Below are 144,179 nucleotides of genomic sequence, written 5' to 3'. Positions count from 1 at the left end.
CTGACCTCCCACAAGCTTCGAAACTAAACCTGCAACCTTTATTTGAAGGGTCTCTGTGACTGAAGGCTGTCCAGGAAGTCCTACCATGTCTGTCAGTCTGATGTCGACCGCGACTGATCGCAGCCTAAGGAAACTGATGCTTAAGACACCCCAGCCCTCTATGACTTCCCAGCCTTGGGTGGCCCAACTGACAGTGTCCGAGCAAGCATCCACCCAGATCGCCAGTTGCCTTCCCATTCCAGGGTCGCCTCCAAGAACCCCTTCTGACCGAGCCTGCAGCTTTCCGAAACCAATGGACTCCACTGAGAAGCCCAGGGACCCCGACGTCTGCTTTACCTCCTGCACCCGACCACCTTGTTGCTGCTGGCGGTGCAGTTCTTGTGTTGATCATTGGCCCCTGCAGTTCCGACCACAACCTTAGGAGCTTTGCTCCCGCACTCAAGTGGCCTGCTTGCCAGCAGACCGCAACAAAAGATCTCCTGAGCCCGTTGGCTAACTTTGGGCCTCTGCTCCTGGCTGTCCCAGTGCTGCTGGTGGTGCAACTTGAGTGCCGACCTGGACCGTGGGGATCCTTGGTCCTAACCCCGTAACCTTGACCTCGTAAGTCAAATACTTACCTCTCGGTTCAATAACCATTTTGTCTCCAACAGGGGCCCATGGTAGGAGATTTTGGGTCTAGAGAGTGGTCTATGTAGAACTGGTAATGAATGGGAAAAAGTGAGCACTATTGTAAAGTAATCTGAAAGCAATCAAAGAGTATTTACTGTTTAACTCCAAGTATTCTGAAAAGTGATGTCAACCTGCAACTGTTATAATTACCAGAACAACTGTGTTTCCTTGAACAGTCATGCATTTGCAAGTATTTATTGCCTACATGTACTAAGTCCTGTTTGTTCTATAAATAAACCATAAGTATACCTTTTTTTTTATACTTACCTAAATGGTCTGGATTCTGTCTCTGAGTGTGTGGCATCAGCCTTGATTGAGTGAATACAATAAATGCTTAACACACCCTTATGATAAGCCTAGCTGCTCTACCACATTAGCACAAATAGAGCTATTAGTGATGATCTAAGTTAGCCTCTGCTATACCCACTGGACTCTGCACAATATACCTTACTTTGGTATAGTATATGCAGAGCCAGCTTCCTACAAAACACATACAACTACTCACGCATGCACACAGCCACTCATACCCACTTGCACCCCCCCCCACACACACACCCACCCATACAGCCTCTCACAAACCCACTCACATCCCCCAACTGCTCACAAACCCACTCACATCCATACAATTACTCACACACCCAGTCACACACCCATACAACAAATCACACACCAGCTGTTAGAAATGTTGGCAGCGGCATGCACCTTGACCATGTAAGGACCCTTCCTTCTAGTTAGGATAAGGGGGATACACGTCTAAAAATAACCTCTGCTCACCTCCCTGGTAGCTTGGCACGAGCAGTCAGGCTTACCTCAGAGGCAATATGTAAAGCATTTGCACAGAACACACAGTAATACAGTGAAAACACTATAAAAGGACACCACACCAGTTTTAGAAAAGTAGCCAATATGTATCCGTGTCAAACAAGTCCAAAATGATAAAAATCCAACATACATTTCTCAAAATTATAATATTGCAAAAATAGACTTTAAATACAATTCCTTAAAGTTGATAGCTCCGTCCAGGACTATCACGGCTTTGTGAACAAACAAATCCAACAGTTCAGGCTGACCGCAGCGTTGCAGGCCAGCTACTATGTTTGAAAGACCCGCAACCAGTACCTTGGAAATGCAGAGCATCGTGGAACTGGCAATGAGCTCTGAAGAGGCGGCGTCGGCAGGCATCAGTTCCGGAGATTGGTGCAGGAGTTGTCGGGCCCTTAATGTTGCACGCACTCTAGCTCAAACACTGGGAGGTTAAACTCAGGAGTGTCGGCAGGTGTCTGGTTGCAGTGCTAAGTGGAGCGGTGTGGCGTGCAATGCCCTCCGGTCACGGTGCAGGCAGTGGCGCAGTGATGGCATCAAGTGGTGTCAGTGAGACCAGGGCTGTGGTGCGGCGTGGTGCTCGCTGCAGTGCTGGCAGGTCACAGTGCAGGCAACTGCATCATCATTGCTGAGATGCTGTTGTCAGTAGGCCTGAGGTTGTTGTGCGAATTGGGGCAATGCAGCGGGCAGGCTGGCGGGCAGCGGTGTTCGTTGATGATTTCGAGTCGATGGCATTGGTGGGTCAAGGCTGCGGCATGAGACGGGGAGGTGCATTGAGTAACTTACGAGCGGTGTCCCCAGGCCATGGTGCAGGCAGCAGCGTTGACTTGGAGCAGCGGCGTATGCGATACCAGGGCGGCGATGTGACACAATGTGGTGCGAAGTGCCCTGCCCTCAGGTTGGGGTGCAAGCAGAGACTTGGTGTGGTCGGCAATGAGACCAGGTTTGCGGTGCCAACAGGTCATGGAGCCGGCAGTGGCATTAATGTTTGCATCAGGTTGCTTTGTCTTCTGTTGCAACCCAAAACAAAACGTTCCCAGTGTTGGTTGCAGATGATCTTGAATCTTTGCTGTTACTGGGACTTCTTGAACAGGGGGCAAGCTCTACCTCAAGCCCTTGAAGAAGCTCAGGAAAATAAATTGCAGAAAGTCCAGTCCTTTCACTGCTCAAGACCGAAGCACCAATTGTAAGCCAACCCAACAAAGCAACAAATAGCAAAGGGGCAGTACTCCTCCTGGCAGCTCTTCCAGCTCTTCTTCCTGATCGGTTCCTTAGTCTAAATGAGTTCTAAAGTTCTGGGGTCAGGGCCCCAATATTTATACTACTTTTCACTTGAAGTTTTAGGCAGCAAGTTCCTCTTGCTCAGTAGAAGCCAGTCATTTTCTCTCAAGTCCAGCATCACTACAGGAGGTAGATACAGCATTGTGCTGAGCAGACACAAGCTATTCAGGTGCTAGTGACTTCTCCTACTACTCTAAATGCAGAAAGGTCTATTCAGCCTGGCTATGAGTCACCCAGGAAAGGCAGGACACACCTCAACCCCCCCTTGCGACTGTCTAGTGTGCATGCATATCCTCAGGTCTTGTCAGACAAATACAAAAACAGGCAGAGGCGTGCAGGACGGTTAAACAAAAAAATGCCCAAGTGGCATTTTCAAACACACAATTTAAAAATCACCTTCACTAAAAGATGTGTTATTAAATTCCGAGCTTAGGGAGCCTAAACTCCATTTCTCCATCTTTTCCCAATTGAAAGTTCCTCTTGTAATATATTACAAGGCAGCTCCAATGATCACCTATGGGAAAGACAGCCTTTCAATAGTGAAAAATGAAATGTATAGTATTTCACCATAAGGACATGTAAAACACACCATCACATGCCCTCACTTTCATATACACTGCACCCTGCCTGTGGGGCTACCTTGGGCCTACCTTAGGGGTGACTTACATGTAAGAAAAGGGAAGCATGGCAGTTAAAACATTGCACAGACACTGCAGTGGCAGGTCTGAGACACATTTGAAAGGCTACCTATGGGAATGGCACAACCAGTGCTGCAGGCTCATGAGTAGCATTTGATTTACATGCCCTGGGCACACACAGTTCACTTTACTAGGGACTTACCAGTAAATCAATTATACCAATCATGGCTAATCAAACATAAAACTATTTACAGTAGGAGTGCTTGCACTTTAACACTGAATAGCAATGAGAATGTGCGCAGAGCCACTAAACCAGAAAAAACAAAGTCCAGCATACCATCAAAAACAAGAGGTCAGAAAGCAAAAAGATGGGAAATAGATGGGAAATATGTCAAAAGATGCCAGGTCTAACATGTCTCCCCCCCAGCTGAAAGTAGGGAGAACTACCCACCTACCTGGGAGTTCTCTTCACTAAGGTGGAAGACCCTGGACAGATGATCAGCATTGGTGTGCTCTGTACCAGGGCGGTGTTCCACCATAAAGTCTATTTCTTGAGTTTGTTGCAGGGTACCTCGCAACGCATTGGTCAACCACTAAGACCAGGATTACAGAGTGGGATGCATTCTAAGTGGTTACTAGAGGGGACTGTTTGCCTAGAGTGGGAGGATTAGAGGTAGAATTGACATGGGCAGAAGATCGACTGGCGAGGGTTCAGTGCGGGGAGCAGGATGTGGTGCCCCCAAGTGACACACTCTTGCAGGCACAACATAGATTGAGGGACATCTGGGACAGATTAGATTGCTTAGTTCAGAGAGAATATCGACAACTACTACATAGAGAGGGTGATATATTAGGGTGGTTATTGGCGTGGCTTTTAAAACGTGAGCGCCCCCTCCAGAGTGGAAACACAGCCGCATACTCAATAGTAGTCAACGGGAACGCGCAGTTGCAGTTTTGAAGAAGGTTGACCCTTCCCAGTGGACCCTGAAGAAACCCTGGGGAAGACAGAAGTTTGGAGAGTCACCCCACCTGTGGATATCCCAGGAACCAGGATAACGCCACCAGGGAAGCTGGGTGCATGTGCGCAAAGTCAAGTCAGAAAGCGCCATAGACCACAATAGAGGACTTCAGTAAAGATGCCGCTGGGGAAGATGGTGCAAGAGTCCTGTGGAATCCAAGAGTGTATTCTTGAAGAGACGAACCTGCAAGCAGAGAGGACAGTCTGTGCCACTCGGAGGTGACTAGGAGGCACAGAGGAGCAATGCCCACCGATGTTGGTTGATTCAGGAGTGATGGCAATGAACATGTCGCTGCAGCTGTGAGGACCAGGCAACGCTGAGGAAAACCTGGAACCATGCATGAGCTATCCTACGTTGGAAGTCGAGAACCAGTGGGATCACCAACAAACCTTGGCAGCTGCAACAGGCTTAGAAAACGAAGAAGGAGCAACGTTGGGACCAGCAAGGTTCAAGGGACTCACCACAAACAGGAGAGTTAGAGCAGGCCCCTAGCAAGCAGGGGAGCCCTCTAAAGCAGGAGAAGACCCTAGAGAGGACCCACAGGCCAAGGGCACAGGAGTTGCAAGAGGACCTTGGGCAGCTTGCCAATGATGAAGGCCCACAGTACAGAGGATGTGGTTAGGACACTGATGGCAGTAAGAGATGTTGGAGGCTGGAGCTATTGTAGCTCAAAGATCTCTGGAGTACAGAGCCAACAAGCCTTAGCAACAGCAAGTTGACGTGATGCACAGGGGTTTGGTCCCAGCGGTTCAAATGAGGGAAACTGACCTCAAAATTGCAGAGAAACCCGGTCAGGTCTCGAGGGAGTTGCAGAACCACCACCTGTGTTGCTGAGCCTTTCGAAGTCTGTGGGACGTCAGGAGCAGCAGACCGGTCGGCTTCGTTGCGGTGCCTGCAGATCCAGGGGAGTGACTCTTTCACTCCAAGCGAGATTACTTCGGGTGTCCTTGATGCCCACAGGTTTGTTGAAGATCCTGGAAGAAGCACAGACACAGACAATGAAGAAGGATTGCAGAACAGCGAGACCAGGAAAAGCAGGTGCAGTATCGGTTCCAGGTGAAGTCCAGGTATCCAGGAGACCGAAGAGTGACGTGGATTCAGGCTTGAGTCTTGTCCCACAACGAATCTGAGGACCCACCCACAGGTAAGCCCTTTATACCCTAAGAAAGGGGTTAGGACGACTTGGGGGGGGGGGGTCCCTCCCAGAGGAGGGGCTGGACAGAGGGTAGGACACCCCCATGTCCTTTGACCAGTTTCACGCCATAGAGGGAGCCATGGGCTCCCAGAACTGGTTTCAACTGGAGTATGCAAGGAGGGCATAACATGTGCCCTTCAAAGCTGTCTGGTGGCACTAGCAAGCACCCCCATCCCATCCCAATACACCAAGTCCTGTTTGGGAGGTGGTCACACCTCCCTGTGAAAGGAAACCTATTATTCTACCTTCCCCTGCGTGAACTAAGCTCAGCAGCAGAAGGACAGAATCGTGTCTGGGGTTGGCAGCAGCACTAGCTTGTTGGCAGAACCTGGAAGCTTGTTACCTGGAGTACTGGGGGCTCCCCGGAGGAGCCCCCCAATATATGGAATCATACCTCCAACACCAGCAACTGTGTTGGGGTATGATTCCAACATGATTGATACCAAAGATGCCCAGGTTTGGTACAGCCACTATATAGTTAGCCATTGCTTAATGACGGATGGCCACTATATGTACCAAAATGGCTGACCGCACTTACAAAGCTGGGAGAATCAACTCTGGGGTTTGTATGGGGTGTCCTGCTCATGTAGGGGCACCCTCACACTTATAACCCAGCACCCTGCCTTGAGGATTGAAAGATCTGCCATAGGGGCGACTAACAGGTTTTAAGTGTAGTGACCTCAGATATAAGAAAACGTATATCTGTCATAAATGGTGCTAGCACTAGCTTACCGAGGCTGTAATGGCAGGGCTGTAGTCATAGTTTGAGTGGTCTCTCATAGGTGGCATAATACATGCTGCTGCCCATGAGAGACCCCTGTTGTACCTATGCCCTGGGTACCTCAGTACCATATAATTGGAACTTATGGGGTACACCAGTAGCCAATTGTGGAGGTACAGAAGTACTTACCATGTCAAATGTAGGGAGGAAGCACAGTGACTGGGATCATGGTTAGCAGAATCCCAGTCAGGCTAGTAAAAAAAACAAAAAAAAACATACTGACACCAGCAAAAAGCGGGGGTAACCATGAAAGCAGATCCTACTTTACTGCAGTGCCAGTCTTAGGTTGTAGGGACACTACCTGGCCACTTCGTACTGGGTGCCCTAAGTACACCACAGAGCCCTGCCCGATCTGGCCATGATAGTGAGGCCCGCTTTCTGCTGGGCCTTCAACACTTCCCAGAGGTGGTGCAAGTGATCTTCCAGCTGAAACTGAATACTGCAATGTCATACAGGTGGGCAGCACTGAAATCCTTCAGTCCAGTCAACACCTGCTTGACCAACCTCTGAAAGGTGGCAGGGGCATTTCTTCAACCCAAAGGGCATAACCCAGAACTGGTAGTGCCCCTCTGGTATTGAAAATGCAGACCTCTCCTAGGCCCCATCAGTCAAGAGAATCTGCCAATACCAAGACGTTAAATCAAACGTACTGAGGCGAGGATGTGGTCTGACCACTAGAGCTGCCGACTTTGGTGCTGGAAACCAATGTTCGAGCCTTGGGGTCGCGTCCACATCCTGTGATTCTGGGCAAATCAATTAATCACCCCGTGCCTACCAAAAGAAAAGAAAATGAATGTGTCCTTGTGTAACGTAACCGGTGCTCATATAAAGCGCTCCAATACCTTTGGGTCGAGTTTGTGCTATATAAATCTGCACACAAAAAAAACTTGACAGCTCCCAGTCGAGTGAGCTCCTCAGCTCTTGGGATGGGGTGCACATCAGTCCTGTGACGGCAGTGAGCCCACGGTAGTCCACACAGAACCGAAATTCAGGAGTGGCACCAGATGCAGCAGCCTTTGAGACCAAGACCACTGGGCTGGCTCAAGGACTGTTGGAGGGCTCTATCACCCCCAACACCAACATTTTAGAAAACAATTCTTTGATGCAGGATCTGACCCGGTCAGTCAGTCTGTAAATGGAGCTGCTCCTGGTGGGGCTGCTCTACAGAGCTTAACTACTACTTGTTATCTACTTGAATACATCTACATTTACTACAAAAGGTTCACTCTCCTCTTCCACCCCATCATCTGTTGCCAAGAGCATGCTTACTTCAGACCTCTCCAAGTGAGGCTTGAGGCGGTTCACATGGAGGACCCTCAAAGGGTTCCTGGGAGTCTGCAAGTTCACCGGCTAGGCGACGTCACTCTTGTGCCCCACCATCATAAGAGGCCTAGTCCACTTGTCCTGAAGAGTGCAAGGCTCTACTTGGCCCATGACCCACACTTTCTGGCCAGGTTGAAACTCTACCAGAGTGGCATTCTGGTCATACCATCGTTTCATCTCTTCCAGGCTGGCTTCTAGATTCGCCTGAGCGAGTTACCTGAAGCATGCAGTCTGGTTTCTAAAGGCCGACAAGTAGCTAAATACATCCTGGGGAGGTTCCCTGGGAGCTGTCTTCCAGCCTTCTTTCAGCAAACTGAGAGGTCTTCTCACAGGGTGCCCATACAGTAACTCAAGGGACTGAACCCTAATGACGTCTGCTGTACCTCCCTGTAAGCAAAGAGAAAGCATGGTAAGAGGATGTCCCATTTATGCCTCATGCATTGTCAGACCCTTGATTATGCCCTTCAGGGTTTCGTTGAATCTCTCCACCAAACCATTACCTTGGGGCTAGTAAGAAGTGGTGAACCTGTAGGATACACCCCACTCCTCCCACAGGGATGTCATATACTTGGATATGAAATTGGTATCCCGGTCAGATACCACCTCTCTGGGGAACCCAACACGAGAAAAGATCTCAATTAACGCCCGGCTCACCACGAGCGCCATCGTTATCCTGAGAGGGATAGCCTTCGCGTCCCGGGTGGCATGGTCCACCAAGATGTGCATGTTGCCCATGGCTGTCTTGGGGTCCAGGGGCCCCACAATTTCCCTCCCCACCCTCTCAAAAAAGGTGCCTACAACTGTAAAAGGGTTGGAGAGGAGCCTTACATTTCCTCCCACTCTTACCACTTGCCTGGCAAGTTTGGCAAGACCTACAATGTACATTTGACATTTGGGGCCAAAAGAAATGGGTGACAATCCTGTCAAAGGTTTTGTCCCACCCCAAATGTCCTGCCATAGCACGTCATGAGCCAGACCCAGTAGGAAGGTCCTGAAGTGCTGGGATACCACCAGCACATGGTCTGACCCAGGCACAGTGACCTTAAGCACACTATGTAGGAGACCATTCTCCAAGTAGATCCAGTGAGATCCAGATTGATCACCAGCTGCCTGGTTTGAAGCCTCCTGCTGCAAACCGTCCACAGAAAGGCATTCTCTCTGCTCCCTGCAGAACTCTTCCCTGGGGGGATCCCTCCTTGATGCCAATGGGTCAGTTTAGATAAGTCCCCCAGTTCAGCCTGTTTATCCCCTGTAGCCTGCGGGGCATCCCCCTCGAGGTCAGCTTCCTCCCGAACCATGGTAACTCAGGAGTAGGTTTCCAGCCCCCCTGGCCCTTTCTCTTGGCAGGCACCTGGGTCTCTGTTTCAGGCTCCAGGTCCTTCTGATCACCCTTTCTGGCTGCCATAGACCAAGTGGTCACGTAATCCCACTCTGGCAACCCAAGCATATTCAAGTGAGACCTGAGCTCCACATCCTTCCACAAGGACTGCTCCAGGTCATTACCTAACAGACAATCGACATGCATGGTAGGGCTCACAACCACCCTCAAGGGGCCTGAACCCCCTCACCCCCACTCAAAAGGATCCTACACCACCTTACATATGTGCTCTGAGTTGTCTACAGCAACTAGTTGGTGAAATGCACCAGGGACTACTTGCTCCTCAGATACCAGGTGACAATCTGAGGTCACACTGGTTCCAGTATCTCTGAGAGCTATTACCCTTTGCCCATTGATGTTCAACCAGGCGCTGTACTACTTAGTGTTAGCAGGCACTAGGCTTCCCTGGACCATCTCCCTGTCCCCTGGTGAGACAAGGGTTATTTCTGTGGGGTCCCCAACCTCACCTGGGACCCTGTCCTCCCCAAGCTTTACACTAGCCAACACCTTGGTCTGTCCACTGGCGGGTGCCCGGCCCACTTGGGGCATTTGGGATCCCCCTTGATGTGGCCCACTTGATCACATGCAAAGCAATTACGGGGTCCCATCTCTGCAGGCTTTCCTGAGGAGACCCATGTTTTTTTTAATCTCCTGGGGGTGGGAAACTTTACCCTGAGTACTAGTTTGGGGTCCTTTTGAGAACTCCTTTGCTGTACCCTTGTCCCCCCACTCTTCCACTGGGGACCCTGCCCATCTTTGGCACAGTCTCCCCCATATACCTTCTTGTGGACCCTTGTGCTCACTCATTGGTCCGCCTCCATAGCAACCTTCCTAGGGGAAGTCACCTTACTATCTGTCAAGTGCTGGCACAGCTCTGTAAAACATAGACTGGACAAATGCTACCACACAATCAAATTGTACAGCCCCTGAAAATCTGTCACATTGCTGCCCTTCACCCAATCATCCAGTGACCTGTAGAAAGAATCTACACATTCTAACCATGCCTGGGAATCAGTTTTCTGCCAGGTTCTAAACTGATCCCTGTACTTTTCAGGAGTGAGACCTTACCTAGCGAGTAGGGCCTCCTTCATGTCTGTGTAGGTAAGGTTGTAATCCTTACCAAAAGCCAACAATGTGACCCTCACCTCCTCTGAGAAATGAAGCCACAATCCTGCTCCTCAATTCTTCTCAGGGACTCCATTCATATGGATAGATATCTCATAGCCCTTAAACCACCTTTGTATGTCATCTCCCTTCTTGTACTCTTTTCCTACATTCTTTGTAATGTGTACTATTCTATCTGAGTGCACTGAGCAATTGTTGCCGCCATCTGTGCTGGACCTTCTCCTCTGATCCAACTCCTTTACTCTAAGCTCATGGTCTAACATCATTCTTTTCTCTTTCATTACGAGCTTGAGCCTCTCCACCTCCATCGCATCTCTCCTTGCTTCCTGCCTGTCCTTCAGCTCCTCTGGGGGCAGGCCACTGCTGCCTGGCCTGGAGGGTCCCTCCCCTACCAAAAGGACATCAACCCTAGAAATACGCTCCTCAGCCTCCACACTGAGATCTCCAGACTGCCCACTGGAATTTCTGGCTGCTACCCAGGTTCTCAGCGTGTTCTGCAGCTCCTCTTCCCTGGTGAGGCCTCTGATTTGTACTTTAGGTTTTTCAAATAGCATTCAATTCATGTTGTAAGATTCCAACCTTTCCTTCTCAAAAGCCACTTCTAGAGATGCAACTGATGATGCACTCAACTTGGGTATGATGCAGTAAAAAGGTCAAGCTAAAAACAATGGCAAGATAAAACTTAGACAAAAAGAAAACAGTATGTGTTATGTAGTGGTCTGCAATATGGTAGTAGTGTACAGCAATCACTATAGGCCAAGTGCAAACACAAGTCCTATCCTCACTGCTGACAACCAGTGTTAGAAATGGGGGTCTCTAGTTGGCAGAGATATGCACCTTGTCCAAGTAGGGACCCTTCCTTCTAGTCTGGGCAAGGGGATTACACTACTAAAATAACCCCTGCTCACCCCCTTGGTAGCTTGACACGAGCAGACAGGCTTGTCTCAGAGGCAATGTGTAAAGCATTTGCACATAACACAGTAATACAGTGAAAACACTACAAAAGGACACCACACCAGTTTTATAAAAATAGCCAGTATTTAGCTGTGTAAAATAAGACCAACATGATTTTAAAAATCCAACATATAGTAATTAAAATATGAATATTGCGAGAATAACCTTAAAATACAGTTCCTAGAAGTCGATAGCTCCATCTGGAGCTATCACGGCATTTTGAACAAACAATTCCAATGGTTCAGGCCGGCCGCGTCGTTGCAGGACAGCTACGGTGTCAGGAAGAGCTGTGAACAGTACCTTGGAAATGCAGGGTGTCGTGCACCTTGCGATAAGCTCTGAAGAGGCGGCGGCGGTCCTGGAGGTTAGTGCAGTAGTCGTCTGGGCCCTTGAAGTCACACACATTGCAAATCAAACTCCATGAGGTTGAAGTCAGGAGCACCGGTGTTGGGGCTGTGGAGTGGAGTGGAGTGGAGTGGACCAGAGCGGAGTGCGGCACTGTTCCCCAGGCCACGTTGTAGTCAGTGGCATTGATCCAGGCGTGGTGTGGCAGCTTCGTGGGATACCAGGGCAGCGATGTGATGCAATGCGGTGCAAAGTGCGGTACCCTCAGGTCATGGTGCAAACAGCAGCTCGGTGGTATCGTCGGTGAGAGCAGGGTGGCGGTGCAAAGCAGGGCAGTGCTCTCTGCGGTGCCAACAGGTCCCTGAGCTGGCAGCGGCATTGTTGACGCCGTTGGGTTGCTTTTTATTCTGTTGCAGCACAAAACACACAGTTGCCAGTGCTGGTAGCAGATGAACCTGAAGTCTTTGCTGTACCTGAGACTTCTTGAACAGTGGGAAAGCTCTCCCTCAAGCCCTTGAAGATACTCAGGAAAATAGGTTGCAGAAAGTCCAGTCCAGTCCTTTGACTGCCTAAGACTGAAGCAGCCACTGTAGGCTAATAGAGCAAAGCACACAACAAAGTGATAGTTCCTCCTCATAGCTTCTCCAGCTCTTCTTCTTGGCAGGTTCCTTAGTCCAAACGAGTTCTAATTTTTGGGGTCAGGGCCCCAGTATTTATACTACTTTTCTCTTTGAAGTTGTAAGCAGAAAGTCTCTGAGTTTAGTAGAAACCAATTCTGTCCTCTCTAGTCCAGTTTCACTACAGGAGTTGGAGACAGCATTGTGCAGAGCAGGCACAGCCTATTCAGTTGCTAATGAACACTCCTCCCACCACTCTAAATGCAAAAAGGTCTATTCAGCCTGGCTATTAGTCACCCAGGAAAGGCAGGACACACCTCAACCCCCTTGTGACTGTCTAGTGTGAATGCACATCCCCTGCTCCTGTTACTCCAAAACCAGACAGTTAATACACACACAGCCAGAGGCACACAGGAAGGTTAAGCAAGAAAATGCCCACTTTGAAAAAGTGGCCTTTTCAAACACAGAATTTAAAAAACACCTTTTCTCAGTATTTCACTCTCAGGACATGTAAGACATAAATAACACATGTCCTGCCTTTGCATACACTGCACCCACCCATGGAGCTACCATGAGCCTACCTTGGTTGTGACTTACATATAAGAAAAAGGAGGGTTTGGGCCTGGCATGTGGGTGCACTTGCCAGGACGACATGGCAGTAAAAACCGTGCGTAGACACTACAGTGGCAAGTTTGAGACACCTTTTAGAGGCTACTTGTGTGGGTGGCACAATCAGTGCTGCAGTCCCACCAGTAGCATTTGATTTACAGGACCTGGGCGCACACAGTGCACTATACTAGGGACTTACTAGTAAATCAAACATACCAATCATGGAAAGCCAATCATCACAAAATTTAAAGTAGGAGCACTTGCCCTTTAGCACTGAACAGCAGTGAAAAAGTGCGAAGAGACACTAAACCATCAAAAACGAAGTCCAGCATACCATCAAAAACAGGGGGTTAGAAAGCAAAAAGACGGGAAACATGCCAAAAAGTGCTAAGTCTAACAGTGCCTCTTTACCTATCTGTCAAGGTGTGTGACTGACTATGATCTTCTAAATAAGTATGTAACTGTCTCTATGGCTGGGTGTGTGGGTGTATGGGTATGCAAGGGCATGTGTAACTCACTCACTGATGGGTACATGAATAGCTGTATCGGTGTGCAACTGGGTGTATCTGATAATGACTTCTAGCTGCAGATTCCTTACCTTTGAATTTCCAGTCGTCAGGCTGGATCCGGAATTTTTTTATGAACAATAGCCCTGATGCGCGCCTTCGGGTGGCTCTAGTCGGCTCCGTGTGACGGCGTCAGTTATGACGTCGTAGTACCTATATAGGCACCACCCAGGTGCGCGGACGTCAGTTCTTTTCTTTCTGCGCCAGTTAAGCGCCGATCAGAGAAGAGCTACCCCTCTGTTGCTTTTTGAAAGATCTTTCTTGACTATTGTTAAATTCTGAAATTTTTCCCACTCCGTGTGCCAGGGATGTCTTCGAGGAAGACTGGCTTCAAGCCGTGTGGTGCCTGCCACCGTATGTCAGTTACCGACCCCACCTCGCCTGTCTCTGGTGTCTCGAGCGCGACCACGACTCAAAATCGTGCTCGGACTGTTGCCATGGCAGTCAACACTCACGAGCAAGACTCCACGGAGGTCCTGGCGCTGATTGAAGTAGAGGAGGTTGCATCGCTCCCTGAGCACTAAGTCCCCTTAATCCCAATTGTTGTCCTCCGGACACTCGGGGAAGAGGCATATGAAGAAGTCTAAGCGGATCTCATCTTCACCTCGGTTATCGTCCGTCGACGAGAGACGTAAGGACCACCGACACTCTAGGCATGGTTCCCCAGAGCCAGAACCTGGGTTGACTTCACACCTCCCTCCCTTTCCAGGAGCCAGAGCAACCCCCGCTCAGATAAAATAATTTTATGAGGCCATGCGCCGCATATTAGAGTGGGTTAAACCTGCTGGTGAGCCCTCGGGTCAGAAGAGGTTTCATCTGATTTGACGCCATCGGCTCCGGTCACAGTGGGACCTCATGGACCCAATCACGGATCCGGGTTGACGGCAGTCATGCCAACGTGACCTCCTCTAGCGTCAGACCCGAAGTCTGTGCCAGCGAAGCTGCCGGTGTGTTCTGCTCGATTTTCCCGGCCTTCTTGTGAGGAAAGGTGATTGAATGTGACTTCAGTCTCTTACCATTCAAGTCTAAGGGTTAGAGTAGTGAATGGAGCCTATTTACTAGGCACTTCGACATGATCCTGTGCTCTTCCCCATAGATCAGGGCTTGCACACATAGCCTAGGGGATAGATTCGTTAGTATTAGGGATAACCTGTCCTGTAGTGAGGGTATTTCATGGAGCCGTGCTGAATTCAGGCCTGGTAGGCCTCAAACGGGAGAGACTCCATCTTTCTTTCTGCTCCGGCAGCTTGGGATGCTTCTAGGTCAAATGTAATGTTTTAGTTATGAGGTGTTATTCGCTTGGAGAGAACCGGTTCAGGCCGGCCCTTATCGAAGGATTGTATTTTTCTTCATGCCGAAGACACTACATCAGGCCGGCCGGCTGGGAACGTGTCCTTGGTACGGGGAGGTACAAGAATTTGGTGGGCGGCAGGTTACGGGACGGAATTTTCCATGAGGAAACGCACCTCTATATTAGTGAAAGTCTGAGGCAGTTACATGTTCAGTCCGTAGGCGGCATCTAGCCGTTAGCAGTAAAGCTACTACTTATTCCAGGGAAGACAGACGCCATCTTGGAGGCGGAGAAAAACCGAGAGACAGATACTCTCCTAGCAGAATAGCCAGAGAGGAGAGAGTAGCCGATAAGGAAGAGGTCCCAGTGACTCGGAGAAGGGTGAAGGGAACAGCGCATAGTGGTGCAGACGTGTATCCGTGACTGCGGAGGTGTGACTTCCAGGCGAGCCGAGGCACAGACGAGAAGGGAACCTAGATGACCACTGAGTGCAGGCTACACACTACTAAGGTGATGTCGACCCTTTCTTATTAGAGTGCACTACTTAATCTTTCACTTTTCTTTGCAGGTTATGTGTTATATTGTAATGTTATGTGATTGCGTATGTAATGAGTAATAAAGTACCCAGTTTGTAGTGAACCAACATGTGCTGCGTGTTCTTGTATGAGAGGGTAGCCTATTCTTCTAGTCAGCTGCGGCTACATGAACAGATGTTAACCCTGATCAGGTAAGTGGTAACTGAATAAGGGAGAGAGGAGCCCCTCGAACCGGAGAACAGGCTATGCTCGAACTGGCAGTCCTTGTGTGATCTGATGAATAGTGAGACTGATTCCTTTTTGTATGTTATGGTGATCATAGGATGAACTGTCGTATGAACTGTCGTCTGGGTAGAGAGGTCTGGATCCGTATGGGATCGCGAGGCCGCCGATTGTGCTGAGACTGCCGTCTGGGTAGAGAGGTCTGGATTCGTATGGGATCGAGAGGCCGCCACTTGTGCTGAGACTGCCGTCTGGGTAGAGAGGTCTGGATTCGTATGGGATCGCGAGGCCGCCACTTGTGCTGAGACTGCCGTCTGGGTAGAGAGGTCTGGATTCGTATGGGATCGCGAGGCCGCCACTTGTGCTGAGACTGCCGTCTGGGTAGAGAGGTCTGGATTCGTATGGGATCGCGAGGCCGCCACTTGTGCTGAGACTGCCGTCTGGGTAGAGAGGTCTGGATTCGTATGGGATCGCGAGGCCGCCGATTATAAGAGGTCTTGGTATGTATGAGTAGGAATTCCCTGTCCTTAGGTGGTAGATATATGTGGTTACCTATTGTAAATAGGCCCTAGGGAGGGGGAGGGGGTAACGTTCTGGCTGGGTTAGTGAGGCTCTGATGAGCGGGTTCTATCTGATCCGAAAACCCAAGCAGAACATTTGGCGTCACGAACCGTTTACGAAACCTGTGTGCGTTGTGGTTGTATCGTGTTTGCTTTCGGCGCGTGCGTGGTTTCGTTTGTATATTATTTGTATATAATTGTGTGTATAGTTTTTTTATTTTTCTTTCTTTTCCGAGATGTTTTCTAGAAAGTCGAAATCTACTTTTAAGTTGCCCGTTGATATTCCCGGCTGGGATTCAACGCCTTATGAAGCCTTAGCCCGTGAGTGGGCTGATTCTACTGGTTTGAGTGAGAATTGGAATTCTTTTTTGGAGCTGGCGGAGCCGGCTAATGTGATTGCTTGTTTACAGAAGGCGCCGGTATCTAAGGGTGATGAGCTTCCCGTTTTGGGGCGCAGAGGTTGGATTGTTCTGTCTGCGTACAGGATTCTGCATGAGAGGTTGTTGAAGATACAGAAATTGCATAAGGATGTGGAAGCGAACTTTGTTGAGATTCAGAATGCTCATACTTTGTTGCGGTGTCAAAATAAGTTGCTTGCTGACAAACTTGACACGTACCAAACTATTGCCGAGAGGGCGGCTGTGCGAATTGCTCGTTACAAATACAAGAATCGGCGCGGTCGGGTTTCGACGCGAAAGGTGCGTCTGGTCGTGGCGAAAGCCGGACTGGATTGGAATCCTGATGAATGGGATGGTAATATCTGGAACTCGAGTGATTCTCGTTCCTCGGGTGAGGAGTCTGCCAATCGCGAGTCCTCTCGCTCCGGCCGTGATTGTAAGTCTGCTTCTTGCGCCTCTGATGGTGCACCCCGTGATTGCGCTCGTCCTTCGAGTGGGGTCGATGCTTCTTACACTGATTGTTCCTCTACGTGTACTGATCGAGCTCCTTGTGATGCTCGTCCCGCGGTCTCGGTGCATCCAGTTTTTCGGCGGAAGTTGCAGCAGGCTCCCGGTGGTCCGAATGGTATTGCTTTAGACTCTTTGGAGGATTTTACTCAACAAGAAGTTAGTGATATTTTGCAGCGATTTCGGCAGCGAGCTGGTGAGACCTTACTCACATGGATGGTGCGCCTTTATGAACTGGGCGCTGCTGGCATTATGTTGGATGCTGGCGATTGTTTGAAGTTTTGTTCCTTGAGTTCGGATTCTACTGTACAGGATCATTTTCGTAACTTTAATGGTGGTGGTCAAATTACTTTGCTTCAATTGGCGACTGAGGGTTGTAATCAAAAATATCCTACTGAGTCTGACTGGCCTGTGAATGACAAACCGTGGTATACTTTGCGCGATGCTGCACAACGTCTCAAAGAGGAGGTGATGAAAACGGCAATTTTTCTGAATACTGCTGACAGGTTGCTTGATGGTTTGTTGACATCTTCTGTGCGGAATCGTATTATTCGTTCTTCCCCTGTTGCTTATAAGCAGGTCATGATGACTTTATTGATTAATCAGACTGGTAACATGTTATCTATGGTGCTGGAATCGGTACGCCAACTCGGTGAGTTGGGTGAGTGGTGTAAACCTGAACGGCAGTCCCGGCCTGACACTCATACTCCTGGTGACAATAAACTTACTAGACGTGATATGTTTTTTGGTCTTATGGCCGATGGTGTGCGGAAGGAGGACATTGACGGTGAGACTACTTCTCGTTTGTGGGAAATGTTTCGCAAACGTGGCTTGGATCGAAAGGAGGGTGCCCGGCGTGTTCGGACGACTGAGTGTGATCGTGGTTTTTCGGACGGTAGCGGTGATGACGACCGCCGTGGGCGCTCTGATCGTCGTGATGATCGACGTTATGTACGTGATTTGTCCCCCCGTCGTGAGAGAGACAGAGAGAGAGAGGGGGGAAAGAGAAAGGGGAGAGATGATTATGTTAACAGCAGACGTAGAGATGATAGGGATCAATCCCCTGAGTTGAGAAGGAGAGAGGATCGACACAGATTGGCCGATCGAAACCCGCAGTACAATGCAGAGGACAGGAATCCATTTCGTAATAGAGATGGATATGAACAGGAGGTATCGATACCTGAGAAACGTGAGAGTCTTTATCCTGATTTATCCTGGTACACAGAACGCAGTAAAAATGACTAGGAAATAGGTCAAGCTCCAGTACACAGATGGGCTCACAGAGATAATAGACCCTATGTAGATATTGATATTTATTGGAGACATCGTAATGTCCAAAGGGCCCGAGCATTGGTAGATACAGGAGCGGAGGCCACTCTTATTCATGGAAAATCAAAGAAGTTTAAAGGTCAGCCTTTTACAATTACCGGATTAGGTGGAAAGGAAACTCCCGCAGTTCAAACTTTACTTGAAATGAGAATAGGTAGAATTCCTAGAAAAGAATACTCTGTATTAGTGGTGCCACTCTTAGAATTCATAATTGGAATTGATATTTTGAAAGGAATGACTTTGCACTTAGATGATGGATGTTACCAATTTGGAACTAAACATTATATATCGTCCAGGCCTGTACGGGTTGGTCGTTTAAGAATGCCCCCCATAAAAGTTCCCCAGGCGACAAAAGTGGTTTGTCAGAAGCAGTATCGTATTCCAGGTGGTCATGAAGAGATTAGTACCACTATTCAGGAGTTGGTGGATGCAGGAGTTATAACCCCAGTTACTTCTGCTTGGAATAATCCTGTTTGGCCTGTACGTAAGAGTGATAATTCTTGGCGCATGACTGTTGATTATCGAGAATTGAATAGACACACACCCTCTTTGACTGTTGCAGTACCGGATGTTATTACCCTAATTGAAAGAATCCAAAAACATCCAGGTACATGGTATGCGTCCATTGATATTGCTAATGCTTTCTTTTCGATTCCGATTGCCCCTGAGTGTCAGGAACAATTCAGTTTTACGTGGAACGGGCGTCAGATGACGTTTAGAAGTCTTCCCCAGGGCTATGTGCATAGTCCTACGATATGTCACCGGCTGGTGGCAGAGCATTTGGCTGAGGTACCAGTTCATCCGCAAATTCAGATATGTCACTATATTGATGATATTTTGATCCAAGGCGAAACACAAGAGGAAGTTCAGACCCAATTGGACAGAGTCATTGAGTGCCTGCGTGAGAAAGGTTGGGATAAATTACAAGGTCCGTCCCAGGCTGTGAAATTTTGGGGTATTAATTGGCATGAGGGGCACCGAGAAGTGATCCCTCAGGTTAAACAGAAAATTCTTGATTTTGCAGTTCCGAGGAATAGGAAAGAAGCCCAAAGCTTCATTGGTTTGTTTGGTTTTTGGCACCAGCATATTCCTCATTTGAGTCAAATATTGGCCCCTTTGTACCATGTCACTCGTAAAAAGAATGCATTTGAATGGGATAAACCACAGCAAGATGCGTTCAGTCTGGCAAAAGAAGCAATTCAGCATGCTCTGGATTTATGGCCTGTATGTGATGGTGATGTGGATTTGAATGTGTCTGTACAAGGCCTTTATGCGAATTGGAGTTTGTGGCAGAAACAAGGCAAGAGTAGAGTACCGTTAGGTTTCTGGACCAAAAAGTTACCTGATGCTGGTGAGCGTTATACACCTTTTGAGAAACAGTTACTTGCATGTTATTGGGCTCTGGTGGATACCGAGCAATTGACTTTGGGACATGATATAGTTTTGCGACCTGAAATTCCTATCATGCAGTGGGTTATGAGTTCGCCGAAAACTCACCGAATTGGACACGCTCAAGAGGCGAGTGTGATTAAATGGAAATGGTATATACAAGACAGGGCACGTGTGGGACAAAAAGGAGTTGCATCTTTGCATGAGCAGGTGGCGCGGGCGCCATCGACTGAGACTGAGAGTGAATGTTCCGTACCTTTAGTACAGGAGTCTCCTGTTAAGTGGGGTAGACCTTTTGATGATTTGTCCGCGGAGGACAGAAACCATGTCTGGTTTACGGATGGTTCAGCAAGGTTCATAGGGACGAAACGGCATTGGAAGGCGGTGTCCTATAATCCGATCACACAAAAATTGCTGAGTACAACTGGTGAGGGTAAGAGCAGTCAATTTGCTGAACTCTATGCTGTTTATCAAGTTCTGAAACAAGAGTTACCTGGCACATGTCATATTTTCACCGACTCTTGGTCTACTGCCAATGGACTGGCAGTTTGGTTACCGACTTGGCATTCCCATAGTTGGAAATTGCATTCAAAAGAACTGTGGGGAAAAGAATTATGGCAGGAGATTTGGGAAATGCTCCCACAGAGTACTGTTACAATCTTCCATGTGGATGCTCATACCCCGATAGACTCTCTTGACAAATTCTTTCATAACATTGCAGATGAGAAATCTAAAATTGCTGAGGCAGTGGTGGACAGGCAAGATTCTGATATTGCGGGATTGGCGAAATGGGCCCACCAGAAAGCAGGACACTTTGGAGAGAAAGCCACTAGCAGGTGGGCTGCTGATCGAGGAACTTATATTCCCCTAGATTTAATCAAAAATGTTATTCTACATTGTCCCATTTGTCAGCATATCAGGCAGCGCAAAGTGCCCCAAATTGTTAAAGGTCATTTACATCGCGGGAAATTGCCCGCTCAAATTTGGCAGATTGATTACATCGGTCCACTTCCTATGAGTAGGAATTGTCAATATGTTTGCACTATTGTTGATACATACAGTGGCCTGCTGGTGGCCCTTCCCTGTAAGCAAGCTACCCAATTGAATACTATTAAAACATTGGAATTGATTATGATGTATTATGGTGTGCCATTCCAAATTCAATCTGATAATGCATCCCATTTTCGTGGAAGATTGGTACAGGAATTCTGTGTGGAAAACAATATTGAATGGGTGTTTCATATACCATATTATCCACAGGCCTCGGGTCTTGTGGAGAGGTTGAATGGCCTGCTGAAAGATCAGTTACGTAAATTAACAGATGACAAGTATAAGAATTGGCGAGACTTTTTGCCTCAAGCGCTATTGATTTTGAATAACCGTCCTTTTTTAAATGCTGAATCCCCACTTATGCGTTTGTTTCCTCCGAATGTTGATGCTAAGCCCAATGAAATCAGAGAGACTGTGATGTACTGGGAAATTACTCCCGGAGCTTTGGCTCCATGTAGAGTGACCCCAGGGTCGGCAGGTTTAGACTTGCATGCCATGGATGACACCGTTATAAAAAGTAAGAATCGAGTCATCATTGAAACTGGTGTTGGTGTTCATATACCAACTGGGAATTTCGGATTAATCGCCCCTAGATCGGGGCTGGCTGTAAAAGGTGTTCAGGTGCTTGGAGGAATCATTGACAGTGATTATCAGGGAGAGATTAAGGTGCTCCTGCTGAATAGCAGTGAGGTTGACTTACTGATACATCAAACTGACCGAGTGGCTCAATTGCTAATAATGCCTGTTTTCAGTGGTGAGATCACAAAAGGCACTGCCCCAACGTTGCTAACTGTACGAGGCCAGAAAGGTTTTGGCTCCACAGATAATCCTGGGGCCAGAGTTTGGGTGCAGTCGCCTAAGAATCCCCCTGAACAAGCAGAGGTCATTGCAACCGGTCAAGACAACACCATTTTAGTTATGAGACCAGGGAAAGATAGCTGGGAAGCAGTCCCGGCTGACAAATGTTACTTACGAGAATGAATAATGCCTGTATTTGATTCTCTTTCAGATCATTCTTTGGATTGTTGCTGCAGGATGTGTCGGCGTTGGACTCCTTTTGGGCTGGTACGACGAGAAAGGAGGGATCCCATCAACCCGGGCTGAGTTGAGAACCTGAGTGTCGCGTTCCTTCGCTGCGTGGGATTCGTCGTCGAACTTTTGGACTACGTTAGCCAAACGAGTGACTAAAGCCCCTGATTTCTGCTTGACACCGATGAGATCGGTGACTGACATTCTAGCGACTTGTTTAGTTGCTGTCCCTGCTTCATTGGAGACTTTGACTCATATTTTCAATATATCGAATGCTCGCCCCAATGTTCTTCTGGGCGATTTTGCTACCCATGAGTATTGCCCCTTGTGTACTGTACTGTCAGACCCGATACCCCCCATCCAGTCCCAAATAGTTACCTATAATATCACACAGGGTGATTTGTGTTTTTTCCTTACTTGTGATCCTAGTGCGATTTCTGAATGTATGCGTTTAAGATTGAAAGGTGCCACTTCATTCACCGCTCATGAACGAACTTTGTGCCTTCAAAGGACACCGAAAACATGTACTTCTGTTCAGAATAACATGACTTGCAAGAGTTTGGTAGTTACCCCCAGTCATTATCACACGATGTTACTACCTGCCGGATGGCTTTTCTCATGTGGTAATACTTCCTGGCCATATATCCCCGCAAATATTTCTGGAGGCCCTTGTGCCATTACTAGACTGAGCTTGTTAATGTTTTCATCACATCCGAATGCCAACTCTCGTGTGATTCGAGATACAGTGAGGTTACAGGAGGATTGTGACTCATCTTTGCATTTATATTCCAAGTCTGAATACCTTAGCCTGGCTATTTCAATTGTTGGTGTTCCTGCTTTGGCAGTTTATAATGCCAAATCTATTGGGAAAATGGCCTGCTGGATGGTAAAATCCATTAATCATACTTCTACAGTCCTGTCTGACATGCTATTAGACGCCCAGGGTGAACGTAGAGCTATCTTGCAAAATCGAGCGGCCATTGATTATCTTTTGCTTAAACATGGACACGATTGTTCTGATTTTGAGGGTCTTTGTTGTTTTAACTTGTCTGATCATACAAAATCCATTCAAGCTCACATTGATAAACTACATGACTTGACAGAAGAAGTTAGAAAACACATTGACCAGGGCTGGTTTGACTGGCTCTTTAATTGGTTACCTGATTTGCATATGTTACGTCAGATATTAGGAGGTATTCTGGTTACTATCGGCATTTTGATTTCTATCTGTTGCTTTATTCAGTGTATTCCTTCACTACTTCAATTCTGCACACCTGGTACTAGACATAGATCAGTTAGTTTTGTTTCATATTATTCTTCCACAGATATTAGTTCTGTTTAATGAATGTATAATAGACTGAAGTCAAGGGTGAAATGTTCTGCTCGATTTTCCCGGCCTTCTTGTGAGGAAAGGTGATTGAATGTGACTTCAGTCTCTTACCATTCAAGTCTAAGGGTTAGAGTAGTGAATGGAGCCTATTTACTAGGCACTTCGACATGATCCTGTGCTCTTCCCCATAGATCAGGGCTTGCACACATAGCCTAGGGGATAGATTTGTTAGTATTAGGGATAACCTGTCCTGTAGTGAGGGTATTTCATGGAGCCGTGCTGAATTCAGGCCTGGTAGGCCTCAAACGGGAGAGACTCCATCTTTCTTTCTGCTCCGGCAGCTTGGGATGCTTCTAGGTCAAATGTAATGTTTTAGTTATGAGGTGTTATTCGCTTGGAGAGAACCGGTTCAGGCCGGCCCTTATCGAAGGATTGTATTTTTCTTCATGCCGAAGACACTACATCAGGCCGGCCGGCTGGGAACGTGTCCTTGGTACGGGGAGGTACAAGAATTTGGTGGGCGGCAGGTTACGGGCCGGAATTTTCCATGAGGAAACGCACCTCTATATTAGTGAAAGTCTGAGGCAGTTACATGTTCAGTCCGTAGGCGGCATCTAGCCGTTAGCAGTAAAGCTACTACTTATTCCAGGGAAGACAGACGCCATCTTGGAGGCGGAGAAAAACCGAGAGACAGATACTCTCCTAGCAGAATAGCCAGAGAGGAGAGAGTAGCCGATAAGGAAGAGGTCCCAGTGACTCGGTGAAGGGAACAGCGCATAGTGGTGCAGACGTGTATCCGTGACTGCGGAGGTGTGACTTCCAGGCGAGCCGAGGCACAGACGAGAAGGGAACCTAGATGACCACTGAGTGCAGGCTACACACTACTAAGGTGATGTCGACCCTCTCTTATTAGAGTGCACTACTTAATCTTTCACTTTTCTTTGCAGGTTATGTGTTATATTGTAATGTTATGTGATTGCGTATGTAATGAGTAATAAAGTACCCAGTTTGTAGTGAACCAACATGTGCTGCGTGTTCTTGTATGAGAGGGTAGCCTATTCTTCTAGTCAGCTGCGGCTACATGAACAGATGTTAACCCTGATCAGGTAAGTGGTAACTGAATAAGGGAGAGAGGAGCCCCTCGAACCGGAGAACAGGCTATGCTCGAACTGGCAGTCCTTGTGTGATCTGATGAATAGTGAGACTGATTCCCTTTTTGTATGTTATGGTGATCATAGGATGAACTGTCGTATGAACTGTCGTCTGGGTAGAGAGGTCTGGATCCGTATGGGATCGCAAGGCCGCCGATTGTGCTGAGACTGCCGTCTGGGTAGAGAGGTCTGGATTCGTATGGGATCGCGAGGCCGCCACTTGTGCTGAGACTGCCGTCTGGGTAGAGAGGTCTGGATTCGTATGGGATCGCGAGGCCGCCACTTGTGCTGAGACTGCCGTCTGGGTAGAGAGGTCTGGATTCGTATGGGATCGCGAGGCTGCCACTTGTGCTGAGACTGCCGTCTGGGTAGAGAGGTCTGGATTCGTATGGGATCGCGAGGCCGCCACTTGTGCTGAGACTGCCGTCTGGGTAGAGAGGTCTGGATTCGTATGGGATCGCGAGGCCGCTACTTGTGATACTGTCGTATGGGCAGAGAGGTCTGGATCCGTATGGGATCGCGAGGCCGCCACTTGTGATACTGTTGTATGGGCAGAGAGGTCTGGATCCGTATGGGATCGCGAGGCCGCCGATTATAAGAGGTCTTGGTATGTATGAGTAGGAATTCTCTGTCCTTAGGTGGTAGATATATGTGGTTACCTATTGTAAATAGGCCCTAGGGAGGGGGAGGGGGTAACGTTCTGGCTGGGTTAGTGAGGCTCTGATGAGCGGGTTCTATCTGATCCGAAAACCCAAGCAGAACACGGTGCCAGCCCCATCATCATCATCCCCGATGACACAGAGTTGGAACAATGTCGCTCACCGACGATTCAGACGTCAATTGAACCCAGGGGTTCTATGTTGTTGCCTGAGCACTTTGAGGATGCGCTAGGCTCAGGAGATGAATGGGAGGGTCTATGGATCATCTGGAACATCAGGATGACTCTGCGGATGCAGTTGGACTGGTATGGGGATCTTGCAGAGCCAGTGGACTGGACACTTCTCTAGATACTGGCATGTTCTCTCCGCCAATAGTGACTACAGCGAAGGGGGCATCCTATGCCATGATGGTAAAAAGGGCAGCTGAGATCCTTGGAATATAGCTACCCTCAGTGTAGGTCAGGACTAATCTCCTGACCAAAGTGCTTCAACCTGGGGCTTCTACTTCCAAACCCCTTTTGCCCATTAATGAGGCACTTACAGATCTCCTTCTAGGCACGTGGTTCAAGCCTAGCACAGGGGCTCCTGTGAATAGGATGGTTGCACTCCACCATCACCCAGCACTGGGTGATCCGAAGTTCCTCAGCCAGCACCCCACCCCAGAGAGTTTGGTGGTGTAGTCCTCTACTTCCGTTCCCTCTGCCCCTCTGGACAAGGAATCCAAGAGGTTGGATGCATTTGGGAAGAAATTGTTTTCTTCCTCCAGCCTGACATTGCGGTTGGTGAATGCCACATGCATATTGGGCCGGTTCTCCCACTCACTTTGGGAGACGGTTGCGCAAGTGCTGCCACAGGTCCCAGAGGAGGCACAGACTGTGCACTTCCAAGCAGTTATGGATGGGAGAGATGAAGCAAAATTCACCATACTGTGTGGCCTTGATACAACGGCCTTGCAGCGCCACGCATGGCTTAGGACAACTGGCTTCTTGGGTGATGTCCAGGCCAATTTGTTGGACATGCTCTGTGATGGAACCCGTCTATTTAGCTAAAAGGCAGATTCGGCCCTAGTGAGGTTCGAGGACTCTCGAGCTACGGCCAGATCATTGGGTTTATCTTCTACTCCTCGTGGCTAGTCTACCTTTCTTCCCTTTCATGGCATCGGAAGGGTTTCCAGCCACGTCAGCCCTATCCCAGCCACCGTCTTGCACAAACTGCCCAAGCCGTGTGAGGACGTGGACCCGGTGCATTCCGATCAAGGAATGGAGGCCAGAAGTCATCGCCCACCCTGCCCCAGGCAGCTGCAGCCTACATGCACTTCTAGTCAGAGTCTGCAAGACCACGCTACCCCAGTTGGCGGAAGAATTCATCACCATCTCCCCAACTGGAGATCCATAACATTGGGCAAGTGGGTCTTTAAGATCATTCAGGAGGGCTATTCTCTGCTTTTCCTTTCTTTTCCTCCTCCAATTCTGCCAATTCAGGAATGGCTGATAAAGGATCATCTGAAATTGCTCCAAGAGGAGGTTACAGCTCTCTTGGCCAAAGGAGCTATAGAAAGCGTCCCGGTTTCAGAAATAGGTAGTGGTTGTTATTCCCGTTACTTTCTGATTCCGAAGAAGAACAAAGGGATGCAGCCCATTTTAGATCTTCGGACCGTCAATATCTTCCTCAAGAAGGAGAAGTTGAATTTGCTCACTCTAGCTCAGGTTTTGTCTGCCCTAGACCAAGGAGACTGGATGGTAGTGTTGGACCTGCAGAATGTGTATTTTCACATGCTCATCCTGCCGGGCCACAGGCGTTACCTGTGGTTCAAGGTAGGCCCAAGCACTTTCAGCTTACTGTGCTCACCTTCGGCTTTACCAGTGCCCATCGGGTGTTCACCAAGGTGATGGCGGTGGTCGCAGCTCATCTGCGCAGGTTAGAGGTGTCAGTCTTCCCCTACCTCAACGACTGGCTGTTGAAGGCGTCCTCGCCCCAGGTAGTCATCTCCCACCTACAGACTACAGCAGACCTCCTGCATTCGCTGACTGCTTCTCAGATGCTCCCTTTCATCGAAGCTGTTCTGGACACAGTGCAGGTTTGGGCTCATCCTCCTGAGAAGCGAGTCCAAGATATTCAGGTTATGATTCTGATGTTTCGGCCTCTAGCCTGGATTTCGGTGAGACTGACTCTGAGGCAGTTGGGCCTCATGGCCTCCAGTATCCTGTTGGTAAAGCATGCCAGGTGGCGTATGTGGGCTCTGCAGTGGGACCTGAAGTTCCAGTAGGCACAGCATTGAGGAAATCTCTCTGGCATTGTCCAGATCTTTGAAGGAACTGCGCGAGATCTGCAGTGGTGATTGACAAACATCGATTGGGTCAAAGGCAGACTCCTCTCCCTTCCCCAACCAGAATTCATAGTGGTGACAGATGCATTACTTCTGGGATGGGGCGGTCATCTGAGAGAGGTGGATATCAGGGGACAATGGCTTCTGGCGGAGTTAGGGCTCCACATAAATCTGTTGGAGCTCTGAGCGATTCGTTTGACATTGAAAGCATTGAAGCTAGTGCAGGTGTTCACGGACAACACCACCGCCATGTGGTACTGCAACAAGCAGGGCCGGGTGAGGTCGTGGACCCCTTTTCAAGATGCCCTGTGTCTGTGGACATGGCTGGAGCAGCAGGGCATAATCCTGATGGTTCAACACCTGGTAGGTTCTTTGAATGGCAGGGCAAACTAACTCAGTCAACGATGCCCAGCCAATCACGAAAGGTGTCTCCAGTTGGAGGTGGCACAAGGTCTCTTTCAACATTGGGGAGAACCTTGGCTAGATTTGTTCACCTCCAAAGAGAATGCGCAGTGCCAGCAATACTGCCGACGCCTTTTGTCGGGAGTGGAGCACAGGCTCACTGTGCACCTTTATGCCAATTCCACTCCTGTCCAGGGTTCTGAAGAAGATCAGGAGAGACCGGGCCCAAGTCATTCTTGGGCTCCGGACTGGGCTAGGAGAGTCTGGTATCCAGAGCTTCTGAAGATGAGCCTCAATCCTTCAATTAGGCTGACCCTTCGGGAGGATCTTTAGTCGCAGCCTGAACCTGTCAACTCTGCGCCTCCATGCGTGTAGATTGAGCGTCGACAGTTGATGGGTTTTGGCTTTCCTCCAGGGGTTTGTAATGTTAATCTGGCTGCCCTACACTAAGACGGTATATACCTGCCGTTGGCAGAAACTTGTATTATACTGTACTGAAAGGTCTATTCGCCCTCTTTCTGCTTCTCTTTCTACTGTCCTGCTATTCATTCTAATCCTTGCCCAACAGGGCTCTACTTTGGGAACTTTCAAGGGTTATCCCTCTGCTCCGTCTGCTTTTTGCGGCTGCCAGACCAACCCTCTCTCTTCAAGTCTCCTATTGTACATAGATTTCTAAAAGGGCTGGCTCACTTGTTTCCACCCATGCCCTTTGTTATGTCACAGTGGGACCTTAATTTGGTCCTCACCTACCTGATGTGTGCTCCTTTAGAGCCTCTACACAATTGTTACCTCCGGCTGTTGACCATCAAAACAGCCTTCTTGGTGGTGATTACATCAGCCCGGGGGTGAGTGAGCTGCAGGTGTTATCGTGCTCGCCTCCCTACCTAATGTCCTTTTTTGACAAAGAGGTGCTTCGCACCGGGCATCTTTTTCGCTTAATGTTGTGACCTCATTCAATCTAGGTCAATCCATCACGTTGTCCACCTTGTTTGCTTCCCTGCATCCCTCGAAGGAAGTGGAGCGTATCCACCGACTGGACTCAAAAAGAGCGTTGTCGTTCTCCCTTGACTGCACAAAAGAGTTCTGGGTGGACGACCAACTCTTTGTGGGTTACGTGGGAGCAAAGAATGGTGAGGCAGTGCAGAAAAGGACCATTTCTCGCAGGGTCATTCTCTGCATTAAGATATGCTATGCCCTGGCAAAGAAGCAGCCCCCTGAGGGATTAAGGGCCCATTCCACTAGGGTAAAGACTGTGACTTCGGCCTTGGCTCGGGGTGTCCCAGTCCAAGACATTTGTCAGGCGGCAACGTGGGCATCATTGCACAGGTTTTCAAAAACTAATTCTTGGATGGTCAGGTCCGTAGGAATGGGCACTTTGCCCGCTCGGTCCTGCAGGACTTTCTAGTTTAAGGTATTGGTCCGCAGCCCACCGCTGGGATGGGATGGCTTGGGTATCTAATTCAAATGTAGGAATCTACAGCTAGAAGTCTCTATCAGATGAACAAGTTACTTACCTTCTGTAACGCATTATCTGGTAGAGACTCTATCTAGCTGCAGATTCCTTACAGCCCCACCCATGGCTCCCCGCTTTGCGGACTAATATTGTAGGGCTAGGGATACCCCTCCTTTCAGGGCCCTAGTGTTGCACACAAGTGCATCATTTACTTCATGGCTCTCTGCTTCTGGCACAGAAAAACCAAAAAGTACTGACGTCCGTGTGCCTGGGTGGTGCCTAAATAGGTACCGCAACATCATAATCGATGCTACCGACACTGACAACGTCACGTGGAGTCGAATGGAGTCACCAGATGGCGCACGGAAGGGGTATTGCTCAGCAAAAGTTTCCGGATCCAGCGTGACGCCTGGGAAATTCAAAGGTAAGGAATCTGCAGCTAGATAGAGTCTCTACCACATAATGCATTAATGATGGTAAGTAACTTGTTCGACAGTGCCTGTATGTATGTGTGAATGACTATGTTAGATGATGTAAACATGAATAAATGGCTTTATGAATACTTTTATAGGTGTGTGACTCAGTGTATCAATAACTGTGTGGCTATATTAGTAGTTAGTACATACGTGATTTTGTGGGAGTGTAACCGAATGTGTAAGCACCTGCCTGACTGTGTAAGTGGGTACAAATTATATACTTTTAAATTTCTATAAGCAAACATCCACATCTAATTTTACACACATTCATTCATAATGGCTTAATAAATAACTGTATGTCCAGAGTAGCAATTCCTCTTCTTCATTTTCTACTCACTATGTTTTTTCTTAATCTCTTCATCTAACCTACATTCTATTTTGCCTTTGACTGCTGTGTCTAGAAACTACTCATTTTCTTTCACCTTCTATATACACCTAAATGTTTTATTTATTTACATATATCCTTTTTTGTAATACACCATAATTCACATACCTGTAAAATATCTTTGCTGTTGTTCAACTTTTATATCAATATCTGATAATATCTGTTTTCTAGTGCAAATATCAAGTCAGAAATCTCTCAATTCTCTTCCACTCTCAGTACAAAGGTACCAGTAAAGGCTACCCTTTCCACTGCCCTCTCACTGATACTCTTGTACTTAGCAAATCACAGAGTTATTTTCATGTTTTACTTTTATTATAGCACTCTTAAATGGTCACTAATTTTAACCCTTTCCCTGTTTCCTAGAAGCCCAATTTGGAAGGGTTTTTGGTCCCCGTGAAAATTTGCATCAGATCTTCAGATTCACACAGAAACCCTCACAAGAATTTAACAATATTATGTTAATCCTTTCCATTTATATTTTACTTTGTAAAAAATAGTACATTTCAAGCAAAACACTCTCTTTTGAGGAATGTTTGTACACCACTCTACTTTAGAGTTTCACTGTACAGTCTCTTCTGTTCTGTCCCCGCCCCCCACTCCTTTAGCTCTCTTTCCATAGCAAACAAGTTTCCAACAGTCTGTGGCTACCAGTAGGTTAAAAGTTCACAAGACTTTATCTCTGCGGCATACTAGCTTTACATTAACTGTAGCAGGTATAGTTGACTGCAATTCCAAGCATATCCAAAACACATAACTTGTTTTTATTTTTCCAAAGCCAACTCCAGGCTGGATGATGTCCAGTTTGGCTTTCGACCTGGCCATGGAACTGAGATTGCTCTAGTGACCGTATTAGATGACCTTTGATTGCGGCCAGACAGGGGGCAATCAGGCATTCTTATTCTACTTGACCTGTCTGCCGCTTTCGATATGGTCAACCATGATATTTTGCTGACCAGGCTGGAAGAAGTTGGGGTGTCTGGGATGGCTCTTGAATGGTTTCGCTCTTACCTCTCTGATAGGTGTCAGGCGGTCTCTCTTCCGCCGTATCAATCCAAGTTCTCTAGTGTCTACCATGGCATTCCACAGGGATCGGCGATAAGCCCCATTCTTTTCAACGTTTATATGCGACCCCTGATTGAAATCATAAAAGCGCATGGTGTGAGACTGATGAACTATGCTGACGACACGCAAATCTTTTTCTCTTTAGAGGGAAACCAGTCGATTCCACTGACAGCCTTCCATGACTGCATGCGAGACACTGTTCACTGGCTAAGAGCCAATTCTCTTCAGTTTAATTCAGGTAAGACTGAGGTTTTATATTGCACTACCGGGAGGGTCCCTCCCCCTTTTCCTGGAAATTTTTGGTCCTCTTCATCTACGTCTACTTTGGTACCGGCCAAAGCTGTACGTAACTTGGGAGTTATGCTCGACGCCACTCTAACCTTGGAGATGCACGTAAATAAGGTGGTGGGGACCTGTTTCTCCTTGATCAAAGCCCTGAAGAAGATTCTCCCGTTACTACCAGAGGCGGCCAGAGCGCTGGTCATTGGTGGTATCATCCTCAGTAGACTAGACTACTGTAACGCCTTATTGTTGGAGGCCCCCCAAATTTTTGATTGAACGTCTTCAGAGAGTACAAACTGTGGCGACTAACCTGGCTTTGATGAAACCGCGGCGTTCATCGGGCTTGTTGGCCCTTGCAGAGCTTCATTGGCTGCTGTTAATGCAAAGGGTCCAATTTAAGTCCCTATGCTTGGTTTTTAAAGCCTTGCATGGCTTAGGACCTATACCCCTTCAAGAGATTTTTACTTGGTACACACCTACAAGATGTCTTCGCTATGCCACTGCTTAGTTGGTGAAAGTCCCGAAGATTCGAAGAGCCAGGTCAGGAGGTAGGGCCTTTAGCTTTGCTGCAACTAAGCTCTGGAACAGCCTCCCTTTGGAACTCAGACAATCTCATGATCTTTTGCAGTTCAGAAGAAAGCTTAAAACATGGCTGTTTCCCAGAGCCTGATAGCTCTGGTGATGTTCCATCTGCTCTATTTCTGTTTTCCCCCTTGCCATCTGATAATGAATCATGTACTGTAGCGCCGAGATACCCGTTGGGTGATTGTTGCGCTTTATAAATAGTGGAAAAGAAAAAAGAAAAGAAAAAAAAAATCACAGATGTAGTTCCTTTGTTTGTTAAAATCACTACCTAATTTGAGTTTGCTGCACATCTCCACCATCCAGTCAAATATGTTCTTTTATATTTTAGGTGCTGTCCTCCATTTTAACTGCCTTTTATCTTCAAATCTGCCTCATTGCTCTGCTGCCTTTTCCTGTGTGCTACTCCTGCTTCACTCCAAAATGGTCAGGATCTGGATTGTGGGCCACAGTTGTGAGTTTGGGGCCAGACAGTGTGCTAGAAAGAGTGGCATTGACAGGGACCTCAGTTTACCTAATGTAGACATTACTTGGGTTGGCCAGAGAGGTTTAAAGTGGCATCAATTGCTGCCTTTGGTTAGACCTCATGATTGTGCACTGTGGTGGCAATGACTTAGGCACAATTAGGAAGGTATGCCTGGAAATCCTTATGAAGGATACATTTGGTAAATTAATGTCTCTTTCCATCATACTGCCTTGGTGTCCTCTAATATTTGCCAAAGACACAAGTGTTAGTAGTCAACTGAATTCTGTCCTCAGATGAAGGAATCCAGGAAACATGTCAATAAAACTGTTTCTATATTCCTCAGAGATCACAACATGTTTGCTTTATACCACAACAACTTACGCTTCGCTATGGATGGAATACATCGAAAAGATGGAGTGTATTTCACAGACGGAAGCAACAGGGTTTCCTCAACCACGTGAAAGAGTGCACCTTGTTCTATGTGTAATTGTCATCTAAACATCATACACACAAAGGCTTTTTTCAGAGCCAGTACTTTTGCCAAACATTGGTTCATTTTGTTTTGAAGTCCTTTTTTTTAATTTCACATCCAGATCCATGGATCCGTTGATGATCCCCAAACCAAAAGCATAACCCCAATACAAAACAGTCCATTTAGGATTTGTTACAGATATGTGTCTCCACTCCAAACCTAAAGCACAATTCTGAAACAACAACACATTTAATACAATGGAAGTATAAATAACTTTATGGGTGTGTGAGAGAGAGCATAAGTGTCTGTGTGGGTGTGTGAGTGGCAGTGTGGATATGTGTTAGTGGCGGTGTGGATATGTGTTAGTGGCGGTGTGGGTTTGTGAATGGGTGGCTGTGTGGGTTTGTGAATTGGTGTGTGAGTGGCTGTGTGGGTCTGTGAGTGAATATGTGAGTGGCTGTGTGGCTCTGTGGCTGGGTGTGTGAGTGATTTTGTGGGTCTGTGAGGGGGTGTGTGAGTCACTCTATGAGTGTGTGAGTGCCTCTGTGGATGTGTGCATGTGTGGGCATGTGAGTGTGCAAGTGTCTGGATTGGTGAGTGGGTGTGGGTGTATGAGTTGGCATGCGAGCAGCTGTGTGGGTTTGTGAATGAGTGTGTGAGTACATGTGTGGATCTGTGAGTAGGCGTACGAGTGTCTGTGTGGGTTTGTAAATGGGTGACTATATAGATTTGTTAATGGGGTAAGAGGCTATGTGGGACTGTGAGTAGATATGTGAGTGGCTGCATGGGTCTGTGAGTGGCTGCATGGGTCTGTGAGTGGTTTGTGGGTCTGTTAGTGTATGTGTGAGTGGCTGTTGGGTGTGTGGGTTTGTGAGTGGGTGTGTCAGTGGGTCTATGATTAGATGTGAGTGGCTGTATGGGTTTGTGAATGGATGGCTGTGTGAGTTTGTGATTGAATATGTGAGTGGCTGTGTGGCTCTGACTGGGTGTGTGAGTGGTGTTGTGGGTCTGTAAGGGGGTATGTGAGTGGCTGTTGGAGTGTGTGAGCAACTGCATATGTTGTACTGCACAATTTTAGCAACAACTTTCTTTTCTCCTGAAGGGATTAAGAAATGTTTCCACACATCGGAAGTCTTCTTTGGTGGTGGGAATTCTTCTTGTTTTTCCCCTAATAATCTTAAGCAGAAGACATCTTGATTTTGAAAGACTCTTCTTTTGGAAGAACCCCAAAAAACTGATGGTGCTTTGTTTTTTAGTCTGTTTCCAGAGAAATGTGAAACCAAAAATCTAATTTAGGGTGTGGTTTGCAATGTGTATGGGTTGTGACACACTGTATCCAATGAGAAGTTGAGATTTGGGTGTGTTCCTGGCATTGCGGTGGATCCATGGTGGCATCGCGACAGATCTGCCGATTCGATTAACTCATTAAATAAATAAGTATATTGTGAAACATAGGTAGGCTTCCAAACATTAATGTATGGATATGGTTTCTTTGATGCAAAAGTTAAAAATTGTGGTACCTGTTTATGATATTTCTATTTTTTTAACGTTTTATTGGATCCACACACCCACTGCGATTTTGTCACAGGAACGAGTAGCCATAGAGTACTCAAATGGGCTCCCTTCTTGAATTTGCAGTGGCTAGGCGCATTCATCAAATGAATAAAAAAAGAGAAAGACTTGGTGTATTGCATTTATAGAAAGGCTACCTTACCTTAATCTGTTAATTGTATCTCTCAAAATATATAATAAGAACAAATGTGTGAATAAAATGTGTTTATAAACTTGTAAAAATGTATATTACTAAATTGAACTTATAGGTGAAATTGTAGTACAATTTATATTAAAAAACCAGTAAACTTCAGACAAACAACAAAGGTTACAGGGATGTTATATATGGGTACACACCCAGACAGCTACTCACACACCCACTGAGAGACCCAGGAAATAACACACACCCACTCAGATACCCATATAGCCATTTACACACCCAGTCAGAGACCAACACAAGGTCTAACAAACCCGCTCACATACCCAACACACCCTCACACACCCACTTACATACCCACACTTGCCACTCACACACCCATACAGATACTCTCACACCCACTCACAGACCCCCAAACCCACTCACACACCAACTCACACAGGCAGTGATACACTTATAAAAATTGATATAGCATATGTTTATATTAAATGTGTTGTTTTTTTAGTATTGAATGTGTGCAATATCACCGGCAGACCCCTTATTTGTCTGAGGATTCCTGATGGATCTGTGGATCAATAAAATTAATTTAAAAAAAAGACAGACCAGGTGCATTGCATTTATAGAAAGACAAAAACCAAAGGAAATGATGGACGGAGTGTTGAACATTGCAAGCACTCACCCCCAGTCAACTGATCTGGGTTTAATCCATCACCGTTCTTTAGCCCACTCTGCCACCCCAGTTCAGACATGACCATATGCAAATCAGTCTGACCCTGTGCCTCATGGGAACAGTCCAGCCCGAACTGCCAAGCCATGTCTTCCCTGGACCGGAAACAAGCTTCCTAGGACCGGTTTCTGGCATTTCAGCCGTCTTCAGCCAGGCTTGCTTGAATCCACTGGCAAAGTGAGCAAGGGACTCACGTCTGAGCATACCCTGCCAACTTATGGCAAACAAAGCAAAAACCAAAGGAAATGATGGACGGAGTGTTGAACATTGCAAGCACTCACCCCCAGTCAACTGATCTGGGTTTAATCCATCACCGTTCTTTAGCCCACTCTGCCACCCCAGTTCAGACATGGCCATCTGCAAATCAGTCTGACCCTGTGCCTCATGAGAACAGTCCAGCCCGAACTGCCAAGCCATGTCTTCCCTGGACCGGAAACAAGCTTCCTAGGACCGGTTTTTGGCATTTCAGCCGTCTTCAGCCAGGCTTGCTTGAATCCAGTGGCAAAGTGAGCAAGGGACTCACGTCTGAGCATACCCTGCCAACTTATGGCAAACAAAGCAAAAACCAAAGGAAATGATGGACGGAGTGTTGAACATTGCAAGCACTCACCTCCAGTCAACTGATCTGGGTTTAATCCATCACCGTTCTTTAGCCCACTCTGCCACCCCAGTTCAGACATGGCCATATGCAAATCAGTCTGACCCTGTGCCTCATGGGAACAGTCCAGCCCGAACTGCCAAGCCATGTCTTCCCTGGACCGGAAACACGCTTCCTAGGACCGGTTTCTGGCATTTCAGCCGTCTTCAGCCAGGCTTGCTTGAATCCAGTGGCAAAGTGAGCAAGGGACTCACGTCTGAGCATACCCTGCCAACTTATGGCAAACAAAGCAAAAACCAAAGGAAATGATGGACGGAGTGTTGAACATTGCAAGCACTCACCCCCAGTCAACTGATCTGGGTTTAATCCATCACCGTTCTTTAGCCCACTCTGCCACCCCAGTTCAGACATGGCCATATGCAAATCAGTCTGACCCTGTGCCTCATGGGAACAGTCCAGCCCGAACTGCCAAGCCATGTCTTCCCTGGACCGGAAACAAGCTTCCTAGGACCGGTTTTTGGCATTTCAGCCGTCTTCAGCCAGGCTTGCTTGAATCCAGTGGCAAAGTGAGCAAGGGACTCACGTCTGAGCATACCCTGCCAACTTATGGCAAACAAAGCAAAAACCAAAGGAAATGATGGACGGAGTGTTGAACATTGCAAGCACTCACCCCCAGTCAACTGATCTGGGTTTAATCCATCACTGTTCTTTAGCCCACTCTGCCACCCCAGTTCAGACATGGCCGTATGCAAATCAGTCTGACCCTCTGCCTCATGGGAACCGCCCAGCCCGAACTGCCAAGCCATGTCTTCCCTGGACCGGAAAAACGCTTCCTAGGACCAGTTTCTGGCACTTCAGCCGTCTTCAGCCAGGCTTGCTTGAATCCAGTGGCAAAGTGAGCAAGGGACTCACGTCTGAGCATACCCTGCCAACTTATGGCAAACAAAGCAAAAACCAAAGGAAATGATGGACGGAGTGTTGAACATTGCAAGCACTCACCCCCAGTCAACTGATCTGGGTTTAATCCATCACCGTTCTGTAACCCACTCTGCCACCCCATTTCAGACATGGCCATATGCAAATCAGTCTGACCCTGTGCCTCATGGGAACAGTCCAGCCCGAACTGCCAAGCCATGTCTTCCCTGGACCGGAAACAAGCTTCCTAGGACCGGTTTCTGGCATTTCAGCCGTCTTCAGCCAGGCTTGCTTGAATCCAGTGGCAAAGTGAGCAAGGGACTCACGTCTGAGCATACCCTGCCAACTTATGGCAAACAAAGCAAAAACCAAAGGAAATGATGGACGGAGTGTTGAACATTGCAAGCACTCACCCCCAGTCAACTGATCTGGGTTTAATCCATCACCGTTCTTTAGCCCACTCTGCCACCCCAGTTCAGACATGGCCATATGCAAATCAGTCTGACCCTGTGCCTCATGGGAACAGTCCAGCCCGAACTGCCAAGCCGTGTCTTCCCTGGACCGGGAACAAGCTTTCTAGGACCGGTTTCTGGCATTTCAACCGTCTTCAGCCAGGCTTGCTTGAATCCAGTGGCAAAGTGAGCAAGGGACTCACGTCTGAGCATACCCTGCCAATTTATGGCAAACAAAGCAAAAACCAAAGGAAATGATGGACGGAGTGTTGAACATTGCAAGCACTCACCCCCAGTCAACTGATCTGGGTTTAATCCATCACCGTTCTTTAGCCCACTCTGCCACCCCAGTTCAGACATGGCCATATACAAATCAGTCTGACCCTGTGCATTTCAGCCATGAGTCCCTTGCACACTTTGCCACTGGATTCAAACAAGCCTGGCTGAAGACGGCTGAAATGCCAGAAACCGGTCCTAGGAAGCTTGTTTCCGGTCCAGGGAAGACATGGCATGGCAGTTCGGGCTGGACTGTTCCCATGAGGCACAGGGTCAGACTGATTTGCATATGGCCATGTCTGAACTGGGGTGGCAGAGTGGGCTAAAGAACGGTGGTGGATTAAACCCAGATCAGTTGACTGGGGGTGAGTGCTTGCAATATTCAACACTCCGTCCATCATTTCCTTTGGTTTTGCTTTGTTCGCCATAAGTTGGCAGGGTATGCTCAGACGTGAGTCCCTTGCTCACTTTGCCACTGGATTCAAACAAGCCTGGCTGAAGACGGCTGAAATGCCAGAAACCGGTCCTAGGAAGCTTGTTTCCGGTCCAGGGAAGACATGGCATGGCAGTTCGGGCTGGACTGTTCCCATGAGGCACAGGGTCAGACCGATTTGCATATGGCCATGTCTGAACTGGGGTGGCAGAGTGGGCTAAAGAACGGTGGTGGATTAAACCCAGATCAGTTGACTGGGGGTGAGTGCTTGCAATGTTCAACACTCCGTCCATCATTTCCTTTGGTTTTGATTTGTTCGCCATAAGTTGGCAGGGTATGCTCAGACGTGAGTCCCTTGCTCACTTTGCCACTGGATTCAAACAAGCCTGGCTGAAGACGGCTGAAATGCCAGAAACCGGTCCTAGGAAGCTTGTTTCCGGTCCAGGGAAGACATGGCATGGCAGTTCGGGCTGGACTGTTCCCATGAGGCACAGGGTCAGACTGATTTGCATATGGCCATGTCTGAACTGGGGTGGCAGAGTGGGCTAAAGAACGGTGGTGGATTAAACCCAGATCAGTTGACTGGGGGTGAGTGCTTGCAATGTTCAACACTCCGTCCATCATTTCCTTTGGTTTTGATTTATAGAAAGACTACATAACTTACCTTACCTTCATTTTTAGTTTTCATTTGAGATGTTATCAGCGATGTCATGAGTGATGTCACTGACCATGTCATGAGTGATGTATTATGTGAGGTCATTAGTGGTGCATTGCGGCGGCGTAAGGTATAGTTAGCTCAGGTAAGTACAACTGCTGAAGTTCCATGGTTTTGTGTGTGTAAAAATCTGAACCTAAATATGATGTCCCTGCAACCTTTGTTTTTTTCATGAATTTCTAAGGTGTTCTAATTTCTATTTCCGAATTACAACAACTCTGTTACTGTTGGTTTTTTTAGTGAATTTCCACAGCGTTTTTAATGCTAATTCCTAACTATAACATCCCTGTAACCTTTATGATATATAATGATGGTGTGAGCAATTTTGAGAAAGCTTGTCACCTACGGTGCAAAAAAAAACACTGGGCTGAATTCACAAAGCCTTTTCCAAGATAGATGTGTCCTACTTTTGCCGTAGGTGTGAATTACTCCTGATTATCTAGTCTTGATTCAAAAAGCACTTTCTTTGAGTAGCTTTAACTTATCGTTGGCTCAGGTGTGTCCCGTGCATGAACCTACAGGAGTAAGACATACTTACTGACAGAAAAAAACAATTGGCCCCAATTCACAACTTTTTCTGAGAAGGTGTGACATACTCTAGACTTGCTCATGAATGTCCAGGAGTAAGTCACATGTTTTCATAGAAGAAACCTTAGTGAGATGGATCTTGTGAGATTGCTAATGCTTTTCTCTCGGGGTCGTCATGTCATACTCCTAAAAATACAGCTACTTTCAAAAACTTCTTTATGAATTTGGTATTATTCGCATATGAGATGGGAACAAGACTTACCTATTATTTTAAATATGGCCCCCTCTGTCCAACTCACAAAGGTTTTTCTATTGGTAGGGGTGTCTTTCTGCCGTCTTAACCAATCCAGTCTTACTTTTTGGAAGCTGCTCACAGAAAATGCTGTGTTAATGGAGTCTGCCTATTCAGGTGTAATTCACATTTAACTCCTTTACACGCAAGGTGGCTGCCAGATTCCATTCGGGGGCCACAGAGCAGACAGGGACTACTGGTTCCCAATCATGATGGTTGAGGTCGTTTGCCACTGGTGTTCTGAATTTCATCCTTCTTTGGCTCTGCAAACCAGGCCAAGGGCAAGCTACCACACTTGACTCTCAATGTAGCAAGGGCGATCAGTCAAATGAATTTCAGAGGTGGTATGGGAGGGGCAAGTGCTCAGAACACAACAATAAAAAGAACTAAAAACACAATAAATATGTTGCCAGTCCAGGGTTGATGTTATTGAAAATATGACTTTATAATCACCGCAAAACATAGTATGACACAATTCAATGGGGGACAATGCAAGATTGCAAATTTAACTGTGTTGCCTAGTTGAACAATCCACCCACTATATTGCCCTCTCTATGTTTTAAGAGTGGTTATCATGACAATAGATCTTATTCTTTAATGTAGTCATAGGTGCAAATTAGGTACAAATGCATTCCACTAGGTCCTTACTCAATAAGAGTAGCTTGCAGTTCAGTTTAATAGTTTGAACCCCAAAAAAAGTGTTTAACGAGTTTGCATGGGCAACAGCTACTTTTGGTGTTGCAGAACATGATATGTGCATCTAGCTCAGTCTTTCATGTGAGGCCCTGTTGCTTGCTAATAATATCATGGTTGGCTGGCCCTAACGGGCGTTCCTCTAACTGGCTCAGGTACGTGTCACATGGACCCGCAGCAGTTTCACTTGGGACTGGAGCCACCGCAAGGAAGTAGCACGTCAATCCTGTTTGGTAGGCACCCATACTGGCAAATGCGACCTCCTGTTTGCTTGCGCATGGGAGTACTTAATCTGGCAATTGGGGACTCTGAGCAGGGATCGACATCTCCTTCAGAGGTGGCAGCAGCTTCCCCTCAGGACTGACAGCAGCTTCAGTTGGATCAGCACAAAAACTTCAGGTGGTGCAGGGGATGACTTCTTGGCTTGATTTCGTCATGCAGTCCATTGCGTTAGCCACAATGAGAGACCAGGAGACCCTCTTTCAACATGGGTGGGCACCGTTGGCAACTTCTGGGTGTTCCTCATGCTGGGAACACAGCTGGCGTCTCTTTGACAGTCTATCGGTCTACAGGACCAGGCACTCTCTTTTCTTCAATGAGTAGGCTGGCATGCTTCTAGGTGCTAGGCCAGTTTCATTCCAGCGAGTTATGAAAATGTCAATTGATTTCCCCTCACTTCTGGGAGATTGGTTGTCATACAGACACCAGCCCCAGTGACAAAGCAGCTCTTTGAGTACTCTGTGAAGCATTCCTTTCTTTGGTCAAGAAGGACTTGCAACTGGAACAAAATTGGGTGTTTGGATCCTACCTTCATTCACATTTCCCAAATGGGGCATGGCTTGACAGTCAAGTGTTTCAGAACCAAATTGGTTTGTGTCTATTTCAAATACAATTTTCTGGCTGCTTCTCAGACACTGACGTTGTGCAAGGTGGTGGCTCTGACAGTAGGTAGGCATGTTGCTGGCTTCTAGCAAGAGTATCTGAAACAATAGCACAACAAAGTGTGACTACTCTGCACCTGGCTGTCAGCAGCCTTCCTAAAGCAGTAACCAAGGACAGACAAAGAGACAGGCCCTGCTTAGCAGCTTCCTCACCTGGATGAAACAAGAGAAACTGTAGACCCCTGCTCCTACTCCTACAATCTACCAAATGGCATAGCTGAGGAAGAACTAATCGGCACCCCTTTGCTAACTAGGTCCTCATTGAATTTCAAAGGGGAATGCTGTCGCCATCGTCCTTCACTTCGGTGTCTGAGCATCCACCCTCCAACCCCAAGCATGCAAGCATTACCCTTCCGCTGTATGGGGAAGCTAAACTGCCCTAATCCTCAATTTTATGCCATACTAACACAGCGACATCCAAAACAGATCCCACCACCCCTTTTACTCAGGCTCGTACCACACTGAGTCATACTCTGTTGCTCATACACGCACTTGACAAACAGACAGAATAGCACTGCAAGAATTGGGTTTCACATAACAGTGGAAATTTCCATGAGGGGGGCAGTGGAGCGTACTCTCTCTAGTAGAGAGAAAAATGTCTGCTCACACTAAAGATTTACAAGGTTCACAAAACACAGTATGCTGTCCCCACCATATTATGTGATAAACCCAGGGACAGTAGACCAATATTTTCAATGAGGGCATGTTTGATCCATCTGTATGCAAAGTAGTTTAGTGCAAGGCTAGGACCAAAATAAAAAGTCAGGATCCCAATTTCATAAGCAGTTGAGCATTTAGGGCAGGGGCATATTCCTGTTTCCCATGCATAGGACATTCCTGTCCCACCAATTACTGTTTTTCTAATCAATATCTTTTAGTCCCTCTGATGAAGGATCAACTCCTTCTGATACTGCCAGTGATTGTATGGAGTTTGAAGGTACTCAACTCCTTCCAGAGACTGGCAAACTACTGAAGGAGGGGGACTGTTGCTCACTTCTGTGTTGTCTCAATAATACGTGTGTGATATCACATACATATCTAATAGATCTGGGAGGGATTCCATAAACCCTCCAAGTTTAATAAAGGTTTGAGCTGGTGGACATCACTATGGTGGGCGGTAGGGGCAGCAATTACTGCCCCGAGAAGCCCCAAGCCAAGCCGTGTCCACCAGTGTGATGCATTTAATTTTGTTGTTGGGGAAAGAGAGAGGGAGGAGGAAATGGGGTTGGGAGGAGCAGCCCATATCATCCAACTCTCCCTAAATCCACTCATCCATGCCCACCAACAGAAGAAATTACTCAGGAGGTGTAGATTAGAATGGAATGGGGCTAGGATTGTTGCTAGCCCCTCCCCTCCCCCACTTCCAGATGCATTTCACACACCTTTGTTGTCTAGTAATTCTTCTCAGTCCATGAATCCGAGAGAAACGTTTGTCAGATTTCAGCAATAATTTTTTTAAACACAGTAGTTCCCTACAGTAACCATTGAGCAGACAACAAATAATGATTAGATCTGAGAGCGCTGGTTAGCACATTGCTTGTTCCTTATTATGCAATACTCTTTCAAAAAGGGGAAACCAGTGCCTGACGTACTGGTCACCTGCCACAGAGTTTGCACACATCATTGCCATTCCTATGAAAGCCCACAAAACGTTGAGCTGCAAATAAGAGGATACTAGGGGGCTAAGGGTGGGCTGGGGTAAAACCTCAAATACCAGTATGGTTCAAAGGACATTTGATACATTTTAGAAACCTACGACATATTGATGGATCGGTGTCCATGTAAGCACAACACACCACACTCTTCCTCCTCTATCTGTTAACATGAATAAGGAAAGGTGGACTGACACATACAAAGGTTTCTTTAAGAAAACAGGGATTTTAGCAAATGCCCCCTACTTTTTGCCTCCATTTACTATATGCTGGTTTTCAATTCTGACAGTGCACTAGAGCCTGCTAACCAGGCCCCAGTGCCAGTGCGCTTTCCTCAAAACTTGGTAACCCCAAATGGCAAATACTTCACCCCCTTATAAGGCCATAATATTTGGAGCCAGGCCTACCCAAGTCATAGGTGGTAAAGGGGTCCCCAGGGCTGCAGCACAGATTTGTGCCACCATGAGTGACATAAGTAAACTATTGACTGCAGGCCTGCATTTGCAGACTGCAGGAGCAGTGGAAACTGCTAGAACTCGACTATGCCCTCAACATCTGTAGCACAGTCAATACACTATTTTTAATATATGTCAAGCACCCCTCAGGAAGGAGTCCTGAGTGCAGAAGGCATGGTGCATTATATTAAAGGTGAAGATATATAAGTGCAAGATTATATGTCCCTATAGTGGCGTTCCCCATTGGAAACTACTAGAAGTGCCAGTGGTCCATAGAATAACATGAGCTGCCACCCGGGCATTCTTGATGTTGGCAGCTCCATTATGGTACTGCCAAAAATATGTGATGTTTGATAACAAACAATGGGGCATATTATCAACGGCCAGCGATAATTATCGCTGGCCGTGCTTAGCGATAATAATATTATCGCAGGCTATCTCTGGAATTTATCGCCCTGGTAGCGCGTTATTAACAATGTGTTTCTCCAGGGTGATAAAAATTCCAGAGATAGCGAGGTTATCGCCCTTTTGCAGGGAACATCGCTGGTTTTCCAGCAAAGTTCCCTGCAAAAAACGGCTATGACCTTGCTGATACGACTCACAGGGTCTTATCAGCATAATCCACCCCCTTTGTTAGGGATGGCTAAGTCAGGATTTTAGCAGACGTTAGATTTTGGCGAAAACTGCCATTTTCGCCAAAGTCTAACGTCTGCTAAAATCATGTGGGCTGCCTTGTAAATATCGCGATGTAAACATCTGCGATATTTGCAAGGTTGTCAATCTGGGGTACGCCCAGTAACGTCCACTTTGCATCTCTTCGGAGATGCTAAGGGAGGCGTTGGGAAAAAGGGTGCTAACATGCGATTATGCATGTTAGCACACTCTTGTAAATAGGGCGCTGGTTTTATCTCCGCTTATTTGGCTTTGTAAGCCAAACAAGCGGAGATAAAGCCCTTGTAAATATGCCCCAATGTGTCTTCTCACCCATGCCATGGATCCTGTGCCCTGGGTGAAGTGGCATGCACCCAGGTGGATACCTTAGAGGTTGCCATCTGGTTGTTTTAGCTTCTCTGTGCTCTGGCTGGCAAGTTTGCATTTTCCCGCACCTTCTGCTGCCATGTCAGGTTCTGACCTCCTGCCAGGCAGTATGTTCACTCCCAGGAGTCAGGAACAAAGGCTTGGGCAGGTGGGAGGTCCCACCTCCCTCCTCCCAAACAGGCCAGTGAAGTGGCATATAAAGGGGTGCACTTCAAAGGCTACATCAGGGATGACTCCCAGTGGACTGAACGGCCCTTTCCCTGCCCCGGGCACAATTGCACCTGGGCAGGTGGGAAATTAGTCATTCAAGGAGGTGTACACCCCCAGAAGGCTAGCCACACCTCCAGGGTGAGCAGCCTAGTCTGTACACTAAAATAAGATTTCTGCCATTGTTAGAAGCAGCAGAATAGAGGGTTCTGTGTAGAAAAGGTGACCTACACCCCTGAAAGTGGTCACCTGAGGGGTAAACTTGTTGCAGGGACTAGTTGCCCATTGGCTACTAGCTCCCACACCCCTAATTTCCCTAAATCTAGTATTTAAGGGATACCCCTGATGCCTGAACCTCAGTTTCGATCTTACTTGCATCAAAGATGACACTGATAGAACCTGTGTTATCGACAACAGGAACTTGCACAAACAAAGAGAACGATACACTGAACCTGTGCAAACACTTCTAGGAACTGTATGAATGAGGCTCGTTCAAGGTTAAAGGTCAGTGCCCCCAGAATGAGGGACCCCTAAGAGAGCCAAAAGCAAACTCAGACTCCCTTGGACTAGTGGGACTAGTCACCTGCAAACTGCAGGTAAAACGAGGTTCAGGAACTGAAGAGTCACTGGCTATCGGGCCCTTAGAGGGATCAGCCAAACCCAAATGGACTAGTACAGTGTGGGAATTGTAGACCAACCTTCCACGAAGTTTCAAGGCGCTACCGCCTTTCCCTGGACCTCCAGACGTTGAAGAAACTCCCAGCTGAGCTTACCGCTACCAAGGATTATTGATCGCCAGCCCGACCCATTAACTCGATGCTGCTTCAAGAGGGCATTCCACAATACCTGCAAAAGATGTCAGCAATGACCCCGCTCTTGTGTTTTTGCATCTTGTTTTCAGCAGGACCGTGTAAAGCGGTAAAAGCAGTACTCCTGCGGCTCCCGTTCAGCACTAGGGACAGCCAGGACAACTCTGCATCTGGGCTCCACGGGCCAGGTAAAATTGAACTGACTGTCGTGGCTTGGTCCTGGGACCTGCATCAACTTACCCTGCAAGGGTACAATGAAGAGGGCAATTAGCAATAAGGATTCTAACTATCCAGTTGCACGACATTTTGAAACTTACCCTCAAAGCAATAGGTTTTTGCTAAATAAATTCAGCATGGCTCATATACCCCGAGATTTCAGAGGTGGTGATAGAGAGAAAAAACTACGAACATTGTAATCCAGATACATAATTGACATGCAGACAAAATCACCACCAGGGCTAAATAGTGGGGAAGAGTTAGGGGTACACTTATAGATAGGAAATGTCAAGAATGATCATTGGAATGATTGGAAGATCGGACAAAGGAAGACTAAGGACTAAGTGCTGGGTCCTATGTGGATTTGCTGGAGATTCATTTATCAGTGATTTTTTTGTATAAGCTCATCCATGGCACAATTATGTCATCACAAAATGAAATAATGTAGTGACATAAATAATGTTTTAAATAAGGTGTCCCATGTATTTGGAGATTATGAAATTATTATTTTACAATCCAGCACATTATCCTTCATTCAGTAAGATTGGGTATCCTACATCATGAAATTTGATTTGATTGTTATTTATTTGGCCTTAAGAAGGTTCAGGATGCAATAATGAGATTATAATCTTTGAATAACAAGGGAGTGATAGATGTTCCAAGACGGTGTGACATTATTGTTGTTGCTGAATAAGCCCGTTTTTGCTGTCCATGTTGAAAAAACTGACATAAAAGAAATGAGAACGCTGCGGTGGGCGACATTGAGTAAGGCGCACAGCCGAAACGCGTTTGAAACGCGTTTGTTTGTACCAATAAATCCCAGGTTAGGATTTAAACTCTGCAGAGAGTGCTGGTCTATTTTCTTGAGCTGGAACTGCAATTTATAAGCAAGTCTGCCCTCGCATGACCAGGCAGCCGTTAACGAGTGGGGAAGCATAGGCATAAAAACAGAGTGAAGTGATAAATATATATATTCACTGACAAAACCATAGGTTTCAAGGACATTTAACTCGTACAAAACCATAGAAATTCCGCCGTTATAGTTAGTAGAGCTAACTATAACTCACGCCTCCGCAATGCACTGCTGATGATGTCTCATATTACATCACTCATGACATGGTCAGTGATATCACTGATGACATCACTGATGACATCTCAAATGACATCACTGATGACATCATCCAATGAATGTGTGTTTTTGTAAAGTTTAAATCTGTTTTATAGGTATATAGGCCAAGGTGTATTGTAGAACAAGTGGGTATATGACTGTCTGGATGGATGATTTAGTAGGGGCGTGACTGACTGTATAAGGGACTGATTTAGGTGTCTCACTGAATGCATGTGTTCATGAGTAAACTGTGTAAATGTCTGTATCAGTCTGTCAGTTGGTGTATAAGCAACTGCATGGTTTGCTGAGTTGCTACACGACTGTCTATATGGGTTATTGATTGGCTGTCTCAGTTTCTGTATGGGTGCCAGAGTGTCTGTGTGAGCGGGTGGGGTGGGTGACTTTGTGCATAGATGTGTGAGTGGGTGATTGAATGGGTGTATGGTTTCAAGAGTGCATCTGTGATGGACTGAATGTGTGTGTGTGTGTGTGTATGTATGGGTGTGTTGGTGAGTGAATGCATGTCTCAGTGGTATATGTTTGAGTAACTTCATATGTGAAAGGAAGTATATGTGAGTGTTGGAGTTTATAAATGTCTATATGTGAGAATGAGTGATTGGCTGTATAGATCAGTGTGTGCTTGTATCAGTGATTGTATAACAGCGTAAGTATGTGTTAGTATCTATATGAGTAAGTGAGGTGGTGTGTGTATAACTGTATAGGTGAGTAAATGGGAGTGTGATTAATTCTTTGCCTGACTGACTAGGTGTATGAGTAACTCTATGGATGAGTGGCAGTGTGTGAGTGTATGTATAGTTGTATGAGTGCATATAATAGTGCTGTATTGATGAGTGACTGCATGTATGAATTACTGTATGGGTGAATGAGTGGATGTGTGTGTGTAGAGCTAGGAATCAGTGAGTGCGTATGTAGTAATTGCTATTATTGGTGTGTCTATGGTTTTGAAAATGGTAGTCTGCATTTTAGAGTGAGTGTATCAAAGGTTATATTAAGGTGTGATGAGGTGCATCAGATTATCACTTAGATGATGTCATTTGAGATGTCATCAGTGATGTCACTGACCATGTCATGAGTGATGTAATATGTGACGTTATCAGCAGTGCATTTCTGGGGCGCGAGTTATAGTTAGCTCTACTGCACTGCAGGGGCCGGCCCTGGGGGCGGCGGTCCCCAGGGCCATCAAGGGCTCCAGGAGGGGTGCCACGCAGCCCCCCCAATGTTTAAAGCCCAGGGGAGGTGGTGGTCCCCGGGGCCTGGGTGTCTGTAACGGACCCCCGCATTTTAAATCAGAGTGCCCCGGGGAGGCGGTGGTCCCCGGGGCCCCCGACCTTAATTAATGAAGCCCCAGGGAGGTGGCTGTCTCCAGGGCTGCAGGGGGGGCGTGTGCCCCCGCATTAGATTTAATAAGCCCCGGGGAGGTGACTATTTTTTCGGCAATGCCCCCAGGGACCTGGCCCACCCTGGGGCCTCATTTAAATGAAGCACGGGAGCCCGCGCTTCATTTTTTAAAATTATTTCGGCGGAATTCACGACTCCAGCACGAATTCCACCAAAATTATTGTTGGACCCCCTGAGCAGGCCTAGGGGGTCAGGGTGTTTCTACCCTGCCCCCTTTTCTTCTTTTTTAATGCTTTTTCTACTGTTTTCTCGTGACTTGGTTCTACCAAGTCACAAGATGGCTGCCAACACTTCCTGGTTTGGAGTGTTGGCAGCCAATTAGAATGAAGCTCGTGGTCGGAAGGGTTTGCGAACCCACCGCTGCCCCAGATATCAAAACTTTTTCTTTTTCAAATTTCTCAGGAACTAACAAATAGATTTACACCATTTACCAAAAAGGAATCTTTCTGAACCAAGGGTTACCTTTTTGCCAAATTTGGTGTAATTCCGTTTAGCAGTTCGGGCTGTAGCTTTGTCTAAAGTTTCCTATGGAAAATGACATGGGGAAAACACGATTTGGGACCCCTCTTTTTCCTCAGCCCCTGACGAATCACCCCGAAACTTTTAAGACAGGAGCTGACTGGAGCAGGCCACTAGTTTTGAATATTTCGCGAAGATTCGTCAAATGGCGCCAAAGTTATTGGGAAAAGAAAAAACGCTTTTCCTATAAAAATAGGTCCTAACTATAACTACCTACTGGCAACCGCCAGTAGGTTATATATATATATATATATATATATATATATATATATATATATATATATATATCTCTGATAGAGACTACTAGCCGCCGATTCCTTCTCGTAGAATTATCGCCAGATCCGGAAACTTTTTGCCACAGCATCCCTGCGCGCCGGGGGCGGGGCGACACCACGTTACTCCGTCCAGGCGTTGTCCGCGTACGTGATGTCAGCGAGGTCACATAAGACCCCCCCCCCCCCCCCCCCCCGGCGCGCCCATATCAGTTTTTTTTCCTTTTCCGTGTGCAACGCGGATCCGTTCTTTGCTACGGGCCTGTTTAGGGCCCCCTTTCTACCATTCTTTTTTGGGTGGAAACTGTGTGCGAATGCCCTCGGGCTTTAAAACTTGCACGTTTTATGGGCGTCTTATGTCGGTGACGGACCCTCACCTCATTTGTATGTGGTGTTTGGGTGAGGATCACGGCACCACAGATTGTACATATCTATATATATATATATTCTGCTCCAAAGGTTGTCCACCTGGTGAGTAGCACTCGATCAGCAGCTTTATTTATGATAGGCAGGGACGCGGATCTGCTTGTAGAAGCCGCATCGTAATGGAATTGCCTGGCGTGTTTCGAAGCTCCATATGCTTCTCTTCAGAGGCTTGAACGGAGACGGTGTGTGCAAACGCTGAACCCACTTCGCCATTTTCATATTGCACACCCACCAATGGGAAGCTCGAATGAGACTGTGCATTGTGGGAAATGTGGTCCGGATAGCACACAAATCTTGTCCTTTATGGACCCTGCAAGTGGACTCGTCTTCAATCCTGTTTGCCGCTGCTGGCCCACATTGCCGACATGATAGTTACTATGTCGGGTGGCCCCCATAACATTACGGGGTGGTGCACACTTCGTGGCAGGACGGCCGCATATTACATTCTGCTCCAAAGGTTGTCCACCTGGTGAGTAGCACTCGATAAGCAGCTTTATTTATGATAGGCAGGGACGAGGATCCGCTTGTAGAAGCCGCTCCGTGATGGAATTGCCTGATGCCTTTCGAAGCTCCATATGCCCTCCATACGTCTGCGGGGTCCATTGAGGACTTAATCCAACAGGATATTATGTGTGTGCATCCATTCATGGACATTGCCGAAAACTACAATCCCTATCATGCTTAGTCTCAGAAAATTAACCCATGCGAGGGCGTGTAATATTCAAATGTGAATGGGATTGGCATATGCACACATCTGTTCCGTTAAAACCTCTGCGGAGAAGTTGAGGAACTTCAATATACGTCAGGCAGTCCTATACGGAACGGCTGTTTCAAGTACTGGAGGAGGAATCCGTTTGTACCAATTAAAGGCTGTTGTCTTGCTGCTATTGCCCGAGTGCTGCTCGACTGGTGGACAACCTTGGAGCTGAATATATATATATATATATTTATATTACCTACTGGCGGTCGCCAGTAGGTAGTTATAATTAGAACCCAATTACCATAGGAGAATGACAACATTCTATTCCCAATAACTTTAGCGCCGATTGACGAATCTTCGCAAAATTTTCAAAACTAATTCTTTGTTGAGATCAGCTCCTATGTTGAAAGTTTGGGGGTGATTCATCGGGGGGGCGAGAAAAAAGGGGGTCCCAAAACGTGTTTTCTCCATGTTAATTTCCATAGGAAACTTTAGACAAGGCTACAGGTCGAACGGGTGAACGAAATTACCCCAAATTTGGCAGGGAGAAGGGTCTTGGTCTAGAAAGCACACTTTTGTTTATTTATTCAGTAGTTTTTGAGAAATATCGAAATTTACAGTTATCGATATTTGGGAATTCTGCCATCTGATTGGCTCAGGCGTTACGAGCACGAGCTTGTTGCTGATTGGCTGCGAGCGGTGCGAGAGGTTGCAACTAGGAAGTGTTGGCCGCCATTTTGTGATTCCGTTGAAGCGAGTAAGGTGGAAAAGGGGGAAATAAGGGGGAAATAGGAGAGTAGGAGCACTGTAACCTCTGTGGGGTGTTTAGGGTGTGCTATAGAGGGGGTGCAAAGCAAAGTATTTACCCCTACCGGTGTGTAAGTGGTGGGCTACGGAAGTTAAGTGAGTTATTGGGTAGAGTCTGATGCGGGTAAGGCGAGCTGGTGCGGGACTCGGGGATTAAAGCGTGAGCCCAAATTGTGTGTCTTATGCTGTGAAGTCATGTGCCGTGGCCGCTGCACTACAGTTGTGGAAGTAGTGTCCAGATGTGTTTATAACTACTAGGACAAACTACTGACCCATACTGGTATGAAAGTCCTGGGGTACGGAATATATGTGAGGTATTGTCTAGAGTCTCATGTTGCTAAACTGAGCTGCTGCCGGAGTCGGGGATTAAAGCGTGAGCCCAAACTGTGTGTCATATGCTGTGAAGTCATGTGCTCTGGCCGCTGTGCCACATCTGTGCAAGTAGTGTCAGCATGTAGTTATAGGTACTTGGATGAACTTTTGTTTAGAACATTGTAGCTTGTGTATGGTGCTTAGGTGGTGTTGAATAGGGAGTGCAAAGGTAAATCAATATGGTATTTGTAGAGCGCAAACTACTCACCCCTATGGGTGAGTAGAGCTGGGGATCAAAGCGAGAGGTCTGTGCTGCAAAGAGAGATGGTCTGGCCGCTGCGTCACAGCTGTGTGGAGAATAAATTTTGGCGAGGGTGCGGGAGTTGGCGTTATATGGCCCTAAAATAGGGGGCCTAAGTTGTAAGTTATAGGGTGGCTCTAAAAAGAGCCCTTGTGTTCATTAGTTGGAGCTACATATAAGTGCGGATGCACAGCTTCCATTTATTCAGGAAAACTCGGTTTCCCTGATCTGTAAAGTGTACTCCATCACTTTTGTATATATCCGCCATATCAAAACGTATGTTGTTGTTGTATATGGACACGATTTTGTGATCTCTGAGGTATGCAGAGACAGCTTTGTTGACTTTTTTCTGAGATTTTTCAATCTGAGGACAAAATTGTTTGGACCATTTCCACTTCTGTCTTTGGCATATATTGGAATATACAAAGACAGTTTGAGGTAAAAGTAACATCAATTGTCCAAAGGTGTCCTTCATAAGCATTTCCAAATCTACCCCAGTCAATGTGCCTAGGTCGTTTCCACCACAGTGCACAAACATGAGGTCAGGGTGTTGGAGATGCAAACAGGTTTTAACCAAAGGCAACAATTGGTGCCACTTCAATCCTCTCTGTCCAAACCATTTAATGTCCACATTTTGTAAACCTAGGTCTAAGTCAATACGTCTCTGTTCTGCATACCTCTTGCACCAGAAAAAGTAGCTATGTCCTACGATCCACACTAGCATTTTGAAGGTATGGCTGGAAGGTATGGAAAGAGGTCTGTAGCTCATGCAGTTCCTTCGTAGAATAAGAGATATGTTTAAAGATGGGGAACTAGTTTCTTTTCGCATACAAAACAGTACCTGATTGGGAGATAAAAAAGCATTGTTTTTTAAAAGTAGGGTGCACATTCGTTTTGTGGGAAAGTATGTTTGTGATTGGTTAAGAAAAAGCAGTTTGCACGTACATATTATAGTACATATTATAGGATAAAATTTGCTCAACTCAAGCACACCTGCTACTTGCATTTAGAAGGCACTGTTCGAACTTAAAACAATCGTGAACTTTTAACCTGCACGTGCCGTTAAATGTTTGAGAAAATATCATTAGGTTTAAAAAAATGGATGAACTTTTAACCTCCACGTGTTATAGAATGTTCTAGAAAGTGTGTTGATAGAATACGTTGCATTTCTGACTTCGATGTGTACTTGAATATTAAAAAAACTATTTATATGGAAAAGTAGAAAAACAGTAATAGAGAGAATTTTTGAAAGCTAAAAGAATCAAGGAACTATTGTAATTTGTTCTTGATTACCTACTGGCGGTCGCCAGTAGGTAGTTATCACTGTTAACGGTCTGAAAGTGCGGTGTTGCTCAGTGTGGCATGGTGGTGATATGATATGGTGCTACACTCAGGTATGAAACGAGAGTCTAAACCGTGAGCTCATTGCTGTAAAGTGATGTGGTCTGGTGTTTGTAGTATACGTGTGCAAGTAGTGTTAGTAGGCGTTTATACCATACAGGGAGTGGGAAGCGAACTACTGACCGCTACAGTGTGTTGATAGTATACCGGAAGCGGGAAGCGAAGCAGTTACGCCTACCGGTGTGAAGACTTGGGGATGAAACCGAGCTGATTGCTGTAAAGTGATGGGCTCTGGGCGGTGTAGGATACTAGCCGCTGTAGTATAAGTGTGTAAGTAGTGTTAGTATGCGTTTATAGTATATAGGGAGTGGGAAGCGGGATACTCCTCCCTACTGGTGTAATGACTCGGGGATTAAACCGTGAGCCTAAATTGTGAGCTCATTGCTGTAAAGTGATGTGGTCTGGGCGCTATAGCATACTTGTGGAAGAAGTGTTAGTGTACATTTATACAATACAGGGAGTGGGAAGCGAAAGTCTTACCCCTACCGGTGTCAAGACTCGTGGATAAAACTATGAGCTCATTGCTGTAAAGTCATGTGCTCTGTGTAGTATTCCATTGTAAGTCATAGTAGAATGTTAGTATGTAATTCTACTAGAATCTAAGGGGCATATTATCAAGGAACGGCATTAAAATTATCGCCGCTTTAGCGGCAGGAAACTGCCACTAAAACGGCGATAATGGGCTTGATAATATGCCGTAGAGAATTCCAATAGAAGCCCATGTTAACACGAGAGCAGCTAAAGCAGCGATAATTTTAACGCCGTTTCTTGATAATAAGGCCCTCAGTATGTAATGTTAGAATGTAGGGCTGTCATGAGGGGACCCTTGCGGAGTTTGTACATGGTGCTGGATTAGACGGTTGCTTTGCTGTCTGCTCCTGTTGGTGGTTGTTTCAGGTGTCTTATTTTCTTGTAATAAATCTACTTATTGGATTCACTGCTGTCTGCCACTTCACTACATAAATTTGGTGACGAGTGGGAGAAGGCAAAAAGAAGGCACCACTCAGCAATATTTCAAAATTGCTTGCGTTGTGCTGAAGACTCGTTTTGTTCGTGTAGTTGTTTCTACTCATGCCAGGGTCGTCGGCTCATTGAACTATGTCATCCGACTTCTGGTAGGATTTATATTTTTAGATTTTGCGCTTCCTCTGCTTCTTCACTACATTCTGGTCGCAGTACTACACGTGTGTAAGTAGTGTTGGTATGCGTTTATACTAACAAATGCATCATGGTAGTAGGGAGGGCGACCTCTCAGGTGCAGCTCATACAATGTCTCGGGGTGTGCATTTACTGGACATTTGTGTTTGCTATTAGAGGGTGGTGCATGGCTTTCACTCTGTGATAGCAAATACTTGTTCGACTACTTGAAGCGAGAGGAGGAAAACCTCGTATCGCTGTAATAGAGGGGATGCGGATGGTAAAAATGGAGAGAAAAGAACAAAAACCAAAAAAAGCGGGGTCTCACCCATTCTTTTAAATGAGGCCCCTGGTGGGTGGGTAATGTTCCGTGGCCAATCCAATTATTATATTGCGGGGTCTCTGTAGGACTGGGGATCTTAATGTCACATGTAAATTAGGCGCGGAAGGGCACAGAGCCGTTTTGCAGCCTATTGGAGCGCCACCTTCCCGGGTATTGTTTACTAATTGTTCGGGGTGTTCAAGGTCAACTCAAGTCCGGGGATCGCCACACTCCGGGTCTTTATTTAAATATGAAGGGTGCCTTGGCAGTCCTTGAAGCCTCGGTGGTCCTAGGCAGTGCCTTATTTGTTCTGTAATCACACGGGCAGTACTTATGGTGTTATAAAGTGATACACTCATAGAACTCTTGCAGTTGTAGATTACCCAGGCTTCATTTGTCTAATAGTCAGTTAGATTGTTTGGTAGGTGCACTCTAATATTAAATAATGTTGTTCTTAAAATCTCCTATAAACAGATGATTTTCACAATAAATGATAGACAAGTGTCATCAGAAAAAGAAGACCTATACACTCAGTTATTTATTTGAAAAAATAAGTAACCTTTATTAAAACAGAAATAAATAGAAATGTAACTTTAATTGAACAGTATAATAAAAAAAAATGTGGGTTGGACTCCAGTGGAAGTAGCCTAGGAAACCTGCAAGACAAAGATGAAACATAAGTATGTGTGCTATGTGGAAGAGTTAAAGAAAGGTAGTCCGAATGAAAGGACCATAGTGAGAATGGAAAGGAGGGGGAGTGGGTGGAAGGGAGAAGGGGAGGCCGAGACAAAAGAAGAGAGGGAGGAGGAGACAGAGCATCGGCCGATTGCAACCAGCCCTTAGTGTTTACCCTCCGTCACCCGTTTGTCTAGGACGCTGGGGTCTGCGAGAAAGAGTGTGGTTCAGCAAGTCCTTAAAATTAAATACATGAGGCCAGAGATTATGGGCCATATTATGAAGGAAGGGCAATAACATTATCACCGCTTTAGCGGCAGGAAACTGGCGATAAAGCGGTGATAAGGGGTTGATAATATGCCCTTGTGAATTCCCTTAGAAGCCCAGGTTCTGGTGTGAACCTGGACTTCTATGGGAATTTACAAGGGCATATTATCAACCCCTTATCGTCGCTTTAGCAGCAGTTTCCTGTCGCTAAAGTGGTGATAATGTTATCGCCGTTGTTTGATAATATAGTCCTACATTATTAGCTACGGGAAAATCGCTTGCATGCATCTGTGCACCCAGGGTGCTGTACCCCAACCCCTTACCCTGCACTGTGCTGAATTGTAGGTCTTGCACACCGAGGCTTCACTGCTCACCTGCCACCACTGGTGTGTCCCAAGGCATGTTGGTGCAAGCTCCTAGTCCGGGGTATGTTTGTACGATAGACCAGGTCTCCAGTCGGGGACGGTGTCTTGATACCACGATGGAAGGTGTCAGAATGCCAGGGCAATCATTGCGGGGTCAGCTCCCGCACCGCCCTTCTTGTGGCAATCAATGGAATGTCTGAAAAGGGAGAAATAATTTAATGGTGGAAACGTCTGGAGGTAAATAAAGGTTTATTTCAAGCTTGATAGAAAATAGGAGTTGAGTGCATCCTTCGTTTTTGAAATACGATCTACCAACTGTTAGTGGTAATCGTGGTTCAAAGAGGAGTTGGAGTGCACAAGAATACACAAGGTTAAATAATAATATGTTATGCCAACGTTCACATACAAAGGAAAAGAGCGTATGCTAGAAGCATAATGTGTGCGTGTAATGTAGTGGCAGGAGCTTGAGTGCATGTACACTTAGTAAGGAGCTCACTACAGTGTCCTAAAAGCCGACGTCACGTGTCTGTAGGGCAGCGCTGCCCGCTGGCTCAGGCCTACAGTACGGTCCAGCAGGTCATTAAAATTAGACCGATGTGACTGAATGAGGTCATAGATCACATCAATATGCACGGTAACATCGCTTTTTCGCACGTGCGCACTCAGGGTGATGCACCCCACCCCTCACGCAAAACCGCCCTCAACAGGTGTCTGTAGGGCAGCGCTGCCCGTAGGTTCAGGCCTACCTTATGGTATGGCAGGTCTTTAAAATGAGACAGAGATGTGACTGAATGAGGTGAAAGATCACATCATAACACATGACAATATCGCTTATTCGCACATGCGCAGTCTGGCTGATGCATCCCATCCCTCCCGCAGCACCGCGCTGAAGAGGTGTCTGTAGGGCAGCGCTGCCCGCTGGCTCAGGCCTACAGTACAGTCCAGCAGGTCTTTAAAATGAGACAGAGATGTTACTGAATGAGGTCAAAGATCACATCATAACACATGGCAATATCGTTTGTTCGGACCTGCGCAGCTAGGCTCAAGCACCCCACCCCTCTCGCCGCAGCGCGCTCAATTGGAGGCCCTGTGCACCCAGGCCGCTCTGCTTACCTGCTGTCATTGTTGTGTGAACAAACACTACGGGCAGCAGTGCTCACAATTCAGATGGAGTGTTGATTGCAGGAGAGTGTACACCTCATGGATCCCTTTCGTAGACGACGGGCAGTAGGGCTCACAATTTAGAGCCCGTGTTGATTGCCAGGATGGAGTACACCTCATGGATCCATTTCTTTTTTTTATTGCGTATTGTGATATGCGAGGTGGATGCGGCAAATCATTTGAGGTAGTGTGGAAGAAGAGGAACGTGTGGCGTCGTGGTTATCCTATTTATACGTACACAAAGTGGACTGGGCTTGCGTACGCCAGGCCAGCATAGGGGTGCGAATAATTATTCTGGGGACTTGGGCGTTGTTCAGTTCCTGCCTGGCCAGGAAGTGTACTTATGTGTGTTTCTTTTGTAATTTTGACCTCGCAGAGTGTGCAATTTAGATTAGTGTAGCATGTGTCGGGAGGGCAGAAACTGTAGTTAATGAGATGGCATGTGATCTATGATGTGCAGTTTGCCCGTGGCTTATGATGCTCCTTAGAGACAGCAATACCCAGGCCGAAAGGCAGCACAATAATGTGCAGACACACACACCAGAGGCATCGTGTAACACATATTTGTTTTTTGATGGAACGTTTGAGATGCATGGCAATCACACGTGGAAGGCTAATGTACAGAGCATGAATATTGATCAAGATGATCGTTGAATGTTGTGTGTAGTATAAGATATGTGTATAAAGGAAAACACTTTTCAAAAAAGATTTCTAAGCAGAAGAGGTGTCTTTCATCAAACGCTGTAGAGAGAATGAGTAAAATGGGTGGGGTCGTACAACTGTTACAATGGGAAATGTTATGAACCAATCAAATGCTTTTTTTAAGGTCACATGGCAATCGCGCACCGATCGCGCAAGGAGGCCGCACCCGACGTGATTTTGACAAAATATATTTATCATAATATACGTTTATTACAGTTAGAAATATATAAATGTTTAAAATAATTTAGATTTTCGCGTTCTCTCATATACTGTTTAAAGTTATATAGATATACTTTTGAGACAAAAAAAAAAGAGAATGGCGTACCCAGCGCGATACTATACGTCTGTGACGTAACACAGGGCCTGGCAGCGTGTACTCGTCGAATACGCAATGCACAGCAGGCGCGACCCCATACATACATGACGTAACGCGTGGCTTGGTACTGCGTACCCGTCGGATACCAACGTAGTACCTGGGGTGACTTCATGCGTATATGATGTTACGCGGGACGCGGTGCCACGAACACGTCGGATACGAAATGTGAATCATTTACGAGTTTAGCAATATGGCGGATAGGAATTGTGTGGTGATGGAGCTTGGTACGCTACCGGTATGGGAGTGCAGTTTTCTCCCCCCCCATGACTGACCATGTCATGAGTGATGTAATAGGTGACATCATCAGCAGTGCAATGCGGGCGCGTGACTTATTGTTAGCTCAATTAACTATAATAGGCGAATTTCTCTGGTTTTATGAGTCAAATGTTCAACTAACTAGAACGTCCCTGAAACCTATGTTTTTTTTTGTGAATATATATATATATATATATATATATATATATATATACACATATATAGATACATACATGTATAGACTTGAATGCATGAATGTTTTACCAGATTTTATGAAATTCAGATCCAGGATTACTGTTGCTTACTGAGGAGACTTACGCTATGAGGTGCTAGGTGCTGCAACGCAGTGCAAATTGATGTGCGTTTACGTGCAAAGTAGTTTTTGCTTGAAAGTTGATGAGAGCCCAAAGACATACCTCTGCTAATCTATGCAAAGTATGCCTAACAGGGTGGGGGTACAGTGTAACCACCCTAGTAAACAATGCAAAGCCAGACATACTAATGTAGCACAACTCAAATCAACCAATCAATTGATTTGTAGAGGGCTTCTTGTCACCCGTCTGGGTATCCAGGCACTAGCAGTGTCTAGTTGTTTAGCCAACTAGCCAGATCTTCAGGGACTTTTCGAACTCTAAAAGAGATGGAGTGACCTATAGATGAAAAGGTAGCTTGTTTCATGTCTTTGCTACTAGATAGGAAAAAGAGCGACCTGTGCATCTGCTAGTTCAGATGTGGGGATTAGAGAGACGGATGCAGAGTGTAGGTGGCTGGTGGGCTGATGAAAGTACAGGCAGTGATTCAAGTAGGTCGGTCTGCAATTGTGTAGGGCTTTGTATGCATGGGTCAGGAGCTTAACCTGGCATCTTTTCTCTAAAGGGAGCCAGTGGAGTTCCCTGATGTAGGGGGTGATGTGAGTTTGTCTAGGGAGATCCAGGACGAGTCTGGCTTTGGTTTTCTGTATGGTTTGATGTTATCTGAGGAAGTGAGCTGCGATCCCTGCATAGAGAGCGTTGCCATAGTCCAGTCGGCTGGAGATGATGGCCTGGGTGATGGCATCTTGAGCTTCGTGGTAGCCATTTGAATATCTTACAAAGCAAGCGGAGGATGAAGAAGCAGGAGGAGACAGAGTTGACCTATGTTGTCATGGTTAGCTTGTGTCCAGAATGATGCCTAGGTTCCTTTGGTCAGTGGGGGTAGGAGTAGGCCAGAGTTCTGAGGACAACCAGGATGTGTCACATGGGGAGCTTTTGTTTCTGAAAAGCAGTACCTCTGTCTTGTCCGAGTTGAGCTTCAGGCAGTTGTCCTTCATCCAGTTGCTGATGTCTGTCATGCAGTTGTGGAAGTTGGTCTTGGTGTGGTCTTCAGATATGGAGAGGATGAATTGTGTGTCATTTGCGTAGGATATGAGTGTTGAGTCTGTGGGTTTTGGTGATGCTGGCTGGAGGTGTCAGATAGGTGTTGAAGAGGGTGGGGCTGAGCGAGGATCCTTGGGGTACTCCACAGATGATTTCCTTGGGTTCGGAGGTGAAGGGAGGAAGGTGGACGTATTGCGATCTCCCTTTGAGGAAAGAGGCGATCCATCTGAGAGCAGATCCTTGGATGCCCATCTTGTGAACCCTTGTGATGAGTGTGTGGTGGAAAATTGTATTGAAGTCTGCCGAGAGGTCTAGGAGAATCAAAGTTGCAGTCTTTCCTCGGTCAAGTAGGGCTTGGATGTCATCTTTAGGCTCGATGAGGGATGTCTCGGTACTGTGGTTGCTGTGCAATCTGGATTGGGCAGAGTCGAGTACAAGGTTCCATTCTGGATGTGAGGAGAGTTGTTGGTTGATGGCTTTTTCTAATACTTTGGCCAAGAATGGGAGCAAGGAGATCGGTCTGTAGTTGTTGAGTTTGCTGGGGTCTGCCAATGGTTTCTTTAGTGGAGTGTTGTCTTCAGGGAAGGTGGCCATGGCAATTGAGGTGTTGAACAAGGTGTTGTGTAAGTGGCTGATTCTGGCTTCGCTTAGGTTGAAGATGTGGTGAGGGCATAGGCCAGTTGGGGCCCCTGAGTGGACCGAGTTCATGAAAGGTGGTGTCTTGAGGGTCAAGCTGGCTCCATTTGGTTTTCGGATGTCTGTGGTGGTAAGGCAGTCATTGTGTTGTTTGAAGAAGTCAGTGGCCTTGGGCTGGGTTTGAAGTTTCTGTAGATGCTGATGATCCTGTCATGGAAGAAGTTTGCGAGGTTGTCACAGAGTTCCTGTGAGGGGGTAATGTTGTTTGTTGCAGATGAGAGGTTGGAGAATTCTTTGATGATGTTGAAGAGATCTTTGCTGTTATTGAAACTTGATTTGATTCATGAGGTTAAAGCCTTTTTCTTCAAATCTCTTAACTGTCTGTGGTATAGGTCGAGGGCTCTCTTGAGGGTGGTCTTGTCAGTTGTGTCCTTGCTGTTGTGCCATCTCCTTTTCAGTTGTTTACAGTGTTGTTTAGTGGACCTGAGGTCCTCAGTGTACCAGTTAGCCTGCTTGGTAGACCTTCTATTTGTGTTGTTGTCAATGAGAGCAATGCAGTCGGTGAAGTTGATGATCCAATTTTTAAAGTTTCTCACGTTCTGGTCTAGGTTGCAGGAGAAGATGGGGTGGGTGGTATTGAGCGTGTTGATCCATGTGTCCTTTGAGACTTTTCTTCAGCTGCAGAAGGGTGGTGTTGGGCAGACTGGGAGCGAATTTCTGTGAGCTGGTGATGTTGAAGTGTACGATGGAGTGGTCGGTCCAGGATGAGTTCTGTGGTATGGCTGTACCTGATGCGGTTTATTGTGTGGCCTGCGATGTGCATGGGGTCATGGACTAGTTGGGAGAGTCCTATGTTGTTCATGCAGTCAAGGAGGTTGGTAGTGTTGATGTCATTGTGGTCGTCAAGATGGAAGTTCAGATCACCAAGGAAAATGTAGTTATTGGATTCTATGGTAAAGGGGGTTGATGAAGTCGGTGATGGAGTTGCAAAAGGCTGGACGTGGTCCTGGAGGACGGTTAGTGAGGGTGCCCCTGATGGCGGTTTTGCTGTCTGTTTGAGGTCAGAAGTTGAGGTGTTTCGTGCCTGGGGTCATGTTGTTATTTGTGGTGATGGATTCCTTGTGCATGATGGTGATTTCTCAGCCAGGCTTGTTCATGTGGTCACGGTGGGTGATCTTGTATCCTTCGGGTATTGCAGTGGCAATGTCAGGTGCGGAAGTGGGGTTGAGCCAGGTCTCAGTGAGGAAGAGGATGTTGGGTGTGAGGGTGGAGATGAGGTCCCAAATCTCAGGGGTGTGTTTGCATAGTGAGCGTGTGTTGAGAAGGGCATATACAAGTTGGTGTTTTTGTTTAGGTGGTGTCTGTGGTGTGTTCCGGGTGTGGCTAGTAGGTGGGCTGGTGTGTGTGCTCTGCAAGGTGAAGTTGCAGTGGCTGCAGGTGAAAGGTCTTACCATGGAGTGTGGGTGTGCAGATCTTTTTGCAGCATCCAAGATCGATGGTGTAGAGCTCGACAATGGTGTATTTGCGGGGGGCAGGAGGGCCAGGGGTTGTGGCGATGTGTGTGATCCAAGCATGGATCAGCGCAGACACGCATGCCTTTGGCACAACTTTTTCACACAAGCGTCAGCCACTGTGCATGTCAACTGCGCAGTTGCGCTGTCATCTGCAGTAAGTAGGTCCTTGGTAGGGCACAAGCTTCTGCCGATTCTCTGGAGGGAAACTGCTAAACCGCACTTTAGTTGAATTAGAAACATGCTTTGCACTTTACTTGGAGATATGTAAAATTGGGGAAGATTCAATAAGGTGGACAGAGGCAGGAATCTATACTAAATTTTTATAACATGCATTTTACCTCTGACACCATTGATCACAGAATTTCTTTTCCAGCTAGCCTTTTTAATGACTGCGGTTTATAAATCAATTGTTGCACTTTCTTGTTAATTTAGAGCTGAACGAACACTACTTCATTTTGCAGTACACATGTTATATACATAAAACAGTGGCAAATATTTACATTTATACAGTGACTTCATGACATATCGTACAACACTGAAAAAGACTTGAAAACAGACAAATAATGAATTTTTACATAACAATAATGGGTTGTCCGATTTTGTGTATCTTTAGGAACTGAAGCAGGGTAGCTCTTCTAGTCCTGACTGTTGCTACGGTCCTGGCCAGAGTCGAATAATTGTGGCTAGATGGTTTAAGAGAGCAATAAACTTAGTTGCTGTTTCCGCTCTTATGGGAGTTCTGATGTCTAGATTAGTCTCTCCCAGAATTTTCTGGATCTCTGCTTGTTAGCCAACGCGTTTTGACTTGTATCATAAGGGACCTGTATTGTGTTTGTAAGGTCGTCTTCAGGGCTGTTGTGTGATTGAAATCGGACATCTATTCCTGTTGGGACAAAGGTATGCCTGTTTTAATTTTTGAACTAAATTGGGGCGTTGTAGAAACAAGGGTGTTATAGTAACTTACGTACACTCAGGTAATGGTGGCTTTTCTTCTTTGTCTGTAATACATGAATACATTGTAAGGGTGTCAGCACTCTTAGTTTAGGGGTTGTCTATTTGTGGTTTAGTGCTTTATTGGTACATGTCCTACCTTGCCGTTCTTTGTGAAGGAGACCGGCTTACAAGGTTGAACTTATCTTGCCTGATGCGGCTGGTTTCTCTCTGTGGGACAGAAAGTGGATGGGAAAAATAGTTTGTACGTACAGTCAAGGGTAACTGATGCTGTTAGTACATTTTGTGTCGAGACTATCCTTGTCTGTTTAGTATCTAGCTGTTAGCTTGTTTATTACTGCATTATGGGGGCGTGGCCATGTTGTCTGTATCAGGATTAGAGACGTGACTGGCAGTACGTTATGCCTCGTTATAGTTGCTGGTGCTGGTTACTCGTGGTTTTAAGTGGTTTTAAATGTCGAAAACGTGGTGATCGGACTTTAAATACCAATTGGTTCACCCTGGGCTTTTTTTGTGTCGCATGCGTGGTGTGGTTGCTTCTCCCGTGTCATATCTGGTTGTTTCACTTGTATCGGTGTTTCAGAATAGCGCGTGCCCCTTCGAATCACCGCATGCTTGTTAGTAGATTTTTCCGTTTGAGCACTTCGTACCTTTTTCTCGGTAGTTGTTGGATGACTGGCCGTCTCGCTTGAAAGTTCGTGGTTTCTTTTCTTTTCCTGTCTTCGGCGTTTCTCTTTCCTCACGTTTCCGGCATTTGCATGGTGCTGTGAGTCGCTCATGCGTATTGGTTAGTTCTTATGGGGTTTCCGGCGTGATTACGTGGGACGTGGTCATGGTAACGAGGTTGTTGTTGCTCCGGAGTTCCGGGATTTGAATAAAACTATATCACGTCATGTCAAAATGTGTTTTTGTCACTTTTTTATTTTTAGCCTATTATTTTTGAGAGAGGCAGAGACGTATTTGGTCTGTGGTTTCTACCAATTGGGTATATTCGGTTTTTCGTGGACCCGCCTGTTTGGTTTTTCTGACGTGGTTAGAATCACAAAAGACTTTAACAAGGATTGTCCATTTTGTTGTGATCGCTTTTTGTTGTTGGTATAATCTTTTTTTTTTTAAAGTCCTATTTTTTGAGAAAAGGGGGGGGTTCTTTCTGTTCGATCTGATGATTCCACTTCTTTGGGGAGCTAGTTTGTTGGTTTATTGTTATCTTGAAAAGTAGGATGAGTACTTGAAGTTTTGTATATTTCTCGCAGATTTGGCTGGTGATAGTAATTCAGTTAGAGTGTCTGCTTATGTTATGCCAGACATGACACCTCCTCTAGAAGCTACAAGCTGCATCAATAACATAAGCAGACACTCTAACTGAATTACTATCACCAGCCAAATCTGCCAAAAATAAAAAAGTGACAAAAACACATTTTGACATGACGTGATAAAGTTTTATTCAAATCCCGGAACTCCGGAGCAACAACAACCTCGTTACCATGACCACGTCCCACGTAATCACGCCGGAAACCCCATAAGAACTAACCAATACGCATGAGCGACTCACAGCACCATGCAAATGCCGGAAACGTGAGGAAAGAGAAACGCCGAAGACGGGAAAAGAAAAGAAACCACGAACTTTCAAGCGAGACGGCCAGTCATCCAACAACTACCGAGAAAAAGGTACGGAGTGCTCAAACGGAAAAATCTACTAACAAGCATGCGGTGATTCGAAGGGGCACGCGCTATTCTGAAACACCGATACAAGTGAAACAACCAGATATGACACGGGAGAAGCAACCACACCACGCATGCGACACAAAAAAAGCCCAGGGTGAACCAATTGGTATTTAAAGTCCGATCACCACTTTTTCGACATTTAAAACCACTTAAAACCACGAGTAACCAGCACCAGCAACTATAACAAGGCATAACGTACTGCCAGTCACGTCTCTAATCCTGATACAGACAACATGGCCACGCCCCCATAATGCAGTAATAAACAAGCTAAGAGCTAGATACTAAACAGACAAGGATAGTCTCGACACAAAATGTACTAACAGCATCAGTTACCCTTGACTGTACGTACAAACTATTTTTCCCATCCACTTTCTGTCCCACAGAGAGAAACCAGCCGCATCAGGCAAGATAAGTTCAACCTCGTAAGCCGGTCTCCTTCACAAACAACGGCAAGGTAGGACATGCACCAATAAAGCACTAAACCACAAATAGACAACCCCTAAACTAAGAGTGCTGACACCCTTACAATGTATTCATGTATTACAGACAAAGAAGAAAAGCCACCATTACCTGAGTGTACGTAAGTTACTATAACACCCTTGTTTCTACAACGCCCCAATTTAGTTAAAAAATTAAAACAGGCATACCTTTGTCCCAACAGGAATAGATGTCCGACTTCAATCACACAACAGCCCTGAAGACGACCTTACAAACACAATACAGGTCCCTTATGATACAGATCGAAACGCGTTGGCTAACAAGCAGAGATCCAGAAAATTCTGGGAGAGACTAATCTAGACATCAGAACTCCCATAAGAGCGCAAACAGCAACTAAGTTTATTGCTCTCTTAAACCATCTAGCCACAACTATTCGACTCTGCCCAGGACCGTAGCAACAGTCAGAACTGGAAGAGCTACCCTGCTTCAGTTCCTAAAGATACACAAAATCGGACAACCCATTATTGTTATGTAAAAATTCATTATTTGTCTGTTTTCAAGTCTTTTTCAGTGTTGTACGATATGTCATGAAGTCACTGTATAAATGTAAATATTTGCCACTGTTTTATGTATATAACATGTGTACTGCAAAATGAAGTAGTGTTCGTTCAGCTCTAAATTAACAAGAAAGTGCAACAATTGATTTATAAACCGCAGTCATTAAAAAGGCTAGCTGGAAAAGAAATTCTGTGATCAATGGTGTCAGAGGTAAAATGCATGTTATAAAAAGTTGCACTTTACTTGAGTAATTTTTTTCAAAACTAAATATGCATCCTTTTTTTTTCTGCTTTTTTTTTTACATTTCTGCTATTGGCACTGAATCGAGGCAGCCAATCAGCGCTGAGCTCGTTAAGCTTCCTGGTTATTTAGTGAATACAGCACTGAGGTCGCACCGAACGCAAGCCCATCAGACAAAGCTTGACTTATAGAACAGTGCAGTCAGTGACTACTCCGACTGTTATTTCCATTTCAACTCTCAAGATGATCTCAGTTGTCTCCCATTGCCAGCAGGGGGAGAGCACACATATGAAGCTGCAAGAATCAGCGCTTGCAATCGGAAACATCTCTACGGTGCCGTACTCAATACCTGGTCCCTCACCAAGCATAATACTGAAACTCATGACCTGATTTTTGCATTGTGCCTGGATTGCCTAATTATAACGGAAACCTGGACCAAAGAGGACTCTGAACCTGATCTGGTGGGCACTGTCCCATCAGATCTCCAGACTCGACCGCCAGGGTCATAACGGAGGTAGACTGGCCATTGTAGCACGTGATGTGCTTTGCAGCACTCTAAAGTATGTGGTTGCAGAAGTGACCCGATTAGGGTCACCCAGGTCACTCACGACTACCTTTCAGCTTTCGATACAAATGAAGAGTCGGTCAGGCAGTAGAGAATACAAACCAAGTATATTGTATTCAAGTACACTTGAGTGGAGTCCAGTCTGACCAGCCTCCGTGGATTGCTGCAGAGGGATTGACCTTAGCAAGCATGGTGATACATTATGTACAGTTCAGAACCAATAAAGACACGCCCTGACTGGAAATTTCCAGTTGGTAGCTGGTGAACAAAGGAGATACAGAAGGATGGGTTTCAATCCTGAGACCGGGCACATGCTACCTCAGCGCCAAGGTCACTCTGCCTGCACCCGCCGCTCTAAGGGTGGGAGCATGCCTATCTAGTGGGAAAGGTATGTACAGACAAGGACAGTGTATTCATTAGTACAGTGAAGCTCAACCTTGGAGAAACAAAAACTATTGCAGCTGCTTTCAGCTGGGGCAGAGAGTGAGAGAGGCAGAAGTTAGTTTCGATCCTGACTCCAAATGGCGGCTGAATATAAAATGGTGCCACGAATGCTAACTTAAAACATACAATGCATGGATAACACAGCGAAAACATTTTTATTCCAACAGTGGCTATGAGAACCGAGGACTGTACAGAGGTAGTCCATTTCAGGCTCAAACGCTCTGCTAATAACACCTTCTCCGGTACACAGGCCTATTTTCAAGAGATCTGGTGCCAGACCCTGGAGCCATTCCTGGGGCACAATCAATGCACCACTTTGGGGGATATTAACTTCGATTTTAATGACTCATGTAAGGACAAGACCTCCCTTCTTGAACTGATGTCCAACTTAGGTTTCTCCCTGCTGGTACTCTTGTACTCTTGTCATGCTGCCAGACATACCCTTGATGGCATATTTACCAATCATGATGACTTGTCCATTACACGCAGCCATCCCCTTAACTTGGCTGACCATCAGGAATGACATTTATAATCCGTCTCCCAAGGCCTACATGGAGGGGTAACTGAAGACACCCCTAAACCTATAATAAAAAGCACAAATCTGACTAAGATCACTGCTGAGAGCCCTGAACAGGTGCTCAATCACACCAGGGCCAGACCCAGTGAGTCCTCTGTCTATTCCGCTGAAGGCTTCCAAGCTTGGTTAATGCTGCTCTGAATACAATTGCCCGCCCTTAAGGTTAGAAAGATTACGATATGTAAACCATCTGAGTCTTGGTTCTCTGATGAACTTAAGGGCTTACGACAAGACTGCCGTAGACAGAAGAGGAAATGGAAGGCTAATCCAGGCCCAGGGGAAGGAGAGACACATAACGCCCTCTTACTGCGCCACAAACAAGCAATCAGAACGACCAAATCTTTGTCCTTTACTGAGAAAATCAGGGCTGCCAAAAACTCCTCCAAGCTTTCAGAATAGTGTGTGTGGGAGGGGTGGGGGGGGGCGGGCGGAGCTAGCAAAAGTGAAACCGCGGGCCCGTGAGACGGCTGACCAAGAAGCACTGTGAGTGAAACACACAGTGCAGAAACAGATCCCTTACCTAGTGGGGGCCGGGGCAGACGGTAGAATTGCAGACACCTGGGTGACAGTAGAAACAAGTGATGCGAGAAGGGCAAGATGGCATGGAGTACCTGGTGTAAACAGCTACAGCAAATAAACGGTGAGGGCGGCTCATCGCGAGGTCTAAGGCGCCGTAGAAGGCCAGACGTGTGAGCACAGCATAGAGAGCGGTCATAGCAGCTAGAATACAAGCCTGCGATCAGGAAACAGGCAGTCACGAAACTGCCGAACCTGACCACGATGGGGGCTTGGGGGGCAGACGAGCACAGCGGAGGGGGGGCATTTTGTAGATTTTTGGGCTACATTTGGGAATATCCCAATTGTAGCCCAATTTTTGAAAGACAGCCCAAAGGGTATATATGTGGTTTTCGCGCCTCCCCACCATTTTAGGTTTGGTGACCTGGTGGCTGGGGGTGCTGTCATAACTTAGGTTTTTTGTCAGGTTTTGGCAGGTTTTTGTGCTTGTGCGATATTTGCGACTTACGATGGCTTCAGGCAATTGTCGCGTGGCGGAGGCTCTGAGGCTGCTGAGGGAGGCATGGCAACTCGATCTGGTGGTTCCCGAGGCTCTGGCCCCGCTCCCGGTGAGGCGTGCGTCGACCAGGGTGGCGGCCGCCGTCACGGCTTGTTCGCCCCCCCCGGAGGCATGGACCACGTGCGGTGAGTGTTGGGGGCCGCGCGGATGTCAGGAGCGCGGCCCTGGAGTCGGGGCGGGTGCAGGCGGTGTCACGGGAGGCACGGGAGCGCCTGTGGGCAGCGGAGTGCTTCTTAAAGGTTCGCGGCGGGGGAGCGCTCGGTGCGTCTCCCCACCGCGTGATGTATCGGTTGGGGGCCGCTCTGATGGCAGCGGAGCGGCCCCAGTGGGGCGAGAGAATGCAGGGCTGTATAACGGGGGCCGCTCGGTTAAGAGTGGAGCAGCCCCTGCGTTACTGACGGAGGAGAAGGGGCAGGGCAGCGCGTCTGCAGAGCGCGCTGCCCGGACTGGTGCGGGGAGGCGGGGGAGGAGGGAAAAAGGTGCCAGATCTAGTGTGGAGGCGGTTAAGCCTCAGAGGGTGAGCGCGTCGCGTGGCTCCCCCCCAAGGTCTCAGGCGTAGAGTAGCCACTCGCATGCCAGGAGAGCGGCCCCAACTGTGCTTTTAAAGCCAAGTGCCCCGTTGGAAGTGCTGGGGGGACCTGGGACATATGGGGGGGCAGAGTTTTTGCTTGGTGCTGGCGTGTGGGGTGTTCTGGGCACCCTGGCCGCAGGGAGAAGCAGCGGAGAGCCTGGTTTGGGGGCACAGGCCCAAGTGGTAGGCCTGAAGGCCTCTGGAGGGCCGGGGGTATGGGAGCTGGGGTAGGGGAGGGTGGGGAGGTCGGGGGGGATTCCCCTTTGTTAATAGACTCGGAGGGGAGTGAGCGGGACTGGGCGGGCCTGGAAATTTTTCGGGGGGTGACGTCACGGATGAGGAGGCTGGGCCGAGCTTTCAGTGGGGGTTTGGGGCGGGTGTTTGGAATGGAGCGATAGGGAGGGGGAGGTGGGGGACAATGCGGCGGCAGTGGATCTGAGTGCGGTGGGGCGGGCATGGGAGGCGTGCACGTTGGGGGCGGCCAGCAAGAGGGGTTGGGATGGGAGACAGAAGAGAGGAGGGCTACCAGCATCCCCCTGCCCCCTGGTTTTCAGAAACACTTAAAACAGAAAAAACTAAATGCAAGAATTTGGAAAGAAAATGGCGAAAAAACTATGATCCAGACAGGAAATCTACTTACAAACTAGCCCTTCTTAACTATCACCGATTGTGTAACACCGCGCGAGCCAAATATGCCACCGAGATTATTTTACAATCTCAGAACTGCCCTAAAGTGCTGTTTGAAGTAGTAAAGGAACTCTCTGGTGACTCCTGCTTACCCAAGCCCCCTGACCTTGATTCTAAAAAATGCAACGATCTGGCAATTTTCTTTGTGGATAAACTAGACAAAATTTACTCTGAATTCCACAATCACTCTAATCATCCCAACGTCAGTACTAAACCCCAATCCATCCACTTCTCACCTCCTCCTATCACTCAAGAAATAACCCAAGCCAATAGCACTAACCTACTTAATGAATGGCTTCCCATGGATACTGCCTCTTTTCTTAACATCCTCACAAGCATTAAGTCTGGTTCCCCGCAAGATCCTATCCCTACTACTGTACTCCAAAAACTAGCCCCCCCCATACTTCTCTCCATCTTGCAGCTCCTTAACATGTCACTCACGGAAGCCTATGTTCCTGCAACATGGAAGCACGCAATGGTCCTTCCTTTATTAAAAAAGTTAACTCAGACCCTGAAATTTTCTCCAACTTCCGCCCAATTTCTCTCCTTCCCATTTTTTCCAAAATTTTGGAAAAACACGTTAATCTTCAATTGACCCAGTTTGTGGAAACCAGTAACATCCTCCACCCCTCTCAATCTGGCTTTCGTGCCGGCTATTCAACTGAGTCGACCTTATTGGGTGTGACCGAAAATATCCGCCAACAAATCGACAAAGGAGAAACAGTAGGTCTTATCCTATTGGACTTAAGCGCAGCTTTTGATACCGAATCTCACTCCTCTCTCCTAAAAATTCTTAACATTAAGGGCATTGGCGGCAAAGCCCTCTCGTGGTTGTCCAGCTTTTTATCCAATAGGACTTTCCAGGTCTTCTCCCACACAGCCTCTTCCCTGACTCATGCATCCCCTTATGGAGTCCCTCAGGGCTCCATTCTCAGTCCACTACTTTTCAATATATATGTTAGTCCTTTGGCAAGTATAGCAGAGCAAGCTGGTCTAACTATCTATTCCTACGCTGATGACACTCAACTTATTTTCTCACTCACTCCCAAAGAAACCTCCAACCCACCCTCCTTGCAAACAGGACTATCTAAGATAGCCGATTGGATGCACATTAACAAACTCAAATTAAATGGAGGTAAGACAGAACTCCTCATTTTCGGAAAAAAAAATCACTCTGGGGCCCCCAACATTGGCCCTCTGAGATGGGTGACCCCCCCATCCCATCTCTTTCAGCACGTAACCTGGGCATCATCATTGATGACCAGTTGACTATGAAACAACAGGTGATCAAAGTAGCTTCTACCTGCTTTGCTATCCTGAAGCGGCTTCGTAAAATCCTTTGGATGCTTCCAGCAGCTACCCAAAGAACCGTTGTCCAGGCGCTGGTTATTTCCAGACTAGACTACGGAAACGTGCTCTATCTGGGTGCGAAAAAAGAAGTGCTTCATAAACTTCAAGTAGTCCAGAATTCTGCGGCCAGGCTTCTCTGCCAACTTCCCAGAATCGCTCCTACCTCTGGTGCACTTCGTGAACTTCATTGGCTGAGAATTGAGAACCGCACCAAATTCAAAGCCCTATGCTACATGCATAGAATTAATACAGGCCTAGCTCCCAACTACCTTAGAATCTTGGTCCAACACTATCGGCCCTCTCGGTCACTACGCTTCTCCAATCAATTAAAATTCCAGGTGCCCAGAATCAGACGTGCCAGAATGGGGGGACGTTCTTTTGCCTTCCTAGCTCCTTCTCTCTGGAATTCTCTTCCTTCTTACCTACGTCACGAAAGGGTGTTCATTAGATTTCGTAAGGAGCTTAAGACATGGCTCTTTAATCAGTAATCTTCCAGGTTGATCTCCTGATCCTGCCTTGTCTTGCATTGTCCTAGGCGCCGGGAAACCTCCGGGTAGCTGTGCGCTATATAAATCCAATAAATAAATAAATAAGAGAGGTAGACCCAGCACACCAGACCATACTTTTTCTGTGCAGGCGGTAGAGAGGCAGCCAGACCATTGCGGGGTGCCCGACTTGGTAGGGCTGGGAGCGGCCAAATGGCACCAAGGAGAAGGGAGGGTGGAGCCTCGGGCGGCATACCCAGTACCGTCGAGGGATCTCGGCGCGGCTGGCACAAGTAGGCCCGGAACGGGCTCGCCGGCCCCGACACCCACGGGGTCGCAGCGCCCCGGGGGACAACGCGGATGACGGAGCAACGCTGGAGAGGAGTTGTGTTTGTCTCGAAGGGTTCATTCTGCGCTACCCACGGGGAGCGCATGGGGCGTGAGGCAGGAGGAGCTAGATTATGAGGAGGATAGTATGGAGGAGGGAGAGGTGCGAGATATTGAAATGGAGGGAGAGGGGAGGCCGAGTAATGTTGTGTCTAGTATTTTCCAGGTGTCACGACGCCCGGCGGTGCCCACGGGTCGGACATCGAGAAGGGTGGACGGCTCGGCCACTCAGCCAGGACGTAGGGTGGAACGGAGGACGGAGTCATTGGCGCCAGGTAAACGATCTTTGCTCGGGCGTCCTTTGATGGTGTCCGTGGGCGTGGGTGGGGCTGAGGGAGAAGGGGGGGAGGGGGGTAGGTTGAATAAAGGTGCTTACGTTGTGGACGTGGGGGTAGGAACGGAGGATGCAGGTAAGTGCACCTTGGACGGGGCAGGTAAGAAGGTCAGAGACGTGGAGAGCATGACGGACAAGAAGGTGTCGGGGGAGGTTCAGACAGGGGAAGGAGAGACAAAGTTGGAGAGTAAGGAGGTGAAAATAAAACGGTTGCCATATATGGAGGTTACTAAACCGTTGGGAGAGCATCTGATGTTGTCCACCAAAGATAAGATTTGGAAAGGGGAATATGTTGAGATGCTCAAACTCCTCCATAGGGAGGTGAGGGCAAAGGAGGGTTCAAAAGAGGAGGAATTTGAGTTGGCGAAGAGGCCAAAGGTGCCGTTGACGATAGAGAATTGGACGGCGGCCTTTCTCATATACGCTAGCGTATATTGTGAAAAATTCCCAGACCGGTCAGTGGCCATGTTTAAATACATGGACGTCATTAGGAAGGCTCAAATTACGGGTGGTGGTTACGCCTGGGCGCAGTACGATGAGGAATTCCGGGCACGCATGGCGTGGGACCAGGAGGCAAAATGGCTAGCGGGGTCTGGGAAAACTATTTTTAAGGCTAGCAGGCTCCCGCTCGTGTATCGGCCCTTTTGAGGAGGCCCCACCCGTGGCAGGGTGGGGGGAGCAGGCAGAGGACAGATGGGGGCAAAAGGGGCTTGTTGGGATTACAACAAAGGTTTGTGCACCAGGGAGTATTGCCGTTTCCGGCACGAGTGCTGTGGGTGTGGAGGAAGACATGCTTTGGTCAACTGTTGGGGCCAGGGGCAAGGGCAAGGCTCACAGCAGTGGCAGGCGGGAGGTGCCAAGGCAGGGGGTCAGCAGCAGCAGTTGGGGGGAGGGCGAGGGGCTAAGGGGCCTGGGCCCAAGGGCTCGTACTTCGGTTAATGTAGAGAACTTGTTGGCAGCCTTGCAGGGGTATCCGGAGAGGGAGGCTGCGTAGCGGTTGCGTCTGTGGTTTCAGGAGGGTTTCAGGTTGGGGTACGAGGGGCCAAGGGTGAGGAGGTGGTCAGACAATCTAAAATCAGCATGAGAGCACTCTCAGGTAGTGCAGGACAAACTTGATAAGGAAGTGCGTGAGGGCCGCATGGCGGGTCCCTTTCACGATTGGCCGTTACCTAATTTGATTGTGTCACCCATTGGTGTGGTGCCTAAAAAAGAGCAAGGTCAGTTTCGGCTTATCCACCATTTGTCGTGGCCTGAGGGAGGTTCAGTGAATGATTTCATTGACGAGCGGGAGGCCGCTGTGTCGTATCCCTCTGTTGACGTAGCCATGTCACTGGTAGTGACCGCGGGCGCAACAGCAATGATGGCAAAGTGCGACATAAAGTCGGCTTTCCGGCTGCTTTCAGTTCACCCGGATGACTGGGATCTGTTAGGTATACAGTTTGGTGGTCACTGGTACATGGACAAAGCGTTGCCGATGGGCTGCTCCATGTCATGCGCGCTTTTTGAGTGTTTCAGCACGTTCCTACAATGGTTGTTTACGGAACGGACGGGTCACCAAGGAGTTACGCACTACCTGGATGACTTCTTTTTTGTAGGGACCTCAGGCTCCACGGACTGCCAGACAGCTCTGGACAGTTTCAATGAGATCATGAGGGAACTCGGCGTGCCATTGGCACCAGAGAAGACGATGGGACCCAGCATGGCCCTTTCTTTTTGGGGAATTGAATTGGATTCAGGGTCCATGGAAGCACGCCTTCCTGTGGATAAAAAGCAGCAAATGTTGGGGCTGCTGGAACTCATGTTGGCAAAACAAAAGGTCACGGTGAAAGACATACAAGTACTGCTGGGTCACCTCAATTCTGCCTGTAGGGTGGTCAGAGTAGGGCGGACTTTTTGTAGACGACTGTGTAGGGCACTGGCGGGGCAGCGGCCTCCGCATCATCATGTACGACTGTCAGCAGGAGTGCGGGAGGACTTGAGGATGTGGCAGTTTTTCTTGCGGCACTTCAACGGCATCTCTTTGCTGAGGGAGACTGACATGCTCTGGGATGTTCACATTTTTTGGGAGGCTGCAGGAAATACTGGATTTGGTTTGTACTGGCAAGGGAGGTGGTGTGCCGAGTGGTGGCCGGAGGAGTGGTTGGAAGGTGGCAGGAGCATTGCCTTCTTAGAATTTTTCCCTCTGGTGGTGGCAATTACACTTTGGGGGGAACTTTTGGCGCACAAGAAAGTCACTTTCAGGATTGATAATATGGCAGTGGTGCATATTGTGAATCGCCAGTATGCCCGAGATGAGCAGGTTCTGAAGTTGTTGAGGGTCTTCATGCTGGGCTGTCTGAAGCATGATATTGCTTTTCGCGCGGTTCATGTGCCGGGAGTGGACAATGACATTGCGGATGCTTTGTCTCGTTCACAGTGGGGGAGATTCCGTGGGCTTGCCAAGGACGCGGACAGGACCCCGACCAGAATGTCGCACCAGCTGTGGTACGTAGGCAACACAGGATGTTGCAACTGGTTCTAGGTTCCCTAGCCCAATCCACGAGAGCCGCGTATCGGGCAGCATGGGAGGATTTCTTACGTTCTGGGGCACGGCGGCGGGCCTCGTTCGCTGCTAGGCAGGAAGATGTTATTCAGTTTATCTTGGACTTGGTGGGGAAGGGCCTTATGAAAGTGATGAAAGCGGGCAAGTTAGGGGGCATTGCTTTCTTCGGGAAGCTATTGTGGGGCTATGCCCCTTCCACGGGGGAACTTGGGGTACGTATTTTGGAGGGTTGGGCCCGGGAATGTGGGCGCGCATCTCGGGCGCGGAATCCGTTGACTTGGGAGCTGTTGCAGGAGGTCATTGGGGTTTTGCCTGGTTTTTGTTATGACAGGACGCGCTTAATCTTCTTGCCTGCACCAGCACCTTAAGGACTTCCAGGACCAGGCTGCATCACTCCCAGGAGGGAGGATACACCAGCTCCAGTCCTGCTAAAAGCGCCGCTCACCCGTGCGGCAAGGGACGCGCTTAATCTTCTTGCCTGCACCAGCACCTTAAGGACTTCCAGGACCAGGCTGCATCACTCCCAGGAGGGAGGAGACACCAGCTCCAGTCGTGCTAAAAGCGCCGCTCACCCGCGCGGCGAGGGACGCGCTTAATCTTCTTGCCTGCACCAGCACCTTAAGGACTTCCAGGACCAGGCTGCATCACTCCCAGGAGGGAGGAGACACCAGCTCCAGTCGCGCTAAAAGTGCCGCTCACCCGCGCGGCGAGGGACGCGCTTAATCTTCTTGCCTGCACCAGCACCTTAAGGACTTCCAGGACCAGGCTGCATCACTCCCAGGAGGGAGGAGACACCAGCTCCAGTCGCAATAAAAGTGCCGCTCACCCGCGCGGCGAGGGACGCGCTTAATCTTCTTGCCTGCACCAGCACCTTAAGGACTTCCAGGACTAGGCTGCATCACTACCAGGAGGGAGGAGACACCAGCTCCAGTCGCGCTAAAAGCGCCGCTCACACGTGCAGCGCGGGACGTGCACGGGCCGTGCCCGGGCGAAGCCTGGGCCAAGGGCGGGCCCGTCCTTGCCCGTCATCGCCTGGAAGAGGCTGGGCTGGGCTACCCCTCTGATCCCTGGATCCTTGGCCTCCATATCTCCTCGTCAAATATAAGGTACTGTGAGTCTTATTAGGCTACCTGGTTGGCCTGCTGTCTGTGCAACTATCACCTATTCTCTTTTGTGTTGTGATGGCTCCCCCAAATCCCCTTTTACGTATCCAGGGGAGACGTGCCTGTGCAGTCAAGCGGTCGGAGCCAAAGCCTAATCCACCTTCACCATTAGTGCCCACAGCAATTGATTTGATGCTCCAGAAGGTGATAGGAGTTGTTACATCTGAAATAGAATAGACTGAAAGACGTCTTTCAATTACGCCCGATTGTTTTCATCTGACGCCACTTCCCTTAATTGACCCAACGAACTCTTTAGAACAGAATGACTGTCAAAGTGCGGCTCCATCTAATATTGAACATATCTCCACACCAAGCACTGAGTCTTGTACTGAGGGTACTACTGTTAAGGGCTGTAAATCTAGGAAAAGAAAACAAGATAAAAATGGGGGCCCTAAAGGGAAAAAAACAAGGGGAGGGTCCGCTCGATGTACTGTGAGGTTTATTAGCCCAGTGTAGTGTGATCGTGAGGGAAGAGATCGCCCCCATTTTCCAACAACTACAGAATCTTGCACTCATCAAGAATTTACCGCAAGCCCACACTAACCGGGAATTCATGGCAAATCCTACAGCTTTCATACATAACGATGGGCTTTCTACTACACAGGAATCACTTCCCAGTCGGGTATTGCAGCCATCTAAAGTTAGCAAATTGCCTCAAGATCGAGCTCTTCTAAATCCTGAAGCTAGCAGTATAAATGTTATTGGAGAGACTCCAGCCTGTGGACAAGGGCTCGCCCGGTTATCACCCCAAAGTTCGCAGGAGAATATTTCCAATATTGTGAGGGCGTCGCCAATCCGCAATTTACCAACAGGCAAAAATGCAACCGCTACTGATACAAGTGCCCTGCCATCTGCTATTGGGAATGCAGGGGGAGGTGGTTGTGTGACTCAACAATCCTGTCTTCCTATAATCAATCTGCCCCCTGAGGCTGTCCCTTATGTAATAATTTTGGCAGGAATACCGGAATTTAAGAAAGGGCATAAAGAATCACAGTTAGAATTACGCAATAAGATTCTATTTTGGCTGGTTAAAAATAAGCAATTCCCATATGATAAGGCAGGTGAGATCTTGATAGTAAGGAGGGTTGCTTGGGTGGGCCCTACATATAAATCCATCTGTGGGGATTGTGTGATTATACATTTTAGGCACTCAGAAACGATCCAAAGATTAGCATTTCAATCCCGATCCATAGGGAACATCCCACGACTATCTGAGCCCTTACCTTAGATTTCTTTTACCCATGTTCCCGGAGGGCGGGCGCCCCTCAGTCTTCAATTGACTATGAAAGACAGGGTATGAATTCTTATATTACTTCCTCTAGTTCCCAACAACATTTTTCTCTCCTTAATATCCCTGTATCTAATTGATACGCCCCACTGGAGGTCGTAGATTGACTGGGAAGGCTGGACGCCTTAAATGCAGGTAGATATCCTTCAAGCCCTTCTGATCCATCCATCCATTCCGGCCAGATTACTAGTATTTTGGGGACTGGAATCAACTCACATAATAAGGATACTTCAATAAATTTGGATATAACAAGGTATGGTGCAACTGTAGGTTTGCATCAGTCATCTTCTCCTTTGCCTCTATGGCCATATATGGAGAATTAAACTATCAATTCTGTTAGTGAAAATAATATTAGCCCTCCTATTGGTCCAGTTACGGCGACAAGGGTCTCAATTGATGATGGTGGAGGGCTGCTGGTATTTGATAATAAACTTACCATTCTGTCCTGGAACGTGGCGGGGCTTTCTAATAAGATGTCCTTTCCTGACTGGGGATTTTTTATTGACCAGTTTGATGTCTGCCTGTTCCAGGAGACTTGGATCAGGGAACATTTCTTCAGGCTGGGTTTTTTGTCAGTTAATAATTTGGCTTCGATTGGCGAGAGGGGCAGACCCTTTGGGGGTTTGTCCATCCTGATTGGCTCACACTTAGGATGCACAGTGACGCAATTAGATACCCCATTCCTAGATCTTCAATGTATTAGACTTTCCTTCCCGTCTAAATTTAGTGTGATCCTTATTAACGTCTATTCCCGTCCCACTAGGATGGGAAAAGAATCACCAACATTGGATATTTTAGATAATTTTATATCTGCAGTACAGGGGGAGAGTACATTGATTGTTGCAGGGGACTTCAACTGCCAGTATGAACCTTTGCCAGGCATCATGGAATCTATCACTAGCGAGGAGGATTCGCTTTGGTCCATTCCAGATCTTCAAATACCTTCGATTAAGGCATGGACACCACTTGCTCTTCAAATGAACTCCATCACTATGGCCCACTCTTTGAGAGCCTGTAATGGTCGTGCCCAATCCGACCTGGAGGGGAATGCCACTTTTAACCGCCCAGGCCAGCTTTCCCGTATAGATTATATCATGGTAGAGGCAAGGACTTGGTCTAAGGTAATTGACTTTGTGATCCTTCCACGTCATGATAGTGACCATAATGCTCTGGTACTTGATATAAGCCTTCCTGAGATGGGTATAAATATGGAGGATAGACTGGATAACCGAGGAACTCCCCTTCTCTCAAACGATAGAAGAAGGCTTAAATGGCCAACGGTAAAAAGGTCCCCAGATAAAATGAGTACCCTCTACCAAGTTGTCCATCAGGCGTTCTTTGAACTAAGTAGTCACTTAGACCATGGGCAGGAATTGTTTTTTAACCAAATATATAATACACACACAGGTCTAGTGACTGCTCTCGCTGAATTATTAAATCCAACAATGGCTAAACCCAGGAAGAATAGGAAGGCCTCTACATGGTTTGATTCCAACTGTAAGAAAGCCAAGGGGGCACTCCTGGACGCAATTAAATCCCTGAACAGACCATTAATAAAACACAAGAGGCTAGATTGCAAGAAAGCGCTAACCGAGGCCAAACAGAACTGGGAAAATAGCAAATGGGATGCCATAAAATTCGCCCTCGGGAATAGGGATATGAGGGAATTTTGGTCAATAATACGAACTGACAGTAGGGATGGACAAAAGGCAGATGATCCAAATATTGCACCAGAGAGATTGGTTGAGCACTTTCAGATGCTGTATGCCCCTCCGGTAAAACCTAATCCCCCTTATGATCCCTCTCCACAGTCACTGTCTCAGAACATCGATGAGACGTCAAATTGCTCCCTTGATAATTCTCCCTTAGATCACACTAACAATGAAAAATTCAATATCAAAGTCACATTGAAGGAGGTTGAACTTGCTGTAAAAAGGCTCCCAGTAGGTAAGGCACCTGGCCTTGACAATATTCCCGGCGATCTTTATAAGGACCAAACAGAGATTTGGGTTCCATATCTCTGTTTATTGTTCAACGCTATACTTCAGGGTTCTAAATTACCTGATACCTGGGTGGGAGCTGAGCTTATACCAGAGTCCAAGAAAGGATCCCCACTACTCCCGGCTAATTACCGTCCGATCAGTCTGATCGATGTAAGTCAAAAACTATTTGCACGTATCATTCTCGATCGGCTCCAGATCTGGATGGAGGAACAGCTGATCCTGAGCACCTATCAGGCTGGTTTTAGGGAAAAGACATCCACGGTCGACCAGTTACTAAGGCTCCAACTCTTGCACTGGAAAACTGCGAGAGTAGAGGGTGGCAGCCTCTATTTAATTTTTGTTGACCTTAAATCTGCCTTCGACCTGGTACCCCGTCAAATACTATGGGCAGTATTGGAGGATATGGGGATCCCTGCTTATCTCCTCAACATCATTAGGAGACTTCACTGTGATAATTTTGCCCAAGTGAGGAGTGGTAAATGGGTGGCTTAACATCTAAATTCCCAGTCAATAGAGGAGTAAGACAGGGGTGTGTCTTGGCACCCACCCTATTCTGTCTTTTTGTCAATGCATTGATTGCCCACCTTAAGGGGGTCAAAGACATCAATGCCCCAAAGCTAAAAAACGATCAGGCGGTGGCATTAATGTTTGCTGACGATACCCTCTTATTGTCAAAATCGCCAATGGGAATCCAACGTGCCCTGGACAGCTTTGTCAATTTTTGTTACAAAAGGGGGTTGGAGATTAACACACAAAAGACTAAGTTTATGGCCTGTAATCCACCAAAGACCAGATGTGCCAATCCCTCCCTTAACGGCATAGGTTTAGACAGGGTAACTGTATTTGAATACCTGGGTATCACTCTCACCGATAGAATGGATTGGGGCCCACAACTGGCTAAGGCTAAACTCAGACTTGCGCAAACCACAGGTGGTATTTTAAAACTCCACAGGGAATCCACCTCTACGCCAGTTGCTTCTATTATAGAAATATATAAAGCACAAGCACGGGGAGCAATTTTATATGGGGCGGAATTGTGGGGACATTCTTCGGTAGCAGGCATTAGTTAGACTGAAAATCTATTCCTGTTGGCTCTTCCATCTAGTACCCCTCTTTTTCCCATGAGAATGGACATGGGTATTAGACCTATAGAAGAATAAGTGGCTCTATGGCCCCTAACCTATTGGCGCAGACTTTGGGTTACCCCTGAGCTGACGCACTTTAGAGCTGAAACTGGAGAGCTATTGGGCCTTCCTGGGACTGAGAAATTGCCCTGGTTTGCTTTTATAAAAAAAGAAAGTATGAGACTGGGTTTATCAGGTCTTTGGTCAAATCCTGCAGTAGCCTGTGCTGAGTTATCGCACGCTGATTTGGTCTATCTGTATCGTATGAATAGAATCACGGATACCCTTAGGAATTCTGGCTTGGGCTCACTTACCCTCCACGTTTTTCAATATAAAAGACGAATATAGAGTGGAGCCGTTCCTAGATGAGATTATACCCAGTGTAGCGAGAAAACTTTATCTGCAATTTAGATATGGTACACTCCCGCTTAGGGTTTTCTCCTATAAATGGTCGGCCAACAAGACAGTAGAATGTCCGGCCTGTGGGGCTAAGGAAGAGACTGAGTCCCATGTTCTCTTCTTTTGCACAAAGTATAAATCGATACGGAAACGGTGGCTTGTTCAACTTTGTAGAAATCTGGGGTTTAGTCATTACAAAGAGGTCCTCAGAATACTTAAATGTAACACTTCTACTCCTCATGTATTCTCTGTTTCGCGTTTCATCGATGCTATGTGTCGCAGGAGAAGATCCTTCTTATAAACAAAAAAACAAAAAATCTTTTTATATATATTCACCTTCAGAAATCAATTAAGAATTGTAAACCTTTGCCCTTTCTAATGTTTTTATATTTTTTAAACTTTTAACAATTTTTATATATCGAATGATAATTGTTCTGTGTCTTTATTTTTAAGCGTTGTAAATACCGGTAATGATATTGTCTGTAAGTATGTATCTTTTAGGGTCTATGACCGAAATAAAGATTATTTGACTGACTGACTGACTGTTATGACAGGAGGGAGGTGATACTGTTCTCCACACTTATGTCCTGGATGTTTTCTGGGGCTTTTCGGGTATCGGAGTTGTTGGGGGCCAAAGCGGAGCAGGGGTTGTCTTGGAGGGAGGTTTCTTTTAGCGCCGACTGCGTACACGTATGGCTGAGGAAGGCTAAGACGGATTAGAGGGGCAGGGGAAAATGGGTTCATTTGAAGAAGAGGCTGACTCCGCAGGTTTGTCCTTTGCAATGGGGTTTGAGGTGGAGGTCTTTTTCGGGGGTTGTTGGGGGTTTCGTATTTGGACATGTGTCAAGGCGTCGCAGCTTTTAGCGGTATTGCGCAAAGCTTTGGGTAGACTGGGGATCGATGGGAAGGATTTTGGGACGCACTCCTTTCGGATTGGTGCAGCTTCAGAAGCTCACTCTAGAGGCTGGGAGCGGGAGGACATTATGAGGTTGGGTAGGTGGTCTTCGGGCTGTTATCAACGTTACGTGCGCAGCGTGCCTGGGGGGGTTATAGCGCGTTTGTTTTCCTGTTTGCTTGCTGTTCACTCATGTTTCTCGTTGCAGGTTCGGTGATGGGTCCCCTCGCCAGGGAGATGTCCATTTGGATTGTCGGCCATTCTTTTGTGAAACGGGCACAATTCCAGGTCCGCTCGATTTATTTTGGGGAAAATTTGGGGTTCAATAAGGATTTGTTTTCTGTGGGTTGGCGTGGCAGGGGTGGTATGCGGTGGAATGAGCTTTTACAAGTGCTCAACGGAATTTTGGTGGCCGGCAGGTGCCCGGGTGTGCTGGTACTTCACTTGGGTGAAAATGACATGGTCGGGGAGACAGGCTTAGCACTCATGTGTTGCATGAAGAAGGACTTGACTTTGATTAACACTCGGTGGGCTGGTTGTTCTATTGTCTGGACGGAGTTTGTTCCTCGCAGGGTTTGGAGAGGGGCCGTTAACCCGGGTGCGGTGGATAAAGCCAGGCATAAGTTGAACACGGAAATGGTGAGGTTTTGTCGGCAGACGGGAATCTGCAGGATTGCGCATACAGATATTAGATACGCCACGCCGGAATTCTTCAGGGATGACTGGGTCCATTTATCCCGGCTGGGGATGGATTTGTACTTATTGGAATTGAGAGAGGTATTGGCTAGGCTATTGGGTGTTTATAGGCGTTGAGAGGAGAGTTGGCAGTGTTGGGGGGGCAGAAAAAGGGGGAGGCGGCGTCTCCGCCTACACTCCCGCTTTTTTCTGGGTGGCGGGGTGGTTGACAGTTGGCCGGGATTGGCTGTAGTTTTTTGTTATATGTTGGGAGTTTGTGAGCAGGAGCAGGGAAAGGGTAACCAGGTAGGATAAGTTTAGATTAGAGATTGGTTAGTTACAGTAGCACAAAGGCAGGTACGGATTAGGGTCAGGGGAGTTTAGGATTTGGAAATGCTACATTGTGTAAGATTGGGTAAGAGTATGGTTATGGAATGTTATGTTGTGTTTCGTGGGGTGGGGGGATCTGAGGTGGGGATCGTAGGGGTGGGGGGAGGAGCAAGGGGTCAGGAAATTCTTGTATAGTGAGGTTCTTAGTTTTGGAAGGCAGTTGCCAAGGGTTGAAAGTTGTGATATGCACCTGTTTCAATAAAGCGTCCTTTTTCACACACAGTAAGTGGTCATGTGTCGACTTGCCCCCCCCCCTTATCTCCCAATATACAAATGAGCAGCAGTGTGCGAATATTTGGGATGAGTGGAGCCGCAAACTCGTAGCTCACAATTGGGGAGTGCTGCAGAGGTCCACCGATCCCAGCAGGATTAAAGAGGTCAGTGAACACTCACTGCCGGAGTCGATCGGGAGCAGTGCTCGCTTAAGCCAAACATAAGGCAAATTCACACCAACTGAGAGCGGCGACAAGTCACATATGCAGGTTGGCAGGGCCGGCGTCCACAATGTAAAAAACATAAACAGCAGCATGCTACATGCACAAACGCCATAAGTTGGACCTGCAGTGAGGGGTAAATAAAATGCATACTAAAGGATACACAGCACTGGCATGCTGCCCACATAGTATCCCGATAGAGCCAACTGCAAAAATAAGGCCCGCACTGTAGAGCCCGTAGCACCCGAGGTGAAAATAAAGGAAACAGCCTCGCGCCCAAGTGACTGAACCACAGTGCACGATTAGAGAGGTGGCCTGCACGGAGCTAACACCGCAAGAGAGTTAAAAGCCATAGCTGAGAGAGGAATCTGCAGGCTACAAGGTCAAAGATACGCCTGTCTTGCCCATCCTCAGCCTCAAAACTCTACCAGGTGTAGAGAAGTGTGAGTGAAGTAGTGAATAAGCCCCAACAACACACGCAGCTGAGAAATGGGGAAAACAGACAGAACTCAGTCAAAACTCCAATTTGAACAAACCAAAAAAACAACGTAGCATAGCTCCAAAGACCAACATGCGGTGATGCCTGCTACGTCGACCGGGGCCAATGACGCTATCGGAGATGTGCAGGCTATGTTTTCCACGATACAGGCAACCTTCTCCAACATAGATGGCAAGATAGACACTCTTACCTACCGAGTGGACCGAATGTCCGAAAGGCGAGACAAACCTACAGAACGCATAGATATGGCGGAGCGTCGCATCTCAGAAACAGAAGATGGGCAACAACAAATGGACGCAAAGCAAGGAAAGATGGATAAAACCCTGTGAGTCCTGAAGGCGAGCTCTGAAGACTTCAAGGCGCGCTCGAGCCGCAACAATCTACGCCTTATGGGAATAGCAGAAACAACAAATACAGGACCAATGGAACAATATATTGAAAAACTGCTCATAACGCTGCTAGGCAGAGAACTTTCTCGGACATCTTCATCATAGAGAGGGCACACAGATCTCTGGCTCTACCACCCAGAGGCGCAACTAGAGCCAAATTTCGGGGGGGGCTGAGCAAAAATTTCGGGGGGGGCTGAACTTTAAGCAATAGGCAGAGTGGAGCTGCAGAGGCTCTTAGAAGGGGTGAAACAACAGCAAGGCCTCATTAACATGCAAATGGTCTTTTAAAGACCTGTGAAGTGCTCGGGTGCGGCTGCTTTTTTGCCCGGGAATCTGTCTCATCTCGGGCTGCCACACACGACGGGGGGGGCTGAAGCCCTTTGAGTCCAATGGGTGTTGCGCGCCTGCTACCACCGCCACCGGGCGCCAGACCACGACCGATCATCGCCAAAATCCTGAACTATGGAGAACGTGATGCGGCTCTCCGCAAGACCCGCGAACTAGGTAGCTTAAAGCATGAAGGAATGGACATCTCTATCTACCCCAACTTTTTGCAACAACTTCAAGAGGTGAGGAAGAAATTCTTGCCAGTAAAAAGAGGTTACGAAAGCACAATATCCAATATGCAATGATATACCCGGCAAGACTGCGGGTAACAGACGGGGGATAAACGACGGTCTACAATGAGCCCAAAGACGTGGTTAAGTACTTGCAGCAGAAAGGTTCCCAGAGCACACGAAGGAAATCACCGAGAGGAGAACCGAAGGAGCAGGTGGGCACCTCAGATGTAGAATGACAAAACAGACCTCTCCAAACAAATGTTTGTAAGTACGCACGAGGCAGCGAGAGACTGTACAGGACTACCAACTGGAACGATACAACTAGATACTAAAGGGAACTCGGTAGGTTACAGAAGACACAGGAAAGGGGGACACAACATGGACAGAAATGAACCTCCAAAAGTCAAGGGGACACTGAGCTCATAGACGCAGGCTAACTGACGTCATATTCTCCTGTTATTTGTAGGAATGAAGTTGTACATAATACTTTAAGTTAAACAAGGCGGCCGCCTGTGAGACACCATCACTGGGGTCTCGGTTGGCAGCTCCCACCACCCTGTGTGCACCACCACGAGTTAATGTTACTTTAAGGGATCGGGTAGGGGGGATGCGGGGATATCACATGTTTTTGGGGAATGTCTTCGCTGTAATTGGGACGGCGAAGTGGGAGGGGATTGGGAAGGGCGAAAATTTGAGAAAACTGGTCGACAATAGGATAGCAGATACCATATATTATAAATGGGACATACCTACAAGACAACGACAAGCCCATCACAATTATGTACTTCAGCATGGATAATTGATCACGACATACAAGACAACTGACATTTATGACATGGAATGTACATGGCCTACAAAACCCGCAGAAAATCCGTAAAGTCCTTGCATGTTTAGACCGCCACAAGGTAGACATAGCTTGCATTTAGGAAACACATCTCACTGATGTCACGGAGGGCAGGGTAAGCGGAAGATGGGAATCATATCGCATGGCATCCTCATACTCTACATATGCCAGAGGAGTGTTGATCCTTATCAGACGTGGCATACCATTCACACTAATCGGTTCAATAAAAGATGACCAGGGACGCTATGTTATAGTCCAAGGAAACTTCAGTGGTACACCCCTGACTATTGTCACAACATATGGCCCAAATATAGATGACCCATCATTTTTTGCACAAATATGGGCCAAGCTGCGCTCCCTAACACCCACAGCAATAATATGGGGTGGAGATTTTAATACATGCATAGACCCAACCATGGATAGGTCCACGGGCAATGATAGATATGGGAAGCAGGCCGCAAAGACACTTAGAGAAGGCATGGAAGAATTTGCAATGTCAGATATCTGGCGCTTGCACCTCTACAACTCATAATACATGGTCTAGAATTGACTTGTGGATAACAATGCACAATATTTGCACGTGCACAACATTAATAGAACACATGCCTAAAACACTATCTGATCATGCTCCTGTCCGCCTAGAGCTCGCAATCCTCACGCATACCCCACGACGGTTCACGTGGCGTCTACAACAAGGGGTGCTGTTGGACTAGGTGTTTAGATCTGAACTACAACTAATCAAAGAGGGGGGACTGAAGAGCTAATGTTTTAAAGAGGTCCTGTACCCATGCTCCTCAATTATAACTGAAAAATATACAGGGTTATCAGTTCCTCTATTTTATTCTCACTCGCACATACGTGAAAGGTGTCACTGTGTGTCTAGAGATGTCTGTCGCTAGGGGATCTTATTTCCAGATCTTTAATGCCCTCACACACCTTTTTAGGGGTGTCATGCTTCATCATAGGGCGCTCCTCGTCGGACCAGCACTGGGTTTACTCCTAGTGATGTCCTATTTTGGTTTTCGTTACTACTCACCTGAGGTCCTGAAGAAGTGTCGCTCATCTTTGGAGCTTTCCTGACACGAAACATGTTGACCTAAGACATTTGAATTGCCACCTGGGTACCTTAAGTCCTGTTGTTGGCACCACTGTTTTTAACCGAGACCCAGTTCTAGTACTGAATAAATTCACTTTACAGACCTGGAAATCTTTTTTAATGTCACTCAGTTACGTTATCCACACACATAGTATTAATTGCCCACAAGAATATACTTCACATACGGCTTCTCACAGATCAAAAGAACTCCGCCAAAGCAGCCACCAGGCCCGTTGGATATTGCAGCGCCGGTCCGACGAGGAGCGCCCTATGATGAAGCATGACACCCCTAAAAAGGTGTGTGAGGGCATTAAAGATCTGGAAATAAGATCCCCTAGCGACAGACATCTCTAGACACACAGTGACACCTTTCACGTATGTGCGAGTGAGAATAAAATAGGGGAACTGATAACCCTGTATATTTTTTAGATCTGAACTACACCAGGCCATCGTGGAATACTTTGAACACAATGTAGGATCTGTCAGTAGTGCTAAAACGCTATGGGAGGTTTTTAAAGTAACAATCCGAGGCCACTGTATCGGAAAACACGCAGTTAGTTTAAAAGACATTCAGCAGCAACTCTCCATGGGTGAAAGAGATCTAAAAGGCTTAGAAACAGAAAACACGCTCACACAGGACCCCAAGACACTGGCAGACATTAGCTGAAGATCAATATGTATCACGAATTCGCGGATGACGAGGTAAAATACATATTGCGTAGATATGCAGCGCGCAATTATGGAGAGGGAGGGAGACCTGGATGTGCTCTTTCAAGCAGGTTCCGCCCAACACACACAAGGTCCTATATAACCCAAATCACAAACACACAAGGAAAACCCACATATGACACCCATTCTCCATTTTTTTTCAGACTACTATACAAGTTTATATTCTAAACAGATGGACACCCCCCACCTGAGATGCAGAAATATTTGGATGAAATTGCCTTAGCGTGGCTGTCAGATGTACACCGTGAATACTTTTGCCACCATATAACAGAGGATGAGATAAAAGAGGCAATACATTCTCTCCCAAACAACAAGGCCCCTGGCATGGATGGGCTACCTGGGGAGTTCTATAAAGAATACAGAGACTTACTAATTCCACACCTGGCTGAGATGTATGAGACCTATGAAGACGATATGTTACCGCAAACATTACAGGAGTCACTACTGATTACTCTCCTCAAACCAGATATAGGGACCCAGCAAAGTGTGACTCTTATCACCCCCTGTCCTTAATAAACATAGACGCAAAAATACTAGCAAAAATTATTGCCACGCGGATTCAGCCTCTGATGCGTAATCTGGTTTTGTCAGACCAAGCAGGTTTTATACCAACAAGGACCACAACCCAAAACTTGAGGAATATATTTGCAATGTTTCACCACCTAGATCCAGAAATGCCTGCAGTGGCGGCCCTATTAGACGTAGCAAAAGCTTTCAATTCAGTGGAATGGTCAATTATGTTTACAGTACTGCGCAGAATGGGTTTTCCTGAACCGTTTTTACGCTGGATAACACTATTGTATACAGAACCGAGTGCGTGCATAAGAGTCAATGGTAATACATCAGACCCGGTCAGAATAGAACATGTGACGCGGCAAGGATGCCCGCTTTTGCCACTTCTGTTTACACTGGCGTTGGAACTGCTGGCATGTAAAATACGGCAAAAACACGCAGCCACTGCACTGCAATTCCAGCTTCGGCCAGTCAGCATACCATTGTATGCAGATGACAAGGTCCTTTACACGCGATGTCCGGACACCAACTTAAACACACTTATACGAGAATACATTAGGTTTGAACATTACCCGGGACTAAGTATAAACTGGGATAAATCTGTGGTGATACCACTTACCCCTGTCACAACACAGCCAATACTGGACTATCCATTGAAATGGCAAATGGAACCTGTGAAATATCTTGGCATCTACATACACCGAGATCCAACAACAGTAATCTGTGAAAACTACGGTAGAGCCATATCAAGATTAGAGGACCAGATAGAGGGTTGGATCAAATTACCATTGTAACTAGCTGAAAGAATAGCCATACAAAAAATGATTGTATTGTCAAGATTCCTCCACCTATTCATGAACATACCGATATGGATTACACAAGTAGTATTTCATAAACTTCGCACCGCAATGTTGAGACTAACGTGGGCGGGTAAGCAGGCAAGAGTGGGGTGGAAAGAACTGACCAGACCATATATCCAGGGGGGCTTTGGAGCACCAGATTTACAATTATATTTTTACTTTGCACAAGCACAACATGCCCACTACTGGCTACACCCGCACGACCATATACCACATATAGCAGTAGACTATGAAAGCGTGAAACCAACCCCACTGTTTGCCTTTCTGTCGGACCCGAGACAGAATGTCCTGAGAGCCATAATACACCCTGTTAACTGCACATCAGAAGCATGGTATATGCTGGCTAAACGAGCACAGAAACTACCAGTGTACGCACCAGCACTGCCCATATCATACCATCCGCAAATAACAGTTACACAAGAAAAGAACATGTTGTCTTTGCTGGGGGGAATGGGTTTGGGTACTATGAGAAATATATTCCCACAAAGCCAATTTATACCACAGACAGACGCTTCCCTTAGTGTGCATCACACACCTTTAAAGATATTTGTGTATCTGCGGCTGCAGATGGCAGTCAGGGAATTATACCCCTCGTTCCCAGAGAAACCACAGACGCATGATACACTACAGATTCTCCTGACATCGCCCCCACGACAATGCTTAGTAACACGCCTTTATAACGCAGCCCTGGATGAACAGTTCCGAGCCCAAGACAAACCGTTAAAGAAATGGGAGGTAGCAATTGGTAAACCTATTGCAAAAAAAGACTGGGAATACAGCTGTGCATTAATGCAGATGCTAACACCAAATTGCAATTTACGCATTATACACTTCAAATTCATATATCAAGTGTATTATACCCCGGCACAACTACATAAAAATGGGTTATGGACAGAAGATAAATGTCAAAGATGCGGTGCCTCTGCTGCAGAATTTTTGCACGTGGCATGGGCATGCCCCCAGTTGCAACCATATTGGCAGGAAGTAGCTAGCACGTTAGCTCTGATGCTGTCAGAACAGATACCCAATGAACTGCTGGTGTGCTTACTGGGGATATATAGGACACGGCTAGCTCGTTGACGCAAATTTCTGGCTGTAGCTTTATTATTGGCCAAGAGATGTATAACCCTGCGTTGGGGGAGAAGTTGCCCCCCGCGGAGCAGGGACTGGATTGCAGACATGACATACTGCAAGGAGACTCTGGAGACCTATGCGTAGAAATTGCCACAGGCCTCCAGACCTAGGGATTATTGGGAACCGCTGGTACAACACCTTAGTTCCGCACAAACTGATGACTGAATGTACAATATAAATATAGCAGCAGAACTTTAAAAAAGTGTGAACCTCTATAGTATAGCCGAGGAGAAGAATACTGGAAAAGGGGTGGTAAACTGCAATCACCGCAGAATGTGGACACTTGGGATGTAATATATTATGCTATAAGAATGCAAATGGGTAAATACCAGACAAAAATGCTGTACATGACAATGAGTGTAATGTCTTGGAAATGTGGAAACTGTATAATTATTGGTACATATGCTATGTAAACTGTGTTTTTTAATCTATTTGCCTGACCAGGAAAAATAAAATATATAAAAAAAAAAAGCTTTCAGAATAGTGAAAGAACTGTCCACTCCCCCCCTCCCAGGGCGCTCTGAAGTAATCTCAAGACTTTTATGACTTTATTTCCGGGAAAAAATCTTAAATATTTACTCAGCCTTCAATCTACTTTTGGACAGCGAATCACTCCTTGAAATTGCTACCTCTGACCGTCAGCCCAATCAGCACTCTGAAGTTCCCCCCTTCTGCAGCAAAGCAAGGACCTGCTGCTGAGCATTAAATTTGGGTCTCGTTTGGATCCCTGTTCACTTAGAACTCTCCAATTGGCCCCTGTTCTAGACACTGACTTCTTGCAGAATGTTTTCACTCTCGGGAGTCTTCCCTACCCCTTGGAAGGAAGCAATCGTAACTTCTCTTCTTAAAAAACCATTGCCGATCATGAAGATCTGAAGACCTACCCCCATATCCCTACTAACAGCTCCGGCCAAGATACTTGAAAAATGTATCAACCAGGAATTGGTTAAATTAATTGATATGCATAACCTCTGGACCCTTCGCAGATGGCTTTAGGAGTGGCTAAAGTACAGAATCTCCCTCATAGAGGGTGCAGACAGTATCTGTTGCCAGGTCGACCAGGGAGGGGCGGTCATTTTCTTAATGCTCGACTTGTTCAGCATTTTACACCATTTTACCTGGACGGATGGTCCAACGTCTACAGCAAGTCGGTGTCTGTGGGACCACCCTGAGGTTCCTCTATTCTTTTTTAACCAATTGAGTACAGAAGGTCTGCTGTGGGAATTCCAGTGAAGAAGCTTTCAGTCTTCCCTTTGGGGTGCCCCAGGGATCATCCCTGAGACCAACCTCTTTTAGGTATATGTGGTCCTGCTATCTGAACTGGTGCGATCCTTTGGATTCCATGTGCTGTCTTATGCAGATGACACCCAAATCATCGTGTCCATCTCTAATGATCTGTCACTGAGAAGTTCAATCTATTCATGTCCAGCATCAGTGGATGGATGAAGGACAGTACCTTAAAACTCAATGCAGATAAGACTGATGTCTTGATGTTTGACACTCAGGAGTCCATCTGGTCCAGTACTTGGTGGCCAAAGGACTGTGGACCCCGTCCCTTCCCATTCCAGTCAAGTCAGCCAGAGTCCTAGGTGCCAATTGATCTTTGATACTCGTCAGCTGGACCACGAGAAGCTGTTTCTTCATCATTAGGACCCTAGGAAAGAACTTCCCATATATCCCCTTGGTTCTATGGCAATCAGTCATCATCACATTCATCACCTCATGATTGAACTATTGTAACTCAATGTATCATAACATCAAGGCTTCCAGCCTCCATAAGCTTCAAATCATTCAGAATGTGGCTGCCCACCTTATCCTCAACATCAGAGATGGGATCCGCTCTCTCCACTGGCTTGCAATTAGAAAGAGAATTGCCTTCAAGCCTCTCTGCACGGTCTTCTTAGCCCTGCATCAGAAAGGACCAAGCCAACTCAATACTTTCTTTCATGGCTACATGCCTAGCAGGCCTCTTAGATCTTCCTCCCGTAAGAAGGAGATCATTACCAGATTTTAGACGGCAAGATGGGAAGGCAGTTTCATCTTGGTGGCTGCTGCCGTACTATGGATTACTTTGTCTGCTCATATTGTGAAACAGACTCTTTAACCATCTTCAAAAAACATCTGAAAACTTGACTCTTCTCCACTTTGTCCCTCTATGGGCACGTTTAGAGTGCGACGGAATGGCTTCCCTAAGCGTTTTGACACCTTTGGATAGAATACGCTTTACAAACTCATTTTAGTTCCTAGGGTGGGTGGGGTTTTTGTTGGCGGGAGGAATGGTGAGTGGTGTCACTTGATCAGGCTGAAACAAGCATGAACTGGAGGCCGCAGGAAACTGGTGAGCTGGGTGGGCAGGTGCCTACTTGATGTGCATGGAATGCTTGCCCAAAATGAAAGGCGGCGGAGCGACATGTCTGAACACTTAGCACACTGAAATAGATTTTTAGTGCAAGCATGGAAAAGACTTAATCAAGATACACCTCTTTGTAAATATGGCACTGTACATTGTTTTTCTATTTGTGCAACGCATGTTTTCACGCAGCACATCACTTTCCTATCTTTTTTTAATAAATCTGAGGACCTGTTTGCTAAATATGGTGCAACGGCTTGAGCATTGTGAACTTTCTCAAGCTCTCAACGCATCCAGATACTGAAAATATTCAAAACGTTTTACAAAAATTAGAGCTTTAAAATAGACAGAGCTTAGTAAAGGATTACAAGATTGCACATGAAGCTTCAATAAAAGATTGGGTTCTAGCTCTTGCAATTTGCTACACTTCTTATTTATCAGTTCTATAGCACCTTGAGACAATTTTGTAAAAAGTTCTTCAGAGATTATTTATATAGATTATTTTGCGCACCTTCAACAATAAGTAACCATACCTGGGAGACACCCCCAAGTGAGAGTAGGTTGACGAATTGAAGTGTTTATTTACTAGCCTCTTGCACCGCTGGTACGTCACATTATCCCATATAAAAAGTGACGCAACGGCGGTGCAAGGTGCTTGTAAAGCTCGGGAACCTCATTAATGAGGTTTTGCCGTAGGGCGCAGCACAGCAGGCCTTCCTGCTGCGCTGCCCTATGGCAAAGGTAAAGGGCAGGAATGCATTGTATCTATCAGATAAGACACATTCCTGTCCTTTCTCCCCTGTGCCGGCGCACAATTTGCTGATGTGCGCCAACGTAGGCACCTTTGCACCATAGTGCAAGGGTGCCTGTGTTGCGGGGATGATTATTTTTGTGCAGGAAGGGAAACTTTCCTGCACAAAAACAGTCACAAGAGGCTTTTTCCTCTTTCTATGTGTGCTGCAGAATGCAAATGAGGCCTCCAGAGTACATTAAAAGAGCCCCTTAATTTTGCACTATTGCTGAACAATTTTGAGATGGCATTTACACTTGTGACAAATGAAAAACGTTTGCACTGAGTGACCAATGGAAAAATTACACTTTGTTCCAGTTTGGTGAGTCAAAATTTCAGCTCAAGGCTAATACAATGTTGCCTGGCATGAGTGAAACACTGTGCAACACTGGCACAATTAAGGTGATCCGGTCTCATGCCACTAATACCCTGCCAACTTAGGGCGAACAAAGCAAAACCAAAGGGGATGATGGACGGAGTGTTGAACATTGCAAGCACTCACCCCCAGTCAACTGATCTGAGTGTAATCCATCTTCATTCTTTAGCTCACTCCGCCACCCCAGTTCAGACATGGCCATATGCAAATCAGTCTGACCCTGTACCTCATGGGAACAGTCCAGCCTGAACTGCCAAGCCATGTCTTCTCTGGACCGGAAACAAGCATCCTGGGACCGGTTTCTGGCTAACCAGCCGTCATCAGCCAGGGTAGCTTGAATCCAGTGGAAAAGTGAGCAAGGTACCCACATCTGGGCATACCCTGCCAACTTAGGGTGAACAAAGCAAAACCAAAGGGGATGATGGACAGAGTGTTGGACGGAGTTGCATATGGCCATGTCTGAACTGGGGTGGCAGAGTGAGCTAAAGAATGATGATGGATTAAACTCAGATCAGTTGACTGGGGGTGAGTGTTTGCAATGTTCAACACTCCGTCCATCATCCCCTTTGGTTTTGCTTTGTTCGCCCTAAGTTGGAAGGGTATGCCCAGACGTGGGTCCCTTGCTCACTTTGCCACTGGATTCAAGCTACCCTGGCTGATGACGGCTGGTTAGCCAGAAACCGGTCCCAGGATGCTTGTTTCCGGTCCAGAGAAGACATGGCTTGGCAGTTCAGGCTGGACTGTTCCCATGAGGTACAGGGTCAGACTGATTTGCATATGGCCATGTCTGAACTGGGGTGGCGGAGTGAGCTAAAGAATGAAGATGGATTACACTCAGATCAGTTGACTGGGGGTGAGTGCTTGCAATGTTCAACACTCCGTCCATCATCCCCTTTGGTTTTGCTTTGTTCACCCTAAGTTGGCAGGGTATGCTCAGACGTGGGTCCCTTGCTCACTTTGCCATTGGATTCAAGCTAGCCTGGCTGATGACAGCTGATTAGCTATAAACCGGTCCCAGGATGCTTGTTTCCGGTCCAGGGAAGATATGGCTTGGCAGTTCGGGCTGGACTGTTCCCATGAGGCACAGGGTCAGACTGATTTGCATATGGCCATGTCTGAACTGGGGTGGCGGAGTGAGCTAAGGAATGATGATGGATTAAATTCAGAGCAGTTGACTGGGGGTGGTGCTTGCAATGTTCAACACTCCGTCCATCATCCCCTTTGGTTTTGCTTTGTTCACACTAACTAAAGTAGACACCTTGCACCAGTCCAAACAACCCTTATGGTGATTTAAGAGGTCAAAGATAACCTTAGAAAGCTATCCAAGTGGTAGCTGTGGAGAGCAGCCTTCAAGCTTAGTCTTGAAGGAATGTTAAGCAGCTTGTTTTACCAGAATGCAACCTTATGCTAATGGTTAAATGAAAGGAGAACCACACAGTAATTATATAAATATGTATTGATTATTATAACACACTCTACATACCTCACAGTATCTGCTACACGCAGATAAATAAAAAGCATACAATACTGTAGCACAGAAACAATCGTAAGTAGCACTAATACACAGGGGGCTCCAGGGAGAGACCAAATCATATATTAAAATAGTGGTATAAGAACCACAACTCAAGTCAAGACAGTGTCTAGAGGATGTAGAATCACTGGCACCCCAAGGAACCACCCAAGATGAGTAAGTAGGGACCCCACGGAGGATCGGTGCAGTGTGCGCCGTCCAATTCTATAGGAGTGTCGCGGTTGAAGTTTTAAAGTTTAAGGATGCTTCCCAGTGGAATACGAGGATCATAGTAGGTTGAAGAGCCACCCCACCAGTGAATACCGCAGTACCAGAGTTACCTATCCCAGGGAAGCCGGGTGCATAGGGCTGAATTGGTGTCGGAAACCGCTGTCGATCTCAATGGAGGACTTCAAGGAAATGCACTGCGGGAAAGAAGAAAAGTGTCCGAAGGAATCCAAAGCAGAGGGGACAGAGTCTGGGTCACTCAGGAGTGACCAGGGGCTTGGTAGACAAATGCCCACCGATGTTGGGTGCTTCAGGTGCGATACGAGCTGTCCCACAAAGGATGTAGAGCGCTGAGTGCTGAGGGGTCGGTGTCCAGCTGGAGCACCAACAAGCCTTGGCAACGGCAACCCACGAAGAAGGTCAAGAAAGGTTACGGTCAGACCAGCAAGATCCAGGAAACTCACCAAATACAGGGGAGTCAGAAAAGCCTGGAGCAATCAGGGGAGCCCAAGCAAAGTAGTGTTGACCCTCAAGAGGACCCACAGGCTGGAGGCACAGGAGTCACGAGAGGACCTCAAGCAGAATTACAAAGCAACAGCCCATGGAGCATTCAGTGCGAGGAGGCCAAAGTTCTTTAGTGGAAATGGTGCCAGAGGTTGGGGCTACTCGGAGCCCAGTGAACTTGTTTTGGGAACACCAACAAGCATATGCACTTGCAAAAGTACACGGTGCACAGGGTTATGGGTATTACAGCCCCCACGAGGAATTCTGACCTCAACCTTGGAGAGATGGCAGCTCGGACATCAGGGGACTTGAAAACCCACCTCCTGTGTTGCTGGGACCTTCGTATTCCATAGGAGCTCAGGAGCAACAAACCAGTCAATCGTGATGTGGTGCCTGCGGTTGCAGCGGAGTGACTCCTTCACTCCAAGGGAGATGTCTTCGGTTGTCCTTGATGCTCCACAGGTCCTACACAGAGCCTGTATGGTGCACGGGCACAGACGATGCTTCAGACTGAGAGGGAGACAAAGTCGCGCCCAAACGGGGTCCAGTGAAATCCAAAGTGTCCAGATGGTCGAAGTTCAGTGGTTTCTGTTTTAGAATCTTGTCCACATCTCATCTAGGGACCTACAGTCAGGTAAACCCTTTTGTACTCATGGGAGAGGGTTGGACAGATTCAGGGGAACCTCCCAGGGGAGGGTCTGGACAGTGGGGAGATTACTCCCATGTCCTTTGTCCAGTTTCGCGCCACAGCAGGAGCCAACGGATCCCAGGACTGGTTTGAACTGGACTATGCACAGGAACACCAAATGTGCCTCTCATACAGACTGACAGTCACTGGCAAGCACACCCACCCAGGCCTAATACACTAAATCCTGTCTGGCAGGTGGTCACAACTCCCTGTTACGGGATGCCTATTGTCTGCCTTCCCCTTGCTCGAGCTTGGCTCAGCATCAGGAGGGCAGAAATGTGTCTCTGGTCGGCAGCAACCATTTTGGGCTGCCCGACACTAGAAGGCTGGAAGCGGGAACACCAGGTACCTCACAAAGCTTGTTTCTGAGGGGTGGATTCATACCTCCCACACCGGTTACCAGTGTGGGGGTATGATTCCACAATGTTTGACACCAAACACAATAGGGTTACTTTCAGCCATTTTAGAGCTGGTCATCACACAGTTGCATAGTGCCACTCTATATGTCGTAAATGGCTGCAGCACTAACAACCCAGGAGAATGGACTCCGTAGGCTGCAGGGGTGTCCTGTTCATGCAGGGCACCCTCTCACTTAGAAACAGGCACCCTGCCTTCAGGATTGTCAAGGCCTGCTATAGGGGTAACTTATAGGTTTTAAGTGTAGTGACCCTTAGATATAGTAAACCTATATCTTTAGTAAGTGGTGCATGAACCAACTTACGCAGGCTGCAATGGCAGGCCTGTAGATCCATTTTGCATGGCTTCTCATGGGTGGAATAATACATGCTTCAGCCCATTGGAGGCCTCTGGGGTACCTATACCCTGGGTACATGGGTACCATATACTAGGGACTGACAAGGGTACCCCAGTATTCAATCTGGAATGTACCTAAGTACATGACATAACACTTTAGGGAGACAGCAGATAGACTGGGGTCCTGATTAGCAGGATCCCAGTCAGACTAGTCAAAAGCAGTGTAACATGAAGCAAAAACATGGGGGTAACTATAAGAAGCAGATCCTACCTTCCTTCACAACCCCCCCAAATGTAAGGAGATGAGACTAACCTTGTCCAGTTGAGTCTTCGATTTCTAAGTGGAAATATCTGCAAAGTCCATCTGCATTGGCATGGTTACTCCTAGGTCTATGTTCCACTGTATAGTCCATACCCTGTAGAGAAATGGACTAGCTCAAAAGTCACTCTCCTCCTCCTGTCCCTCATCAGTTGCCATGAGCAAGCCCATGTCTGCCCTGTCAACGTATGGCTTGAGCCTGTTCACATGGAGCACTCTGTGGGAGCTCCTGGAAGTACAAAGGTCCACTAAGTAGGTGAACTCTCCCTTTTGCTCAAGTATGGTATGGGGTCCACTCCATTTATCTTAGAGAGCTGCTGGGGCCACAGGCTCTAACACCCACACCTTCTGCCCTGGCTGATAAACAGTCAGCACAGCCTTTTGGTCATGCCAAGCTTTTTGCAATTCTTGACTTGCCTCAAGGTTTTTACTTGCCTTCTTCATGTACTCAGCCACCCTGGAGCGGAGACCAAATACATAGTCCACTATGTCTTGTTTGGGAGGTTTGAGAAGTAACTCCCGCCCCTTCTTCTCCAAACACAAGGGACCCCTAACTGGATGCCCAAACAACAGTTCAAAAGGGCTGTAGCCAACCCCCTTTTGTGAGACCTCTCTGTAGGCAAAGAGAAGTCAGGGCAACAGGACATCCCATTTTCACCTAAGCATTTCTGGGAGGCCCTGATCATGCCCTTGATGGTTTTGTTGAATTTTTCAACCAACCAGTGATATAACTAGACATTACGTTTGTACCTCTGTCAGTTAAGACCTCCTTAGGGAAACCCACTCTGGAAAGAATTCCCAGGAGGGCCTTGGCCACCACAAGAGCTGTGGTGGTCTAAGGGGTATAGCCTCTGGATACCTAGTGGCATGGTCCACCCCCACTAGAATGTAACTGTGCTCAGATGCAGTTGTAGGGTTCGTGGGACCAATTATGTCAATCCCAATCCTCTCAAAGGGAACCCCACCACAGGTAGTGGTATGAGGGGGTCTTTGTGGTACCACCTGACTTACCACTGGCTTGGCAGGTGGTACAGGAGCGACAAAACTCCTTTGTGTCTTTTGACATCTGAGGCCAGTGAAAGTGAGGGACACGCCTGTCCCAAATCTTACTTTGCCCTAGGTGACCTGCTAAGGGAATGTCATGTGCTAGGGTGAGTAGGAAGCCCCCAAACTTCAGAGGTATGACTAACCTCCTGGTGGCACCAGGCTTGGGGTCTCTACCCTCTGAGTATAGGAGTCCCTCATCCCAATAGATCTTGTGAGATCCATTGACACTCCCAGCAACCTTAGCAGCAGCTTGCTGTCTGAGGGGTTCAAGAGAGGGGCAGGTTTGCTGCTCCAAACTCAAGTCTGTCCTTGAAGGGCCTCCTTTCCCCAAGAACTCAACCTGATCAGGTTCCAGTTCATCTGAGGCAGTTCCTTCACAGGGACTGAGATCATCTCCCTCAAGAGATTGATCCTCACTCTGAGTCTGGGGAGAAGACACAGCCTTACCCCTCCTGCTCCTTCTCTTCCCAAGGATCATCCCTCAGCCCATTATTCAACGTCTACATAGCACCACTCACCCACGTCGCCCGACTGCACGACCTCAACATCATCTCCTACGCCGACGACACCCAACTGATCCTCTCCCTCACCAAGGACCCCCTCACTGCCAAAACCAACCTTCACGAAGGAATGAAAGCCGTCGCCAAGTGGATGAAGAACAGCTGTCTGAAGCTGAACTCAGACAAGACAGAGGTCCTCATCCTCGGTTCCACCCCCTAAGCCTGGGACGACTCCTGGTGGCCATCCGCCCTGGGAACAGCACCTACACCCACCGACCACACACGCAACCTGGAATTTATCCTCGACTCAATGCTCTCCATGACCAAGCAAGTCAACGCCGTCCCATCCTCCTGCTTCAATACCCTCCGCATGCTCTGCAAGATCTACAGGTGGATCCCCACCGAAACAAGAAGAATGGTCACCCAGGCCCTCGTCAGCAGCAGGCTGGGCTACGGAAACGCCCTCTACGCAGGAGCCTCAGCCAAACTCCTGGAACGACTACAATGCATACAGAACGCCTCTGGGCGCCTGATCCTCGACATGCCTCGCCACGGCCACATCACACCACACCTGAGAGACCTGCACTGGCTTCCCCGTCAACAAGAGGATCACCTTCAAGCTCCTCACCCACGCACACAAGGTGCTCCACAACACCGGACCGGCGTACCTCAACAGACGACTCAGCTTCTACTCCCCGAACCGACAGCTCTGCTCTGCCGACCTTGCACTCGCCACCGTCCCCCGCATCCGAAGAACGACCACCGGCGGCGGATCATTCTCCCACCTTGCCGCTAAGACCTGGAACACCCTCCCCATCCTCCTACACAGACCCAGGACCTACTAACCTTCAGGAGGCTCCTGAAGACCTGGCTATTCAAACAGTAGCAGCACCCCTCCCCTCCAGCGCCTTGAGACCCTCACAGGTGAGTTGTGCGCTCTACGAATGTATTGATTGATTCACTCTGAAGCCACTGGGACCAGGAGATGTCGAGGATAACCAGGAGCTGGATATGAGCTGTCCCACAAAGGATGTCGAGTACTGAGGGGTTGGTGTCCAGCTGGATCACCAACAAGCCTTGGCAGTGGCAACACACACAGATGATCAAGAAAGGTTGCAGTTCAGACCAGCAAGGTCCAGGAGACTCACCAAACACAGGGGAGTCAGGGCAAGCCTGGAGCAATCAGGGGAGCACAAGAAAAGCAGTGTTGACCCTCAAGAGGACCCATGGCCCAGAGGCACAGAAGTTGTGAGGGGATCTTGAGGAGAATTACAAAGCAACAGCCCATGGAGCACTCAGTGCAAGGAGGCCAAAGTTCTTTGGTAGAAATGGGGCCAGAGGCTGGGGCTACTCAGAGCCTAGTGCACTTGTTTTGGGAATGCCAAAAAGCATGTGCACTTGCAAAAGTATGCGGTGCACAGGGGTACAGGTATTGCAGCCCCCATGGGGGATTCTGATCTCAACCTTGGTGAGAGGGCAGCTCAGACCTCGGGGGACTTGGAAACCTGTGTTGCTGGGACCTTCAGACTACATAGGAGCTCAGGAGCAGCAAACCAGTCAATCGTGATGTGGTGCCTGCGGTTGCAGGGGAGTGACTCCTACACTCCAAGGGAGATGTCTTTGGATGTCCTTGGTGCTCCACAGGTCCCAAACGGAGCCTGTATGATGCACGGGAACAGACGATGCTTCAGACTGAGAAGGAGTCGAAGTCGGGCCCAAACGGAGTCCAGCGAAGTCCAGAGTATCCAGACGTTCTAAGTTCAGTGGTTTCTGGTTCAGAATCTTGTCCACATCGAATCTAGGGTCCTACAGCAAGGTAAGCCCTTTTGTACTGTAGTGAAGATCGTTATCTATATATGTACAATGCTAAGTTAGCACAACCGCGTTAGATGTTAGAAAGCCATCTTGCCGCTTTTGCTGCTTTTGCACACAACACTGTAGTCACATGTTATTAAATTGAGAAATGCTTACTCGACTTTGCTTCACATGAGAACTGTCTGTTGTTCACATCCTAAACAGTGAGCTGCGACCTTGGTCTGTACACAGTGTAAAGAAACAGTCTGGGTCGCTAGACGGTGCATGTTGTTGGGTTCAGGTTGATCGGCCCACTATTTAGCCATAACACGCACCCAGCTGCAAATGCCTGAAAGTCGGGTGCTTTTAATATTGCAGTGTTACATGTTTTCATGACATTCGGAAGAAGAGCTTTCACAGGAGCAGAGCCTAGCTGATCCTGTGATGTGATCTCACTGAGCTGATCTTTACGGTATGGGGTTCCCCATTCAAGCCTAGAGACCTTTTACTAGTCGAATAATAATAATATTAGTTTGCTAGCGATAGGAAGGTGGCTTAGATCCACTGTCATTTTAGTATGATTACTCCTTTCATTTTTTATGGTATTGTAACTATGCTGATGGTTTTGATTTTAATCGTTTGTCTGCTTATGTTAGCCAAACTACTGCATCTTAGGACACGAGGTTTATAAAATAAACTCTCTAAACTTTACCGTGTCTCTGTTTATTCTGTTGTGGACTGATATGAGAATAATTACGAACAGGTATTTCTGATTCCCACCATTCCTGAGAAATACACTAAGTCGCTTGTTCTGGGTTGTCTATACATTGGGACCGCCGAGCTAAACCTCGTATAACGAATGGGACACTGATGCTGGTCGGATAAGGGGTTCTGGGTTCTGAGGTGAGTTTTTGGTACACCACAATTCACTGAGGTCTTGGTTTCCTGTGCATAGTTCTGTGCATAAGCAGAATCCCTGCATCATGGCGCACCTAACGTTTGGTCTATTGATTTGAAACGCCTTAGTAGTGCTTTTATTAGTCCACAACACCTGAGGTTCCGTGTGAGACGGAACGACATTTTTTTGAGTGGTGACGAATATGGATGAGTTTGGTGTCTACGAACCGCAAATAACGAGTATAGTGGGTGTACGCAGTTTCGCTACGCCACCACGTATGGTTCGTCTCATTTTTGGGTTTGTTCATCCGAACCCTCGGGTTCCATTTTAGATACGACATCCATTTTGTTTCTTGCCCTCAAGTAGCCAGCGAACGGACGTTGCCCGCTTCGTGACCCTGGGACTCCCAAGCTTACATGAGGGAAACGTGTTTCTTTGAGGGTGACTTTTACGATAAGGGAAATGACACGGCGAAGGCAGATGGCCCCGCTCGGGACTCATCTTGCCGTGCTAGCCTATTGTTTCAGTCATGCATGCATTGGACATGAGGTCTTTGATCCTGTCATCAAGTTTCCTTTATTATTCCCGACACTCTTCTTTAACCTGTTGCGCATCCTTGTCCTTTCTTTGCATCTGTTCTTGTCCTCTCTCCTAATGTGTTTACGGTCAGAATGGAATGTGTTTTATTACGGGGTAGATATGTTTTTACAGTTGGGAACCGGCAATGCTGCTGTAATTATGTTCCGGCCTCCTGAAACATGAACACGACTCTTTTGAAGTTTATTGTGGGAACTGAGTTGTAACTTTTGTTCGCCATACTGTGCAATGGCAAAAACGTGTATAAAAGGAGCGATCCACTTTTGCAATTTGAAGCAGTCTCCGAGAACCTACACGTTGTGTACTTCTTGTGATCTCTGTATCCCTGCAGTAAATAAACGCTGATCTCTGACGTCGCTAGAAGTGTCCCGTGTCTCTGTGTTTTGTACGCCAGAACAGGTAACCCACGAAGGTTTCAGGTGTTGTCCCCTGGCACCGCTGGGTCTTAGAATAACCCAGTCCTTCAGTTGGCGCCCAACCTAGGGCGACATCAGCGGTACCAGTCCAAAGCCCGACGATCGTGAGGAACTTCGTGTAAAATCTCCGAGGGAAGGTGCACCCCGCTTCATCGATCCAGTTGTCGAAATAAGTGGCCCGACGTCTTTTCCCGCGAAGATCCCCGCCTCCTGACGGCTGCGACGGACTGATGCCCTGCCTGTCGACCTGTTTTGGCGCCTGGCGTAGTCCTTTGTACGGCGAGACGATAGACGGGCCTTCCTGGTGACGCCATTGCTCTTTCAGTTAAGTTCCCAGTGTTCCTTTGTTGTTTGCATGGTTCCATAGCATTTGTGGTTCTTAGTTGTTGGTGGTTCTTAGTTGTTGGGTTTTATTTGACGATTGCAATTGCCAAAACCGAGGGTCTCGCATTTTTGTGCGAGGACATCCTAATTCGTTAGCCCTTGAAGTTTGTAAACTCGGTTAGTGTGCATGATGCCTGGCCGTAGTACTTTGTTTGGGTTTCTTAAATGTTGCAGAATGGATTCCCGGTTGGAGGATTCATGTCCGATACCTCCGGTTGGAACTCCAATTTATGAGCTCGATAGTCGTCATGGTGTGGGTCCTATCGTATATAACGAATATTGGGTCCGTTACACTAAAAATGATGGTGTTCTTAGTTGGCCATCACATGGTAGTTTCGAAACTGCCGTTTTAGATAATTTGGAAGCTAAACTGTTTAAAAAGAAGGCTAGGCCAGCCATGTTTGATTCCTTCCGGTTATGGAGTAAAGAGGCCAAGCAGAAAGAAATCAAACAGAGTAAGAAAAATAAGAGAGAAGGTGTCATTACGGTGATGCGAAATGCTGAACAGTATCAGCGAGACAAAGATGAGAAAGAGCAGGAAGTTAGTGCTCGACTTCATCATATGGCGGTGGATAAGTGTTACCCGGTGTTACCGTCTGATGCTGATAAGACGGGAGAAGAAGTGATAGAAGATTCGCTCCTATCTTATTTGTTGAAATCACCACCTCCCTATGCTCCAGATACTGTGGGTCCTATGATTCTTCCTATTCCTCAACCTACTGTTTTGGCGGCTGCTGGTCAACCCGTCGTTCCTCCCGCTCCCCCGAATCCTCTTGTGCCGCAAATTGTCAATCCTCCTTTACCGGCTTCTCTTCCTACTGCGCTTTTTCCAGCCCCTCCTCAGCCTGTCGTTCCCGCTGCTCCTGGTGCCGCGTCCACCTCTACTGTTTCCACTCCTACTGTTGTTGCTCCTGTGCCGTCTTCTTCTTCTCCTTCTGTTCGTAGCCGTCTCCTGAATGCTGTTGCTACTCTTTATTCTCCGCTTTTTGGGCCAATACTTGGATCGACTCTTTCTGATGTTGCTCAGAGGCGTAGTCAGCTTCCTGATGGTAGGGAACGTGAATCCTTGGTAAAAATGGCACGTAAATGGATTCATAATCCTGTTAAGTACACTTCGCATATAGTGTTTGAAACATTTTCCCAGTTTAATGCGCCCACGCAACGATTCGTGTGTGAGGAAATGTGTAAATCGTTGAGGGAAGAATGGGATCATGATGTGAGCGACAATGTGGTCGACAATGTACCGTCTGAGGTTTCTGAGCTCCAGCATCAATTTACAACTGGTGTGATTGTAGGCGATAAGGTTCGAGCTGCTCTAGAACGTCTGTTATCCTTTCGATGTACAGTGCAACCTAGAGCGTTGTTCAAAGACGAGACCGAAGAGTGGATGGCAAAACCTGGTCAATATCCTATGCGAGAAGTTCCCCCAGTGTGGATGCCAGGTGATCCTAATGCTACACTGCTCGTCATACCAGCAAATAGCCCCATAGAACTCTGGATAATGTAGTAGCAACGGCGAGTACGCCTATGCCACGAGTATGTCACTATAATGCCATCCCTGGACACGTGTTTCGAGGGAGCTTAAATACATAAACGACGAGAGGCAATTACCTCGAAACACGTGTCCAGGGATGGCATTATAGTGACACATTTGTGGCATAGGCGTACTCACCGTTGCTACTACATTATCCAGAGTTCTATGGGGCTATTTGCTGGTATGACGAGCAGTGTGCGACCTACTTTGTTTATGTATTTAAGCTCCCTCGAGCGATTTGGGCTGACGAGCCTTGGTTCCGCACCTGCGCGCCGTGAGAGGTATTTTACCTTTAATATTTTGGCAGTCTACTTGGCACCCCACATACCTACCTGCTCCCTGCTGACGAGAGGCAATTACCTCGAAACACGTGTCCAGGGATGGCATTATAGTGACACATTCGTGGCATAGGCGTACTCACCGTTGCTACTACATTATCCAGAGTTCTATGGGGCTATTTGCTGGTATGACGAGCAGTGTGCGACCTACTTTGTTTATGATCCTAATGCTAATCCTGCTGTCCCCGGACGTTTTCAGAGAGTGTGGATACACCTCCCTTGGAAGCGATCGGAAGTTTTGCAGGTGAAGCAAACTTTGCCCGATCCTCGTAAAAATCCTGCAGGTTATTATAAGGAGTTGTCCTAACTAGTGGATGCTACTGTTATGAATCTTGCTGATATCGACATGTTGTTTGGCAATGTAGTGCCTCAGCCGATTTGGGCGAAAATTCGTCACGAGAATCACGCGGCTGAGTTAGGCGGTGACTGGGCTGCTCTTACGGCGGCAGACGCCCAGCAAGTTGGTGGGGCTAAACCTGAACAGCTTATTGTGGATTTGCCCCAGAGGATAATTACTCCTATGAAAACGCTTATGCCAGAGATGCGCGTTAATTGGGACAAATTGTCCGCGTGTAAGCAAAAGAGGGATGAGAGTGTCTCCGATTTCTTTACGAGATTTGAGGAAGCATTTGTTGATCATAGTGGTCAGGACATGAGTTCGGAGGGTGGTCAGCGGTTGTTTGTTGATAAATTTGTATCGAACTTGTTGCCTGAACTCAGCAACAAGCTGAAGAATTCTGAGAGTTCGTGGGCTGTTTCTACCACTGCTCAAATATTGGCTACGGCCCAATATTATGAAAATAGAGAAAAGGAAGAAAGTGAATGTGCAGATAAGAAAACGAAGGATCTTAAAACTAAGGTCTTATTGCAGCAAGCGTATCCTCCGCGCTCAAATTTTAATGACTCGCAACAGCCGAATCGCTCACAATCGCAGTTTCCCAGATCACAGGTGCGCAATGACTCTCCCGCACCTCGCTTTGTGTTGGGGTATAATCAATGTGCATATTGTCGAGGGGAGGGCCATTTGAAGTTTAATTGCCCAGTTCTACGTGATAGGAACAATGGTGTGTCGGCTCGAGGAGGTCGTAGTGGTCCTCAACAAGCTTCACGTGGTAGAGGTCGCGGTGTTACTCAGACTCAGGCTGAGCGTCTTGCGACTTCGTCAGACTCGCAGAATTGTTTCGATCGACACGATCTCTCGTCTGGTAGATCTGCACAGTATCATGTGGACGACTATTATGTCGAGCGTGATGTTGATACGGACGGTATCTACTAGGATGGCCATAGACAAAGGAAGGGAGAAGTGTCAGTTCCGGTAGATCAGAGAGGGCCTTATGTTGCAGTTGCCACATTGGGCGTCGTTGAGCCTTTTCTGTTGGACACTGGTGCAGCAAAAAGTTCCATCATGCATTCGAAACTCCCTGGCGCGCCTTTGTCTGGCTTAACGAATGTTTCCGTTGGATTCTCTGGCGCCCCCGTTAGCAATCCGGTTTCTAGCCCCTTGCCCCTTACGATTGGGTCTCATGAGTTAGAAGCTCCTTTGATTTTGACTACTGGTTGTGGTGAGAATCTTTTGGGCTTGGATTTGTTGAAAAGGTTACATGCGACTTTGTACTGCTCTCCTACGAGAGTAGAGCTTACCTTGGGTCAGAGAGTGATTTCCCCTATGTATTTATCGATCGACAAGCTCCCACCGGAATTGAGTTCTCTTCCGGCTTCTTTGTGGGCGACAGGTCCCAATGATGTGGGCCGGCTGGAAATACCACCTTATGTTGTTCAATTGAAAGTTGATGCACGATTACCGCGCATACCCCAGTATCGTATCTCCCTTGATGGTGAACGGGCACTATTAGCGATCATCTATGATTTGATCGATAAAGATGTTATTGAGGAGACACGAGGTAACGTGTGTAATAGTCCTGTGTTGCCTATTCTGAAGCAAACTGATCCCTCCAAGCCCCCTGTGTACCGTCTAGTTATTGACTTACGGGAGGTAAATAAAATTGTTGTCCCGCAGTTTCCTGTGGTGCCCGACATTACAGCTTTACTGACTCTGATTCCAGCCTCTGCATCATGGTTCTCGGTAATTGATTTGAAGAATGCGTTCTTTAGCATTCCAATTGCTGAGGAAAGTCGAGATTTGTTTGGTTTTTCATTAGGTGGTCGTAGTTTCCGGTTCAAACGCGCACCACAAGGCTACTGTGAGAGCCCATCGATCTACAGCCAAGCTCTCAAGAGCCAACTTGATGCATTTGTGCTGCCAGCTGGTGCGGCCTTGATTCAGTACGTTGACGATCTGTTGGTAGCTGCAGACACTGAACAAATTTGCAAGACTGCTACTGTGGCACTGTTGCAGCATCTATGTGACTTACACCACAAGGTGTCACCTTCTAAATTGCAATATTGTTGTCAAGAAGTTACCTATCTAGGTCACTTATTGTCAAAGGCGGGAAGGAAGTTGACCCCTGAAAGAATCGCAGCAATTGCCCGAATGACTGTGCCGACGACTCAGAGAGACGTGCGTGCCTTTTTAGGTATCACGTCATACTGTAGACCACGGGTACTCATAGTACGGCCCGCGGGCCAGCGGCGGCCCGGCAAGCCTTCCGTGGCGGCCCGCGGACCTTCCAGACATCATACCTGTGTGTTTTTTACATCGCCGGTTGCAGCAGCGTGGAGCTTCTGGGGCCCGGGCGATTTCTTTTAAAGACCATTAACTTGTAAATGAGGCTTTGTTGAATTTCACCTCTTCTTAGCGCCCCTGATGCAGGGGCGCTAAGAAGAGGTGAAATACAATAAAGCCTCATTAACAAGTGAATGGTTTTTAAAACACCTGTTAAGGACTTGGGTGCGGCGGCGGCTGTGTGTGTTCTCGGAAGCTGTCTCAGCGCGGGTGAGGTGTCAAAGGGTGAGGAGGACAGCAGGGTGAGGTGACGGAGGGCAGCAGTGAGTGAGAGCAGCAGGTGAGGTGACAGGGGGAGGAAGACAGAGTGCGCAGAGGGAGGAAGACAGAGGGAGAGGGAGAGGGGGAAGACAGAGGGAGACATAGGGAGACAGACAGGGAGACAGAGGGAGAGGGAGGGAGACAGAGGGAGGGAGGGAGAGCGAAAGGGAGACAAACAGTGATTCAGAGAGAGAGAGAGAAGGAGAGACGGAGAGAGAGAGAGGGAGACAGAGGGATGGAGACAGAGAGAGGGAGGGAGAAAGAGAGAGGGAGGGAGACAGAGAGAAAGGGAGACAGAGTGAGTGAGACAGAGTGAGACAGATGAAGGGAGACGGAGAGAGGGAGACAGAGGGAGGGAGTGAGACAGAGGGAGGGAGATTGAGAGAGAGAGGGAGGGAGACAGACGGTGAGAGAGATAGAGAAGGAGACAGGGACACATAGGGAGGGAGACATAGGGAGACGGAGACAGGGAGGGATAGGGAGGGAGGGAGGGAGGGAGGGAGGGAGGGAGGGAGGGAGGGAGGGAGGGAGGGAGGGAGGGAGGGAGAGAGAGAGGGAGAGAGAGAGGGAGAGAGAGAGGGAGAGAGAGAGGGAGAGAGAGAGAGAGAGAGAGAGAGAGAGAGAGAGAGAGAGAGAGAGAGAGAGAGAGAGAGAGAGAGAGAGAGAGAGAGAGAGAGAGAGAGAGAGAGAGAGAGAGAGAGAGAGAGAGAGAGAGAGAGAGAGAGAGAGAGAGAGAGAGAGAGAGAGAGAGAGAGAGAGAGAGAGAGAGAGAGAGAGAGAGAGAGAGAGAGAGAGAGAGAGAGAGAGAGAGAGAGAGAGAGAGAGAGAGAGAGAGAGAGAGAGAGAGAGAGAGAGAGAGAGAGAGAGAGAGAGAGAGAGAGAGAGAGAGAGAGAGAGAGAGAGAGGAGAGAGAGAGAGAGAGAGGCATACATACATGTGTGAATGCCGGGTCTGGTGGCTCAGTGGACGAAGGCGTCCGCTGCAGGGGCCTGTGTTCAACCTCATGGTCATAGGTTTTTTTTTGCTCTAGCCCCGCCTCCTCCCCCACTGCCCCCGCCCCCACCGGTGCGGCCCTCAGCCACAAACCACACTGTAAATTTGGCCCCCGAGAGAAAGTTTGTGAGTACCCATGCTGTAGACAGTGGATCCCAAATTTTTCACTGTTAGCAAAGCCATTGATAGCTCTTACGTGCAAGGATGTTTCAACTCCTTTGCCATGGACGGAGGAATGTCAGAAAAGTTTTTCTGAACTTCGTGATGCGTTGTGTTCGGCTCCTGTGTTAGGTACTCCTGATTACAGCAAGCCATTTACACTATACGTCCACGAGAGGGAAGGTTGTGCGTTGAGTGTTTTAACGCAACAATTTGGTGACAAGCAGCGCCCATGTGCATATTTTTCCTCGACTTTAGACCCGGTAGCTAGAGCGTTGCCGAGTTGCTTGAGGGCGACGGCGGCAGCTGCGGTGTCTATTCGACAATCCGCAGGCCTTGTCATGGATAATATGCTCATAGTGATGGTTCCGCATGCAGTTGATACTCTTCTGAATCGTACAAAAACTCAACATCTGACGAGTGCAAGGTTGTCTGGGTACGAGCTGACCCTTTTGGCAAGTCATATACAGATTAAGCGTTGTAATGTACTGAATCCGGCGACATTATTGCCGAGTAATACGGAATCAGATGATGTACCACCACATGATTGTTATTTACGAACTGAGGAAGAAACAAAGGGTCGTGTGGACCTGAAAAACACTCCTTTGGCAGATCCTGATGGTACTTTGTATGTTGATGGTTCTTGCTTCAAATTGCCGAATGGCGATGTGACGACTGCGTATGCTGTAGTAACGTTGAGCACGGTTGTGGAAAGTGCGAGATTGAATCAGAATTCAGCACAAGCGGCAGAGTTGATTGCATTGACAAGAGCATGTGTTTTGTCTAAGGGAAAGCGAGTGAATGTGTTTACCGATAGTCAGTACGCATTCGGCGTTGCGCACAGTTTTGGAAGACTTTGGAGAGAAAGAGGATTTATGACATCGCATGGGACGAAGATCCAACACGGGCAGCTCGTGAATGATCTTTTGGATGCACTTACCTTGCCTAAACAAGTGGCGATTGTTAAATGTAGCGCACATCGGAAAGTGACGGATGATGTTGGTCGTGGTAATGCATTTGCGGATGAGATTGCTAAGGAAACGGCTAGAAATCTTACAACTCGAATGTATGTGACAAGTTCAGCGAGATGGCCGACGGAAACTGGTATGTGTGAAGACACTGTTGAGAGTGTGAAGGCAATTCAGAACGAGGCAACTGAAGCTGAAAAGATCAAGTGGAAAGAAAGTACGGGAAGGTTGGATATGCATGGATGTTGGGTTGACTTGACGGAACGTCAAAGGTGGATGTTACCAGATGCTTACGTATTAGCTGTCGTGACGATGGCTCATGGGTTGTCACATATTAGTGCAAAAGGGATATGTAAGTTTTTGTCCCCTGTATGGAAGAATGAGGGTATTACTAAGTGTGCTGAGAGAGTGGTTAAGAATTGCATGGTGTGTTTGATGCACAATCCCGGCAAGGGCACCCCCACTCCACCTGGTCATTTTGCTCCCCCTGTTTGTCCCTTTGAGGTGATCCAACTGGACTTTATCCATATGGAGAGATGCAATAACCTGAAGTATGTTTTGGTTGTGGTTTGCGCGTTCTCTAGATGGATTGAGGCCTATCCTCTTAAGGATAACACTGCCCTGTCCACAGCGAAAATCCTGCTGAAGGAATACTTTCCTAGGTATGGAATGCCACGGATCGTGTGGTCGGATAATGGAAGTGAGTTTGTAGGAAGTGTGATGCAGAGTGTGTGTAAGGGCCTTGGAATCCGCCAACAATTCCATAGCGCTAATCATCCTCAGGCAGCGGGTTTGGTTGAAGGGTACAATGGTACCCTGAAACTGAAACTTGCAAAAATACAAGCTTCCACTGGTCTATCATGGCCTGATGCCTTGCCTCTGGCTCTCCTATCAACCAGGGCGACTGTACACTCTCGAGTAGGGCTTAGCCCATATGAGATTGTGTTCGGCCGCCCTGCGACCATTTGGGGAGTCCCGAGACCTAAGGCCTTTGATAGTCTTGAGTATCCAATGCTAATTGATTACCTTCATGATTTGACCACTAAACTACGGTTGATTCATCAACAGGTCTTTGAAGCTCTACCGGCGCAGACAGAGGGTCCTGGACATCAGCTCCGGCCAGGCGATTGGGTCGTTACCCGAAATTTTGGTCGGAAACGTAACTTGGAGCCAAGATTCGTAGGACCTTTTCAAGTCTTGTTGACAACGAGGACTGCGGTTTGATTGGTAGGCCGGAAGAACTGGGTCCACGCCGGCCACACGAAAAAGGTACCGATCCCCTCACCAACAGACGGTTGGGTGAGAACTGGGATTGCGGCAAAGGAAACTGAGACTCCTTTAAACTTTGTGCCGTTTAGTGACGCTCAACCTGTGGGAGATGATTTGTCACTGCCAAACCCACGTGTGGAGTCATCAGTAGCAGAGAACCCAAGGTCCGACTCGTTGTCCACTTTATCGAACACTGTTGCGCCAGCTGAACAATTGTTTACAGAGCAAACTCGACCTGGAAGAAGTCGATACTTTCTTCGTTCAAGGACTAATAAAAATTAAGTCGTATATTTGTTTTTTTCCCTCCTTTTTCGGTGCGATGAGCATTATGGACAATTACATCCTTTCTTTTTGAGTTTTTTCACGTGTTTTTCACTGCTAAAGAGATTTGTATTAAAACTGAACGTTTTGAGGAAAACCTACCATCCGGGTTACCGTAGGGCCGTGCGGGTACTCCTTTCTGTTTAGCAGGTTTCTGACGCTAGGTCGGTTACTTTTGTCGATTCCTGGGAACTCCTGGGGATTGATAATCGCTACTCAGAACGAAGTGCGTCAAGTACGTCACGGACGGTTTGTAGAGGATGGCATTCTCTAAGCTGTTGGAAGTAGAAAGGATGTCGGCGCAGAGATCAGTGTTATATAGGGTTGTACGAACAAAATGTTTTCGGTTTCAGGTATTCCTACTGTTTCTGACTGTATCTATGCTATTGGTGGGCGGAGTGTATTTTGGAACACAGTTGTTATTGCCTTCTGTTTCACCTACCTTTTCTCCTAACCTAAGCTCCATCACCACTGTTTCCCCACATTCTTTTCATCCTTTGCCTCAACACGAACAGGTTAGACGTGCGGAATTTATGAATAACTCCTTTGTTCAACTCCTACATCAGCATCAGTTGGTGATGAATACTACCAACTGTTGGGTGTGTGGGTTAATGCCACATACCATGGATAGGGGTATTCCGTATTTGGTCCTTCCTTACAGCTCTCAGGGTTCTGCTCGAGCATTCCAAACTATGTTTCGTAGTGCACTAGATTCCTACCCCAGTCGAGAGCCACGCTCTGTTAATTTTGGTCCTGGTCCGTACCACAAGCCTTTGGCGATAGCGATAGCGGATTTAGATAGAGATGTTTTTGATGCATCGCTTATCCCAGATAAAGAGGTGCAAGCCTATAAGGATCTGAGTGAGGCTGAGTATAGTGTTTCAGTGGGTGATAGACAGCTTAAGAGCTCGTCCCCAATATGGATTGTACCACACCTCGGTAATTTCTGCTTGAAAGGTTTGGGTCGAAATCCGAGAGCACAACTTGGGAACAGTGCTTGTACTGACACGTATGTCCTACCGATGCTCTCTTCCCCTGTTTTCCTGACTGCTAAGGGCACTTATTTCATATGTTATGAACGTGCATATACATGGCTACCCCATAATTTTTCGGGTACCTGTTATATTGCGAATCTTTTACCACCGACTTTTACAGTGGCCTCAGACTATCACAAGACTAGAGTTGTGAGAGGCGTTATTAGCAAAGAGGATACTGCCGGTCAAGAAGCAGGAGATTTCTTTAAGGGTTTCCTGCCGTTTTGGGGACCTATGGTTAATAGTAGGAACCTAAGACAGTTGACCCGTGTAGTCGAGTCGACTGCTAATATTACCGCGAGTGCCCTTGGTAACTTAACAGCTGAACTTCAGGCGGATAGACTCATGACGTTGCAGAACCGGATGGTTCTAGACGTCGTTCTCGCAGATAGAGGTGGTGTGTGTAAAGTTATCCATTCGAGCTGTTGCATTTTCATTCCTGACAATGCTCCAACTGTCTACCAAGCCATCTCAAAGTTGTACAAGATTTCCGAGTCCATACATGTGGACGAAGGTAATTGGACACTTCTAGGATGGTTTTGGGGTTTGATATCCACTTGGGGTTGGAAAATTCTGATGATCGTAGGGGTTGTTGTAACGTTTCTATTCACGTGTTGTCTTTGTGTACAGTGTGGTCCTGCCTTATGTGGCCTTTGTGCTACAACGTGTATAAGACGGCCATCTGTTACCAAGGAGAAATTGATGAGTAGAATGATGTTCCAGCAACAGGTGAACGATCTGATGAATATTGAAATCGATTCCGATCTTGACTAGTGCTTGCCTACCTGAGGGCAAAAGGAGCGTCTGAGGTTCCGTGTGAGACGGAACGACATTTTTTTGAGTGGTGACGAATATGGATGAGTTTGGTGTCTACGAACCGCAAATAACGAGTATAGTGGGTGTACGCAGTTTCGCTACGCCACTACGTATGGTTCGTCTCATTTTTGGGTTTGTTCATCCGAACCCTCGGGTTCCATTTTAGATACGACATCCATTTTGTTTCTTGCCCTCAAGTAGCCAGCGAACGGACGTTGCCCGCTTCGTGACCCTGGGACTCCCAAGCTTACATGAGGGAAACGTGTTTCTTTGAGGGTGACTTTTACGATAAGGGAAATGACACGGCGAAGGCAGATGGCCCCGCTCGGAACTCATCTTGCCGTGCTAGCCTATTGTTTCAGTCATGCATGCATTGGACACGAGGTCTTTGATCCTGTCATCAAGTTTCCTTTATTATTCCCGACACTCTTCTTTAACCTGTTGCGCATCCTTGTCCTTTCTTTGCATCTGTTCTTGTCCTCTCTCCTAATGTGTTTACGGTCAGAATGGAATGTGTTTTATTACGGGGTAGATATGTTTTTACAGTTGGGAACCGGCAATGCTGCTGTAATTATGTTCCGGCCTCCTGAAACATGAACACGACTCTTTTGAAGTTTATTGTGGGAACTGAGTTGTAACTTTTGTTCGCCATACTGTTCAATGGCAAAAACGTGTATAAAAGGAGCGATCCACTTTTGCAATTTGAAGCAGTCTCCGAGAACCTACACGTTGTGTACTTCTTGTGATCTCTGTATCCCTGCAGTAAATAAACGCTGATCTCTGACGTCGCTAGAAGTGTCCCGTGTCTCTGTGTTTTGTACGCCAGAACAGGTAACCCACGAAGGTTTCAGGTGTTGTCCCCTGGCACCGCTGGGTCTTAGAATAAACCAGTCCTTCACACCCTCACTCTAGTTTCCGGATAACAGGAGTGACGGTTTAACCTACCTGTGTTTCGACTAATAGGTTCCTTCAAGCTTGATCATTAAAAAGGTTATTTTTTCTGAACCCCAGTGCTACTGTTGATATCGTTGATACTCTTTAGTGTGTCCTGATGGCGGTTGACATAGCTGCACATAGCCGTGCACCTCTGCGCCGTCATTTGATGACGTATGGGGTGCCGGATGATGGGATGGCTGTAATTTTTGTGGTAAGCGCTGATGCATCATACCCATGTGAGTTGTTTTACTCATGGGTGACTTTTCCGGCGGTAGATGACGATGATACGTTTCATACCTATACTGCCACACAGCTGCCTGCGGTCTATACCCCATATAGGACACATGAAATTCCAATCTCTGCCTGGCAGCATACTATTTGGTTTAATGGCACCCTTCCCCATGCGGTTGCACCGGCGAGAATGGGCCCGTTGTCTATTGCAGGGGCCACATGGCCGGTGCTAGCTGGCTTTACGCCTCATCCTCGCTATCTCACGGTGGCGGTGGCTGACTTGCGGGTACTACACACAGCCCTGATTACGGTCCATAGGGCTTTAGTGCAGTACGTGTCACGCAACATGCAGGTGGGGGCACCTGCTGTTGCGGGACAACCTACGGACCACCACGCGGTGGTTATTAGTCCTGTTATGGTTCATTCAGTGGTCGGCAAGCGCCCCACCAGTAAGGATGAATTTCCTTATTGGCTTGCTGAGAAATTTGACCATCTGGAAGCGGTTTTTCCAAACACATCTCCTGTGGAGAAACACAGGATCCTCACCATTACTTTGCCTGAAGACCTGGTCCCGGATATGGCCGATTGTGACAACTGGGGTAAGGTCTTTGCCGCGACCTATTCGAAGTGCTATGGCACTCCGTCTATGTTGGTGCTACCATCCGTCATCAAAAAGGTTCAGGAGAATCATGGTGCGGAGGCTGCTATTGAATTGGGAATGAGGCTTGTCAACAGCTTCGATGTGGTATGCTCCATGGTTATGGGCAACCTCAAAGGAGATGCCATGCAGTTTCAAGTTGCAAATATGATGGACCGCGTGGATGACGTCGACAAGCCCAAGGAGTTCGCTAAAGTAATTGCGAAGGCGTATTGGACCGTGGGTCATAGTGCCTTGGGTGTAAAACCGACTGTGATCATTCCTGATATAGTACAGCAAACTAAGGTGAGCTCGTCTACGAAAGACGAACGCCCCAACTTTCCTAAGCAAAGTTGGAGAGCTAAGAAACAGGGGAAACAGCAACAGAAACAGGGGTCACGTCCTGCCTCACTGGTACAGTCGTCTACCGAACGCACATATGATCTGCGCGATCGATCTCGTATTAAGTCACCTGATAGATTTCAGGTTTCTGAACACCGCTCTCCTCGTTCTTCACAGGAAACATCGGCTTCACAATCCGGTGGCGGAGACCGTGGGAAAGGAAGGGGTGCTCAAAGTCGTGAGCAGCCCCGCCAGTCGGACGGCAAAGGCAAGCAGGACGAATCTGCGCGGCAAAGACCCCCGTTTCAGAAGAAGAAAGTTGCTGCACTGACAGCGAGGTATGCCTCAGATGGTACGGACGCAGCTTCAGAACCTGACATGGGCGCTAACGCTGCTAGACAGCGCAGCGGAAGTTACAGTAGTGCGACAAGCACTGCGTCCATATCTGGTGGCGACAGCAACTGATATATTCGTGAATATTGAAACTGCTGATACTCGGGTGTCTCCCCCTGATAGACTGTATAATATAGTCATTCAAATTGAAGGTGACATACAACGTACAATTCAAGGGGTTTTTTGGGATAATCTGACCACTTCCAATGATATTCTGTTGGGGGAGGCGGATTGGCCCCCGGCTTTCGTTTTAGATGCTCCTAGAGGGGAGGAGGTAATCCTCCCGTCCTTTGCGCACACAGTGCTGAAGGTCCAAGCTAAAAAGTACGCCGAGGAATGGGCTCAGGTGCTAGCACCTGCGTTATATCGAAATCAGGTTGGCTGGGATAAATTGTCTCCCGGCCATGAGATTCCGTTGCGGACTACGCCCCAACCTCAACCCCAATACCCCATGCGTCGCGTAGCTAGACCTCACGTCGCGTCAATCCTTGAACAATTGGAATATCAAGGAGTAATCGAAACATGTGTGTCACCTATGAATAATCCTTTGTTCACTGTGACGAAGCCTGACGGGTCGTACCGCCTAGTTTTGGATTACCGGCACCTAAACTCACATTGCCGGACATGCGCTGTACAAAACACCCACAGTTCGGCTCTCGTCGATAGTCTTGTGAGAAAAAGGCTTAAAACCACACTTGACATTTCCAATGGCTTTTACAGCCATAACCTGTCCTCTCTTAGTAGTGAGTGGACGGCGTTCACCGCGGGTGGCAAACAAAAACAATTCAAAAGATTACCAATGGGCTATAAGAACAGCCCTGGAGTCTTTGCCGCTCGTGTGGTCTCTCTGTTAGAGGGCATAGACCCTGATGCGTACTCGTATGTGGATGACATTTATCTCACAGATGACGAATTGGAACCGCATCTCCGTCGCGTTGATCGCATTATTGTTTTGTTTGCGGACTTCGGTTACAAATTCAACTTTGTGAAGTCTCACATTGCGGAATATACAGTGTTGTTCTTGGGGTACGAACTCAACAATGAAGGTCGAGGATTGGCTCCGCACTTTCTAGAGAAGTGCGCATGCCTACGTGCTCCTACGACACTGAAGAAATTACAATCTCTGCTGGGCTTTCTGAATTTCGGTCGGACTTGCATCCCGGATTATGCCCAGCGTATCAAGCCGCTTTATGCCTTGGTACAACCTACTTTTTCCAAATCTTGTTGGCTGCCGGAGCATTCAGCTATATTGCAGTCATTGCAAGCTGATCTTCTTGCTTTTAAATATTTACTGACGCGTGATAACCACACTAACCTGGTCATAAGAATTGTGCCTGGCGCGGTGGGTTTCACATACTTAACGTTCAATGAGGGCGACACCGTCCCCATTGCTTACAAATCTCACTTGTACACTTCGGCTGAACTGTGATTTTCCGCTGTCGAGAAAGTTCTGACGGCGGTGCAGATGGCGATTTTGAAAGAACGAGCGCTATCGCAAGGTAAACGCATGTTGGTGGTAACACCATATCCTGCCCTTGAGGCGGTGACAAAAGCAAGTGTACCAAATTCTAAGGCTTTGCATCCAAGGTGGATACAATGGGCAACTTCCTTGACATCGCCTGACGTCACATATATCTTTGACGCGGCACTTCAGACTCAGGAGTTTTTGCAGTATGAATTTGTTCATCCGGCTCCTCTGTCCTTGCGCCCGCTCGAGGATTACCATTGTGTCATATACACTGACGGTTCTGCGCAACCGGCAACTGGATCAAAGCACGCCTATTCAGCGGCTTGCGCAATTGTGGTCGGTACTTTCGTAAATGGAGAATTCCAGTCCGATGTGGTGCATACGCAGTCATTGGGTGATTGTACCGTGCAGTTGGCGGAGCTTCGTGCTCTATTGCTAGCGCTAGAGTTTGCTGATCCCCGAGTCACTACCCTTATAGTGAGTGACTCCTTTTATTGTGTTCAATCTTACAACGACAATCTACATTTTTGGTCTCAGAATGACTACCATGATTCCAAAGGTAGCACGATTAAGCATAAACTGCTTTGGGTTCGAGTGGCAGATCTTAAAGAACGTCTGCCTCTCGTGAATGTTATTCACACTCTTGGTCACCAACGAGTTGGTGTCCATGCTGTCGGCAACAGCCTAGCTGACGAGGCAGCAAAAACAGCAGTGGCAACATACTTAGTAGCAGCAGTTACAAGATCCAAAAGTAAGATCGATGATGACATCTTGGCAGCTATTGCTGCTACAGAGCAGGGAACGAAATTTCCGAGAGGTTTCCCTGCTCGTTACTATTATCGCTTAAGTCCTGATAACGTCCCGTTAGTGAGGATTAATGACGTTGGTGACAGATTGATTCCCAACGCGGACTGCAGACCATCTTTGATATAAGCGGCTCACGAGGGCATGGCGTCCGCGCATGCCGGCGTTGCAGCTACTGTATCTCTGCTACAACAACGTTACTGGTGGTGCGGTTTGTATAAACAAGCCAGAGCTTATGTTCCTAATTGTGACATTTGCCAGCAGATTAAACCTTCAACTGCGGCGCGCCCACCACAAACTCAGTTGTACATATCTAATAAACCAATGGGTTGTGTTTATTTAGATCATTGCGGTCCTTTCACCTCTGATCCTGCGTACAAATACATCTTGGTTGCAGTTGATTCGTGCACACGTTTTCTGTGGGTGTGGCCACAAAGGAGTGCTGATTTCCGCACTGTCATAAAGGATTTGCGTGTCTTTGTTGGAAGTTTTGCGTATGGTACCTTTCATTCTGATCAGGGCCCTGCGTTCGCCTCTAAGGCGTACAAAGAAGCCATGAGAAATTTGGGGGTCCAAGTCAAATTTTCGTCTCCATAACGGCCTGAGGGTAATAGTGTGGTGGAGCGAATGAACCGTGACTTAAAGCAGTCTTTGACAGCCAGGGTTTTAGGTACTGGCCGGAACTGGCTAGCCCACTTATATGACGTGCAACGTGCACTTAATAATCTCCCTAGAAGGTCTCTGGGTGGGCGGACCCCATACATGATGCTCTTTGGTGTACGAATGTTTGTCCCAGACCTTGATGGTCTAGACATGGCGGCGTCAGCCGCACCCTTTGATGTAGATGAACACTGTGCTGTATTGCAGAATCTTCAAGAAGCCAGAGACAGTCTAGCGAAGGAACACATACCCTCCTCATCTGATGCTGCGCTTCAGGTTCCGGTAGTCGGCTGGCTACCTCGAGTTGGTGATCTGGTCCGTGAGAAGGTGGAGAACAAGAAGGAGTTCGGCCCCTCTTATCGTGCACCAGTTCCAGTGCTTGGAGTACAGGGTACTAGAACAGTCATTTTACCTCCGCTTCCTGGTCGAAAGGATAACAGGTACATCTCAATTGACAATGTCAAGCTACAGCGAGTGGCCGATTCTTCTTAGTATGACTCCGGCAGTTTGTTGCCCTTCGATGCTGAAAAATTCTGCTGTGGCCCGAGCTTCTAACACCGTGCCTGATGTTGCCATCGAGATGCATACAGTTACTGGTCCCTTATTGCCACCGACACCTGGTGGTCTGCCTGAAGATGTTGAGTATGCTTATCCTGCGGATGTTACATTGCCTGTTTTACAATCCACCACAGTTGCCCACTCACAAGACTCTTTTGACTCTAATTCAATGACTTCCATTGCCCCGTCCAAAGTTTCGATTTTTGTGGCCTGGTTCAAAAGACATTTTTTATTTCCCCCTTGGACTTACATTTGGCTGGTGCTCATATGTATTTTTTGTTTATGTCCATTGGCTATGTGGTAGTGTTTTTTAGACTTATCAATGGACACTACCTGAAAGAAAGGTCTACAATTCGACTTATTGATGGAACTTTGGCCCCCCACTCCTCATCACATATTATGAAAAGGGACCAGACTTTTGTGAACATTACTGCCTGGCCTGTACGTGATGGGATCGCTTGGGATGCTGTAAAATTTCAAATTCATGGTCCCACTGAAGTAATTAATGTGCCAAATGTATTTCGTGTTTCTATGGGTGATGTCGTTAAGCAGAACATCCACTCAGATGACTGGGATGTTCAAGCCATAGAAGCACTGTTTTCTGATTTGAAATATTATGCTGCATTTGATGCTGAGGATTTGTATTTAGATACTGCTAATTATGATGAGCAATTCTGTTATCAACATTATGGCACGCATTTCCTGCACAAAGCAAATACGTTTAGAAATTTTGTAAATTATACTCAATGGGAACACTGTCCCGCCCCTGGGATGGGCAGCTCTGCCACGTTAGTGGACAAATTCACCTATTTTTCTGATTTTAGTATGTCAAATCCGGCCTCTTTTTATTTAAGATTGCGCTTGAGTCTGCTTCTAAAGTTAGACTGACACACACGAAATTGTTGTATTCCAAGTCCTTTATGGACGAGTTGGCAATTGGAGGGTATGATCTATGGAAAGCTACTATCGATCTTAAATCGGTTTGGGGCTCCAAACCGTGGCAAGTACAGGGAACAGAAGCTTTGCATCGTGCCTGTCTTATCCCGAATCACAAGTTATTTTTAAATTCGTCCATTTTTCAGACCACCTGTTTTGGATTGGCTACTACTAAAAAATTAAATTCTCCCTCCATTCCGGGTCAGGGTGCTTATCCTAATGGGGGTAATCATACGGATCTGTCCCTTGCTAGGTTGCAGACGTATGTTTCCAACACATCCTTCAATATTTCTGAATTGAATCCGGAAGGGTGGTTGGTGTGGCAGACGAGTTCGGACTCCTGTCAACATCGGTTTCTGGATTTAAAGCAGGGGTATACACAGGTTCGTGTAGACCCCCGTTTTGAATCTTCTCACACTGTAACTACCTACTCAGTAGGGAAGTTATGCCAGTCTTGGCTGCAACATTCCACTTTAGCATCTGTTAACCCCTTCAGCGCTGCGCGGATTCCCCCGCGGTGCTGAAGGGTTCGAGAGTGGGCGGGGCCATGACGGAACGGTTCCGTCATGAGCACAGCTCAACCGATGCTCATGACGGAATCGTTCCGTCATGAGCATGGAAGGGGTTAAACTTCATTTAGCACGATTAAACGACAAAATAGATTTGAATGATTTTGTTAAGGGTCCTGCAGTTTGCAGGTCCAAAAGATGGGTATATGGGTATATATACGAAGTTTGGAAGCTATCACAAATTGAGGCTGCATCCAGATTACGTGCTATTGATCAAGCCAATATGGAAAAGGTGTTGGCTGTTATAGATAATAGCATTAACACCCTGTCTTCTAGAATTTATACCTTAGACAATATTGTTTCATCTGTGGTAGACATTGTACAGGATGATTTGTCTGTATTGTATCATGGTCAAAATCAATTTCGTTCTATTATGCAGTTTGCATGGACCTTGCAAACGTTAAAGGCAGGGAAAGTCCCTTGGGATTACATGAATACTTCATCTTTATTCCTTCCTTTTAATTTAACTGTGAAACAACAGTTCATGTCCATGAAAGATGCTACATATTCATTACTACACATTGAGAAATTAGAACCTTTGCCTTTCTCTGTTGCTGAATTGAATTCTGCTGTGTGGCTTATACATGGGTTAATCACGTTACCGTTCCCCCTGTTTAAGTTCAGTTCGTGCATGAAACATTATGCTCTAGGCAGATATGAACAACTTGGTACTGCCTTCCTGCACGAAGTTTGGTCACTCCCATTCACGTATAGATGTGTGAGAGACGGCAAGGAGGTTTAATTGAAAGGTGAAGAGTGCACTTCCACTCCGGATCACTCTGTTGTGTGTAGGCACATTCAATTACACGGTGCATGTAATGTGCACGCCCCTAATTTAGCTTGTGTCCTGAAAGGGATCCCTGTGCCAGTTATAACACCGTCTTTTACGCTGCTTGCTAACGGTAGTTATTTGCTTTTGAATAATGAAGCTTGCTGTGGGATGTTAGTAGGAATTCCCTATATAGTGACTGTATCACAGAGGGTGGTTTGCTGTAATAACATCCTTTTCCCACCCCCGCATGGACGGCTCGATGTATCCATCTGGCCTTCCATTCCAACCTTCAAAGCAGAGTTCAACAAGATGAGCAGAATAAGGGCTCTATTGTCTCAAAAAGAAGTCGCGTTGACTTCATCCCGGGAAACATTTGTCCTTCACGTAGCAAACACCCGCACTGAGGTGCAAGCGCTTTTGAATACTGATCTCCCACTTCATTTTGGGACCCTGATTCAGACTATCTTTAATGCCTCGTCAATAAGAGGCCTGGCTCATTTTTTTTAAATTGTGGGCTCCGGCCTCGTGACCTCCTTTCAAACTATTTTTGGTGTGATCCCGGCATTTTTTCATTCTATTTTTTCCAGCGTCTTTGGAGGTTTCCCTTTACTTCTCGCCCTCATAGCTGGAATACTTTTGTTGATCTGCGCACTGCGCTATGGATGCACAACTTGCGTCACACGACAACATGTCCCGGCTGCTCCATCTTCGTAACCGGATGCTTGAATACTATGGCACTTTACCGCTGGCAACTCTAAGCATAGCCTATGGATTGTCCTTCCGGTTTCCCTACTTTACCTGTGTGCAGCCCGTCTTTCATTGCCTAGATTGTCCGTTCCAATGGGCTCTGGATTTGTGTCTGTCGAACTCGGTGTCTCCTGCCCCGGATTATGATCAGCTGATGAGCCCCTTAGTGTCTCATGAGTTGGTCTGTTCTGGAGTCGGGATTATGGCCTGTGGAGCAGCACATGGAGTCCTTGGGAATTGGGACATCGGAACGGCTGCGATTGACTTCTTAGCAAGAAGTTATCTTGAAGAACACACCAGTTGTCCTCGTCTGGTGCTGGAGGCTCCGGTGGTTGAGGAGCATGTATGTTCCTTCCCCGTCCTAAACTGGATGGCAGATAATTTTGCGGAACGTTCCAATGATTTCCTCTTGGAGGCTGTTGCAACTTATTGTGCCTATACATTGATGGATTGACTTTTGTACTATCATTTCGTCCTAGGTCCTTCAATGATGTTTTTTTTTATCCTCTACATGTTTTTTTTACTACATTTTAATTTTTTCTTCGAACTTTTTCACTTACCTTATATGGACTTACAGTTCATGCCCTAGGTTCCGTTCTATCAAACTTGAACTCTGCGTTCTTGCAAGTGCGCCCCTACTGGTTAGTGGTCCGATCAAGGAGGGGTGTAGTGAAGATCGTTATCTATATATGTACAATGCTAAGTTAGCACAACCGCGTTAGATATTAGAAAGCCATCTTGCCGCTTTTGCTGCTTTTGCACACGACACTGTAGTCACATGTTATTAAAATGAGAAATGCCTACTCGACTTTGCTTCACATGAGAACTGTCTGTTGTTCACATCCCAAACAGTGAGCTGTGACCTTGGTCTGTGCACAGTGTAAAGAAACAGTCTGGGTCGCTAGACGGTGCATGTTGTTGGGTTCAGGTTGATCGGCCCACTATTTAGCCATAACACGCACCCAGCTGCAAATGCCTAAAAGTCGGGTGCTTTTAATATTGCAGTGTTACATGTTTTCATGACATTCGGAAGAAGAGCTTTCCCAGGAGCAGAGCCTAGCTGATCCTGTGATGTGATCTCACTGAGCTGATCTTTACAGTATGGGGTTCCCCATTCAAGCCTAGAGACCTTTTACTAGTCGAATAATAATAATATTAGTTTGCTAGCGAAAGGAAGGTGGCTTAGATCCACTGTCATTTTAGTATGATTACTCCTTTCATTTTTTATGGTATTGTAACTATGCTGATGGTTTTGATTTTAATCGTTTGTCTGCTTATGTTAGCCAAACTACTGCATCTTAGGACACGTGGTTTATAAAATAAACTCTCTAAACTTTACCGTGTCTCTGTTTATTCTGTTGTGGACTGATATGAGAATAATTACGAACAGGTATTTCTGATTCCCACCATTCCTGAGAAATACACTAAGTCGCTTGTTCTGGGTTGTCTATACATTGGGATCGCCGAGCTAAACCTCGGATAACGAATGGGACACTGATGCTGGTCGGATAAGGGGTTCTGGGTTCTGAGGTGAGTTTTTGGTACACCACAATTCACTGAGGTCCTGGTTTCCTGTGCATAGTTCTGTGCATAAGCAGAATCCCTGCAACAGTACCCATGGGAGAGGGTTGGACAGATTCAGGGGACCCTCCCAGGGGAGGGTCTGGACAGTGGGAAGGTTACTCCCATGTCCTTTGTACGGTTACGTGCCAGAGCAGGAGCCAACGGCTCCCAGGACTGGTTTGAACTGGACTATGCACAGGGACACCAAATGTGCCCCTCATGCAGACTTTCGGTGGCTGGCAAGCTCACCCACCCAGGTCTAATACACTAAATCCTGTCTGGGAGGTGATCACACCTCCCTGTGACAGGATGCCAATTGTTCTGCCTTTCCCTTGTTCGAGCTTGGCTCAGCATCAGGAGGGCAGAAATGTGTCTCGGGTTGGCAGCAACCATTTTGGGCTGCCCAGGACTAGAAGGCTGGTACCAGGAATACCAGGGGCCTCACAAAGCTTGTTTCTGAGGGGTGGAATCATACCTCCCAGTGTGGGGGTATGATTCCACAATGTTGGACACCAAAAACGATAGGGTTACTTTCAGCCGTTTTAGAGCTGGTCATCACGCGGTCGCATAATGCCACTCTATACGTCGTAAATGGCTGCAGCACTAACAACCCGTGAGAATGGACTCCGTAGGCTGCAGGGGTGTCCTGCTCATGAAGTAGCACCCTCTCAATGGCAGGCCTGTAGATGAATTTTGCATGGCCTCTCATGGGTGTCATAATACATGCTTCAGCCCATGGGACGTCTATGGTGGTACCTATGCCCTGGGTACATGGATCCATTTACTAGGGACTGACAAGGGTACCCCAGTATTCAATCTGGAGTGTACCTAAGTACATGACATAACATTTCAGGGAGAAAGCAGATAGACTGGGGTCCTGATTAGCAGGATCCCAGTCAGACTAGTCAAAAACAGTGTAACATGAAGCAAAAACGTGGGGGTAACTATAAGAAGCAGATCCTATTTTCCTACAGAATGTATGAATGCTTGCTGGAAATTTCAAAGGATATTTTTTCATGTAACCCAGCACTTCTTGTTTCAGTCATATAAACCATTCAAATGGGAGACCTGGCACCCCACTACACCCAGGGCCCCTAAACACTGACTAGGCAATTTCAAACTAATTACTTAGCTAAAAAAAACGAAACCCTCAAAAGCAAGGAGGCAATCTCTGTAAAACATACATTTCAGGAAATGGAAATATCACTTCCCGTTAAAGAAAACTAGCAATTCATAACTTTATCTTGAGCTCACACATAACATGGCACCTTGTTGATATGCCTGGGCGATCCGTTTATTTGGGCTAAACACACAATCGAAAAAAAAGTGACAATCTGCCTTTTTGAAGGTCTGTCCCATCTGAGAAATGTAGCCAGGTCACAGTGGTTCGACTGTTCGCGTGGGAGTTAAAAAGAGAAAGGGGCTTATTTGCAAGTCCCTTACCAGGGCCAGCTTTAGGGCAGTACGACTGGTGCGGCTGCACTGGGTGCTGATCTGTGGAGGGGGGCACTGTGACCTCAGGGGGCACTGTGCTTAGCAATATCTTATGATAGGTGAGATGAGAGGCACTTTTACAGTTGGTTTTGAGAGAATCAAGGAGGCGGTCAAGGGATGTTGGAGGCGCCAAAAGTAATTGTTGCACTGGGCGTCACCAGCGCTAAAGCCGGCCCTGTCCCTTACGCCGGTACGTCACATTTTCCCATATTAAAAGTAACGCACCAGCGGTGTAAATACGCCCCAAAATTTTTCATTGGCCAGATTTGCATTTTGCCGAATGTTTCACCCACCTCTACTTAGTAGCGATCCTGCAGCTCGTCAACAAGAGTTTTGATATCAAAATGAAAGGATCGAGAAAGAGCTACATGTATTGTATGTATCTATTCGTGCAAGCTTTGGGAGGGGAGTGCAATAATTATCAATGGACAATGTCCCTTTCCGGCTTCTGTAGATTTAAATGCGTAGAAATGTCGTAGTTGAAAAGCAACACTTTCTCGTGCAGGGACCGACATACCTAAAAAATCTCTTGCCCAAATGTCAAATGCACAATTTGTATGCCTTTCAAATACAGCGGGCTGTCCTGACGAATCTCACTGCGGCTGTTACTTGGAGGCCAGGCCTGACCTCCATTCACATTGTATGAGGTTGACATTTAAGTGGTGCTAAATACAGCTCTCAGATCCACTTACTTTATATAATAAGAATATTATAAATAAATAAGAGCATCTATAGATAAAAAAGAGCAAGATCCTAAAAGCAGAAACTCTAACCCTTATTTGCATTTTTGTCAAGAGGTTCAGGCAGGCCTATTTTTGTTTTGCAAGGTCCAAAGAACATTTCTGAAAACCTCATCTTGGCTGTGTGCAACCATTTGCTTAGCTATCGCTTCTTTGCTATAGAATCAGAGACGTTTTGAGGAATGAGTAAAGTGGGCTCTGGCCCAGGGCCCACCTTTCAAGGGGCCTCTTTGTTGTTTGGTCAGGACAGGGCACTTTGTTAATTTATAGTGAATCTGTAATAACTACCTTTAACTCTTTTGGTCACAGAATGTTGGCAACTATAACACAGACTCTCATACAGGGCTGTGCCATGGTCCACTTCCATGCAAATCTGTGTGCTGTATGTGGATCAATGCAAAAACAACAGTTGATGGACAGAATGCAGAACAATGTCATGCATTCACCCCAGTACAGAGATCTGGGCCTAAATCCATCGTTTTTTTGCTCACCATGCCATTCTAGTTTGAACCCAGCCATATGCAAATCAGTCTTGACCCTGTGCCTCATGGGAACAGCCCGAACTGCCAAGCCAGGTCCTCCCTGGACTGGAAACAAGCATCCTAGGACTGGTTTCGGGGTTTCACCCCTCTTCAGCCAGGATAGCTTGATTCCAGTGGCATGGAGAGCACGGGACACACGTCTGAGCATACCCGTCCCACTCGGGGTGACAAATGCAAAAACAACGGAGTGGTGGAGTGAGCAAAAGAATGATGATGGATTTAACCCAGATCAGTTGACTGGGGGTGAGTGTTTGATTTGCTCAAGCGCTCCGTCCATCATCCCCTTTGGTATCGTATGTGGATCAAGGCCGTCCAAGAGCGACTCGAGAAAAGGAGGGACCTTAAAGGGTACAAGTGATGATTTTAAACTAGCAATTGCCTATCATTTGTCTTCATTTCTTTTTCACTGACTGATCACCCCTGGTGTCTTTGCATTATGAGGTACTATCTTCTTCTTGTAGCGCTTGGACGCCCCTGGGCATCAGTCGCGCTTTATAAAACTCCTTTTCATTTCATTTCCTTTGCCATGTCTTGACTTTTAAGGTATGATCAATGTATTTGATTAAGCTGAAAAAGTATAATAAGTTCGAAGTTGTTGGGAACAAGGGCCCCAAAAATAGGCTTGGCCCGGGACCCCCAAAATCTTTAAGCTGCCCATGTGTACACTCACTGTTGTTGTGTTTCTTTTCACCTCAGACATATTTGAAACACAATAGGTCTTCATTGCAAAGCTTTTTCTATGAGCAGCTGTGTTTTACTCTGGGAGAAACCAGCCTCCCACTTTTGATTCTGAGGATGCAGAAGCTCGTTCCGTCCCGCTATTCCTGATGTATTTCTTACTAGTGTAATGTCAAGCTGGTACTCAGGCCCTAGAGTTACTTGTAGCATTTGGATAAACGGACTCAAGCTTACTAAAACCGAAGAATCGTGAGCTCCGTTTCCGCCACCCAATATTGCTGCGGAGAGCGGCCTGCTCTAGAGCTGCTAAGGTATATACAGGAAGATTCTCCACATACGGGGTTTTCCATCATCTTGTGGTTTTGTATTGTATCATCTCCTTGACCTAGCAAACTCCTTACATAAGCGATTTATGTATTCATCGTTGACACCACGACCCTCTGACCCATTTTACGTTTTTAGCGCCCTGAAGAAGGTGCAACCCAGATATTGGAGTCATCACCAAAACGCTTGTCGGCGCAATTTCTGAAAACTTTAAAGAGAGGACCACAGTCATTGGTTAAAAGGCGCATATAAGTCATTGGAGAAAGCTCTAACTTATTATATTTAGACAAATTAATTTATTACTATTCCAACCACCGAACTGACTTATCTTAGGCCCTCTCGATTATTTCTTGTGTCTTGTTCTTCAGATTATTGAAATATATGGTTTAATTTTAGTGTGTTAATGAAAGTTGTACGAATGATTGTATGTGTGATGGTTTGAGCAGAGGGTGTTATTCTAGTTCTCTTGGTATTTGATTCGATTTTCTAGTAAGCTTAGGTTTGGAAAACTTTAGTAAGATCATGAATAATATTTGGGAAGTTCAAAAAGCCCCCAATGCCCCAGGACCCCTAGCAGAATTATAGAAATGGCAGAATAATCAAGGACATTAAAGAACATACACACGACCCAAGGAGAATAAGTGAATGGATGGCCATTGGCCCTTATATTAATCCAATCCAAGTGGGCCTACCATGGCACTCTCGACTGCAAGCATGCACCCTGCACAACATCACCCAACACCAAATAAAACAAGCATTGGCATAGCCAATAGGTCTCGCCTTTGGGACCTTATAAGTGTTTAGCCATGCAACAGTTGCATAACTAAATATTTATAAGGTCACAAAAGCGAGACCTATTGGCTATGCCAAGTGGCCGCGAAAGTGAAAGTAATCATGGTCAAGCGCGGAGCGCGCGCCCGCGCACATGCATTGTAGCTCTAGGCTGGCCTGGTAGCACTTTTAGGAGCCCTCTCAAAAAGTCTCGCCAGATCAGTGCATGCGCTGGGTCAGGCGAGACCTAAAAAGGCAAAATAGTACAAAAAAAGGAGAAACAATGACTACATTTTTCCTTCAAACATCTTCCCATCAAGCAGAATTTTTTTTTATAAATGAACAATAATTTAGTTGATTTTCAGAAATTTTGCAGTGGATTGCGCATTCAAAGAAGGAATATTCTCCTGTAAAATGGTTTTCTTCCACTATCAAAATGACCAAGAAGCCAACAACGATGAGAGTGGTTTGTGGAGGGAGAGAAAGAAGAAGTTAACACTGCATATGCAGAAATTAATATGCAGACTCCTCTCTATGGTCCTTGTGTAAAAAATGAATGCATACTTGGTGAGTTAAAGATGTCTAAACTAGACTTCATGCTGTCAATCCTATATTAAAATCACAAACTCGAAGTTTGCCGAATAATTAGAATTTTGAAGAGAAAAAAAGCATACCTGCCAACTTAATTATTATTATTTATTTTAAGTATTTATAGAGCGCGACTGATACCTTGCAGGCTTCCTGGCGCTGGAGAATACTCTGCTGAAGGATAGACCGGAGTAGTTAGCAGGTGGGCAGAATTTAGGGGAATAGCCAGGTCTTGATGCGCTTCCTAAATGGAAGAAGTTGTGAGATCTGGCGTATGTCACTAGGCAGACTGTTCCATAACTTGGCCGCTGCGACCCTGAAGGATCTGCCCCCGGTTCTGGCTTTGTTGAATCTGGGCACCTTTACCAGACGGGCTGATGATGATCGTAAGTCTCTGGTGGGAGTGTACCACAGGAACAAAGCTTGCAGGAGTCTGGGCCCGAGTCCATGCAGAGCCTTAAAGACGATGCAGAGGGACTTGAATGCCACACGCTGCTTTAAGGGTAGCCAATGTAGCTCGGCCAGGGCTGCTGTGGCCGAAGACCTTTTCGTCCAGCCAAGAGCCAGCTTGGCGGCGGCAGATTGAATTCTTTGAAGTCGGTCCATCAGCGTGACTGGAGATTCAAGGAGCAGGGAGTTACAATAGTCAATGCGACTGAGTATTGTGCATCTGACTATTGACGCCCGGGCTTGTGCTGGGAGGAGTGGCATGATTTTACGCAGGGAGCGTAGCAGGGCTGTGCAGATCCCCACTGTTTTTGCTACCTGGGTTTCCGTACTCAGCTTGTTATTGAGCATGGCTCCCAGGTTGCGGACCGAGGAGACTGGCAGAGGTTTATCCCTAGTCTCAGGTGGCCAGAATTCACTCGGAAAGGGGCGGGGTGTGTTGGTGGCCGCACAGAACAGAACCTCTGTTTTGGAGGAGTTGAATTGGAGGGAGTTTCTGTGGAGCCACCCAGCCGTCTCTCTTAAGCAGTCGTGGAAGGTGGTTAAAGGAATGGAGTCTTCTCCTTCCCAAGAGAGAATGAGCTGCGTGTCATCAGCGTAGTTGATCGTTTTTATCCCGAAAGACTTAATTAACGTGATCAACGGGATGAGGTACACGTTAAAAAGAATGGGGCTGATGGAGGAGCCCTGGGGAACTCCCTGAGGCACCGGTGCGAAGGTGGATTGGAATGGGGGGAGGGAGACAGCCTGTCTCCTGTCCCACAGGTAGGAGTGAAACCAGAGCAGCGCTGTGCCATCCACGCCTGCCTCACCTAGTCTCTGCAGCAGCGTGCTGTGGTTGACCGTATCGAATGAGGCAGACAGGTCCAGCAGTATCAGTGCTACTGGCTGGCCCCTGTCTGCACGCACTTAAAGAACAATCTCACAGTGTTTGGAGGGGGCAGGGCCTTGAAGGGGCGGGGCCTTGTGCCAAGAAGAACCTAGAAGGCCCTTTTGAACCCCACCCCGCCCCCAAGCCTACTCCACAGAAAAAAAACATAAAGCTTATGGAGGCTGGTGCCGATGTCCTGGGGTGTTTTCACAACCCTTCATGGACTTCTGCAGTTCAAAGCCTCGGAAAACAGGCTGGAAAACCACTATTTACAGTGGTTTCAGCTCGTTTTCCCCGCCACAGTGTGATATTGTCTCCTCACGAGGTGACCGTGTGATGGGGGCCCGATATCGTGTGTCACGCTGTGGCTCAATGTGAGTTGATGGGTATGAAAAAAAGACACATCAATCTAATGTGAAGGAACTACAATTCCCAAAATTCATAAAGTTGCTCAAGGAAACAATCCACGGGGAAACACCCATGCCCCACCCATGAAACCCCACCGCAATGCAGGGATTTGGGATTTGCCCTCTCGTTACTCTCTAGATTTATCAAGCCAGGTAAGGCGGCTTTGCTTGATTTGATAATCGATACAGTTTTGGCGCCAGGAGGCGTACAAAGGACCATCGTGACCCCGGCAGAGCGGGCTCTACCTTCTACTGTGGACTTGCTGGGCTTTCTCTGTGCTACACTGCCATACCGCTGACATCTCCTTCCTGCTGCCTTTCCGTCCCCCGCCGCCGCAACAACCATCAGCGGCCGCGGAGCGGGGACGAGACTACAACCCCCACGATCCTCAGCGGCTGGAGAGCCGCCGATACAGTTTTGGCGCCAGGAGGCGTACAAAGGACCATCGTGACCCCGGCAGAGCGGGCTCTACCTTCTACTGTGGACTTGCTGGGCTTTCTCTGTTCTACACTGCCATACCGCTGACATCTCCTTCCTGCTGCCTTTCCGTCCCCCACCGCCGCAACAACCATCAGCGGCCACGGAGCGGGGACGAGACTACAACCCCCACGATCCTCAGCGGCTGGAGAGCCGCCGATACAGTTTTGGCGCCAGGAGGCGTACAAAGGACCATCGTGACCCCGGCAGAGCGGGCTCTACCTTCTACTGTGGACTTGCTGGGCTTTCTCTGTGCTACACTGCCATACCGCTGACATCTCCTTCCTGCTGCCTTTCCGTCCCCCGCCGCCGCAACAACCATCAGCGGCCGCGGAGCGGGGACGAGACTACAACCCCCACGATCCTCAGCGGCTGGAGAGCCGCCGATACAGTTTTGGCGCCAGGAGGCGTACAAAGGACCATCGTGACCCCGGCAGAGCGGGCTCTACCTTCTACTGTGGACTTGCTGGGCTTTCTCTGTGCTACACTGCCATACCGCTGACATCTCCTTCCTGCTGCCTTTCCGTCCCCCGCCGCCGCAACAACCATCAGCGGCCGCGGAGCGGGGACGAGACTACAACCCCCACGATCCTCAGCGGCTGGAGAGCCGCCGATACAGTTTTGGCGCCAGGAGGCGTACAAAGGACCATCGTGACCCCCGCGTCACGGGACCGCGCGCCGTCTAAGCCCGGGCAAAGGGCGGGCCGTCTATGGCCGTCCAAGGCCGGTAAAGGCTGGGCTGGGCCCCCCTTCTGTCATCCGTGATCTGGTCACCCCAAAGTAAGTGACCCCATAAAATTACGTGTTTGCTCCTACATTCTGTTTTGTCCTAGACCCTTTGTTCAAGCCTGTTATCTCTTGCCTACAATGGATAAAACCCCTTTGGTAAAAAAGTCCACCAATGGAACATTGGATCACTTCGTTATTAGGACAATCCCGGATCCAGATTGGGAGGACTCTCTAGCAGCGCGGCGAGCTGACAGACGCCGCTCGATTGAGCATATTAAGAACATGCGTATGTCTCCTCAACCAAGTACGTCAGCCCATGATGGTTCCCTCGCAATTTTAACAACTTGTGAACGTTCTAGCAGCGAAAGCACTCCATTGCTTTTACAGGACCGATCCAATCTGATAGCCTCTATTACTGATCATATTGTTGACTCTATTAACGAGTTAAGTGTAATTATTTCTACCTCTCCCTGTGATCTTGTTTCACCCGCTAAGTCCAGGGCGTCTACCCCATCACCTGTGGTAGCGTTACCCCAAAAAAAGAAACATTCTCGGAAACTTAACCCTGATCCTCCCCAAGGTCCCCCGCCAACAAAAAGAAGGAGAAAGATAGGAGGTAGAACTTCTAAGGGTAAATCGGGTAGGCATACCCAAATTCCAAAGCAAAATCCCGATCCTGTTGACATCCCAGCTTTAACTACCCCGCAATTGCACATGCCATCCCCCCTGTCTATTCCTCAATCCATTCCAACTAAGGATACCCCCACTATTAATATAACTAGGTCTATCGAGCAAATAGTGCGATCCCTTATTCTCCCAGTAATAGAGAGATTGAACACCATTACTCTCCAGTTAGGGTCCTTAGGAGAGCTAGTCAGGGAGAATTTAGTAGCAAAGAAGACTTACCCTAACAGTGCTCCATCATCTCTTCCCCCGGTAACGGTAATACCGATCCCCCCACCTGCCATCTTGGAAAAAGGGTTATTACCTTCTTTGATATCTGTTCCATCAAAGCTTCCTCCTGCCCCCGTGGAAAAAAGTTGTGTCACAAATAAGAATCGACCCCGCCCTCCTCAAAAGGGTGAGGTAAAAAACTTCAATACCTCCATCTCAAAATCGTCCCAGTTAAACACGTCATGTTCATTACGTCCATTTTCTGAATCCAGGGTAAATACACAGGTGGGTGGGAATTGTACAAATCTAAATCCGGCCCCTGTCCCAGGTAACCATCTAAAACCTGAGGTAAGGCGAGAGCATAGCACTAGGTTAGTTGATCTCCCCCCGGAAGTGGCTCCATATGTAGTCATTTTGACAGGTGTCCCGCCCTTAGAGGAAGGCAAGACGGAAGATTTTTACCAACTAAAAAATAAAGTCCTCTTCTGGCTTAGCCAAAATCGGCCGCTTCCCCCGTATCTGAATGGCGCAATCATTCATGTCAGGCGTTTGCCCTGGCTGGGCTGTAGATCGAAAAACCTATTCGGTGACATTATTATTGTTAATTTTTCAGATCGAAGAACTGTAAGATATATTCTAGATGAATTTCAGGAAATTGGGTCAGGGGGCATCACGACACGCGATCTGCTATTCTTCTACCCAAGATCTGTTGTAGAATCCATACCTAATCTGGGACTTTTAACTAGCAACCCTAATGAGCGTTCTAGGTATAGCCGTAATAATGGTTTGTTTAACATCAATTCCTTTAATGGTTTCAATCCATTTTACGGTCATAAACCTTTTTTAGCTCCCTATAGGTTTGACTATTCATCAGGCCTGGACATAAATGACTGACTGGTTCAATCCACGCAGTCCCCAGTCTGTCCGTCCCGTTCACTTCTTGAAAATGAAAACCAAGTACCTCAGCTCCCTTCTGTTAGTAGGCCTATGGAGGTCCATCAATCCACATCCCAGTGTACACTGGATTTCCAATTAGACCTAGATTCCCCAAAGGTTTTGACAAAACCCTCTGGTGGCGTTACTTTATCTGTGGTGGGTTCGGTTAACTCCGCCCTCTCCCCCAAAATCAAATTTCCAGTCGACGATCTTCCTTCTGGGGGGGGTCCAGTTAACACCGACCTTTCTCCCAAATTTATTTTCTGGAACATTGCAGGACTACGTTCTAAGGCAGACAATCCATCTTGGCTCTCCGTCATCAGGGAGCATAACATTGTTTGCCTGCAGGAAACCTGGCTGACAGCACCTATTCACCTGCAAGGTTACAAAACCTTTAACTCATTTGCCCAAGCATCTACATGTGGGCGAGCGAAAGGTGGCCTGGTAACTTATTTCTCGAATGAACTTTTAACCACAGACATCAAAGTTATTAATACCAATCCCTATTCCCAGATCCTTTCGATAACACTCAACAAAACACAGTTGTTCTATATAGTTAACTTTTATAATAATTTGACCCCTAAGGACATACTTCCAGTCCTGGAAAATATCTATCGACTCTTATTAGAAGAGCGTCTTAACCATTCTAATTGCAGTATTTCCATAGTCTGGGGTGGAGATTTTAATCTTAACCTCTGTAAGGGAGGTGATTCTAACATCTGTGGTATTGTGGATGACCTAGGTTACAATGTAACGCATTTCCCTCATACTAAACTAGGGAATTATCTGACCGAGATAATATTCAATTTAGATCTCGGATTTACTAACGATCTTGCTTCCCCCCCAGTTCCTCTCACTCCTACATTCAATGGCAGGGGACTAACTAGTCTGATTGACTATGTTCTGGTTTCCCAAGCTTCCAAAGATCAGCTACGTAGCGTTCGAACTGGGATCGATCCTAGCAGCGACCACTTTCCTAACATTCTCGCTATCGCTATCCCGGATATGTTAGTACCACCCAGTAAGCAAACTCTCTTAATACAAGACACTTTAAGGGTAAATAAGCTGAACGGGTATGCGATCAAATGGTGTAAAGTTGATGCCGAAAAGACTACTTGAGCAGTCCTGAGCCGCATACTCCCGCATATCGAAACGTGCTTAAATTTGCAGTCCCTTCCCGGTCAGGTACTGGATAGTTTCTCTCTCATTACATCTGAAATTAAGAGAGAGTTGTTCCATAAAACGACGGGCACAAATCAAACAAAAAAGGGTTGGTTTAATCCTGCAACAAGGCGCTCACATCAATTACTGAAGAAAGCTCTTACTAATACCGTTAGGGATAGCGAGGAAGTGAAAAGATTAAGAAAATGTTATAAGCAAGCACTAAAATCCTGCAAGGTTGATATCAAGAAGGAATTATGGGCCGAGCTGCATCAGAGTAGCTCTCTTAAGGATTCGGCCACTTTCTGGAAAATAGTAAGAACTCCCTTTTTGACTGACCAACAAGAGACCCCAAGGATCGAGGTAGCAGTGGGTGAGGCAGCATGGGTTGATCATTTCTCAAGGATCTTTGGTCTTTCGGATGATTCTATGCCAGAGCCCCCCTCAGATAGCGTAGGGACACGGCTTACCCAAAACTATAGTAGGTCTCCTCCCCCCCTAATTCTAACCTTCATTTTGGCCACGATGAGGTACTTATGGCGTTGCAGGCCTCTAAATGTGGCAAAGCCCCTGGTCCTGATGGGGTTCCTGTGGACCTATTCAAAAACAACTTAGAATTATGGTCCCCAATTCTCACTAGGGTCTTCGAAGCAGCCACTAAAATCGGCCCACCAGAGTCCTGGACAACTTCTATTCTTCTTCCTATTTTTAAGAAGGGCGACCGTAATAGTCCTGCCTGTTACCGACCCATTTCCCTCTTGGATTCTACCGGCAAGGTGATGGGTCGGCTACTTCTTAAAAGACTCCAGGATTGGGCTGAAAGCAACCAAGTAGTTTCCGACCTCCAGTATGGCTTTCGAGAGGGACTTGGGACGGTGGAGCAGGCACTAAACCTTTCCCTACTGATAGGTAAATACGTTGGGGCTAAAAAGGGGAGGTTGCATTTAGCATACGTCGACTTATCGGCGGCCTTCGATTGCGTTTCCCATAGTAAGCTATGGAAACTCCTTCTGGCCATGGGGATAGATCCTCTTCTGGTGAATTTTATTCGGAATCTTTATTCAGGGGCCTCAGCTAAAGTACGGTACGGTCTGGGGGGGGAAGTCACAGCATCATTTCCAGTACTTAAGGGTGTCAGACAGGGATGCGTACTGGCCCCCTTTCTTTTCAATCTATATACAAATGGCTTAGAAGCTGCGATGTTGGCAGGAAGCCAGGACCTACCAATGATTGGTCACCGTTCGATACCCGCGTTGCTTTACGCGGATGACGCGGTGATCATGGCCAGGACCCCACGCCAACTTCAACTTCTCCTCGATAGATATTGTGACTTCATGGCAGCCCTTGACTTAAAAGTAAACATAAAGAAAATGTTTGCCATGCATCTGGGGAAACGCCTTAGACATTCTGGCAGTATCCAGATAAATAATACCATCCTGGAGACTGCTACTGCATACCCCTATTTAGGTATTCTGATAGACAATACCTCTAGTTGGGGTCCCACCCTCCACGCCAGAAAGTTGGGGCTCCTCAGGACTGCAACAGCTTTGGTCACATTCGCGCAAAAACTAGGCCAGCGCCCTTCCCGGGAGTTGATTCAGATTTATAGGGCCAAGTGCCGTCCAGTGGCAATGTATGGGGCAGGGGTCTGGGGTTACATCGACACGGAACCTATCCAAAAAACAGAAAATGCTTTCTTGCGGTACCTTTTGGCCGCTCCCAAAAGTTCACCAATTTACGGTTGCCACATGGAGTTGGGGGAGGATTATATTTCGGATCTTATTACAATCCAACCAATTCTTTTATGGCATCGTCTTTGGGTTACTCCAGAATGCAAACTGACTCGGCAGCTTAGTTCTGACTGTCTCACCTTAGAAGGTTGGAAAAATATTTCGTGGCTGCTGTATGTTCATAAATTTCTGAGAGATGTAAACCTGGAATCTCTTTTCATACTCCCTGAGTCTTCAGCGGACATTTCACGCAAAAATTTGAAAACCGCGTGCTTATCTCATTTACGTGAGCTTCGCCTAACATCAGAGATCTCAAAGCCCACAAATCTCCATCTTGCCGCTGTACAAGTCTCATTTGGAATTCAGCCATATTTACTAACCAGTGCCAACCATTATGAAAAATATCTCTTAACACGATTCCGGTTTAACACTTTCCATCGGTTGATTACTTTCCCGAAGACAAAAGATTGGTCCAGAAAATTAATTCCTTGTCCCTGTGATGGTCAATCTGAACAATCGTTATTGCACGTAGTCCTTTTTTGTAGCTATTATGATTTTCCACGTCATAAGTGGATTTTACCTTTACTAAAACTCATAGGCTTACGCCAGTGTCGCCCGGCCCTTCTTGCATTACAACGTTTGGACACTGAGCATAGCATCTTTTTAATATCCAGTTTTTTAAAAGATTGTGTTAAATATCGTGCAAACTATGACCTTTCTTAAATCGCTAGATTGTAACTGTGACATAGATTAAAAGTAATTATGTGTTATATACCTGTTGTATTTACAATCAATGCATATTAACTCTTCCATGATCTACTTGAACTTTTTAAATTTTAAAACTTTGTTTTTAATTCTTGTATACTTTTATGGTTACAAATTTTGTATCCGAATAAAGTTTTAATTGATTGATTGATTGATTTGATCATTCTAATTTAAGAATTGCGTCCGGCACAAGAGCGACGCAACCCTTTGATAAAGTTGCCCCTTAGTGTCAATTACATGCACATGTAAATCCATTCAGAAAAACGCAAGGGGTAATAGAGCTGGCATCATACACTCTTTGACCCCCTGATGGTATTAGCGGCTTGACCCCTGCCCTGGCCAGTGATTCCTCCCTCAACTTCATACTTGCTTCCGGCGGAGTAGGCGAATGCCGACAACTGAAAGCCACAAAAATGTTAACAATGCTCTAAGAGTCCTGTTTAGTTTATGCTATTGCAGCTACCTTCCGAGACCAGGTGTAGCATAGGCGATGCCAAAAGGAAGAGATGGCATCCGTTTTCCCTGGGAGCCCAGTCCCTAAGCGTGACGCTCAGGCACCTATAAATGAATCCACGGTAGATAAAACATAACGAAAAGGATGCAATTGTTAACATTGCCTGAAGGTGGCGCACTATATACGTCGTATACCGAAAAAATAAACCATCGTTTACCGTGATATTGTAACTGCTCGGTGTGAAGGAGTTCGCATCGGGTTTAGTTTTTTTTACAGTAGTCACACTGGTAGCTAAATAAAGTTCAAATCTTGCTATTTTCCGGCGTGACTATTGCACGTGCTCGCTTCTGAAGCTCTTATTCGTCTACTCGTTGCTCCCAGCCTCGCGTTTCTTCTCACTTTTCTTCGACCCGTATAAACCTGAAAGTAACAATATATTCTTTCTAATTAATGTACGTGGAAGTACCGCGGTGGGGCGCGTCCCATTTCGAAGACTAGCTTTCAGGGATGTCTGACGTAGAAGGCATGTTGGCTGATTAATAGTCAGGGCCTAATAGCTCCCCGGACTGGCCTTTTGTGCACCAGAAAGCGCCCGGAAAATGGGTCAAACAGGTCAGTGAGTGTGTTGGATGTTCCCCCCCCCAATGTTTGTGGGCCTGTTTTATGGTCCGCTGGGCCCGTTGTTGTACTGTTGATTTCCCCGCCATTAAAACAATGTTTCCTGCAGCAAACTCAAATCCGTATAGTATTCCATATCTTGCAAAACGCTTAAGTAGGGTGTTTTTCAAGTAAAAAACTGCCCTCATTTGCTAACATGAATTTACTTTTTTTAGCTATCTAAATCACTAATGGGGGCTGCTTTTTATTTTTCGGTGGCTAAGCCTATTTTCTGTCCTTGTCTGGCCCTGATAGATCCAAAGGCAGAAATCCTACAATTCACATGCTTGGTCCAGGGAACGAGCACATACCCCAGACTTCAAGTCCAGTGGCAGCTGGTGACATTTGAAAGTGGTGAGGCGTAAATGTTGGGCATTATTTTAATATAGAAAGCAATGTGAACAAGTTATATAGACAAACCTGGGGTCCAGGGGCAGTCCCTCTCCTGAGAAAGAAATTAAATGGTGCATTTTAAAGCAAATGAATGTAGCGACAAAGCAAGGTTTATTAAGCAGTGGAAATGTATAGTCTTGAAATATTAAACACATTAAAAACTGCCCCATATCTTCTTGCATTAATTTGTTCAACAGTTACTGTAATGTGTAAATTGTTCTGCATGACAACTTTAGCCCTTTAAAATGTATGCCTGCCCAGTGTCTTGCACTGCATGCAGCATTAACTGTGGAAAAATATACTCTAACCAGACTTCGAGAAGCACCAACAGCTGCTAGCTGTAACCAGTCCCATAGAAATATGTGCAGACAGGTCTTTAAGTCAGATGAAAAAAGTGGGTGCGGTCTATAAAGGAACATGCCAAATACATTTCTGTGATTCCCATAGTGTGCCATCAGACCAGTATTTTAGGTTTCTCTCTGAGATGTAATTTTATCCAGCTAAATGGCACAGCAACTGACATTCACCTAAAGCCTGTCAGTATGATTGGCTTTGTCACTGGGTGTTAGCTGTTTAAGATAAACTAGTAAAAACAATGATTTCTTATAAATAATTAACATTTGAAATGTTTAAATTCTGTAATAGTGAGTCTGTGAATTAAATAGCATTGAGGCCTGTGGAAGGAGTTTTAGCCTTCAATTATGTGTGCTTTATGTTATATATGTATCCTCTTTTTCTCCGCATATCTTGTCCATCTGCACAGCTTCAACCCCTTCTCTTTCCTCTTCAGCATCCTCTTTTAACTCCTCCCCGAATGCCCTTCCTCGCATCTCTGTCACTTCACCGCCCCCAACATGCACTGCACTCCCTCAAATATAAGCACTTGAATTGCTCTTACTTTTGCCTTGAAAATATTTTGACATCAGTGTACCCCCTTCACACACACATCCACAGAATTTCAGTTGCAAATGGAATGCACAAACATTGTTCTGTGTGCTCTGCAGAGAGGCCAACCCACTGACAGGCACATTGGCTTTAGCCTTAGCACCTGAGCGCTCAATCAAAGCCCCTCATAAACACCTGGCATGGCTATAGCTCCAAAGTATGCACAGAAAAAAATACAGATAAACAACAACATTATAAAATAGCTAACTTGTGGGGAATGCAAGATTAAGTAAAGCATGTAAAATAAGAGAGGAACTAAATCGCTGAAATGCCACCCCTCGACGTTTTTAACATTCATTGTTTGCAAGTCAATTCATGTTTTTAGCATCAGTGTTAACTTAGGGGCATATACACAGGGCTAGTTTTAATGCCATACATCAGAGAACTGGCCACTGTAAGCACATGTTACACAGTAAGCACATATCTCTTGCTTTGGGCCTGACTAGGATATCTGAATCTATTTCGCAAGAGAACAAGAGCGAATCCTGCTCCTTATTTGGATCCATTTCACAAGGGAGCAAATGCCGCAGCTCCACTTCTGAAGGAGTGAGCAATGTGCAGTGAGGGCCTGGGGTGTCACAGTGGGGGAGGTTAGAGTGATGAGGGGTCTCGGCACAATATACAGAACACAGCATTAGCTTGCAATCACTTACAATTACCGAGACCCAGGCACCAGATCAGAAGTGCTTGCATCCACTTTCACGTATGACGAAAGGGTGGGATCTATGTCTTTTTTAAATGACGGGCGTCTGAAATCATGCAGGGATGAAGTCTCCTACGCCCGAAACCATGACTCTTATTGCGTCACTGGCCTACTGTGTGCATACAACCCGAGACCCCAATGACAATGAAGGGCTTTAAAACAGAAAGCCCTGCATCGTGCTTCACATTAAGAAAGTTGATTTACTGCCTGTTTTCCGTCTCCTGCTTTAGAGCGAGGTGGGGCAGGCAGCCTGAAACATACAACCCAGACTTAAATACATCAATTTATTTAAAGATATGATCGTTATCTCTAAATAAATCGATCTATTTTATATTTTTTAATATAAATGTGTAGGAATTTTCAGAGGGGCACAGCCCCACAGCCCTAATGGAGAAACCACCCCTGTCAAGTCTAAAGACAATCCATTAATTTATCCATTTTGTATAGCGCCAACCAACCACTATTAGAACATTGGATTGTTGGGAGCACCATTGAAAACAATGGAGTGCTCCGGGCTTCTAATGGCCGGTAGAAGCCTGGAGCTCCAACATTCAAATGTTGTCCTTCACAGCTTTTGCTGTGAACAAATACCTCACTGGAGGGAATTTCAATCCTTTTGGTCTCAGTGAGGCCTTTGTTTTATTTGTTAGAACATTTTGCCCTCTGGTGGCAGAATGGTCTAATAGCCTTACAGCCCTCCATAGTTGGGCTATCCTGTCATTAATGTTCCGCTCCCTTGTTAAAGGCCCAAGCCAACATTGGAGCGGACCTTTAATGGCTGGTATAGCCTGTTACGGCAGGTTATACAGCTATATTGGTACCCGAGATACCTTTCCTTGAAATGAGTGAATACGTTCTAAAGCAAAACGGGGGAGGAGTGATTACCATTAACTATGCAAATTGATGTCACTTCATCTTAGGAATGGTTGTTACAGCCTTAGCATACCGTCCATTGCAGTCATAGCTGAGGTACACACTTTACAATATATATTATCAATGCACAAAGAGATACAAATTACAATTAATATATTCATATGACAACCACTCATCCATGTCCATTTACCTATCAAAAAACAAACACTTAATGCTCAAGACAATTCATGAGCCTACATAAAAATAATAATGCATGCATTTATTTGTGATAGATTATAGAAAGAGTGCCTGCCATGGAGCATGAGTGTAGTTTTAAATGTAGGGATCTCTGAGGTTTGTGACCATGTTTTATTAGGGTCCCGCAGCTGCATCACGTCTATACCACACTGTAATAAAACAACAATAAATTAGATATCACAAATGGAAACATGAAAAGAACATTTTAAAAGTTATTTACCTATTGTAAATCACATGCATCTTTTCCACCTATTAAGCCAGTATTAACAAAACTCGATAGACCTTATATATGACTCAAAATGACAACATTTTGAAGGGAAAGTGAGGTAAATTCTATGTTTAATGTTATATTAAATGGATGCTTGGATTTGCAACCTTATGAGTGTCCCCGGAATCCCTTCCCCCTACCCCTGCCCTCAAGACTTATTTAGATGTGCTGATCATTCTTTTTAGCAACTTGACTCTCTGAAAGCAGGTGCCTGGAAATATAGTAAGCCTGGGGCAGGTTTGGTCTGAAAACAATATGAAATGTCTTGGCCTGTCACTTTGGCTGTTAACATAAATTATTGGTGAGGTCCGGGCCACTTATGTCCTTACAACTTGACACCTATGGTGGTTGAAACCCCTGTACTATATTTAATTTGATGCTTTCTATGCTGAGGAGACCACTGGGACCCCACATTTGCTAGTATATATTTACTACAACTGCTCCCCTCCGAACAGCTTGGCTATTTTGCCATGCCTGCCTCTTACTTTTTTTTTCTTCTGTATACCGGCAAACCATATTATAGCAAGGTTGCTACACTGTATTCTTTTAGTCTGGCGCCTCTTTCCTATTGACTGAGACTTTTTTATGCAAACATTGTAACAAAACTGAAGAGTCCCAAAGCCAAAGCCCCTAAGCACAGCACAGTAAGATACTTTGACCAGAGAGTCAGTTCTGTAGAAACCCCAGCGCCTAACACCCTTTGAGGTGGGCTAACGGCAGGTAGGTTGTTTTGTGGTCAGTGCAGCAGCACTGGGATGGGGCCTTTCTCTCAGACAGCCTGTCCATTCTAAGATGGTGGCTAAAGCAGTGTATGCAGACAAAGGGCCACTATACTGGTGTTGCAAGTGTTACGCATGATACGTCACGCCATAGGTTGATCTCTATTCTCAGTATGTCAGTGAATGCAATTTGTGGAAGCTGTCTCTTAACAGCCCACCGCTATATGAAGTCCTGCGTCTGGATTTGGTGTTTTTCGTAGAGTTTGGCAGATGCAGGAGATCTGCCAAAAGTTGACAGATGCACCACCTGCCCTATTTAGAGCATATACTAATGTATACCTCTAAACAGGACAAACAGGAATTGGCGTATAACCCTCATCTGACAAATAAATGATCCCCCAGCTTGTTGACAGTGCACCTGGTTAGCTACCATTTGCTATCTTTTGTAATTGTTAGGCTACAACATTTTGACAGATGGTTGCCTGTGGGTTCCAAAATTGCATGTACCTTTTTCGAGTACTTTAGCACATTATTCAAATGTCAAAGTGGAAATGAGAGCAGATTGCTGGATATTGCTCACTGTTTGCATGTTTTTCATTTGGAGCAGTCAGGAAGCACACAAGTGCAAGAGGCCTATGATCACTTCCTAGGCTATGACAGAGAAGCTAAAGGTTCCATTAGCACCAGAGAAGGGCAAAAGTCCTATAATGTCTGAATAACGTAGGCCTACTCACCCATGCTGTCGGAGCGAAATCTAGCTTTCCAGTGAAATGGTTAACGCATTCACAGCCACAAAAGTTACCCTGAAGCAATTGTAGTCTCGCAGTGAGCAGTTGAATTTTGATATTATGACAATCCGTCTTTTCAGACTGTTCTTTAGCTGTCTTGTCAGGGGTATGGGAGGGTCCCGATGTACGTTTCATTTTATTCGCTCTCTATTGCCAATCATCAGAACCTGTCAGTATGAGATGGCTTTTGGTTCAAATTTACCAGTGCGTCTATGCGGAAAGACAATGCGAAGAGCAGTGACCAGCTGGAGGTGCACACTGGTGCAACAGCGAGAATATGTTTTGGCAAAGTGCAAGGGAGTAAACTGTGTGCAATAGAGTGGCCAGAATGGCAGAGTGGACAAGCCGCTAATCAGTAACATTAACTTCCTGGAGCCATTTTCCATTGTTGTGGAAGTAAGGCTGCAGGGTGTGAGATTCACCGTTAAAATGATCTTTTCATGGTCAGAAAGCTGGTCTATTGGGTAGACACTGACCAGATACACAGCCTGCTTTAATTACCAAGGTGAGCTACACGTGCCCTGCATATATCGAATATCAAGGTGGTACCTGGCACTAACTCTGTTGGAGGCTAATATACCCACCACTGTTGCTATCTACTCCCCATCTCTTCCCACACTGTTCCTCCACTCAGGTCACATCCTATCGCCACTCAGGTCACACCCTTACTCAACTCAGTTACACTCCACCTCAACTCAGGTCACATGCTACCTTGACTCTGGTCATCCCCTAACAACTCAGGTAACACCCTAACTCCAACCAGTTACACTCTACCTCAACTCAGGTCACACCCTAACTCAATTGAGTCACACTCTACCTCAACTCAGGTCACATGGTACCTCAACTCGGGTCACACCCTAAATCAACTGAGCTCACACACTACCTCAAATCAGGTCACACCCTAAATCAACTCAGGTTACACCCTACCTCAACTCGGGTCACACCCTAACTCAACTCAGGTCACACCCTACCTCAACTCAGGTCACACCCTAACTCACAGTGCCATTTTCCTCGAGTGAGACAACTAATCTCACATCTGCTACAGTGACTGCTATGGTGACTTCAAGGCTTGACTATGCCAACAGTCTATCCCTTGGTCTTCTGGCATATTTGATAAAAAAGACTGCAGATGGTGCAAAACGCAGCAGTGAGA

Source organism: Triturus cristatus, chromosome 11 (genome assembly GCF_964204655.1).
Source record: "Triturus cristatus chromosome 11, aTriCri1.1, whole genome shotgun sequence".
In the NCBI taxonomy this organism is placed as follows: Eukaryota; Metazoa; Chordata; class Amphibia; order Caudata; family Salamandridae; genus Triturus; species Triturus cristatus.
The sequence above is the reverse complement of the archived record's forward strand: the minus strand, read 5'-3'. Positions refer to the sequence as shown.